General features: G+C 42.8%; 1 protein-coding gene across 6 annotated transcripts; it reads left to right on the plus strand.

The window, feature by feature from the left end:
* The first annotated feature begins 1,143 nt into the window (after positions 1-1,143).
* LOC117157568 (nephrin) lies at positions 1,144-94,665 on the plus strand. Of its 6 annotated transcripts, none has more exons than XM_076617774.1 (17): positions 1,144-1,376; positions 7,573-8,056; positions 47,236-47,274; positions 74,567-74,696; positions 75,139-75,347; positions 76,391-76,498; positions 79,620-79,826; positions 81,330-81,484; positions 82,973-83,117; positions 83,235-83,365; positions 83,533-83,692; positions 83,937-84,236; positions 87,261-87,560; positions 88,166-88,390; positions 89,038-89,198; positions 90,643-90,705; positions 91,574-94,665. In XM_076617774.1, the coding sequence occupies exons 2-17, from the start codon at positions 7,999-8,001 to the stop codon at positions 91,943-91,945; spliced, it is 2,763 nt and encodes a 920-aa protein (XP_076473889.1). In that variant the 5' UTR covers positions 1,144-1,376; positions 7,573-7,998; the 3' UTR covers positions 91,946-94,665. The 6 variants fall into 6 exon arrangements, with proteins under 6 accessions (XP_076473889.1, XP_076473890.1, XP_033191575.1 ...); XM_076617775.1 differs by having other exon boundaries at positions 1,144-1,362; XM_033335684.2 differs by having other exon boundaries at positions 1,144-1,322.
* Positions 94,666-144,179: the final 49,514 nt, after the last annotated feature.

Here is a 144,179-nt window from a genome sequence, read left to right on the forward strand (position 1 = left end):
GTTCGGATCGCGACTGTTTCATTTTCTGTATCATTTTTCATAGCGCGTGATACAAGGGACAAATACGAGTTGGAATTTTCCCGTAAATGTACTGCCGCAAATGTACTGTTTCTCGTAAACGTTGTTGGCTTTTATTCAAAATGATATATCGCGTATAAAGAAAAGAAAAATTATATATATTTTAGATTTTATGCCATAGATTAAGTTCTAGTAGTTTAAGTTTCAGTAAACGCTTATTGGATTTTTACTTGTTTCGTTGTCACTTTTAAGCCGATCGATTACAAGAACAAAGTTGACAAAACTAAAATTCCACCATTGGGAATTCTATAACATTAGATAGAGCTCGTCTAAGAGCACCGATATACGTGGTATAATATTGGATGGGGAATAATCCACGAGGTGTGATAGAAAGCGAAACAAGGGGACTAAAGGCAGTAGCAGATTAGGATTCGTACAATAATTGTAGCAGTATCGATAGTTTGTGCCATTATATCGTTTTATTATTAATCGCTTACTGTCACTTACTGTACATTTTGTCACTGTATCGTCGTTCCTACGAACGATTCGAAGAAGATGGGCAAACGTATTTGAAGTTAAGTGTCCGAAGCAGTATCCAGTAGAGAGTTGTCATTTAGCAGGTAGCACCGCATCAAAAGACTGTACATTGTACATTGTACATACAGGTGATGATACGAGGCGTCACGGGGCGATCGAGAATGGAAATACGAGATCCGTCGAGTCTCGACGGGGTGAGGCATCAGAGGGCGAGAAGGGCGAGAAGGGCGAGAAGGGCCGAGGCGAGGCTAGGCTTGGCTAGTCTGGGCGAGGTGAGGCGAAGCGGTGGGAGGTGGGATGGGGTGGGTTGAAGTGTGGCGAGGCGAGGCGAGGCGAGGCGAGGCGAGGCGAGGCGAGGCGCGGCGAGGCGAGGCGCGGCGAGGCGTCGCGAAACGAGGAGAGGCGAAACGAGGAGAGGCGAACCGAGGGATACCGTGAAACGTGCCGGACGATTTGAGAGGGCCGGCCGGCTGACGCGAACCAAGGGCTGAAGCACGGAGTGGGGCGCGAGAAGCGTCGCGACGCTTCTCGGTAGCGCCGGGAACTAAAAGTCCGGGTGGCACGACGCGCCAGTATTCAGCCCGCGACGGTCGCGAGCGTTCGCGTACTTTCAGCTTTGCTAGTACATATGTATTTATTTGGGCTTGTTCTGTGCACGTATATAGTATATTAGTATATACACAAACATATATCCGAGTTCGTAAGGATAAATCTCGTAACCGGGGCAAGTGAATTTTTCTCAAGATTCTTTTCGACCACGCATATCGGTGAGGAGACGGAATTGAAGAAACTTTTAACTTGTGATGGGTGAACAAATTTATGTAAAATGTTCCAAAGTTCGAACTTACCGAAGGCAGTTGCTTTGCCGAGTTTCATTTCCTCCTCTGTTCTTCGTATCCTTTTTGTTCCCATAGGCAACAGCCGCATTTCTCTATCTAATGGCCATAAAATGAACTTGGCCGAAAGGAATCGCGTTTTACGTTATTATTATCCTTTTCTCGTTCTTTTCCTTTTCTTTCTTCGCTGTTTTTCTTATTAACCGCGGAAAAATAACAGAAATTTTGGTCCCGATTTCATCTTGCCATTGGAGCACACTTTTTACCCTTTCTACCGACCATGTATTAACATTAATCGAATACCGTGCGATCATTTACCAATATCATAATCCAACAGAGAATTCTTCAATCCCTATCGTTTCCCACTTTGACGCTAACGATTTAACGAAAACTTTCTACAATATATATTCCACGTTTTCCGCTTTTTCGTTTTTGCAGTCTCAAATATGTTTGACATTTAATTAAATACATACATTGTTTTGTCCGAGCATTCTTCGATAGACTATAAGTGTTATCGAATTTGATTCGCGATTGGGATGCGTGCAATTGTAATCGCACGTTTGCGATACCTGTAATTTCTGTAACTATATTTTACTCGACGATAAAGAGAAGGAAAAAGAGAACTGACTCAATTTATTTCCTTGCCGATACCTTGTCGTTCTATTCTGTCTATATGTCGCACGACAGTATGTAAGATGACAGGAAATTGTATAAAGAAAAGACCTCTGTCTTACAATTTACAGTCGTTCGCTTCGTAGCCTCCACTCTAGCATCAATTTTTATTTTCATTTCATTTATCGATATCGAACAACCTAGAGCATACGTGACTTCGGATACGTTACCGCCAGATACACCCTTGCCGTGATTTCATCCTCGTACGAATCTTATTCGACGTTGAATCGTTGCGTTGGGATTGGTAACAGGACCGCCGCTGCGGCTTAACGAGTTCAACGAGTTTTTCTCGGTCGACCGTTCGGTAATTGAGGATCTGGTGGCACACAAAATTCCCACCGATACGATACTTTTATCGACGAATTAATTCGTATTGATTTGCTGTGGTGGAACGAAAAAAAGAAAATAGAAAAAAGAAAAATAAAGAAGAGAACGTTTTTCAGCCATTCGATACTCTGACTTGAGTGATACCGACAAGTGTTTCCAAATGAATCGAGAGCACCTAGATTTTGACAAAGTATAAACGTATGCGATTCCTATCTTCGTTCGAATGAACAATTCGTTGCCGTTCGTGAGAATTTATAGTGATTTCGTCCTTATACCAAAGTCGTGAATTTCATCGATCACATACTTTAAAGATAGATACGTATCGTTTAACTAAATAACCTTAACAACTTTCTTGTCGTTCTGTCAACTTCTGTCAAAATCTTTTTCAATTCTAATACAAAGACTCTGTTAAAATATTTATATATACGTATTTATTTGTAGATAGGAAAAGACGAAACCGACTGAAAAGATGAAGCTTCCATGCTTCACTCGATATATACTCTCAAACGTTTCCGAATAAAACAGATACATAATTAGAAAATCGTCTAATCGTTCTGTTGCATTTCTTTCGTTCGATTCGTTGCGGATTAACGAATTATTAGCAGGAATGCGTTAAAATATACTTATTGAGACCGACTATCGCATTACGCAAAGTACCCATTAGAAGTTCAAATTCTTTAATCTTCTTTAATCTTCTTTAATGCGCGGTATATATAGATTGCGTTAATCGAAGGATATACTCGAACTTAGGGATTGCATTAGAATGCGACTACTATTAGAATATCCACTGCTTGTTAGAAAAATTGAGAAAGTAACAAGAGCTCGATTATTCTTTTAAATTACGTGCTCGTATGATAATAAATAGCTGTTAATATATACGTAGATATATAAAGTACATTTGTATTATAAAAATTGTTAATTGTTTCGTCGTATATATATATATATATTTATCAAAATAGAGATTTAAATAATAACGAATAATCTGGCGAATTCAGGGAAATGAATAATATCGATTTAACGCAGGAAGTGAAAATTGTCGAACCGACGCGACGAGCGGAGAATCGCATTCGAATCTAAATCCTTCTTGACGCGAACATCGCTTATAAACGTTTTCAGTAAATAAGTTGTTAGAAGTGATGTTTCTCTCCCTGCTAAATAACCTGGACAACGTTTCCTACCGCGCGACGAGTAAAGTCCCTCTGGGCTGCTGGGCGTATTAGCAAATTCGATTCGGTGCGGTAACTTCCACCGTTCCATCGTTCCACCGGTGTAACACGGATGGAAGGGATAATGCGAACGAAGCACGATGACGTCGACGTTTAATAAAGTTTTTCGCACTCGGGGTTCCGAGTTCCACCGAATTTTATAGATAAACATCACAGGAACCGACAAAAAGTGTTTCTATTTTACACGGTTATACGTATCGTTATACGTTCGATTAACGTGTTTAATGTTTGTAAGTCCACCTGAAGATGCAGTACAATCCTACTAAAACTTTTTCTATAAATTCAAACGAATTTGATAAAACGTCCGTTTCTTACGATATAAGTTAGAAGATGCTGTTAGTAAAAATCACTGTGGTTTCGATTTTGCATTCGTTCGGTCGTACAACTCACAATGAAATATAAACTGAAAAGTGTGAATCTTTGGCACTTGGTGACAAATCTTTTCGACGGAAAACCGACTGAGAGGAACTTGTGTTTCTCGAATGAAACTAGTTGCTTTTTAGTTTCAGAGATGCGAAACTTTCCTGAAATCCAGTAAATTCATTGATTCCTCCTTTCCAGCGAATCAAAACCTCTTCTATTCTTGTGCCAAGTTTTAAACTAGTAAAACTCGACCGGATCTAGACGTGAGAAGGCGAACAAGTAAATTCGATTTGATAGCGTAATCCAAACTATAAATCATACAGCTTTTTCCTTGAAATTATTTGTAAAAGAAATGTAAATTGCCAATGAATATAACTCGAGTAAAAGTAAAAAGTGGAGATTAGAATCCAATTATAATTAGTATAATATAGTATCCAAGTATAATTGTTTATCGTTATCATAAGTACGAAGCGTTTTTACAGTTAGCAAAATAGAATTTAGTTTTACATTAAATTGTACATCGAATCTGTAATTCTACGTATACGATTGATACACGGGTATCGATGTGCGTAGATATGAAAGGAGGCCAGTACAATTCGTTGCGCGAAAATCTCCACTTTTAAGAAAGAAAAGAATAACTTGCCGGAAATACATTTACTTCGTATCAAAATTAACAACATCTCTCTTCAAATTAAATGATTTTCACGCAAATATCGTTGCACGTGTAAATCTTTTATTTGCAACAACTTGACGAATAACAGCACATTTGCAAAAACTATAGATTTATGTATAATATCATAGATATTTAAGATAAAGAGAAAATGTTTCATAAATGTCAGCGAAAAGTTCAAATATTCTGTATTTTCAGTTTATTACGCGTCGAAAGTTATCGTTTTCTACCATAACGCATGGAAACTGTCCTCCGTTTATTTCTGTAGTATACATATACATATCTACATAGTTGGATACGTCTTCTTCTGTATTATTTCGCACGTTCGGCAATCCTATTAGCTTTTACCCTATTCTTAACCACAGCTGTCCGTGCATCGTTTTACCGCAAATTAGTCACTCGGAAACTTCGTTTACGATTGTGTCCTTATGTACTATATAGTAAAACTTACTGGTTCTGCGAAAATCATTCAAATATTATAAAATGTACATCATAGGAAGAACGATTATGAAAAGTATAGTAACACAAGAACAATAATAGGGGAATAATTTTGCGATACAAACAGAATATAGCACAGCTGTATATTTCAATTCAAACTTCTTCCGTGTAACAATTCCCAATGAACAAGGGCAAGCGTTATTGTTCACATCGAGAAATCTTTCTACATTAACTTAAAAACTAATGGAAAAATATGTACGTATACATGAAAACAACAACATTCATCGAAATAATCAACAATTTTTTAGAATTGAACATTTATCACATTCGAATTTAATGGAATCTCATAGTACCAATCTATACACTCGAAAAAATGATATTCTTCAATTATATGTTACGTTCGATCACATTGCTGAAATATAATTCTCTCGTGTTATTTATTGTACAATTATATTTGGATGTGGTTTTATTTGTAATATATCATTTGGTGCTCGTACAATTGACACGTCTCAATAAATGCCAGAGATACGTGTTATGTTGTATTATAAACTTAATAACGTTAATATTACGTCGTAATTGATAAATGAATACGAGTGGATGCTAATACATATGTACATTGTGAATAGAGGATAAATAAGGTTGAAATTCCGTCGAACCAAGGTACGCGTGTATATTGAAACGGCGGAAAAAGTGAAATGACGCGGTAAATGTCCTTTAAAGTCGAGTACGAAGTTAGTTGGCAAGGAAGAGCACCGCGAAGGTTCATACAATTAATCACTTAGCAGTTTTATTCAATTATGTCTTGCTGCGGCCCAGAGTGCCAGAACGCGAGTAGGAGGATTTAGGGTGGCTAGCGACAATGGCGTAGGTTGAAAGGAAAGTTGGTAGAAAAGGAAGAAGCAACGGAAGCCTTGCTAGTGGTATTTGATTTGTAAGCGAAAGCATAACACACTGTTAGAGTTACGCTATAAGGTTGCACAGAGAGATACGTGTTCCATGTTCATCAATCATCGACGATAAAATCCATCGAAAAGTCGAGTTGCCTTTTCAATATGCCGTTAGCATATTCGCGTCGTATCCCGTGGTATCGAGGAAGAGGGTCGATAACGAAACAGACAGAAAGCGAAAAGCAGTAGCATGAAACACTGGAAGAGGAAAGTTTTTATCGCAACTCAAATCCCTATGATTAGAAATTCTCCGTATGATTATTACTATTATGTTACAACTGGATAAATTATACGCAATTATATATATATTTTATTAAATAACAATTTTCTCAATTTCGAGCAGGCTTTCGAACAGAGGAGATTCTGGCCAAAGATTCTTCGGCTCTACCCTCTATTGCTCTGTATTACGGTATACTCGAGTATTTTGATTCTACCGAGTTTGCTCACTCGGTTTGCCAACTTTCTTTCACGATAGTTCTTTCATTCCTATTTCTTATTTCCTATCAATACGGTTTTTCCTTCCTCTGATCGAACAAATTTTCGATATGGAATCATGACTGATAAACATCGATATCTGTACGTAACAATTTACATAAACAACCTTTCATCAAAATGTTTTTCACATTATTAAATCTTTTTGAATTTTTCGATACTTGTAATTGGACAACTTGAACAAACACAAAGCGTTTGAATAAGAATCATGTCTTGATAGAAGATGATTGGAAATATCTTTGTTGTTTTATCGACGTAATTGTGGTGTGTATAGTTCTAGCGTAATATATCTGCGAGAATACCGTGATCTTTAAAATTCAAAAGCATTCAATACCTTTTCTCAACGCGGGATAAACTGCTGCGATCGCATTCGTGGAAAAAAGTCAGAGCGTTTTGAAATAACCGATATCCTTGTCGAATCAGTCATAACGGCGCAATAATTTCGTCATCTCTCCGCATTTAATTCCAATAGACTTTCGTCCATTGAGTTACGTCATGTGTTTGGCGCATTAATCGTACAAGAAAGTTATGCTGTTTACGTATTACCGGCCGTACGAATATACGTATTTATCAATTAAATATATTCGTTTCATAACTTATACACAAGCTGTCGTTAAAGTGTTGTAATAGAGATCATTCGAAAGAGCTTTTCTTTTGAATCTTGGTTGATACGTTTTTACGTTATACATACGTTATACATGCCATGTATGTAATCCTTTTACACAATACTATAAGTAATTTTGTTAGTTATTATGTAATATATAAGTAAATTCGGAATGTTACATGGTGTGATTTTCGCATCAAGTAATCTTTTTCGACCGTCGAATTTATACAAAGCATATTTCGTTTCGTAGTGTATTATTTTGAATTAAGATACACAGTGACCATGTATGCTTTACGAATAAATTGTTGCATCGTATTCGTATACTGCTTTAATATTTAGCAAGATTGTTGTAATATTAGTAAATGTTAAATATCGTTTTGATAAAAATCTAATTATAATTTTGTTTATCCAAGTCTGATATGTGACGTTACTTACATTCCAGAATGCAGAAACAGAGTATGTCGAGGAGAGTTTCCCGAAGAATCGCGCGAAAGTGAGAATCGCGACGGGTGACTACTTAAAAATACCGATTGTTTATTAGTGGGGAATTCTAGAAATAGCACAGTAAAAGAAGAAACGAAAACAGTGTAGCGGAAATCTTACGAAACGTGAACGGCGGGTGATATGAGTGAATATAGGATCTTTCGTGACGTTAAATGATCGAGTTACGGCCTGGTCGAAACAAACCCCGTCGATTAACCGGCACGCGATACGTCGGAAACACGATTAAAACACAGTGCGTCCTTCTCTTTTGCGCAAAGAAACCGACAGATTCGTGAGCTCGCGTGGAAAGTGAAACAACGTTGGATACAGGGGAAAGAAGCAAACGGGGTGTGTTCAAGAAGAGAAGTGAAAAAAAGGAAAAATAATGTGGTGTCACGTCCTCGCCACCGTCGTCGCTTTTTTGTGTGTTGTCTACGCTCAAGGTTAGTCTGATTTTCATTCATATTTTTATACATATTTTCATTCCAATTTCGAATCTGCCATTGCCTTCTACGGTCAAGGTGTAACAATGGGACGTTCGTTGTCAAAAGATATAGAGCATACACACGTACATTTATTTTTACGAATATGTAACAGACAAATGGTCAAGGATTTGTGATTTCCCTATTTAACAGAATCTTGCAGCTGTACCTTGTAACGGATGAACTCTTGAACAGATGATGTGACCCATGCGACCATATTACCTGCGTGATTAGTTCGTACGAATCAAGTACCCTCATTTTCATCCAAGATCGCATCACGTTTCTGGAAATCATCGATCAAAATTTCAAAGTATCTTCAGTCTTGCGTACACGTGTACAGGCTTCGCTCCACAAAAGTCTGTATTCGATGAAACTACATATACGAGTACGTATCGCGTGCGTATTCATGACGAAAAGGTAAAAGCATCTATGGTTAGAAATCAGAAAAGAATTTCCAAGTCCGATCGATACGCTTCGAGATCCTTTGAGAAAGTTACCTCTGAACTCTGAATCTACATATATTCATACGTTGAACTCGAGCTTGTAAAAGTGTTAAAATGTCGCGTTATTATGTTATCTACGGTCAACGAATTTTACTTTTTCGTACAAAATTCAATATATAACCTATACGCATAATCTAGCAAATATAAACGAAACGGGTTTTTTCCTATATTATTCTGTATATACAGGTTTCTTTCATCCCCTTTCGTCTAAAGATCCGAGCATTATCTCTGTATCTTATCTTTACACACATATTATTAAGCCATTTATATGATGAATTAGTAGCTCGAAAATAATGCCAACTTCATATTTATTTTACTAGGCTGTGTATTAGCGCACCTAGGCATATTGTTTTATATACGTATCATACATATTTTACTATCGCATTTTACCACGTTTGTAAACATAGATTAGGTTCATACAAATTGTTAAGAATTTTAAAATTATCGATAACCATATACGAGTTCTCGCATATCTTGCAACTTTTAAACAGGCGCAATATTAAATTTCACAATAAATTACCAATGACAGAAAGAAATTCTAGTTTTAGGTAAATATGAATATATTTTGAGTTAATTGTATGTATATAAAATATCATATAAATATAATATAGAACATCAAACTTCAATAGAAATTAGAAAATGAATGTCTCTCTGAAACTTGCTTTGTAGTAAAATAGGTCCAATAATACTTTTGTAATAAAGTAGGGCGCAATAACGAAGAATTAAACGAGTTGATGAAAACCTTATCTACTTTCAAATGAGAGCAAGCCGTGATACAGATCTTTCGTTGTATCTGCCCACCATACGATACGAAACGTATACAGATATGTTTCATAAAAATATTTCTTTTTAAAATGCTTCTCGCTCCGTCGCATCGTGCCGATCTAAAACACACACACACACACACACACAGATCGTCGTTCCGTTGTTTTATAATTTACTTTCACTTATGTTTTTAGATATATACGTTGTCGTAGTAGATATATGTAGTTACAAACTGTTGCACGTAATAAAGAAGGAGTGTAATTCAATGGGATTTATGAAAATCAAAACGATGCTATTTGTTCCGAAAAGTAATATTCGCGTTTCTCGTGCATTTTAATGCTACTCTTCCGACCGGAAAAACAAAAGGACTGAATCTCCATAAATAAATATTAATAATGTTTATTACGAAAAGCGCAATTGGATTTACAAAAAAAAAAAAGAAAAGAAAAGAATTTCTTTATGCAATAAATAACGGTGATTCAACTGCTTATATTTTATACGCGAATGTAGGTGCGTATTAGTGATACTCACTTAAATGAGATAAAATAAAAAAGAAGATGGATATTATCCGAGACATGTCGAGCAATAGTAAACTTTCATTAACTACAATACTATATTTTTCGATTGGCCGTCCTCCTTTCGTAATTTTTTTATTAGCAAGGTTTCTTATACACTACTCGAGTGGGTATACTAAATCGGTAATGCCTCGGAAAATGCAATTCAAAGGGTCACAAAATCTCCACCAATTCTTACAATCGAAATCGCTATCAAATCACACAGCAGTGTAAGATATTGTAAGGTGGGAGTGAGAATCGACGAGACGCCATTTGAATCGATGAAAGACGAAACTTTTACAATTTTTGCTTCGTTATAGTACAAATATCGCCATTTTGATTAAAATAAATCAACACACGATGCAATCAGACCATCTTTTAGGCGATAATAAATTGATAGATACAATAAAATATAACAGCCCAAACCGGTATAAGATGTATTTTATATATAGTATGTACATACATGTATACAAATAGATATTATGAATTTCTCGAGTTCCGTCATTTTGTTTGCACTGGCAAAAACTATTCCCAAACACTATTCACATTTGGCGACAAGTACGTGCTTATTATACGTGCGTATCGATACATACAACGTTCGTAGATCGTATTGTAAAGTCAATGATTTTGTCACGCCTATTCTTCGACTTGTTTTAACGCAAGCGGAGACGCAACCCTAGGCTGTTGCTGTTGTGCGTCGCGAGACCCTTACGTGCAATCGAATCGAGGTCGCACGCGTGTTTGCGTCGACGAGTGCATGCGAATTTGTACATACGCACGCACTCACACTGTAGTCACAAGCATCGAGGCGTGGTCGGCAAATTATGTGCTACGTGTAGGGACACGTACGTAGGGAGTTGTGGCGTTACTGCGTCACCGACCTTTACTCGTGCACCCTCTGTTTCTTTCGTCCACCCCAATGGATCGTGCAGTTTACGGTTCCCATACGGCCGTGGATAGATTCACCCGTAGCTTCGTACACTACGTACATACGTGAAAACAGCTTTTGCTGAAACTGTCGAGAGCTTTGCGATGCTTCCTCGGGCTGATGACGAGGCTTTGAACAATACTGCAACATTCGAGGTTGCATTCTGTTTTTTATCTCCTCTCTTTCGTTTCCTTTTACTCGTATAATATGCCCAAAAAGAGTAAAATTTCACCTAGCGTTTGATAATTTTCGAAATTTTGTATCACACGCGTATCGTGCATGCATCGCAACGGCAAATATGCTGGTGAAAATAGACGAATTTCCTAGTTTGACAAAGTTTAATATCACCCTGTAATATTTAAAAGTCTCCGCAATTAGTACTGATAGTGTTTAGCAAAATAAAACGATATATAACATGACAGTGATTAGGCATGACTTTATTAAGAAGTGATTAGGTCGTTGCAATTATAAATGGAACATCAAGATAACGAACGTAGTCTACGCTAAAATGTCGAAAGTTTAGTTTTGGAAACGGTTTTGGCGTGTTTTATTGTAGCTGTTTTTTTTTTTTTTTTTTTTTTTTTTATAATATCGACTAGGTATGACGGGCTATGGTCATGTTTTTGGAAAAGTAGACACGCACACGTTCGCTAGTGTGCACGAAGTGTACGAGTCAGTGGGACGTATGAGATTGCTAGCAGCGTTAGAACATTTTTGTATCAATGCTTTTAACGTTTGTGTCATTTTACTTTGAGAACAAGTTGTGCGCATCGCATTCACGCTTCGAAGTGGAATGCATTGCGCTCAATGTACGCAAGCATTGTTTACTAAAATTGACATTTAGCATGATACCGTTATAATAGTACCGTTATATCTTTGTGTCTTTTCCGTTTAAACGTAAATTTGTACGAGACGAAACTAGAATCGTGTTGATTTCGAAGCATTTGATATTTGCATATTCCCCGATAGAATATATTTGCTATGGTAATTCATAAATTTTCAGCCATTACGCTATCTACTATACTATAATATAATATAATTCTATGTGATGACTTCACTCATCACGATATACATCTGTCGATCGATATAACGAATTTAATTAATTCGGTTGACGCGCAGCGATCTTAATCGATCGCCATATGTTCTTACTGTCAGCTGACGTTGAATTCATGCGTTTCCGTCGCTAGATAATGTCAGTTATCTATTATTCATTATCTATTATTCAGTTATCTATTATTCTGTATTCATTTTAACGAATACCTTGATAATGCCCTCTTTCTACTTAAATCGTTAATTTAATATCTTATGTACAATCAATTATTTATTTTAATTGTATAAAATAAATAAATAAAACAGATTTAATTCCTTTATGCTCGGATTAACACAAACGATGTAATAATAAAATCTGACCAAATATTTAATTCAAATTTTAATACCTTCGGTATAAAAATAAGTAATTTGGTCGATAGTGTTACTTGTACATACATATACATATGATACATTTGCCGTAATATTTAATTACTACAAAGTAAATAGTCTTGTGCCATTTTCATGTCTAGATAGCGATTAAACGCAGAATCAAATCACAGTATTATCGACGATCTGTGTTGAAACTAGCTATAGTGTAATATATTTCGAATATAAAATGTACAATTTAAAGCAATACAATGGAAAGAATGTGACCGGAATTTTCATCCATACAGTTTATATACACATATATGGAAATACATATGTACTTACCAATAAAAGCATCAAGAAATGAATTCGTACTGTGAACACGTTGCTACTACATGTACACATTACTGTACATAGTTATTTTAATAAACAAAGTAATAGTATACATTTGCTTATCGCTGAAAATGTTACTGTTGTAACTTTAGTTCTCTTTCTCTTTCTTTTTATCCTATTACGTGTATATATATATATTGTTATTTATTATATATGGATCGCCATCAGCGAAGATAATAAAGAAAGAGAGGGAGGGGGAGAATGTCGAATTGCAGGAAGAAATTTTGCACTAGTGGTTTTTCGATCTTGCATCAGTGGTCGAAATAGTGGTTCTTTACGAACAATTGTTTTTGCGAAGGAATCGACTGGTCCGCCTTGGGCAAAGAAACGATACTCTGATAGGTTTAACGAGACGGGAAAGATTCTGACTAATTACCACCAGAGCTTCTTCTGTAAGTCACTTATCATTGTACAAAAACTAAAGTAGTGCAAAAACTAAAAGCTCTAGCTCGCAACAATCATCCTTGATTCAATTAATTTTCAACACGCGCATTATCGCACATCGTATTGCGATACGCTACACATTGCGATGTGTAGCGGCTTTTCAAAACTAGCATCGTAAGTTTGCATTTGCAAATTCCAACGAATTAGAAATCAGGCGTTTCGCGAGCGTTTTCTCGAATTGGGCTGTTTAGTTGGGCTGAATGTTCATTTTCTCCTAATGTACACAGAATTCTAAATGTCTTCTAAAGCCGTAATCAATTTTCAAGCTTTAATCAAACATGACTTTTCATTTAACGAATACAGATATCATTACATCGTAACATTTTAACGTATATCATATTTAATCAAATTTCATCAAATTTCATCAAATTTATTTCATTCTTAAACAACAATGAAAATTACAGCATAATTTTTGTTCAATTATAATGAAGGTGTATAATAATTTATAACATTTTGTAACGCGCTACGATGCTCTATCCGAGCTCTATAGGTTGAAATTATTTCGAATTAAAGATACATTTGCATACGCCTTTCACAGTGTAAGGACGAACGGAAAACGTTTCATTTGCAAAATCCGAAAAGTACTTTCTAAATCGACGATCTTTAATATTTCAAGTTTGGCACATAGTATTTAATTCGCTATCACTTGCCAAAGAGTTATCTTAGGAATTAGCAGGCCTCGTTGCCAGAAGGTAACTACGTGAAGCACCCGTCCGATTGCCTCTAATCCCAACTACCCTCTATTGCATTAATCCAGGTATCTGGAAGCTGTTACCAGCAAGAATACCGAGTTCTGACTCTACTTGTTCCGTAGATCGGTGTATCCAATACTGTGCAGTATTGTATTACGGGGCGGCAGTCATCATTCCCTTCAACGTGCCAGAAAATGTAATTGTTTGTCCACGTGGATTCGTCGCTTGTATCGATCTTACAAAATATTCTAAAACTTGATCTAATAATCTAATTAATAACTTAACCGTAATCACTATGCTAGATATTTAATGCCCGGCGGGAACTACATATTCGTTATCCTTATGCATATTTGGACAGCGACCGTTACCTTCGAATGTCGCGTGACACTACGCCATCTCTACCGTTGCTTCAAACAATGATCTTATTACTACAGTGACTTGTAATTTATTAGTCTTTGCGCGTTTCTTGTAAATTTATGCTTTGCTGAATTTCTTTCAATAGTATATTGCTATGCAATAGAGATTAATATAAGATCGTATTTTACAGATATCTCTTTCTTAAAGGCTTTTGAAAGTACGCAACGTATTACGTATGTATATAAACTGATGTATATAATGTATGTATAATATAATTTTAATACACCATTGATAATTTTGCACTCTTTTATAACGAAATCGTTCGTCTTATCGTGCCATATTGAAATTACAGTATGATTTCAAGATTTATAAAAGGATTTGTGTATGTTATTTAATACATCGGCTATCAATAACGTTCGAGTCGCGACTGTGCTTTTGTCTTCGTATACAGTGTACAATACGTGTACTTTGTTGCTCCTCAGATTTATGTTATCGAATCACAAACGGTAGCGTGCAACGTTTATTAACATAAAGATATTAGTCCTTGATTATCGTTTAAAGCTACTATATAAACTGTTATTATAGACGATGTCTATTTTTTTTATCGGCATCACCAACCACGATAAACGTATAAAATTCGAAACGGGTTAATTTAATGAATGCGAAAACGCTTACCGTTGAAATCAAACGGTAATCTTTTTACACGCATGCACAGAGTTAGATTACGGTAATTATTTGGTAGTCTCCCCTCGCCACTGATTTCGATGATTTTTCATTCATCGACGATTCCGACGATTCCGACAATTCCTATGATTCCGATGATTTCGTTGCCGAGAGCATAATTCTGAACGACAACGACCTTTTCCCATACACGTGACCGTTGCTCGACCCTAGTTACCGGGATATTCGCGAAATACTGCCTTTACGGCACATTGAATCCTGCCCATATGCGTGTATCCGTGACACAGTCACAGGTATAATCGACACGTTTTGCCGCTTCGTTCGCCGCTTGACGATCTGTTTACATCCATCAGTCATCGATCTTTTTATCTTTGTATCATACTTTAGGCGTCTAAACGAACAGCCTGTGGGAAAATCTCGTTCATAAATTGTATACGGGACTGTAAGCAATTTCTTTGATAATGTTACTTCGCTATAGATCTTTCTTGCTATCTGTATAAATCAACAAGCTCAAACATGGATGATATTTACTTTTAATTCAGTTGTAACAAACATTTCTTAGCGCCCCGTGTATGCAGTTGCGCGTTGCAGTTTCGGACTTTCTTCCTAAGGATCCGCGAAATAACCAAGCTCACCCAACTTACGTTTATGTTTATAATATACTATAAAGAAAAGACAAGAGTTAGGTTTAGGTTAGATCATTTTATCCGGTCAATACTAATTCGCTGTAGTGGTTTTTTGCATAGGCAGAGTTTTACGAATACCTTGGTATCTAAGTCCCAAGCGGTGGTTACATAGAAAAAAGTTGTTCAGAATCATATCCCCGACAACATCGTAAAAAATCATCGAAACCTATGATGGCGATAGCTTTCTAAATAATTATCTATGTTCTTTATTCGCGATAGAATAGCGCATGATTAGAGGATTTCAGTGACCTGTAGCTCTAGAACGCGATATCACGCGAGGCTAAATGACGGAATAAAAAGACGATTCTTGCGTCATACAAGGTGATCGAAATAATGTAAGCAAGTTAAATTCTATTAAATTATAACGATTTCTTTCGCTTCTATTTTAATTATTGTACTTGGCAATGGTGTCTCTCCGACAAAGTTTTTCTCTCGTTCCGTGCTCTCTTCGAAAAAGTCTCTGCTATCGTATACCTCTTGTTGTTGTTGGTGTTTCTCTGCCTACTATCGTGTTACAGACTCGGAAACAGTAATAGACGAAACATCCATCGAAACAATAACAAGATGGTAACGGTATAGCCACGTCTGATCATATCTAAAGTCCGAGTCCTTTACCTTACTTGCGAAACGTTCGAACTACGACACGAGGAGATCACCGATGATTTGTTAATTTCGTGATTTCCTGTGTTTTCTACGTGACAACCGCGCTGCTTGTCACGGGCCTTATTGCCGAGAAAGAGACGCGACAAGACTTGGCTAAACGATGAGTCTGACTGGACGGTTTTGAGGGTCGTGGTGTCTTGGACTTTTCCTCCGATTCCAAACCAACGATGTCCCAACAGCTCTACCTTGGACGATGAATGGTCAGCGTAAAGCTAAACGGCGCATACACATAAAATCGTAACTGCAACGATACTGTTACTTAAAACTTGTCGATACGGTTGACCTTTCTTAGTACGCAATGGCCATAAAACTTCGTCTCTACGTTGCGAATAAGTACTTGTGATAGAAAGTAATTTAGGTAATTGATATTACGAATTCGTGAAATCTCCGGTATACAAAGATATTCTTCACGGTTAAAGTTACAAGTAATCAAGCATCGACACCGATCGATACAGTACCACCAAGGATTTTATTTTGCGCAATATCCTGCCTCTCGATAGACCGAATCAAAGTTAAGATACTGTACACTTGGTGCGTCTCTGACTGAGGTTTGCAGCCCTTATTTTCTCAGGTTTCTGTCAATTCCCTCGTCAAGATGTTCAAACACGTAAAATTCGATGCCCGATTTCGCTATCTCGCTATATTTCTTTCACCAACCTAAAACCTTACGGATTATACCTTGTAGCATGGTATAGCTCTGGTTGTCACCACTTTTTTCGTTACTTCTTCGGTCATTCGTCTCATAAAATTCGCCTCATCCTTAAAAACTGACATTCGCCTTTTCTATTCATCGGATACACTGCTATCTGCATGAGCAACTATTACTTTATCTATTATATCTAAACACACCATAAAGTTACAAACTTTCGCACACGTTATCGATGCGTTAATGCTATTTGATATCGATATTGATTTGAAACCAAATCAGTCTCATCGAAATCCATCGGAGTATGAAACGATAAATATGCCCAATGTCTTCTATACGATAGGATTCGTCTAAGCGAACAAAAGTACGACGATTGTTCTGTGAAATACGACTATAGTGGACGTGTCGGTTATTAAAACGTCTAATAATACGAATAAGAACGTATTTCGTGTCTTTGACAAACACGTTCTCCGGACAAATCGATTTGCTCTAATATATGCTAGTTACGTTCCTTCTACGATACTTAGAATTAGAACAGACTACTACTCGAAACACGCACGTGGTCCTGTTACGGTTACTGGAGTTAATTCTGTCGATTCGATATATGTATGTCTGTATGTATGTATGTATACAGTCTGTATGTATGTATATAGTATGTATGATGTAGCTTCGATCTATGAATTTCCACTGCCATACGTTACTTAGCGTTATCTCGATTACCAGGGATTCAAATCGATTACTAACAATTTGTAGCCACCGGTACATACACATATACGCACTTAATCTCGCAAACCAGAATTCATATACATGTATATCTACGTTTAATTCGCATCTAGACTTAAGCTACAAACTTAAAATAAATCACTGTCACTTTGAAGAATCGGGCGTCTTGCTTTTCGAAAAAAAGCAAAACTGATCTATCTCTTAAAGATTAGCGTTAACTGGAATTTGATAACCGACAGTTTAACTTTTCTTTTTTCTTTTCTTTAATGATCGATTATGCATTTGGATGGATAAAATCGAATAAAATAAAATGTTTCAATTTTGTAAGAAGAGCAACTAGGGAGGATCTCTCGAAAATATAAGAGAAAAATAGGCGTCTTGGTATTCATGGAAAAAACTCGATCCAAACCGACATGACGCCTCAAATCGAGCAAAAGTATTTCGGATCATATAAAATATGAAGTACCGTTAAAGGTTAAACAAAGTGATCGGTATGAAATGATACTGATAAAGGCATGTTTGATAGCGAGTACGTCAAAAAGTATGCAAGTACTATGTATGTACATACTAATGAAATTATTCGGATATAACGATGGTTCTATCGATGTATATACTCGTCTTCGGTCATCTTCGTAGACGTGAAACGTGCGAATGCGTGTAAGGATGGACGAACGCGAAGATATGTGAAATTTTGAGTCGATGAGAGAACGAAGACGGAACGCGACGAAAAAGAGGAAACGAATGTGGCATTACGCGACAGCTATGCCATGTGTCCCTTTTCTTTCGTCCTTATAATATCGTATTTTATTTCGTTAAATGTTACTTCGCTTTTACGTAAAACGACGACATTTTTGATCCATCATAGGAGATTCTATCCTACATGCGTTGTGAAAGAATAGCAAAAAAAGAAGATTGATATTCCGTGTCAGAATATGTTAGAAACGGGCAAAGTAAAATATTTTAAAAGTTTTAAAAAATGTAAACGTTGGAAAGATCAGGCGCAGAAGGGAGAATCTATCGAAGCGCGGAAAGCATTGATTACGAGAACAGAGAACAATGTACTAGATTAAAGCGCGATAATGCGGAATAGATTGAAAAAAAGAAGCTTAAAGGTATGGAGTGCAAATCAAGTGGAAATGAGACGAGAATGAATTCATATATGATAATTCCAGAAAATGAGAAACGGTATAAAAGTTAAACTGAAGTGGATGAAAAATATGGGCAGGTCAGCTTTCTGCTGATAACAGCAAGAACTTAAACCGGAGATTAACAGATAACGATTGTGACCTCTTAGTTTTGAAAAAAATTTATATCATATTGAATACTTCTTACGTGCAAATACGAGTACGGATGATATAGAAAAAGTTGTGAACGTTTCTTAGTAAACAGGTGATTTTTCAAATAAATGAAAAACTATATCGATCGATATCGATATATATATATATTTATTTATTTATTTATTTATTTATTTATTTATATACTGTGCTGTATAAGGATTTCTATCCTCAAGTCCCTTTTAAATCATTTTTTCTAGTTCTAATTTCTCTAATTTTCCTCGTATATATTTACATGTATCCGTATACATATACGATATACACATGTACGTACTAGAAGATGATTTGAAAAGTCTGTTCGTTCTGTAAACAAATCCGTTTAAATTTGTTCATCGGTATCGTTATCTTCGCTATCTCTTTTATTATTTGTACAATTATCGATAATTCTTGAACGATGATTACTTACAAACGATTTCTATCGATTTCTACAAGATACAGTGCATTGCCGCGAGTGTGAACGTTTTGCGACAGAACCATTTCCTACTCTTCTAGAAGAAATTCAAATGTACCAGTAAATTGTTTGTACAATATATCCGAGTGTATAAACGGCAGTATGCATTTACTTCTCCACGCTTTTCAAATGATTTATTCGTACGATGTAAATAAGGATTTGATGACCGATTTGAACACAATGTTGCAACGCAAGTTTTAATGTAACATGTGACGAGTTAGATTAAAAGACAAGATATTCCACAATCGCGAAAGATATTATTAAATTCAAGGCTGTATGCGCTAGGTACTCGATTCTAACTAAATTCTTCTCTAATCCTTTATTTTTACAGTACAATTTTTTGATAGTATGTCGAATTACTTAAACGAATCAATTCAATTCGCACTATTTTACTCGTCTATCCAGTCAATCATCATTATTTCATCGAGACTGTATCGTAGTAAGATTAAGATAATCCTCCTGTCCTAAACTAATCAATGATTGACCCGTACAAGCTGTTCAATACTTATCCGTATGAAATAACAAACTGCATCACGTAATGTATTAAAAATAATATGACTCTATGTATGTGATCTATAGCTGACTTTAATACATCCAATCTTTAATCTCATAATGCTTCCTTTGCACTTTACATACGTATGCATGTACATACCTGTAAAAGCATTCTTTCTACACGGTTTATTTTTTGAAATACTTGCAACGATAGGTCGAAATAGGTCAACCTGTATTGTAGAAACAGTTTTTAATGTTTAATCGATGTAAATAAAGGTTATATAGTATAGAAACACAACTAGGTCAAAATGTATTCTTCTCGCTTTGCCAGTTCTACCTATCGATAATTATTGTAAAGTATTCAAAAGTGTTAAAAATATAGTGTTCTTTGTATCGTAGCGATTCATGTATTTAGTAATTACACGATGTTGTAAGGAGTTAAGATTTTTTATTAGAACGGCATTTAATAAAAAATATTTGATTGCTTTGAGTGCACACCATTTAATTCTAATTATTTCAGATAATCGAAACGCTGTTGAAACTCGACTGCAAGATTACACGTTTAATTTTCTATTAATGTTTCTTAAACATTGCGCGGTGGCATCAACGATGCTCTTGAAATTCAAGTTTATATCTGTAAACGTTACTCATCTGCCTCATACTTTCCTTGTAACTAGCTTCCCTTGTTTCGCTGCAAATTAATGCAAATATTATTCGACGAACTAATCAACGTTTCCTTTGTCTTTGCGTATTTTTCTGAAGTCACTTCCGAGATCTAGACATATTGTTGTAATAATTTCGCGTTACAAACTACCGCAGTGCAGGACGTTAACCAACGAATTTCCGCGTTGTCGGCACTCATTGCGCCCGGAAAAATTACACAGGAAAGTGGCAACCGTTTTATTACACAAGCGTAGCAATTCCAGCCGCTAAACTATTTTTCTACGCAACTACATCACTGTGTCCTTTACGCTTTACGAGTGACTTGGCTGTTACAGATCGTTTGCACATGCACATGTTTGCCCCATGAAAACGTTACCTGACACATACCATGCATCGAAGAAACCACTTTACAAACAACCATGCTGTATATTCGAACTATAAGAACCATTTCTATTGTAATTGCGAGTAAAGTACGTATATCGATATTAAAACGATCTCTTTTCTTCTGCACACAGCCTATCTCTTTTACTCGCTAAATACGTATAAATATATATAATAAATAAAAGTAGAAGATAAATTTTCACGTATCTTTGCCAAATTGTCACAACACGATACGCGAACGGAAGATAGAAAACTTTGGAGTAAGACAAAAATTGTTATGAAAAAGCACAAGAAGATAATCCGAATGAGAATACAAGAACGAATTGGATAGAGCATAGAAGAGATTGGCAATCACACGAACAACCCGCAAAGATATGCTTTAGCGGCATCATAGTATATAATACGGTAGTATATTCCAATCGAGAGTCGGAATAATCCTTAATCGACGATAGAAATCTTATAATTTTCAAACAATTTGATCCATTTTTAACTTTTTATGCTAACAAACCGAAACATTTTAATTTTTGTTATTAGCAGGATCGATCGATCGTAATATTAATCGAGCAAATATCCTGATATTTTGATCGCGTTAAGTGTTAAGATAGTGTTACGATATGATCGTTTATCGATACGATACAATTCTAACAACAATCGAACAGCGTTGCTTTCAATATTCAATATCAAATATTCCGATGAAATATTTAATCGATTTGGAAAACTTTTAGTTGTTGGCTATTATTTTTCCAGCTTACAATTAGAAACGGAAGGGAGTAGCGCCTGTTTAGAATTTCTAATATGCAAAGCAACTTGTGTTCCCGGTAATATAAATAAGTCTAATGGAAAAGGTTAAAGTATGGAAAAGAAGGTAAACCGATCGAGTAAAAGGAACAAAAGATACATTCTGCCTCTCTCGATTTTATGTAAAGCACAGTTCAATTACTCGATAGACCCTCGTTTCGTTAATCTTTTCCTTCTTTCGTTCCTCAGTTTCCAGTTGGTTCGTCTGCTTGATGGCAGTTCTCTTTCGTCTTTCTCGCAACAGCGAAGACAAACTCGTTCTATTCGTTGGCCTCGTGAGAAACCCTCCTTGCAGTAAAGCTCGACAACTTTTCGCTTCAGCATTGCAAATTGTTTGGCACGAGTTCTGTCGGAGGCTACTTACTGAGTTCTCTCTCTCTCTCTCTTTTTCTCTCTATACCCTTACTCTATCCTAGACGCGGTTACTTCAGCATTGGACTATCGTGTTTCAATTTATTCCTTTCTTCTCGACACAATCGCACCCGCTTTCATCGACAAAAGTTTCACTCGTTCGTTTTTCCAAGATGTCGTGACGGTAACTCTTTCGTGGTTGTATTTGTTAAAGAAATTAAAGGTTTCGATCCCGAACGATACAATCGGTAACGATCGACCACGCGCCAACGTATATACCGCAGCTAAACCCGTCTTATTTTATCAACACTTATTTTATAGTAATTGATCCAATCTACTAATTTCCAGTATCTCGACGTTATCGAACATTCAAATCTACGATAATGTCGTCTCATCTACGAATCAGATAGAGTGTCTGTGTCGATTCGTTGTCAGTGTTCGTTTAATGTCTTGCACGTGTTCTTTTCCATTCGTCGGATATCTTTGGCTCTGTCAGCTAAACGTTGTTCGCATAGGGTATAAATGGAAATTATTCGATTTACATACAAACACTCGATTAAACACACAATTGCATATCATGGTTATTCCGTGTCTGATCCATAGAGATTACTTTACGCAAAATTGTTCACTACTAGTAAATATATTACGATACATTTGAATGAAAATATAAAACTATTTACAGATATCGTATTAAGCAATCCTTAATTAAGAAGGGCAAGTAGTTGCGTGGATGCTTCTGGAGAGAGGAATGATCGACGCGCGAACAAAAACCGATAGTTATTGGGTCTTGTAGTACGCGTAGCCAGAGTTTCACTATTAATCAGCCATTTCTCTAGCAACTTTCCGACGACAACTACATGGTTTTCCAAAGTGCAAACAATTTTAATCGATGAACTTTGCTTTCACGTTCGATCCAATTAGTTTGCACAAAGGAATTTTATTGTAATCAGAACGCGATGAAAACGAATCTCGTTCAGCCAACTGCGAAATCATTTTGAATTAGAAAATACGATTGAACAATTTTACCCTTAATAGTCTTGTGAAATTGAATTTCGACTATTTAACGATTTAATTAGCACAGAATATGCTGGAATGTCTTGTGTGTTAAAAAGAAATTAATATCATTTAGTACGGCAACAGAAGTCGTGCAAATAAAACGCTTAAAATTATAACAATTAAATTTCATATACACGTGTATATGTCTTTTGTATAAATAAACAAGTAATAAATAGATAGACACACACACACACACACACACACACACACACACATAAACACGTTATTTATTGAATACACATATAAGTAATAGTGTATAAAGAACTTATTTTTTATTACAAGTTTAACATCCTAACAAGACGGAACATAATAACGTATCGTATTTGAACTTTTGAATCGCAGTTACGTGTTTTGTGTTTAAGCAGTGCCTCTGATGCTAGTTCTACCGATAAAACATAATATACTTGTTCTACATGATATTGCGAGATAAAGAACGGAGCGATTCGGTCAGACCACCCATGGAATCATCTCTGAATATCAGTGCAATTAACCTGCCCATAGCATTCACGTAGCACACCCATAAGCTGCTATGCAGGTCAGCCTGTACATTTATCGTTATTACAGTGCTTCGTACTATACATTATTGCACTTTTCGTTAAATTATAATTGGGATGTGTTCAACGCAATCGGTTACATATATATTCTTATACTTACAACGTTCTCATAATATACAGCTGGGTGTATGTTAAACGTTTCAGAGTTGTTATCAGAGCCTGTGCCAATGGACAACGTATTTATATTTACGATCTAACGAACGCTGAAAAGTTCTACATGGATACCCAGTATCTAGCATTTACGGATGAAACAAAAATTGTCACTTTTCAGCAGTGATAGCTTTCAAACATGTACGTACCTACTTGATGCACGTATTGGGTCGTAACATTGTAAAACGTTCGATTTGGAACAAATCTTATCTCACTGAATGCTAAAGAAGAGGCGTAAAGAAAGAAAATTGTGAAAGAATGAAAATTTCGCAGCAGGCAGAAAGTTCTTAGGTCTAGGAACGATATATAAAATGATAATTTTGATAAAGGCAAGTTTCAGAAAATTGCAATTGAAACTCACAACGAAATCGGATATGTCATACGTTATCACTTCACAGCAATCTTAATATGTGAATATACTATGCATGAGAAAACTGACTAACGATGCTAATGAAAAAACGACGAAACCCTCGGAAATCTGTGACGCGAGAAAGCCAAGAGCGATCACGTACTTACATACGGATACAGATATATCCGTTGAATCAATACTGTTCTCGACTTGCTATTTAGCCTTCTTTCTCTTCCAATTGAAAGCAATTCTCTGTATAACTTTAACTTCAAAGTGAGTGGAAAGCTGGAACGGGAAGGGGAACGGGCTATTTTAATATCTACCGATCGTTTCCCCTAGTCGGTCGGAGCCGATAAAATTGATTTTAGAGACGCAACGCTCTGTACAAATTTAGGCAAGCTGGTATTTTTGCAAGTAGAAGAACAAGCAGCTTCTTTCGAGTTGAATTCTGCCTTTGCTTGGTTCGTTTCCCTACTCGGCCGGTTCCACTTTGTTTTCTCACAGTCCGCAGCGTTCACCAATGCGCGGAGAAAAGTTGAACAAAAATCGAAGGCTTTTCTTGCTAATTAAAGAACGATGTAAACGGTCAAGTGGCTTTTATGGAAGGAAAACGAGAGCATAGCGGAGGCCTGAAGTTTCGCGGCAGTTCGCGTCAGGCAGAATCTATCATGTACAGGTACAGCGACCTCAAGTATGCAACTAATTAAATTCCGTATGTACGTATGTCGTGTGTCGTACTTAGGTAAAACGTGTACCGGCGCAGTAGCTGCATGCACTGCACACTCAACGAGAACTTGTTCGGAACAGCGGTCGCGAGTCATTCGTTTGCACGGTAACTAGCTTCGTCGTTTCTCATACCAGTGAGCCACCCTCTCTTCCTCTCTTCCTCTCTTCCTCTCTTTCTCTTTTCCCTCTACCGTCTTTGCTGACACAATTTCCTCTATGTTTACATATGCAGAAAACGCGTTCAAGATCAACCAGAAACGTATGTGTTGTTTTGCTTCCCCAAGTTCTCGATCGATTCAAACGTCAATTATACCTGAATGCGCATGCATCGGTTGCATCGTTTCCGAGATCCGTGTAATGCCATTTACTTCACGTACAATTCGTCTTATCGTGAAAAAATCTTTTCGTTTCATTCTTTTTTCCTTTCGTTTATTCGACCTATACGATAATGTACATACATATGTATTATTCTATATGATGAATATCCGTCGAATTAGCTAAATCGTTTGAACAAGTAAACGGTCAAACCGTCGCAGCAGTGTTTTTAGAAAAACACGCTTAATCATTAATCACGTACGGAGAAACGTTCTATAATAAGTATGCCGATTGGACGGACCGTAAAACTTTCTAGCGGAATTGAATTAGTAGCCACTTTTCAAAGCAAGGGCGTGTATAATTATCTAAGTATAATGATAAATATTGAAAAGTATAATCAATGAATATCTGTTGATACCTAGAGGATGGATATAAACCGCGGAAAATTTAGTAACATCGATGTATGCGGTACAGGGCTGCGTTGCATCGGGACCGAAAATTTTGTTCGATTTTGTTGAGCCGACTAGTCGTCATCTCCGTTACATATTTCTCGAAACTACCTCCGCGCGGTGCAACTCTAGTAGGCGTCACTGTCCATTGTATCTATTTATCTGCTTATTAATTTCACGCCGATGTAGAATTCCTGTTTGTTATTCACCTCTCCTCGTATTCTGAGCACATTCGGTGCCAGATCCGACTCACGATCAGAACGCAAATCGGTACCGTAAATGTTTTACTTCGATCGACTTGAATTCTTTTAACATTTCTTACGACGCGTTCTTGGCAAGCTATATTTTAATCAGCACTTTGACCTTTTACCGAAACTATCCGTATAAAATTAATCCTTTATGGCAGTACATTTAGAACTTGTATCGAATTTTCGTCGTTCTCGATAGTCGTAGATGGTTATTGTCCACTTTCTCCGAAGCATAATTCAGCGAAGAAGCGCGAAAGGATATTTACGATAGTGTAGAGAAGCAGGTCGATTGCAAATTATCTACGAAACATTTGAAGTAGCATACTTAAATCTTGATTTAGCGTTCTTTCAAGTTTCGAATTCAAGTTTCGAATTTTCAAGAGTTTCAGCATCATCCAGATTAATCTAGGATCTATTAAAACAATCCGCCAACAATACATAGTTGGATGAAATTAACCTCTCGAACCATCGTTCAAAATTATCTGTTGATAAATTATTTGCTGTACAGAATAGCGAGTTGAAACTAAGAACCACTCAGTAGCATCATATATATCCATTCGTTCGTTATCTCTTGCCATTCAAACTTATCATATTTAAGTATTAACTTAAAGAATAACTGGTCGCAAAAGTTGGCGTATCAGGCTGTTTAACGACGAGCAGCGCGAGCAGTGTGATTTATAATCCCAAAGAGAAAACGTGGATGTCTGTGAGAAGTCCGATCGGAATGCTTCCAAGTGTACCTTGGTGCGATTTTCCAGGATCCCTAAAGACCGATAGACGATAGATACTTCATCACTCGAAGCAGTACGAAAACGCGTTTCATAAATATCGTTATTGGTGCGCAGTAATTCGAATGTCGTACGCAGAAGTCGTACGTTTCCTTTCTGTACAGCCATTTCCGTTGCAGCAGCAGCAGCAGCAGCAGCAGCTCTTTCTTTCTCCATTTTTCTCGTATTCGCTCGTTTGCTTCTCCAATCTTTTCCTGTCCCATTCGCTTAACCCCCGCCATCTCTTTTGCCTTATTTCATATCCTCGGCCCTTCCGTGCTTTTTCCTCGAGCTTCCGCTCTTTTCACCGTTCCCTTTTCGTCTCTTTCTCCAACTCCGAAAATTGCACAGTCCTTTCGTTCTATGGGTACTCATTTTTCGAGAACGATCGAGCGAAACAAGCTTCGAAATATGACTACTTTTGCGCAAGTTTCCTCTTCCGATGGAATTCTCAACCTACTAGCTAAGATAAAATGCCACATTAAATCGGACATCTTAAATATTAAATATTAAAGCGTGGACCAGGCTTTTTCTTTTTAGAAATTCATTATCACTAAACGTACGTAAGAGGAACGCATCCGGAAAAATTGTGTCAAGATCGTTGAAAGAGATCGTTGTGTGAAGATCGATCTATCGTCAGATTCGACTTTCGCCGCTTTCGAAAAGCTTCGCCGCTTTAATCAGTGTAGAATAAGCATTATAATCTGTACGTAAACGATCGTGTTTACGTTTCATCGATGATAAATGGTAAACGTATATTTCATTATTATTTGTTCCTCGTTTCTTCAGTCATGTCTGATCTGATCTTTTGCATACTTGGAAAATGCTTGAACCGAATGGAGCGATGGTACTCGAAGTTTTCCGGTGGTTGAGGAACCAGGGTGTAAACGGTCGCTTTCGCGTACGGAACGCATATCGGCGTCAGCTGTAAATTCAATGGAAGAGGGTGGTAACAAGAAATGGACAGACAGATAGAGAGATAGATAGAGAGACAGAGAAAGAGAGGTACCCAGGATGCTAAGAGAGGGCGAAAGAAAAGGAAATCTGTTCGTAATGGCGAACTGGTTATCGGTGGTGGGAGTTTGGTCACAGTACGATCGTATATATAAAATGTGAAAAGGAGGTCGAATGTTCCTTTTGGCTGTGATCATCGCGGCAGCTCGCATTACGTTTTTCTATCGAGATCGATTCGGTGTTTAAAAGTCGTCTCGGTTTATCGTCCTCGTTGTAGCTCTTCTCCTCTTTTGTAATCTACGATGAATCGGAAACGCGAAGAAACGTAAGAAATCGTAGGGCACGAACAAAATAGAAAACATAATTTTCTCGTTTCTATTTCATGGAAATGATTATATTATATTATATTTTATATTATAAATGTCAATGATACATAAATGTCAACGTACCCTCTCCCCTTTTTATCGATATGAATCGACACCCTCGGTTACTGGCGGCCCACCGATTTTCCGTTTGCTTCCCTGCATCAAGGATAACTTCCTGCTTGTGTATATGATCTTCCTTCGATAGGCGGGGAATTGTGAAACCGCAATGCACAGAGGAAGATGCATGCATACCAAGAATGCAGCTCAATGTACAGAGATTCGTGCGGAAAGCCACGAAAACGGGTGAAAGCTTTCGGAGTGGAACGCGATGTTTGTCGTCAAAGACCAAGTCTTCTCTTTCTCCAGCGTTTCCCTCCTCCTTTCTAATGTACGAGACGATTCATAGAGATAGGGAGCGCAACAAAAGCATCGGGATTCTTCAGCTTTTCGAAAGAGCAGAAATATTTTAACATGGAGAATCGTAAATGTTGCGAATCCTTTCTTCGCAACTTATCTGCTTCGAGTTTCTAGTTGTGTTGCACGAGAAAACTTTATTCGCTGTTATTAATCAGCTTCGTATAAATTTATCTTCCAATATCCTTTCTTATCGTTCTCGCTGAATACGAAACTATTAGCTACACAGCTATTTCCTTCAACATGCTCTTTTACTGTATTTACAAACAGTATCGCATTAACTCAGAATTAAGAAAGAATTAGGCATGTTAAATCCACGTGAAATATCCTTAATATATATAATGGTTAATCTCGTTAGTAACTATACTCGTAAGTTGCAATTAGTACCATCAAACGGGACAGTTTATTCTATCGATTAATGTCTATCAACCTTATACGTCTTAAAGCAAGGTATTTGATTCATAAAAATGTAAGACGAAGAAATGTAGGAAATTACGTATCATATGCAGGCTGTTCACGCTATTAGTGCCCGGCTGTTTTCTGGTAAACGACAGGTATGAGGAAAAAATGAAAAAGGAACGAGATGAATGGTTCAAAGTCCCAAAGAGTGCTACATGTTCGCGATAATATTTTTTCTTTTTAAGTGAAAAGATGCATGTCCCTCCTGTAGTTCTACTTTTCTACCTGTATCTTTTTTAAAGGAAATCTTCCTTCTCTTTGCATACTGACCATAATATAAATAAATAAATAAATATATATATATATATATATGTATACTTGTTATGCGACGGATTGCCCATGTTATTAGACCGTACATTCTTCAAAGCTCCGAAGCGTTTGATCTTTTACAATTTGGCTGTTACGTTTTCAGCAACAGTTCGGACTGTTGAGCCACAGTAACGGTGTTGCAACAGTAGAGACTAGAGAGCAGAGGGTAGGGAGTAGAGAGATGGTGATGCGCATGTATCGATAAAACACGATACATATTTTCTTGTTCGTTATAAAGTCTGATTTACGCATAACGATGAATTATACTTTGTATAATGTTGTCAATGCCAATTGTTTTCAAAGCTATTCAGGTTATTTGGAATAGTTTCGAAAGTACAGATACATTTTAAAGTTGGATCATTGTTTTACCGTATCGTTTTCACGTAATTACTTAATCTGCATTTGTGTAATATCAAATTCGTTATCGATAATTTGTTCTAAACCATATGGAGCGTAGCAAAAGTAACGAAATACCGAAAGCTAATCGATAGTTGCATTTAATTGACAACAATGTCAGATTTTGATTAACGAAGAAAAGGAATGCTTCTTGTTCATTGACGAAGTTTGGACGCTTTATCCAAAGCGAGTAAGCGAGTAAGCCAGTAAGCGTGCAAGCGAGCAAGCGAATAAGCGAGTCAGAGAGTAGGAGACTTGATGTGTCAATAGGCACGTGCATTATTCACATAGTGAAACGAGGATGCTTCGACCTGGGAAGCGAGTTCGATGCTTAACGTCTCTTATTCCGCACGCGGATCGCAACTATGTAGTTCGCCCTCGAACACTCGAGTCATCGTTTGAAGTCTGCGTTCGCTTTGTGGTCGCTATTTAACAATTACGAAAACTCTAGCAAATATTTAACAATCATGATTGCTGTTTGATTCTAAATGCAGAATCTAGAAATGTTAATAGTCGATCTTAAAGTTTAAGTTAATTACTCCATAGATATTCTAACTAATTACCGGTCTTAATTACAATTAGCATAGTGGTATGTGATACCTATCGGCTCTATTTATGATATTCCCTATTGGAAACGCTTGTAATTATTAATTATTTTATCCTATTACACTTACAGTCTATTGTTCCTTCGGCTGTCAACATTATATAATAATACACTACGCTTCGCTACCTCTATATCGCAACATATCCAATTATTGTATTTTCTATAATAACGACTACTTATCGATTAACTATGTCGATATCTTTCCCACCTATTGTTAATTGTCTCTTAAAAACAATAACGTTAATACATAGAGGCATAATACAGAGAGGCGTGATAGAAATCTCGAAATTTTGGTTAACATTTGGCAAGTATAAACCTAAAGCGCCACACGTAATAATAAATAGATTTAGATTATATTTTGACTAATTCTTGGTCGGCAGATTGTGTTTTCTGGTAAATTTTACACAATTGGGATATACGATATAGCAGTATATGAAAGTAGTAGAAGGGAAGCAGGTACAGCAGACATACCCTTGATCCTCTACTTCTACAACTCTGCTTGACAGTCAGAACCACAAACTCTAACAGATACCTAATTTCCAGTGGAGAAACCTTCTAATCTTAGTTAATTAGATGTTTTGCTTACAATTTGCTTAAACTTTCCTTGAATGTAATACATACCTAGGTGGTACAAATGTTCGTCTCCTGCTTCGTTTTTAGTTTGCTCGACAGCTTCAACTTTCAGTTTTCAGTTTACATATTTAGATAATCGATGATCGTTGCGAAATTAATTTCTGTTTGTATGACACGCCTCTGAAACGTAATATAATTCAGATTTAAATTACATTACATTATTTTAGAAATGTTGAACACTGAAAAGTCTGGAAATTAATGCGGAGTAATGAATAACAAAATGAGAAACTAACAAGCGTTGGACTAATTTAAACATAGGAGAATTCTAGTTTAACGTTTAATTTGACATGGATTTTTCCTAAAAAGTTTAATAAATTAAAAGTTAATCGATTATATGGATATCTTTCTTTCTCTTAATTAAATACTGTACTGTATAAATAACGGATTAATTTATACGTTCAAATTCGTAACGCGTAAATATTTGTACAAGAGAAACGAAACGTCATATATCTGTGTGTATATATATTTACTGTGTCAAAATAAAAGAAACGTATTCGTTTCCTTGTTCGAATGTCCGAAATGTTCTACGAATGAATTTTTGTGTCGGAAATAATAAAGAAGAAATTAAAAGTTAAATAACGTCTTCGTTGAAAATAACGAGCGTTGCGTCGTCGCGCCATTTGTTATTAATTCGCTTCGCGTAATTACATTTGTCTTGCGAATAAATAAAGGATACTTGCTCGTTCTATACCGCTAGCTCTGGCATTCTTTCATTTTTGTTCTTTTAAGTCTGCTTAACTCTTTGTACACATATTCACCGCCTAAATTACATCTTTGCCATTGTTTTAACGCAAAAGGAAAAAAGAGAAGGAAACAAAAAACGCACAAGTGCACAGAAGAAACCTATGAAACTTCATTTCATGACCTGTCAAGTGTTTCTCTTATCTCCGTTCCATATACTTGAATCGCGTAAGATTAAAAACGTTATCATCGTTACACTGTGAACCTACTGTTTCTAGAATTTTCTAATATCTGCCATCTACTAATTGGAATTGCACAGAGTCTATGGAGAATTTAGCACACGTTATTCACACATCTTATTCAATATTCAAACTGTTTCTTTCACCCTGTTTGTGCCTGTACGCGTATATACGGCGTTTGAACGGATAACACTGCACTTTGTTATCCGATCAATTAGCCTTAGGTAACTTGTTCACGTAGCGATATTTCAAATACTTTTCATCGCTTCTCAACGTACGAAATCATATTTTTCCCATTAATATAGGCAGGCAATGTTTGCGTTTATTTATTCGCATCGTTCGATCATAAATATTTATTAAATTTATACGGAATTGATATTTTTCTTAACTTTATTATTTCCACCGACCTTATACGCAACTATAATTTTCTATACTTCACTAGTAGAGTACTATCGTATTTTCTACGGATTATAATGAAAATTTCTACGGCTCGGCAAACATACGTATTAAACGGATAGTGTGCAGAGATTGGATGAAACTTGAAAAACAACAGATATTTCTCTTCCCTTTTTTAAAAAAGTTTTATCTCATTGTGGATGGAGCCACAGGTGCTACACACAGCGTATACATATGTATTACCCTCGTATTTAAATGAAATTATTTCAATGAAATATATCAGCATGCGACGAGAAAACTGAAATGTTTTCTTTGTTTGATCTTTACCATTGTTTGTTTATAGAAACTTTGAAGCTTTACACGTCTGAATCAACATTACATTTTTGTAAGTAGTGGATACAAGCTAACAAGTGTATACACACACGCGCACGTACTAAATCATAAATTACAATATACGATGAATCTATTATCAAATTGTTCTACAATTTCTATTGTATTTGATAAATATCGGGCTCTAATTAGTGCATCACTAGTAAAATAATAATGCTCGTTAAAATGTGTACACATACATCTATATCCTGATAATGATAACACATTCATAAACACATCGAGGCAAAAGATTTTATTCTATTTACTTTTTAGTGTCTTATTAATATTCGAATCGGTCGTTTAATACGAAAGTTCAACGCCAATTAGCCCTATATCATGGTTTGATGTGCTTTGATGTGCACTCTATCTGCTAATTATATTATCATTATGCTTGCATTTATAATCACACGTGCTTTTAAGTATGTTTCATATATTACAATTTTTAACAGTTAAGTATCAAGATTCGTGTCTACTATTATTCGACATATGTAGTGATATGTAATGATATATGCGACCTATGTAATAACATAAATAATCCAATAACTAAAGAATTCGCGTGTCTCAACGTCACGCATCAAAATCGTATGGTGCAAAGTTGTAACCGTAAACGCTCTTATAACTTCAGCTTTTAGCAGCATTGAATTTCAAATGAAATGTTACCGATATCACGATTACACAGTTTAGATTAACGCTACATTGCACAAGTCGTATCTAAAACACGATTAGTATTGAAATTTGTAGTTGCAGAACCACTCGAATGCGTTGAATAAGCGCATTGAATAAAACATTACCATTTTTCTTACATCGCGTAACATAAATGTATGAACGCGAATAAAGTGGCCAGAAGCGTACAGAAGATTTACAGAGGATACGTGCATATAATTGCTCCTACCTAATAATGTAATTCGCTTTCGTCCTACTGCCAATGCAGGTTTTTGTTTCGGTTCCAATCGTTTAATAATCTCCCGTGCCCTGACTATATACGATCACTGCTTCTAACAATAAGATTAGTTTCAATCTCGACTTGACGAGCAATTTGACCGCCATGCGAGGGACAGTCTATATAGGTACGTAGGCAGATACTCGGATGATGCACGTAAAACGGAATACTTTCCACGGATAAATAGATAGATCGATGATCGAATATTTATATCTGTTCGCATAAACCTGCTGTTACGCAGCCATACAAGAGTGAAGGAAATTTCGTAATATGTTTCGTGGTTGAGGAAATCGTTGTTTCAGGACGTCGTGTCAGTCTCGTCACGGCCGTTACGCGAGCAACATCTACTTTCGTTCCATAATACGTATGTAAATCGATAACTTTCTGCCGTTTACTAGCAGTTACTTGTGTGTTATTCATTTACTCGCCAATATCCCTTGCTATTGCTATATAATATTTTTTCATTGACATCCAAGATAAGTAGCCCATATAAATATTACAATGAAAGAAACGCGTTTCAGTATAAACCGAAGAACGATTGCAATTTCGTGCAAAAAAGGGTGAAATATCGTGCGTTTCTTCGACAAAGGTCTCAGTTACGAAATGCAGAATTTTACAGTAAAAAGTTACACGTTATTGTTCGATATAAAAGTGGGTAACCAGAAATCCTCCGAATTTGTGGTCTGGCACGAATTCAAGTCGCAGTTTAACCGATACGTTCGAAAAAAAAAAAAAAAAGAAAAATACTAAATATGGAATTATATCTTGAAATTATCAGAGATAACTCGAATCGATTGATTTTCGTTCGATTATGACTTTGCATAAATATTGCAAAAAAGGAGAAAGAAAAAAGAAAAATAAAACGAGTCCTGAACGCGGAGAATTGTGGATACCTGACCAGAATTTATGAAAACGATACCATAAATCAAGCCAAACAGGCGTCTTTCATCGATGAAATAGTTGCAGCACGGACATCGATCTTTTTTTTTTTAAGTAGAGCAGTGTATTAACGTTTTGTTAAGTAGATAATCGTTATCGATGCTAGCAATATGTACTCAAAAGCTTTCGTTTTACTCTGCATAGTTTAACGCTTACAGCGAAGAATTTTCGAGCAACTTGCGAGAAACATCGGAACATATGCGAACATATACTCGTTTAATGTACGCTTAAAGTTCATTTTACCAAACGTTCAAAATACCGTCCATGCACTTGCACACATTTATTCAATTTATTTATTCTTCGCGTTTTGAACATCTTCACTTGCAAAAAGGCACGCAAAATTTGCATTTCTAACAAAAATTTTATAAACAGAGCGTTATACGTATATACATATACATAGCCTCCGTGTGTAGGTGGTATGTGTTATTCTTCCTTGTTCGTACCCATACAATATACCAATAAAGTGTGGTCGGAAAAGGCTGGGACACCCTGTATAAAAGCACATTTATACCAACTGTTTTAATCTGCATGAAGGCAACTTGTTCTTTGCTTTTTAAAATGGCAAACAGAAGTGTATATATTATACGCTGTATATATTGCAGCTTGTATGTGTGCGACGAAACTTTACAGTTACGACATATTACATGAATATTTCATCTGAACGGTTTAATCGATATGAAAATATAGTTACGTAAAGGAAAATTTAAGCCCTTATTCGGTATGGATAAAAGCGAATCCTTATCGGTAAAAACAAAAAGGAGCGATACCGCATGTATCTTTCAAATACGAAGAAAACTCATCCGATAACATATAGAATATTTAGTGCAATAGCGATGCAAACGATTTTTCCGTTCAGTCAATACTGGCATTACATAGGTTAACTGCAACTCGCGACAATACCTCCGTGTTGCTATAAAAGTGAAAAAAAAAAAAAAAACAGTATGTATTTCAATAGCTATTTCAGATATTTCCGGTCTTAGTACAAATTACCAAGTTACAAGATCCAGGCCACTGACGAACTTACGAATAGCGTACACGAACTCGAACTCGAACTCGAACATCGGTTGAACGAACATCGGCTCAACGAGTATAAATTCTTACAAGCTTTCTCTTCGTACTATATAATCATAATTGAAAGTAAGCGACAAAAATTACAGACGCAATTAGGATAACACTGGAATGGTTAAACAAGTTTTTCAAAATTTCCAATCTTGACAAAACAACTCGAGTATGAGAGAAACGAAGACTGACCGCCTGACTTTTTTCTTGATTAAAACATCAACACCCGTATGCAAAGAAGATTAAGCAAAGATAGTAAATTGAGAAGCTAAAATATGGAAAATATATTCCACTACTTTCAAGAATTGGGTGCGAAACGTTTGAACGTTCAGGCGAGAATCATTCTAACATTCAAATCGTTAATGTAATAACACGATGACATAAACGTCGTTATAAATATAATATAAACTGTGCTACGTTTATACATTATTATGTTTATATATTGTACGTGTATGTCCTGCCAATTTACGCATACATGTATGTAAAATGTATATATCACTTATATTATGTATATTATGAGTTTAAACGATAATATTATAGAATCGAAAGACAAAGTTGAAAAACATTTAATAAATCGATACTGCATTAGCGTATATCATCTTCGTCTGTTACAAATAGTTTTGCACGATGAAAGATTTAATCAATAAAAAAATCAAGTTGAACAAGTCGGTCAAAGTCTATCGAGTTCATATCCAATTCGAAAGTTACGAGATGTATTTTTTATCTTATCGATCGGTTATTACCTTGTTTGTACTGTATTCGTTAAATGAGAAACCGAGAGCTAAACAAACGATGATATTGATATAACGTATGTAAACAACGAAATGCAAATAAATGCAGCAACTACGATTCCTCGCATATTCATTCATAGGAATTGAAGCCGCAGGGTAGACCGCTTCGCATAATGTTCAGTTACAAACTGGTTTCCTATTTCCTACGGCGAGAAATTATAAATGTTTCGATACGGCTCGCGGCCATCTGCATCACCGTATAATTAAGCTATTTCTATGTAATACAGGGCTATAAGACGTATTATCGTTTTCTGATCCATCTTTCGACATGTAATAGGTATCCTCTTTTCATTACCGTACGCCATCTATATGTATACGGCGAACATTCGATGAAACAGCGTATCATTTTGAAACTGATCTCCGAAACGTATTTTTCTATTTTTATCGGCGTCAAGTTGTTTTCTGCTTATCCATCCTTTCGTTCGTTGAGCTGGAGATAATGCCCTCGGTAATACCTCGTTTGTTGCCATCAGAACATGCTACGTCTACAAGAAATTGATTTACTTTAATCGGTGGCTTCTGATCGCGATATTAATCGCTGTGTGAAATTTAGATACTACAATTAAATATGAGATTTCGTGATATCGAAGAGGCACGGAAAAACAATGCATTCGATCAGTATGATCGGTATGGACGGCCCAGTCTGGGATATTATCAGTAATAAATTTCAGAGTCGATCGGTAATTGCCGATATCTCATCCAACTTACCTAGGTTTCGATCATCTTCGAACACGTTGTAGAGATCAGCGTTTTTAAACCTATACGTATAATCAGCGGTCAGCTTTGCTTTCCGAGATACTCGTAGAAAGCCGTCTCTAACGCTACAGTGAATTCTGTCTATAATTGTGCGACCAATTGCGTGCCGGCAACAACCAATACTGGCGCATACGCTGTCACGAACGCACAATTATAGACAGAATTCACTGTAGCTATACCGGCAGTTTCTTGCGAATATCTCGGAAACTAAGGCCAAGCAGCCTTATATACAGGGTGGTTGGTAACTGGCGGTACAAGCGGAAAGGGGGTTATTCTTTTTACCTTTTTTCTTAATTTTTTTAAAAATCTACAGTGAGATCCGTTATAACGAGACGTGATAAAGTGCACGCGTACCGAACGAAAATTCAAAGTCGATTTTCTCGAAAACAAAGCCTCAAACGAAAAATTTTTTATTCTATATTTTCGACTTCTTTTTTCGCTTAGAATCACCCCCTTTCCGCTTGTATCACCAGTTACCAACTACCCTGTATATATATATATATAAAAGAATTCGCTACGCGTTATCGTTCCATCTTCGGGACATATCTATATTACACATAATATTATAATATATGTACAATATAGGGAACAACCTAATTAAGAAAATTCTGATTTTAATGAAACCTTAGTTGGTCGTGTAGGCAAGTAGGTTATAGTAGTCAAGCGTACGAGAAACAATTTTTTCCGATAGAGATTCATTTTGAATGGATGAAATCAACCCTCGAGCTTCTCATTTCTTTTCTCTTCTGGCTATGCGTAAGACTCGACGTAGAAAAAATTTATTCAGTTTTAATATTTTATTCCATCAAAGTATTAAATAATATGATAAAAGGAAAGTTGTTTTACAATTCCTGACCAGGAAGAATAGCCATACGAATAGTATGATATTATAAAGTTTAGAATTTCAGTCGGTCTGTGAAATCATAAAGCAGCAAACGCTTAATATCTTCTGTACAATATGTAGCGTTATTTTACGCTTGAACTAGTAGTCCGTATTTACGTTAATAGTAGCAAATTAAACAAATTTTTTATGTACACACATGGTATCGTAGAAATTGTCGCGTACTTCCTATGTTTATCTAGAAAATACCGAAATTACGGTTAATTATTCATAAAATTGCGGGTTTCGTGAGATTTACGATAGAATTTACGAAATCGTAGAAAATTGTAGGAAACGGAACTGTATTTAAATAAGATAGAGCCCCATGGGTGTATAAACCGTCAGGAATAGAGACTTAGAAACGTGACTACCATCAGGGACGATGAATTTTCAAGATTTATCTCTGTACTAACAACAAGAGTAGGTAACTACTTAATCGAGTTAGTCAAGGTACAGGCAGCGAGATTTTCATCGTGCCGCGAGCACGTTCGAATCAGCCTTAATTACAATTCCTTCCGGTGGTATCTACCGGTAAAGACGACCATAGCTTTTGGATTGGAATGTTAGATTAGGTGTTAGTTTCCTGCCGTGCTTAAGGTCTACTATGCCTCGTGTTTCCGTTTCTTCCCCCTAAAATGTAAAGCCGTTGATAGAAACACGAAACGCGATCTCGTCTTTGCATCAGGATATTGTTTCACTACAGAGATCTGGTATTCGTACCTGCGCAGCCGTGGAGCGAGATTTTACCTCTCTCGATACTACCTACTCCGTCTTTGAGACTATGCGAATGAACTTTACAACGTTGAAAATTACCGAGCTTGTCAGCCCTTGTTACATATCTTATTTCATAATGGATATTCATGCTACTTACTAATTTATGCACCACATAATATATATATATATATATATATATATATATATATATATATATATATATTATAAACATAACCTTTTACATCCTCCCTATATCGAGTTCTCTGCAAATTGTTACTTTTTCCCACTGATCAATTATTAAATAGATATTTTTATTGTTACGCTAGTCAATAGCTAATATTTACTATAAAATACCGCTTCTCCGTTCTTTATTAGCGCAATAAACATTTTTATTATTTAATCGGCGAATATTTTTTGGAACCGATTTTTTTACACCGATTTCGACGATTTCACAACCTTTGTAATAATATCTGCTTATGAAAGTAGCAAACAGACTAAATTTACTTCTTAACTTTACTTCCGTGACATAAAAATATGGAAGGAACAAGCACAGAGGTACATATTAGCACGATCACTTGTAATTTTCAAACGGTACTTGTTCCACTATATACATATGTTTCCGCTCGCATATCATAGGTATGTATATACTAGCACTGCCCTATACAGGATAGAATGCCAGATATTAGTACCTATCCTGTTTATTTCGCTATTCATATTTATCCCAAAACCAAAACATTAAAATATAACTAACATATTAACACAAGGCACAATGTCATTCAGTTTATTTTTCAGTGATAATAATTCCATTACGCAAATAATGTAATGACAAGTTTCCGCCTCTATAATCATTGCATTATAATTATAAAATAATCATAATCATAATTGTGTAGTAAATTATCCATAAATTATCTAAATTATCTAATTTAAACTATCCTTTCCTTTTGCTATCGCTCAGAATGATGATAAACGCTGTAGTTCGTTAAAGAAGGATTGTTTTCTCGGGTTTTCATCAAAAGCGCTAAACCAGTTATCGAAGTCTATTTACAAGGGTTCGCACGTTTATCCATAAACGCGGAGCTGCTCTTTTTTCTTCGTGGGTCAATTTCATTCGAGACGATGAAGAAACGATCAAGGCAGGGACGATTTACAGGTATACGTGTATCCGGAGCAATGATTTTCGAACGATCAAGATTTCACGAGGATTCTTTCAACACCGTTAATTATTTAGATCGTAAATTGATAATTAGACCTTGTGCTTTTAATCGTGAAATTGATATCTCTTTGTATTCAGCCACAAACTTCCACCTTTACTCCTTCTCTTTTTATCGTTTATTTCATTTTTTTCACTCTGTTTCGGTAAGGCTGCCCGATAGGTGGGGTCTGGCAGTTGCGGATCAATGGCGATTTAATTAAAGATTATGGCTCGACGAAAATTAAGATTAATCTCACCCCCAGCTATGGAAGAGAAGAATAAAAGGGGTAGAAAAGGAGGAGGGTGATGACGTCGAAGCGGTTTGCTCGTCGACCTCGCGGCCAATGGCCTTAATTATTCGATGGAGACAGATGGAAGGAGAGAGAGACAGAGAGAAACAGAGAGAGAGAGAGAGGGGGGGGGGGAATGTGCGACAGGGAGCAAGCGGGAATTGGTACGATGTCGAGGGAAAAATATGTACATATACATATAGAAAAAGCAGAAGTATGAGTGGAAACGTACAAAAATACAACTAGGTTATAAAATAAAGGAACGAAAGAACTAGAACAGAGGAGAATCCAAGAATCGTAAAAGAATTGCGAGAGGATAGAACAACCTACGAAAACATAGATATATGTACATACATATATACACAAAAGAGGAAAAGCTAAAATTTGAGAAAAGAAGGGGAATAAATGTAGAAGAAAAAAAGTCTGTGGATATACGGGTAAAGGAATGCGTAGAGTGGAAAAGGAAAGTATAAATGAACAGCGAGGAAAAGGAAAAGATTACCAAAGGGGGTGATACTGTGGGCAACGACGTCGACAACGTCGCACTCCGTCGAGACTCATGACATCCGGGAAACGAGGTCGAGGACAACGACCAAGATCTTAGCACCCTCCGGCTATCCGAGATATATATATATATATATGTATGTATGTATGCGTACGTGTATATATATGTGTGTGTATGTATGTATGTATGTATATAGGTGGAATAAGAGTATATCGCTACTACGAAAGAAACCGTCTGAGCTATGCCAGAAGTTTTAATGTGTATGCAAGCTAAAGATAAAGAGCCATGATGTGAGAAATATGTCAGATATACGATATATAGAAATATTTGCGAAATAAGGATAACGTTTTAGTATAATAGAAAACATATTCCCAATATGATGATTATGAGAAAAATTTGAAATAAAAAGAAATATTCCTATTAATTGCATAGAGTACAGGCTCGTTCAATTGTACGGTTCTTACTATTCTTACTTTCCAAATATATTTTACTTATTCACATTGATTAATAAAGCTTGTATAATATGATATATGAAAGTTCTTCGAAGAAATATGTATAATCTGCAACTATGGTAGCAGTCTCTGCGCACATACGCATTGAGCCAGTGGCATTCTCTCATTTGTCCGCAAGCCAAGGAGTCAGTCGAGTTCGTGCAAGCAATCAGAACAAACGACACAATTCTAAAATAAAGTTAGTTTTTTTTATAATCGATTTCATTATTTATATTTATTGTTATAGTTTGTCTCGTTGTATCGTGATTGGGGTTAGGTGATAGGTCAATATACAAATGATTGTGTATCAAGTGTCGAGGGATTTTTGAATCAATAACATTTTATTGGCTACGGAACGTTTCTAACGAACGAATGATTTTGTGTAATGTCCTGAGAAGTAACAAACGATTATCTTGACATACGCGTAAACGAAACTCAGGGGAATATAATCTTCAATTTATACAAACGCACTTCGATTCCATTCAAACCGCCGCGTTTTATCCAGTACACAAAATTAGGCATCGCAGTCGCAACGCAAAACCGTTTGGGCCCGCTAGTCCACGGTCCAACACGCAGCAAGGGAAAACGGCTTAATTTACAGCATCCTCGAGCGTTTTCGTTATCTCTTTGCAAGAGCCGAGGTTGACGAGAACCAGGTTGGTCACTGCAATCGTTTCTAGCCTGTGTACGTTCTTACACACACACACACACACACACACACACACACACACACACACACACACACATCCCTGCAGATTCTGATTGCATTTAATACGATTCCTTTATCAAATATGATAATTCTAATGCGGCAGATCCGAGTGCTAGTCCGTTTGATACCATGACTGATAAGTTCGATCCCAGATAGGAAAATTTGACTGGGTATGCTTCTGTTGTACACCGTTGCATATTGCGTTTAGAGGGGAAAGAGGTGGGCAATACGGATGTGAGGCTTCTAACGATAATAGGCTCCGATGCTGGAGCGAGTAAACCGTTACGCAAGAGTTAACCAACTCTTTGCATATGCGTTTACAATCTTATTTGCGACTGTTGAGGACGATGAATACACATTCGAAAAACGCCTTCGAACGAAACTAATTCGTTCCACCACTAATCGGCCACTTTCTTTCAAACAGACAAGGTAAAGAAAGTGAACAGACTCTGAGCGACTTACCAAATCATAAAGCAACAGAGATAGTCGTCTCGCATTGTTTCGAAAGGATGTATAAGAACAATCGAAAAGTGGATGTTATATGATAATCGATGGTTTAAGTTTGTCTTATGATATTATATAATTTGGAGTTACGATCACGAGAAAAGGATATTACCACCTGTAATCGAGTCGATCAGAATGGAATTAACAAAGAAATAGCCTGCGATGGTGAGCAAATGCAAACGAAACCTGTTGCACGACAATGTAAGACATTGTGCATCGAAAATGTAAAATATATAAAACAAACATAAAATGCATACAAACGCTTCAAATAGTAGATCATCCTTGTTATTTATGGAAATCCCCATTACGGATCTCATTGTATCAAATTTCAGTCTGCAATAGTGAAATTGATCAACCGATTGTGAGAAAAATGCATCGATTAGAGTGAAAATTATTTTAGCCGAATATAATATACAATGTAATATGGTGTTCTGCAGAGGTATGTCTAATTAATGGTTTATACGAAAATGACGCTCGGAAATGAAACATTACGATTAAACGGAACTTGTAAAATTGATAAGGTAAATATTTATACTCGCGAATAGTACGTCTGAGAATACAAGACTGAAATTCTAGCTACTTAAGCGTCCCGTGTCTCTCACACCAGGCGCCTAAAATCTGCAACGGTATACATACATGTACACGGTATATACATACTGCAGTATGTTCGTGCTACTTTTACTTATATCTCTTTCTCCGTGTGCCTGAAACCTTGGTTGCGTGTACACGAAGCAACCCCTCTGTGTTTCTGCGCTCTCGCTAAATCGAAAAACTTTACCACTCGACGCTCGAGTCAAGAGTAGAACGAATCGAAATAAAATGATAGTCGATGGTACGAGTTGGGATTAGGGCCAACTGGTTGCGGTGCTTCGCAATGATAACGACGGAGAGAGTACGTCCGCACGAGAATGGAAGAAAAAGGCCTGCTCTTCATAAACGTTGGAATGAAATGCGACGACATACAGTGGTGTTCCTCGAGATTACTAACTTTTTCCCATTCCACTATTTCCTAGCTTGAGAATACACTCGACGTGCATCACCGAACTATTGTAGTACGAAAGGACTCGAAAGCTTGTTCGACAAATATTTCTATTCATACTTGATAAAACTTGCAACGTATTGCAGATGTCACATAACGAGACGCATAATTATTTGTTTTATTATATTAGTATCCACTGCTATTATAAATTACATAGAAAGAAAATGGCGACCCCAAAGGAGAAGAAAAGAAAAGAAAAGAAAAGAAAAGAAGAAAAAGGGACAAAAAAGGAAAAAGGAAGAATGTATAGAATAATTACTTGGAGCCTATCGCTGTTATCGTATGTATCGAAGAAAACTCGATAAACGTCAATTAGAATGGAATTATGTCATAGCAGAAATATGTGACGTATGTATAAAGTGACGCGCTCATTGACGTATCATTAATCAAAGCTCAAAGCAAGTATAGGGTACCGGTAAACGGTTTAAATTATCGAACTTTCTAGGAAAGTGGAGTACCCCGTTATGGTATTGACATTATTGATTGATCGTGCATTTCTGAAGAAATAAATACTTCGAACCAAGTCGTAACGGCATAGAGAGAAGAAAAGAGAAGAGAACAAATTTTGTATTATTTTTTATATACACGTGTGTCTGGTAAATATGACGCTTTAGCGGTTAGGTATTTTAGCATTTCGTTAGAAATGCCGCGGAAGGTAAGCGTATAGGAAGAAAGCTTGGTTATTTAAGCATTGACATGTACGATTACGTTCGAGATTTCTTCCTACGATACTACGTATATAACTGCTTCGCTGTTTTTAAGCGATATCATCTTCAGACCTCTTTGGTCTCTAAATCTCGTTTATCCACAAGTTTTCTGACGTTGACACAACCATGGCAACTAACTCTGACGAATGATTTTCCATATTCAATTCTGGAATTTGTTTCGCGATTCAAATATTCCGTTGTTGTTCGTACTTTGAAGGTTCGATGCTTACGGCTTGTTTTTCTAGCAACTAATCTCACGAGCATAGTATTTATTACATTATTATTAAATATTACGCCATATGCCAACGCCTGTTGTTAATTACGTGTACCACTTATTTCATACACATACATTTTTATTAACCAACTTCTTTTTTAGAATAAATATCGTGTACGATACGACAGAAACTGATCAAACGTGTTATTGGCATAACATTACTACGAAGTTTACGTACCAGTAACAGAGTAGAAGCATCGATTTTACTATGTTTCGCAGACTTGATACGTGTTGCCTACTTATCATCTTATCATGTTTATATTGCTAAAAATTATACTTTTCGTGATAAAATTTGTCCAGAAAATAGGGGGTACACACGATATTAAGAATAAAGAGATATATATTTGTTGTTGAAAGAGATTTTAATAGTTTGAAAGATACGCGTCCACTCGAGTATTTCTCGCCAGTGGACACTGCGTCACTCTCAACGCAATGTTCATTCACGAGAAATACTATCAGGAGCAATTCGCGATAGTTTTACTCTAAAGTGAAGATGCACTTAAAGATTTGACGAATAAATATACATATATGTGCACGCGTAAGTATATATATACGTATCCTATATGTACGTATTCTAGCGAGAAAATTAATAACTCGACCGTGTAAAGCAATTCAGGTCGGTTTGCCACCTTCGTTCCTTCTTCTCGTATATGACAATCGACCGCTGCCTGTATCAGTTGCGACAATGATAGGAGAGAACGCCACCTGTTTTCAAGTGTTATGGAACCTCCGACCAGCATCATCGTCTTTGTCTTAGATAACTTGCCACGTAGGTGCACATTGCACCCTACACAGAGAGAGAGAGAGAGAGAGAGGGTGTGTTCCCCATGCTGCAATTTCGTTAACGTTGACGTTGACGCTATATTGCAACTCGCCACATATTGCAAACGACTCTTAATCAGACATTTTTCCCATTCATCATCTTTTCGTACTTGTGATTCTTCATACAACACACACAACTATAACTTCTTTCTTGTCCATTCTCCCGTTTACGCATCTTACAAATCGATCAAACACGAGGCAATAGCTCGAAATGATAATAAAATGAAGAATTCATTGATAAGTAATAACAAGAGCGGAATAATAAAGAAATAACTAATATAACATATAATATAATAAATAATAAATAAGAATGAATGTTATCGAGTAATTAATTGGGAATATACGCTTACGCGTAACCTCCAGGCATCGCGTAAAACAATTAATCGGCTCATCGCTCGTAAGATTCGCATGTAAAATTTTATTCACTCTATCACCACTGGCTTTCTTACTAATAATTTCAAAGTTCCAATCTTCTTAAGAATTTCCACGATTTCCACGCTCACTTACTCAATAACAGTTTATCAGATATTTTATTATGCGTATACGTAATACGCGTTGTATATTATGCAGGGTGTCGCGATTTTATATGATCAAACCACAGCAGCATGTTATACGGATAGAAACGAGGAGAAACGAGGTACAACGAATATAAACGTTAATCTAAAAACGTTTTGTAAAAAAGTTGTAGAAGAAATATGAAAATTAAGGACGATAGAGCGGAATTCGTTGTTGATACGCATCGCAAAATAGTGTAACAATGTCGTAGATGTTTACATGGAGTATGCCGTTACGACGAGATCTTCGACGAGCGGGCGAATTAGTATGCATTCGGCGTTTACATCTTTACGTTCCCATTTCAAAGTTTCCTCCCTTTGAAATACACTAGCTTGACATTGTAGGCAGATTGAGTTTATCACTCTGCGAATTTCATGCTTATTTTGTTTTACGAGACAACAACGGAAAGTGTACGATGACACAGACCTGTGTTTATATAATAACACTTTTTCCTACCACACTTTCCACTCGTGCAACATACCGCCACAGTTTGATCACTTAAAACTGGGACACCCGCATACTAATAATCTGTACGAGTATACGTATGTATGTGTGTATATACACGTGTATACTGTATAAGATAAAGGATCTTTGTTATGGTACACACTTTCTTTTTACTTTGGTGATTCCCTTTTTGTTTTTTATTTTCATTGTGAATATCTCATAACTCGCAATAAAATGGAAATACGTACAAATCGGTTAACCTTTAATTTACTTGGATCGAAAAATTTAAACTGTTCGTAAATTTGCTTCTGACGAAAGAAGTGAGACACAGGAGAGATAATACGAGGGGAAATACTGAAATAAACTTTAAATTGAAAACAAATTTTAAAACGCCTTTTTATTAAAATTCAAAATTATATGAGAGTATTTAAAAATTTGAAACGGAAGCACTCGGAACCACGCCGATAACCATGTTATTACACGCTAAATTAAATATCGATCTTATTTCACTTTCGTTTGCAGGAAAATTGAACGACTTGGTTTTTTTTAAATTCAGCCGTTTTCCGTTTCTGGCGTCGGTTAATCACTGCGAACGTCGAGTTTGCGATGCAAACTTTATTTCACGCCCGGTACCCATTACCAGATTCAACCGTACCCACTTTCCAAGCATGATCATATAAGCTGACATATTGCGCGTGGTGCCTATGGTGATGTCAAACGACAATATGACTACCTTTTCGTTCTCGTTGAATTTCATTCCGAGTTAACATAATTTACATACTATAATAATTTTAATACTATATACACCTATGATTAGCATCATTATTACTATGATTACAATATTATTGTTATTATTACTATGATCATTCATTCAATTAATACCAAATCATTTCAATTTTCCGCTTTCGTTATATTATATTTCCAAGTGATCGTAATTTAATTGACAAAGTACATAGTTCATTGCTTGCTCATCATTCTGCAAGTTTGACGTTCAACTAGTAAATCGATTTATCTTGATCTCCTTTCCCCTCTCTTTATAAATGTCTATCGTCGTCTTGTTAGTAATGCGTCCTTTATTAGTAATGCGAATATTAGATCCTAATAGACTATAGTAAATACCAATTATCAGAGACAAATACGTTATTTCCTTCCGTGCTCAGATAATTTCTTATGATTTATATATATTTTTGTTACAGGAGGCCCGCGAACATTTTCTGCTAGGCCTTACCGTGGAGGTTGGTTGGTTTGTTTGGTTTGCAATTACAATTACATACATAGTCTGTAGATATTTTCTTCCAAGTCTGCCGTAATTTCAACCACATTTCTATGTTTCCATTCATATTATCCATAACTATAGCTATATTTATATCTTTATGTATCGGAATATCTAAACATATAGCATATGTATATGCGTATAACGACCGTACATTTTCATTTCCTGCTTTGTGTGTATTTTTCTGTCTATCTATCGGCTATCTCCTTCCCGTTTATCTCTTGTCATCTCTCCCTTTAGCGTTTTCATCATCATTTAACCATGCCAACTTCTTTTCCGTATCTATGTATGCGATTCGATTAATGCCACGTTGTTAACATACGAAATGTTCTCACGAAATGATCCGTGTAAAATCGATGGGAATAATCGACGGATATGTAATAGAAAATTCTCGTATGAAATTTTCTTCTTTTATATACATGTTACAACAATTTTATTACTTTATACTCAACGTAGGGGTATCAGTACAAAGTACAAACTGTAATTCGAAACTTGACGATATCTGAAAATTATGTATAACACTCTCTTTTCTTCTATACGTTGAATGTTTCACCGCATAAAAATATTACAAATTATCACATCTTCTTTTAGTAGGATGTTTTCGTACGTTATACACGCACATTTCGTGAAAATGTTTGTACACCGGTTCAGCCAAATTAACCATTACGAGCGACGTTTATATCGTTTAATTATAGCGTATGATATATTTACAGAAATCGATTACTTTAATCACACAAAACGCGTCTTATCCTATCAATTTACATTACTAGTTTTATTTATACATTACATCGATGATAAGCACGATAGCAAGAAATTTTTCCGAAGGTAGGTGACAAACGATACGACTTATCGTTTCACCATACAACTTATCATGGATTGTGGAATTTGTCCCGGCTCGAATAGATTATGTACCAACTGGGTTGTACTGTTGGATTATGCACCAACTTTTAAGCAATTTTGTTCGTAATCGGGTGGATCCGAGTCTGAAATGCAAGGAACTATAACCTGTACGAACTTTATATTGCAACACGAAGCAAGCTGTAATTTGAAACCAAAATCATATCTGACATGTATTTATATGAATCTTTTTTCTACTTTACTTTTACTAAAAATCAGAAACTAGGTTTCACAATTATATTTCAATGTCGTCATTAATCTACTACTTATCTACTGTCATTAATATTTCGCTAATTATTTAGAAGTTTACCCTCAAGTTCGATTTCGATGATTTTTGAATATGTCGTAAAATTTCAACATTTGGAACAATATCTTCCTCGCAAGAAAATATCCTACTCTCTTAGTAAATTTTGCCTATAATCACGCGTCAGTATTGGCCGTATAGCGGCCGACAACCAATACTAACGCATACGTTGTTACGGACGCACGATATGTCGACGATATAGGCAGAGTTCACCGTCGACGTTTACGCGAGAGGAGAAACATTGTTCGAAACGAACGATGTCGAGTTTTATAACGTACTCAAAAATCATTGAAATCAGCGTGGAGGAAAACATTTAAATAAATAACATTTAAATAAGGAACATTTAAATAATTACCGACATTTCTTGACAACGACACGGAAGGATAAAAGAGACGGACGACGAACGATTATATGCTTGTTGCGTCGGAGGCTATGTAAATCGTAAATCAAATGTATTTATTATTTTCTAGACGACGAGGCGACGAGGCAAATTAAATAAATAAATATACGTATATACGCGTATTCTTGAAAGGGATATTCGTAAAAAATTGCTTTACGAAGCGATTCTTGAGAAGAACGGCAGCAACGATGACGACGACAAGATTGTCGCTCGACTGACGCCTCGAGTATCAAATCTCGTTGCTCGTTGCGGGGCGGTAAACACTCGCGATATTCTCAACAACCATTGTCGGTATCATCGACGCGACGCGACGCAACGTGACGCAACGCGACGCAACGCGACGCGACGTCCGTCGATGTGCACTCGACGAGGCTTCTCACGTTCCTGACCGCCGCGTCGTTCTTCCAAGATGACCGCTCGGGCGTAAAATTTCTCCGCGACTAGAAAGCAAACGAGATATCGTTTCAAGAAAACGTTCGAACAGAGTAACCTTCGAAGGAACAGTATGTATCACTGTGAATATATGTATTAGATCTCGCTGTCCTGTCTCCTCCTCACTCTCTCTCACCCTCTCGCCCCGTGTAGCGGAGGCATCGGACCGCGGTACATAATTATCTATATTACATATATCCAAGTTCATTGAATTTCGTACTCTGCAAGAGATGCAGTCGGTAATCGCGGTTTCACGATTGTTCGCGTTTATTAGCTCCTGCATGGCCAATTTCAGCCACAACTAGTCTTTAGTTGCTCTTCGAATAGACTGAATTTTGAATACCAACTAACGTATATTCTAATTCTTATAGAGCGAAATTATCGATCAAGAACTTCCCTCTGAAAGAAGGAAAGAATTTTCTTGCAAGTGATTATGAAAATATGAGCCCGAGTCGTAAAGCAAAGTACGTTTCTGTCGTAAAAGGGAGTCAACGATTGAAGACAATTCGAGTATTCGGAGCGAATAAGGAAAGAAACCGAGTCTTGACCGGACCTGTAGATGAATGTAATTTCTACGATTTATATATGTAAAAAAGTGGTTATTTTTGCAAACGTTAAGAGTGCTTGAGTAGGGATAGCGAGAGAGAGAGAGAGAGAGAGAGAGAGGGAGAGAGAGAGAGAGAGCAGACATATCGAGCTAGATTTATTCGTTCCTAAGAGAGAGATGAAATTTCAACGAGACAACACCTGTGTCCCGAGTTTGGGTCTGGGTTTGCACGAAACACTAGGAAACCCTATCTGCGATGTGCCTGTGCTGATATACGGAGCTAACAAAATTTCTTGCTGTTGTATCGTATCGTATCGCATCGTTCGAACTTTTTCGATAGAAACTACTGAATCAGCGAATTACGGAAACGTGCCTTATCCAAGATTTCCTACGTACTACCCGATTTATAAATGTAACAAATAGGAAATTACCCGAGGACAAATTAAGAAATCGACTAAAGACGTATTGACTTACTATATAACGCGTTTAATATACTTGTATCGTATGATTGTACTCGTATTCCTAGAAATTTGTCACGCAACTAACGTTAGAATAGTCCAATTCGTACAACTTCTTCATTTAAATATGAGTGTGAAAAATGACGTGTATAATCGTAACAGAGAAAAGTACATGTTCGTTATACATATCGTATATCGACGAGCAGTATCAAGACACGGTACAGTTTTCCTAAGACTCTTTAGACTGTTTAGAGTTTTAGAGTAATGAAAATAAAATCCGAGAATAACGATTGACAGGTGCTATAAAAAGGTAAGTTGCTGGATGCTTTCAAGCGGTAGCAACCAATATCCGTCGCAACGGTATCGTTTCATATCACGGTGCACGTACGCAATGGATATTGTTTCCTCGTGGCCGAAAGTTGAAAGGATACGAAAGAAGTTTCCCTCGCGTCGTATCTAGATACGGCAGCCAGCCTTCCTTCTGGCTCTCCTTCGTGAGGTAATGGGCTTTGGAGAGCGGTGACAGTTGCGGAAGGAGGTGGGGACAAAAGCGAGGAAGACACTATGCCGAGCTTCCTAAAGCGTGTACTGGTAACAAATCATTCAAGAGGAAGCGACCTGCTATACAGTGCTTTCTACCCCTTCGTGAACGATTTGATTTATACGTTGGTCCTGATTACAATTGATTTTAGTCTGACGATATCTGTCTGTCCGACGACGGAGTACGTTGTAACATTCTCCACCGTATTTGTACCGTACAAATCTATCTGCCATGCGAAACACAGCCGAGGAATATTAAAATTTTAAACCGCGATGGCAGTGCTTCTGTATAAAAATTGAAAACAATTATTTTGTCAGAATGTAAGATCGAATCAACGATATACGACTTACTTTTTTCGATTTATTCGTCCGATGGAAGTCAGTCTCTAAAATCTTACGTATATGTATGCGATCGTTAGATGTAATACATACGTATATATAGCTATAGGGTATCGACCTACACTTACATATTTCAGTTGGTGTGATTTTTAATGCGTCCGTGTAATCGTGCGTGATAACCGCGTGTAATACAACCATCAGTTCTTATGATACGTCGAGAGTGAAACGGAAGGATTAATTGGTGAAATTTGATTAACAGAAGTTTCACCGGAGTTTGTTATTATTACTTGTAACTTGGAAATTCATCGTCATATTTTTATTATTATTATGAAAATTACTTTGATAAACAGACTGAAATACTTGGCTATCCGTATATTCAAAATTACAGGAATTCGAACGAATTTGATTACATTATAACTGAATTACAATAAATCGATATCTTACTATACTATATGTAACTCTAGATAGATATGTACACGTATATAAAATTAAATATTACAAACTGTTACAACATCAGATACTATTCCAACGTATTACGTAACTAAACAACACGATCGCTCTATATCAGTTACAACAGAATTATTGCAACTAGCGCCGGCTCGAGTTGTAGCTGCCAAACGTATCCAAGCTTTCGTTTGTACCGCTAAATCCAGTTAGTAAATTCGGTTATACCGCTAACTCTTCGCTGCACCACACCTAAGGGACGATGGGGCGGCGATTTAGGATAAATTTCGGTGTCAACTTTTTAGAGTATCGTTCATCTACGAGATCTAACAACCACCCGAGTGACAACAAGGAATTTTATCTTCGGGCCCCTTTTACTAACAATCAGTGGCTTAATCCACTTATTCGCTCACCGTTTTGTATGCCAGGGGCCCTTAAGCATTCTGTAGATAGCAGGCAACAACACCCAAAGCAGGAAAAACGGGTAGATTCGATTAGAATAGGATCTCTGTTTTCATCAAATTCCCAGTTAGGTTATTTGCCAATAAGCAACCGGCACAACGATAATTGAAATCGACAGCAACAGAGTGTGGACATGGCAAGGATCGTAACAATAGTTGCATTTGAAAATATTTCTATAAAACAGAGTATCGTTAGAAATCACGGCGAAGCCTGTAGTAGCTTCTGGCGCCTCGAAACAGTGTTTCCTACATCGAAACAACATCAGTTCTATTCGTTTTTACGACAACACGTGGTAGAATTGATAAACGGCAAACGCGATTCATCTTGCCTTTCGGCGCATAGTTTGTCGTTAGGCGTATTTCGTATAGTCTTTCATTCTGTTCGCGTATGTACGCGTCATCGCACGTTTAGTTAATAAATTGAATTGAAAATGCATATGCAGCGAGTATGTGCCGTACAAGTTTGCGATCATTCCTCTGTCTATGGTTCGACTACGCGTACGCACACGTTATTGAATTTACATGCATACATTCATAGAAATACCCTTTGGTGTAGGGGTTAGATCGTATCTCGTCGCTTATTCGTAGGCAGACGGAATCGTTTACGTAGAATACGTTTCCGTGTTAAACGGCCGGAGTACGTGATTTCATTTGCGATACGAAGTCACGATCGTTCTACATCCGTTGGAAATATGGCGCCTCACGTTCGTCCCTTCGTCCAGTGATGCACGGTCCTGCACTCCATAAAGCACGCAAAACCGGATCAACTAGGCATTTAGTACGGAGGAACCGCATGAAACCCACTTCCGGGATTCATGTGCCACCTCGAGATTCATGTTTCACCCTAAATCAAATAATTTGGGTAGACGGGAATTTAACCTAGAAAGCAGGCAACAGTTCGACGAGTGTTCCATTTGGAATGGACGATTGCCGTGTGAGAATATCTCGACTAGTATTTTAATTATTGGTAAAATCTACGAACATACGGAATAAAATAAGCAAAAGAATCGGTCGCATGAGAAACAAAAGTGTACGCACAATCTCTTTCCTTTCTCTCACACCGAGGAAAGAGAAGGTAGATCAACGTGTTTGTGATTGTAAACTTGGATTCTAAACTTGCAGGTCTTCCGCTGTAAACATGCTTTCTACTCCTTCCACTTTGTCAAGTTATACGTCGTTGCGATGGTTGGATGGGTGAGTCATCCGGTACAGAGAGGTCAGGGGGAGGTTAAACCGAGGGTGGCGGCGGCGGCGGCAGCGGCGACGACGGCACGGTCCAAGAATCGCCAAATAGCCGGTCATTGTGCTTCGCTAAAGAGTAAAAGAGACCAACCAATCGACCGACCAACCCACGAACGTCCAACCGGTCGACTCCTCCTCCTTTTAACCTCTCCCTCTTTCCCCCTTCAACCTTTGCCGGGTGTCTGTTGTACGGCACTTCGTAGTCAACCTTTGATTTTCGAGTTTCGAGCGGCCAAATTTCTTCACATGCCACGCCGAATCGATCTCCTTCGTGTGCCTTTTCATTCCGTCTCCGGCGTTCTTCCCCTCTTTCTCCTCCCTTTCTTCTCCCTTTCTTCTCCCTAATCCTTCTTTATTCTTCTCTTCCACATTTTGCTGGCACGTTCCTCTATTTGCAGCGTTTCGTCCTGTTTTCCTATGTCTCTACCAAACCTCTTTTCCACGATCCTACAGTCACCTCCTTCTCGAACGGCGTTGGCCAACCTGCACGTCTCATTCCTTTGTCCCGGCCACGAGGTGGTAGTTACAGCAAGGTTTTATAGCTGATCGTATATCGAGTAGTTGAACGTGTACGCTTTCGTTTCCAGAATTGATTTCTTTGATTTACTACCAACCCGTCGCAATTTCGTCGCTAGAAATCTACACTCGATCGCTTTACGCTGATCATTCTATTTTTCATATCTCAACGCGAAGTCAACAACATTGAAGATTAGCAAGAAGAATAATAACATTTCGAATGGAATTAAGCAAACGCGGCAGCGAAGCAAAGAAACTGTCGAAGAAAATGAGTTTCGCTGCAACTTGTAATATAAGGGAGTAATATAAATATAAGTAATATAGGGATAGACAGCCATTATGAAAAGTAAATAGAGCCGTTTTAAGGGCCTATTATTATCGCTAATGACAGATGAAACATGCCATGTATATATATATATATATATATACAGACATACACACGTACATATTGTATAGATATATAATCAGGAAACTTGGCGAACGATGATTTGATAACAATAAATATGTAAAACGTATGTTAAAATTGTTTTATCCAAAGGAAATAATCGTTTGACGATCATACAATATTTAGAAATAATTGGTTACAATCTCCTACACCTGGAATTACACGAAAATTAGAAATAGATGAAATATGAAAGTAACAAAGAATCGATTCGCATGGATGAACAAACGCGTGATAACAATAACGCTAGTTATATAGAAAATGACGATGCAGCAGCATTAATGATTAAATTATTTATTCTGTTACTTCTATCAAGTGCTCGAGGATTTTCAAGGTTTTCAAATATTTATTAAAGAATTTTCGAAGAATTCTCAATTTCTATAATAATCGTCGTTTTTTACACGTCTGCAACGTTATATGGAAATTATTTTGATTAAATATCCAATTTTCTGAAGATTTTCTGCAGATTTTCCGAGGCTACGTGCAGTTAGAGTTTTAAACAACATTTCGTATAACGTGCTAACTTGGAAAAACTTTTCCGAAGGAATTTTCAAAAATTAATTATTTTACTCAATGAAATATCGGGAGAAGACGCGGTAGATACGAAACAATATGTACATATAACGGTACAAGCAACGATTAACCGCAGTGGTGGGTCACGGATTTTACACATGTAATCATAAACAGTCTCAAATTATTAGATCGGCTTGACGATTTTTTTTTTTTTTTTTTTTGGTTGCAAACATAACCCTGATCTTACGTATGGAGTGGCTTTCCTCGTACTTTCTTTTTCTTATGGAGCAGTAGTTCCCTTTGAAACATCGAATCTACGGAATTTGTTTCTAAGGAGCGATACACTCATTAGCGTATTAATTCAATATTCGAATTAAATCAAGACAGCGAAAGGATGGGTTTTTAGACGTTCGCAGCAACCACAGAAACGAGTAGGACGCGCGACGCTAACCGCAGCGTAGGAAGATGTTAACGGCTGTGTAGGATACGATAGACAGCGATAGACTTTTGTTTGGTCTAGAAGCGATTTTCAAATGTTGTGCCCGCGTTTAACGAAGAAGAGGAAAGCTACGAGTCGGCTGTAGTCGTTGACGCGCGCTTCTTTTATGCAGCGAAACAACGTGCTCGCTGCAACAGTGAGCGACGAAGAAATAACAGCGCAAAACAAAAATTGTTTCAGCGTGCCGCAGCACGGTAAAACGTGCTGAGTAGCCACTGCTGATTCGTGGTTAACTTACCAGATCTTACTGTCGCGAATATATCCTACTACGTGTATACGTGTATCTTAGGTCTTAGGGAAATCTTGTACAAATAACGTACCATACCTTTCGGCTCTAAGGACTCATCTCTTTAGACTTGGGGTTCAGATTTAGCTAACAACAACGTAGACTTATCGTTAACCGAGAAGGTTATGCTGTTTTATGCTTATAGCGTCAAACAGTAGCAAAGTAATCGAGATATATGTGGGTATTAAGGAGAAACCTCGGTACGATTGTCCAATAAGGTGGCAATCCTTGTTCTAAATCGCCAGTTACATAGCTTCTGACAATACTCTAGTTCGCTTTAACTAGACTCTAATACGTTGCTCAGCGACCATTCATCGTTACTTGCTTATCAGCAAATAAATTTCGAATTTCACAAAAAACGCTCTACTTCGTAAAACGATTTAATCGTTGCGTTTAATAATATACATTATACATACATACGTACATACATATTAGGTTGTCCGGAAAGTGTCTTTCTTTCGTAAACGTGTTTTTTACAACAATGCACGTTCATACAAACATGAAATCAAGCCTGTGAAATGTCGCGGTGTTTATCTCAACAAACAAAATGATTCACAGAACAAAATGAATCGTATGTAATTCAACAAATAGAATAATAGAATCAAACAAATCTAAACAAATAGAATAATATAAAACGAAAGGAACTTTTCGGACAACTTAATACATACATACATACATATGTTTCACGTTACATGTATTGATAGCACATAAGCGTATATAAGTGAAACACATTTTTCAACTATACTTTATACACACATACTGTGCACATTATGATCTTGTCGCGTTTATGTACACTATTAAAGTACTACCTATGTGGTTAATTATAAAAAAAGGGAATTGAGAAACAGGGTTATATTGATCGTATTGTGTACATATTTAGCTATACATGCACAGTATACGTGTATAATAAGCTTGTATAATGTGGAATTAAACGGCCTTTTTAAAATATGCCAACAAATACATATATATAGTAATTAAGATTTCGACAGATATCTTCTTTATTCAAGAAACTTTTAATTATTTTTATCTTTTTCAGCGGAATTATATCACTAGTTGCTTTCAATATTGCGATACGCATGTATAAAGGATCAGAAAACAAAATTACCAAACTGTGACAAATCGTACTAATAGCGAAAAGTCATACTGCTTGTGATATGGTTGTGATATTGATTATTAAGTATCCGAAATATTATTGTTTAACAGAAACGTTGATTATTCGAGAGATAGATCATCACAGATTATTTACATATGTACGTCACAATCAGTTTCACATATTTATACTACAATGTGAAATATGGAACACCTATGGTTCAAACGCACCGAGTACAGTTTTTTCGTAACTGTTCGCAGTTTTTCTGCGAATTTGTATTTCAAAGTCGAATTGTTACTTTCGATTCCAGTCTACCCTAGCGCGATACGGCGCAGCACCGCGGCACGACCCGCGACATGTCATGCGGCACAATGGGCTTGACAGGATGTGACAAGCCGACCTGTCACACGGCAGCCAAAATGTTAAATCTTTATCTGCAAAAAAAAAAATACATTTTTAATAATGTTTATTCGCTTTATTTTCAACGCCTAAAATTAACATTTACATTATTATTATTATTATTATTATTATTATTATTAAAAGTTCTTTTCTAACGATTGAAAATTCGTATAATGCTAGTGTTTCATCGGAACGAAGGTATTCGTACGCAACTATTAATAATAACGATATCGTAATTATTGTTTTATGGGATCAATTCTTTTCATCACGTCTCGTAGTTTGTAATCTATCTTGAATAGGATGCGTTATTGTCCTACCCGGAAGCAACAAAATGTGGCGGATGAAAAGAGAGTTTTGTTGTGCGATTCGTCCCGGGACTACCGGTGGACTCGTCAGTAAGGCTATGCCCGGTAGTCCCTGCCTTAGACGTAGAGGGAGTCTCGCTAGGTGCGGTATTTGTATCAATCGCTCGTATATTCGACCGCTAGCGAGTTAGACAGACTCGTTGTCGTCGTAGCCCTCTAGTGTTGGCGATTGGTACCAGAGGATCGCCCGGGAGCTGTCGTGCCGCGTTGATGCCTCGACCTGTCGGCGTCCTATTGATACCGATCCGCCACAAAAATATTGAATAATTTAATCAACACACTTTGTCACGCATATGTATATTCGCGGGAATTGAAATAATTCAATTATTAACGGGAGTATCAAACTTCTATAACAAGGTACGCTAATGTTTGAAAAATATCAGCATTCGTTGCGTAAAATTCTGTCAATGCGATTGCCAAACCAGAGTAGTGAAATAGAGAAAGAAAGCAGTAGATCAAGCTTGAAAAAAGAAGAGGGCAGAGAATGCGAGGGTTGGGCAAGTTGCGGCTGGTGGTACGCTATTGGTTGCACGGTCATCGCCGCGATTGTAAATCAATTAGTTCGCATTGTAAATAAATCACCATTTTACAACTCTACCATGCCGCACCATACGACATTCGTATGAAATTTATTGTCCATTTTCACCAGAGTCACTTCGATTTTAGCGCTCTGGCACAGTATTGCAATTATACAAAATTGTTGTAACATGCAATTATACCAATAATTCTTTCTACATGATGCTGAGGTATTATTTCCGCCTACGTTCCCTGGAATAGGTTAAATAAAGATAAATTTCGCAATTTAGAACTACTCCTGTCCGTTTATTAGGTTAATTCTGAAGTTTGTTAGCGTTACAAAATTTAACAATTTTCATGATATCTTTTTACTGAGTTACTTTTCCATCGTACACAACAATTTTTTATACAGTTTAAATTAAATATTCCTTGATTTTCTCTTGCCCACAATGCATGGTTTTGTGTGAGATAAAACCAAGATTTTTTAAGATATCTAAGACTTTAAAAGATAGTTATGTACTAATAACGTTAGACATGCGGAGGCCACAACTCGAGTAAGCGCACGGCGGTTCCAGCGAATGTTGTGTATGATTCTGCAGAACGTTGAAGCAATTCTATCGCGAGTTCCACTCGAACTTGTGTGGTTTCTCAAACGCCTTTCGAAAGTGGTATCCGAAAATATATGATTTTCTGAGAGTGCAAGGAAATTCGAATCGATATGTTTCTATGGTATCGGAGGGAAAAGGGTAAGCGATATCTGGACAAAAGTATTCGGACCTACTTCCGAAACAGCAACAAACAGTATAGACTACCGCACTACACAGCACTACCGGTACATAAATGCAATCAACGGTTGTCGATGGTCACCTGCCCTATCTGCTGATTCGTTATTCGATACTTGCCGTCAGCAACGACCGTTAATTAAATAATCTTTCGAAAATCTTCCGATAGACTTTATAAAGTTCAGCGAATTCGCGAAGCAACAGCTCATCATACGCCGGCACAATTGTCCTTAAAGCCACGAATGTATGGTAGCCGTTGTACACTTTTGTAACACGTTTATTCCTAAGAATTTGCTATACTTTCTTTTTAATTCCCTTGTTTAATTGAACATTTCCAATAATTACTGTGCATTTATGAGAAGATAGCCAAGCGAAAGAATGCGAAGATCCGACTGGTATAACAAATAGGCCCGCATTTTCTCACATAATCGCAAATCATAAAAAAAATTACATTTTCTATACTGATTGGGTTCATCACAGCGTCGATTATTGTCAAATCACTTTGTTTGTCTCCTTAAACGCTTGAATTTTCGAACAGTTTGGATTCAATAAATAAATCCTTCTACAGTTTTACGATCATCGAAGATTTCAAAGAAGTCACTTGTAACGTTACCTCTCGCAACTCAGTATCATTTAACGACGAGTTAAGAAATCAATCGAGTTATGTTTCCATAAGAGAAAGAAGATCTATTTGCTATGGATACGTTGCTTGTACATACGACGATTAATTATTGGAGACGTGAGAAGTTTAACTTTTCCGACACGTATACACGGGAACAATATAATTACACTGTCTGAAAATTAAAGGAAATTCCAGGTTGTTTCGCAGTCGGCTGATGTGCGCCAGGTAATTGTGTGTACTGTTAATTGCCACCGGCTGATGGAACAATGCTGTTATAAACTGCCCGCCTTTGGGATACACTGCAGAAATTTCGAGAAAGCCACGTCGCAGTCATCGGTCACCGACGAACGTGAAATTTGGAAAAACCTATCAGACACCTCTCATCTCTCATTTTCTATACAATCGTATTACTTGATTTAGACTTACTTGACAAACCTAATATCTTCGCACGTGAGAATCGCTATGGACCTCTATTTGGGCTTCCCCTCATTCGATCCTCGCGAGGCATAGTTCATCTTTCGGCTTTCAACGCCGATATACTACGTCTCTACCTCGCAATGAGAACGCGGTGTCTCCCACGGTGGGCGCCAAGACCGGCTTTCACTTTCATTTCGCATTTACGTTTACGCATCCCAACGACTCGCGCAATTAACTTAATCGTCTATTTATTTAAAAAAAAACTCGTTAACCACTTTAACCCCTATTTCGTGGTTTATAACATTGGAATAGACAATTTTTATAAGCCTTACACAATAGCTTCCTTACATTTATTAACATACACGTATGCTGGCAAGGTTTCAGCGGAAATGTAACTGCCAGAACATTAAGTACGCTAATAACTGATAAATAATAATTTTGAAAAAATTACCCAACGATGGATATATATGTATGTATCTGTATTTATACTTTACATATATAACAGTAATATATAACCGAAACAGCAATAATACCGCATTGATATTTTGAAATTTTAGGCAAATAATATCAAACGTAAGAGACATTTTTGTGGGAAATATTAAAATAATTTATACATGGAATCTACAAGCATTGATCTACGACTAATGGTCTATGGAATTTCTCTGATTGCTTGATAATGAAAAAAACTCGATGTTTTCGATAAATTCTAAATTGGTTTCAAATAGGTTTGGTATTGTAAAACTGTCTGTCGTATCAATTGATTTGACTGTACGAATCCGAACATGATATTAGACATGTTCGATGTAAAGTAAATCATGGCAGGTCCGCCTAAACGACGAACCAGCCGTTTTGCGTGGACGCATGTAGGTGGCAACGGGTGGACAGAGGGCATAGACGCGACGCTCCTACCCGTACAGTGCTGGCGTTAATGCTAATGCTAATGCTGATGCTAATGTCGATGTTAATGGCGTTGACGGTGTCCTTTGCCGATCTGTACTAGCGAATAGACCTACCAACAGACACATACTACCTCCAGTCACTCAATTGATTATCATCGACTTATATCATTCTGGCAGGTAGTTCGATCCAGCCCAAACGATCGATCGTTTTTATCGATCATTTCTCAATTAACATTTTGTACTTACCATTATGTGTCTTTCTTAACACATGAAAATAAATTTTGCGTCGTGTTAATCACATTCTACGCGAACGTATCGATAGAAATTACAACTGAATCGCAATACGAAATCAATTTGTTAAGAGAAAAAATGTGCCGATGAACATTTTTAGCAAATAATTCAAATTACATCGAATAATGCTAATAGTAATAATAATAATAGCGAATAATACTAATACTATACCTATTAAAAACTAATTACAAGGGAATAACAATTAGTTACGATAAAGATTAACATAGCATTTTGAATCAAGAACTGCTGTGTTGAGTGCTAGTAACTCAGTTCAAACAGTCATTTATATAAAACACAGTTACCAAAGAGCCCAAAACCGAGTTAACAAAGCGTTATCAAAGAGATAGCCGTGAATATATCTATTTGAAAATGAATAAATAAGCTTGAGTAACTGATTTTAAGCAAATTGTAAATTTGAGTTGTAAAAATCAATTGAATTGTAAAAATGATTTGAATCGATACTGAATGGGTAATGAGTTCCTAAGATTGAAATGATATCATTGATGAATAATCATGTAATGTAGTTCTTGTATCGCACGCAAGATCATCAATGTTCACTGGACAGAGCTGTCCAGTTGTGTAAGTTTTAACGACTATCTAGCATAAAACTTTTAACGACTGGAGAAACGCTCAATTTCGATTTCTGGGACCGAGTGTAGTGAATATTGAGAATGATAAGCGGAGAATTACGATTGGTTAATTTCTATTAATTGGAATGCCTGTTTAGATTCTCGATTTCATATATATATATATATATCTCATCAAATATATATATATATATATATATATATATATATATATATATATCTCAAGTTATGTACTAATCTTTTCACAGTTTTCTGTCTAAAAATAGGATTTTTAATTTGCTTTCGCAATTTAGTTCGAAATTTTCATTTCTCTCCTTACACACTACAGACATTTTTTTGGAAGGAAAAAGACAGCCCCTAAGATCGATTCAATTCTTAAGTCGAAATTACGTCATCGTCGTTGACGACCTAGACGTCAATTACTGCTACTACCTTTACTACCGTATTGCATTTGCATAAACAGCCACGACTCAATCTCTATGCTAATCGACTTGTTCGAGTCCGAAAAGTACTTGCGTTAGATGCACGTGTCTGAATTCCTGCATGCATATATGTATGTATGTATATACGTAATTTACAGATATTTTCAGTTTGCTTTTCACAATATCCGAAATGTATTCTGAAATTACAAGCACTCCACTTTACGTTCCATTTTATTAACACAACTTATTTTATTTTTTATTTATTTATTTCTTACCGCAATCGATCGAAACCACGAACAATTTACCGTCACTGACATCATTCGTATATCATACAATACAACAGGTCATGTACACAACTCATTTGCTTATGTACAGAATCGCCGAAACGATTTTCCTTAGCTATTACACATGCATATGTTTGTCATATTTATCGCGAACTGCTAAGAAAGTTATTCAGTTTCAAAATAAATACTTTATATTTTTTAGCTTTTCACAAATCTATTTCTTCTAATCGTGTTTTCTCTGTTTGAATTTTCCAAAACGTCTCCTTTCAATTTACTATGTTTCATTATTTCATTTAGACATTAGATCTCATAAAGTTTATTTAAAAACGCACGAGTTAAGATAATATATTTAATAAATAAATTATAGGATCCAATTTACAATTCTAATCACGAAACTAATTTAAAAAATGGCTTAGAAATTATAAATACATATTTATTTTCTTTGTTTTGTCATTTTAAACGAAATCTACGTAATATCAATCACTTGCTTCTCAAGTTTTATTATTATCCATTATTTTCAATCGTCTGCCAATTAATATATTTTATAACTGATATATTATAATATATATATATCGTTTATTAAACAAATGCCCGAACAAATTAACATTTACTAATGGCAAAAGTGATTTACAACATGTTTTTCGATTAATGCTTTCAACGGATATTTCAGTGGTATGCGTACAATTGTAATACAAATGTAAATAAAGCGATGTTGTATCATGACAATTCTGATGTACATACTGAAACGAAGCTTCACAATTAATATACGAAAGGGAAAACACTGTTTAGTATTTTTCTGTTTTTAAATTGGATGCTGGGCGAGCAAGTGAACTCATTTCTGGAGTGAAAAATCCGATTTACGGAAATTAAATTAAACCTCCGCAATGGTAACCTTTGAAATTAAATTTTTTAATGCCATCTCTGTGGTCAACTGTTGACGCATATATACATGCCTATCTAAAATGTGTAAAATAGTTGATATCGTGTAAAAATACTCTATTAAAGCAATGTAAAACTCGTGAAAATCGCAGTAATTTAGATTACACAAATATGTGTATCACTTTTAAGCGGTACTTTTCAATATCCTGGAACGTTATGTTATCTTAGTTATTCAATTATTAAGGATAAACAGGATATGGAAATAAGTACTTGAAACTTAAATCCACTTAAGATGAATGAATTTTTAGACTAACGATGTTAATTCCGCAGAATGAAACGATTAAGCTACGATTAAGATTACTCGATTATTTCTTTTGTAATATCTTTTAGTGGACTTAAATCTAATTAACAATTACCAATTTCTCTCATACAGGGAAGAATAGCCACTACAGATTGGTTTACAGAGTTAATTACAAAGGAGTCACAATCGCAATTACATAAAGCACGTAGTCTTGTAATTTGAAGATTTGTTTCAAAACTAATTTTTCCAGGATGTTTCCCGCTTTCGTTAAAAGTAAAGTGACTAAGGCGATCGTCGTATCGCGAAAATCGATAGAAGAAAGAATTTTCCTTTTCTATTGATTTCCTTTTGAAATATGTATGTATCGGATCGCGGATTCGATGGTTTCTCGATCTATTGCAAGATGTACGCAGACTGTAAACTAGGATTGACTTCGATATCGAAGAATGGGACGGCCGCTAAGCTAGGATTCGCGATTTATATTTGATCGAACTCGATGCCAGATCCCAACGCGGTCAATCCTTGCGAGAGTACATCTACGAAGCTAGGTCTCTGGCAATAATTCGAGAAAGATCTTCCTGACGACGTTGACGGCTCCTTCGGGAACGGATCCCCGAGATAAATGGAAACTCAGAGCATTGGGACCATTTTCCGTCCCCCTCTTAAATTCGATCAAATGTCACATAGCTACACTCCATTGTGTTCGTTTCATCATATTCATAAAAAGTGTTTCAAAATTTGCTACTTTCGTATAAAATAACGTGTACTCGTGGATACTCGTGGATACTCGTCGAAAGTAAATCTAGAAGAATTATAAACGAAAACAATGTTTTGAAATCTGGTTAAAATATTCTAAAAGCTTGTGCAGATAATATACATGTATGTACCTATATAACAGGGTTTCTAATCCATCTTATTTTGCATCTCTGGATGCAATACGAAGGACTCTAAATTCTTAATATTGCTGATAATTTTGAGCTTATGATAAAATATTTATTACAGGCACAAAATTCTCTTTGTAGACGATCAATTTGTGGAATGGATTGAAATAAATCAATATTCGATAATATGCTTTTAGCTATGTCTACAAGATTTACTATGTTACAGCGTGTGCTGCACTTTTTAAAATCACAAAACACCAAGTATCATATTACGAATATTGTCATGAAAGGTCGTGGATTTGATATTTGACATTTATCTTCTTTGATATATGTACATACTGTACACTCTACTTTCATCTGTTACATTCGCTTCAGTCACTTCCTTCTTGTTCGTCCTTTCACAATTTTATTATTAAGATATTTCGATTCTGAATTTGAAAAAGGATAATTTCTCTTTCTGGCGACAAAACTATACATATGTCTTACTTGAAATATATAATATATATAATACAATATCCCAATATAACATAACGTATGTGATATAATATCCCAAGGAAAATATCACTTGAAATTACAGTGCAACCTTTTTCGCTACTTTTCCGTGAAAGTTCATGTATAATACAACAGCTTACGTCAACTGACAATGAGTTTCTAGCAAAATAGACAATTTTTATCATAACACCGTCTCGGAGGATAAACTCTGGATGAACGACGAATTACGACAGCAGAGAGAGAACAGAACCGTTTCCGTCGTCAGAGGGTTGGTTAATCCGGTTAGTCCAGAAGTTACTAGTCGAATCAGCCGAAGAGAAAGACATGAACAGTTAAGGATAATCGACGATAGAAGCAAGAGAATTAGTCACCTCTACCGCCCTATTATTGGAGTCAAACTTTTACCTTTGCCAGTAGAAATCCAATCGACTCTTATTTATCGCGTGTCAGCCTGATCACTTTGTTATCAAGAATAAGATTCACCTCGGAAAAATGTTTCAAACTTTTCACTTTACCTTTTTAGATAAATTTGTAAACTAGAACCTGATTTGATCGATAAAGGTTCGCAATAATAAGGCTTATCAATATCTTACCCAGGATAAAATGTTCTTCTTCAAGTATTTCGAATATTTAACAATCCTGTATACATACTTTATTTCAACATATTGTATAATATTATGTATTATGTTGTTGATCGTTCCAATGGTTAAAATATAAATTAGTCGAATATTTAAAAATTACAAAATACGATAGAATAAAAGAAAGAATGGAAGAAAATGATGAAATTTAGAAATGTTTGATAAAAATTTAACAGTACTTTGCAAAATTGGTATTCGAATAAAATGAAACTGGGGCATTTGCGTAGCGAAAACAAAGTTTGAAAATTCGTTGGTTGAAATGAAAATGGAGGGGGTGCGGTGGGTGGGTGGGTGGTTGGGGGAAAGGAAGGTGGTGGCGGAGGAGGAGGAGGAGGAGAGAGCGGGAAGAATATCAGTTACCGCTTGGTTGGAAAGTTGGCTGAGGGTTGCTACGAAGAATACCCATTTTTAATCTGGTAGCTTTCATCTAATATTAACTGGAATTTAAAGGGACTGAGGTAAGAGATTGCGGGTCGAGAATAAAAGAAAAAAGGAAAGACACGGTTAAAATGGAATCACTGGGAAGAGAAAGAATGCATAAATGATTTTACGCCGTAGAAACGACTCATATTTTCATCGTTTAAAGCTCTCTCGACAATTTTGTATTTTCTCGCACAACTTTTTAATGCACAATCTTCCCCACAAAAACGGTCTTAGAGAATCATCGGTATAGCGTTCAGGAATAGTAGAGAATTCAATTAACGATTTAATTGTTGTAAATAATATGTTTCAAATGTTACATAACATGTAAGAATGATGTAAGAATAATTTAGTGGTTTGATCATTTTAATCGCTAATTTTTGTGGAACATTATACCATAAGAGTTGTTAATAATTTGAAAAAATTCAGCTACGTGAAATTTCAGTGTCTTGTTCACGATAAATTTCGAGGATAAAATTTGGAAGAGAAAATTGAACGAAACAGATCGTCGCGCTGTCGTGTCAATCGCAAAATATTTCTATTACTATCGTTATTACCATCTTTGTCCAAAAACTATGTACATGTTTGAGCTCGTTTCAAAGCCCAAAAGAAAACCATTTTCAAGTTTATTTGTAAGATTATATTTACCTTTTTGCTTACGTAAATACATCGATAACAGACACACGGGAAGAACATAAATTGTTAGTTTCACGCTAGTCATACGAATATGTCTTACTTACTTACTTGGTATGAAAAGTACAATCGTATCGCATTGTATCGTACAATCGTATTTTACGAGAAACATTATTCTTTGCAAAGGAATAATTCATTTAAAAAAATTCATTTTTGATTTTTACATCTGTTTTTTTCTTTTTTTGCTCTCATAGAATTTCTCGTCTAATTACAATAAAAGTGACATTTCGTCTCGTTTGAATGGATCGACTTCGAAATTGTAACTAGGAGCTAGGCGTTCTGATTGATATGTTAAATTGATATATCAAAATAACATAGAATATACGATGTATTTTCATAATTTGATCGCGTTCGCGGATACAATTATTTTTCAATGTTCTACTTGTATAAAGGAAAGACTATAAATCGCATCATCCAGAGTGTCTCGAAATGTAAAATATGTTGAACAGACATTTTTTGTACTAGAAGAAGCCGCGTATCTCGGGTTCGTGTTTTCTTGAAACTCTAATATGGATTTTTCTAGGAGAACGGCCTCGATCGTTGAATCGTTTGCGTTTTTATCAAACGAAGTATTCACGGAGGTAGTAAAAGTTCAAATGCATCCAGGTGTGAAACGAGGAATCGTGCAAGGGTGTAGGCAAATAAAACTGTCGACATTGCAAGACTTTATTGCCAGTACGCCATTGCTTGGGAGCTGGTTTAGTCAGTTGAGCATTAATGTGCCCGATGTAAATCGAGCTTCGTGTTCTTTCTTTCCTTTACACCTTACACTCTCCTTCGGATCGTTATGCTTTCAGTACATTGGTCTAGCAAGAATGTTCTTGTGCTGTCTTCATTGTACTTCTGTGAGCAGTTCTTTCCCTGGCAGTCACCCGTGAATAATGGCGATTTTATTGTGACAAAGAATCGTTCTTTCGCCTTCTATTCAAACTGTATGACTTGCTTTTTCGTCGAACTAACGTCGAGTTAACAACGACTTTCAGTTATGTATATAATCTCGTATTGTCACGTTATTACTCGCATAAAAGCAATAGAAGGTTAATTTTTCAAAATCGTTTCGATACTTGAAATCTGTACGCTTTAATTTAGTAACAGTTGATATTGTGTTGCTCCCGATATGTTTAACTTTATAACTGCTCCTTCGATTAGATACATCATCGTCCTTCTAAATGTATGTCTATGTTTCTAACAACTGACTTCGCATTTCGAAGTTGATATCTGGAAATTCATTGATTTCAAATGAAAATTAAACATTGCGAGTGTTGTTTCACATACAATCTTTCTTTCTGACATGTGAACATGTAAATATAAAGCGACCAAAGAAGCGATTAACTCCATCGACATAAACCAAATACTTCAATATTTTAAACTAAATCAATTTTTTAAATCTTCAAACGAGATTGATAGGCACCACATTTCTAATCAAAATCATTGCTACAATTTGGATGTGTACGTATATCGAAGACCGCAAAATCTATAATACGCTAACATTTAATTTGAAGTTGAATTTTCGAATATTAGAAACGAAAGTCGATATTCTCTTATTGAAACCGATTTAAATTCTCTAATATCGTATGACAATTTATGTTCGTGATAAGAGATCGTAGAGGAGATTGCGAAATGTGTTGTCCAGCTGGGCTTATTACTCGCACCTGCATGAGCACGTGAAAGGCCATACATGTGGCTTTGTAACATGGCGCATGTACTTAAAGATATACATATCTACATATAGACCGTACTTATACACTACCACGACTGACAACGCGCGGTTAGAATATCCGAATCAGCTAATACAATAAAGCATTTAAGTTTTTACACACTTGTGTCTTACAACTTTTACAATTGAATACTTACCAACTTCATTTATATACCTACATTAGTAGAATGGACGAAAATGACGAAGACAATATATATTAGCATCAGATCATGATGGAGAACTTTTGTTGAGTCTTCGATCGCTTGTAAATTCGATTAAACACAAAACATGATTTACTATATCGGTGCCATATCGGTCATCGGAATTAGATCGATCGTAAGATCGTGAAAGTGGAATCGGGAAAGATGCCTGGCCTGGACAGACATATCGGAGAAGCGGACGAGTACTCTGACTTTACGCTGCTTATGGAGAGGATCTAGAAGTCGTTGCAAGAACGTCAGGTAGTGATAATAAATGAGGTGTTGGGAATATAAGAAAAGTGAAAAGGACGCAGGAATCGTTCAAAATTAATTAAGAATATGGCTAACAGGCTAACAGTTGAAAAGAGCTTTAGGGGGTATGCGCATAATTTAGTAAGATTAGATTAATAAGAGATAGGTATCCTCGAATACTTCAAACTCTTATTGTTTCGTTTACAAGTTGAATAAAAAGCGATATAATAATAAATAAAGCGTGTAGAAGTAAAATAAACAAAGTACTAAAACTCGAGAATCGCAAAACAATTTTGAAAGACGAAATACGAATTCTGTAATAATATAGAGATGCATTTCATGTTCAAGATTTGATGCTATTAGACTACTATTCGTAGAGATAATATGAATATTAATACGAATGACTGTGTATACAGTATTATACATTCCACATTTAATTACGTACGTTCTTGTCACGTTTCTCTGCGTACAAATATGTTCATTCAAAAATTTTACACAAGATTTCATAATAGATAATTCATGCACTACACCGTTTCTATTTTTATCAATTATATATATATTTTGTCTGACGATGAGTTACTGCGGAACCACGGTTCTACTCGAAATATCCTTCCGGACGATGTTTTAAGTAAATACATTTATTAAATTACAAATAGGTGTAGCAATAATTATAATAATATAATTATAGATATTATTCATTTATACCCCTAGTTTAACCGCTACGTTACGGCTAAAGAAGAATGACTTCCAGTAGTTCCATTTGCCTGTTACAACCGATACTTATCGGTAGACTCGACTTATTGATTTAAATTGAACGATGAACTGAATTATTAGAAATAATTAGAGGTATTGAAAGTGTAACGACGTGGTCAAGATGTTATGTATCATATAAGCATATACGTATAATACGATAGGTACGTTAAACGATGGTGTCGGATGAACGTATTCGGTTGGATGTACAATAATGTACATATTAGAAGGGAGCAGCAGTTTGCATTGATACCGGTATTTCTCGTGGCTCGAGCCTAACCGACAGAATTCAGATTCCATTTGGCATTCTCGAGAGACAACGGCAGCTGTCGGAATGCACCCGAATCGTCTCTACTGTATAAATACATGCAAACGTAAACACACACTTGCGGAATAGCATAATCTCTTCCTCTCTCTCTCTCTCTCTCTTTCTCTTTCTCTCTCTTCCTGATTCTGTTTGAATCCATAGATACTTAACTTGCAAGTTTTTAATAACAACAGTTCATCTGTGCATTAATGCTCTTATTTATCGAAGAAATTTCAATTTTTATGTTTCACTCACATTTTTATGTATGTGCCAATGGGTACATATATGTATACAGGGTGGTTGGTAACTGGTGGTACAAACGGAAAGAGGGTGATTCTACGCGAAAAAAGAAGTCGAAAATATAGAATAACAATTTTTCGTTTGAGGCTTTTTTTTCGAGAAAATCGACTTTGAATTTTCGCTCGGTACGCGTGCACTTTATATAACTCTCGTTATAACGGATCTCATTGTAGATTTTTAAAAAAATTAAAAGAAAAGTTGAAAAAAAATTTTTATTCTATATTTTCGACTTCTCTTTTCGCGTAGAATCGTCCCCTTTCCGCTTGTACCACCAGTTACCAACCACCCTTTATATATACCAACTTTTTCTTTAGCCTTCTGACATTTCTCAGTTTCACATGTATATGTATTTTTGGTATAATTCAACTTGATATAATAACGTGATTGAATATAACTTGATTAAAAGATTAGTCACGTATATATCGAGTGCCATTACGAAAGAGGCAATATAGGACGCACAGAGATATATGATTTGCTCCCATATAAAAAATTATAACATCATTCTTTATTATTACGCATAATTCGTTCATAGTTATATTCGTAGTTATATTCATAGTTCATTCATAGTTGTATTCATAGTTCATTCATAGTTATAGCCAAATCTCAGCACGTTGATTAATGTAACAATGGATATTTCTATAATCACTATTATCGGTCATATTAACATATAAGCTCATATTAAAATATAGTATTTTCTGAACCTGATTAGAAATTAATACCGCAAATTTATTTGTTAATAAGTTTGAGGTTTGATACTCGAAATAACCAAGAAAAACATAGTTTACAGTGTCCTTTGTCGACTATTGTAGGAAAACTAAATTTAATTCTACTATGTTATCGAGTATACAACGTATATAAATATAATTCTCATTCTAAGGAATTCAATGACGATGATAATGAATATAAATAATAAAACATACAGATATATAAAACGCGAAAAGATTCTCTTGCTTGATGCTTGATTAATAGTAGTCCATGTATAAAGTATAAAGATATGTACAAGCTGTGCGAGGAAGCCTCGAGTTGCTCTCGCGTCGTCTCGTGTTGTCTTTTAAACTCATAAAAGCAAGGTCTAAATGCGCATCGAACGAAGCGAATAAGCAACTGCGAAGCATCTTTAATCTCGCCGGAAAACCGCCAATCATTAGCTCGTTCAAAGTCCTGCTGTATTCAACGTCAAACCGAAGCATGCCTCACGGTGAGGCAGGTAAGTATACATCTCGCCAGGCAACTCGCGGCTTTGCCTCGTACTATCTTTACATAGCTCAATTATTATCAAAACTTCGGGTATCCGTGATTTAGAGAATATTGTTGCAATTCCTGATTAACACATCTGGCTAACTGTTAAATGCTTCATTTATTTACACTTGCATGATAATTAAATAATTAGGTAATGTCTTTAATATAATCGATTTTTACGTTATTTTTAATTTATAATCAGACATTATTGATGGTTACGATAAAGCAGAGGTTTGCAAAATAAAGTAACGATAGGTAACGAATGTTACAGACATATAGTAATAATAAAGGATATTAAATCTTAATGGTAATGTCAATTCAATTCTAAAATTACCTTATCTATTATTATGATCTGCGATACGTTCAGTTTCTACTTGAAGTTGCACGAAAGTTGTAAGCCGAGTGAACATTTTTTAAAACAATATCGGCTGTTTCATCAATTGAAGGAATATTTCATGTTTGACCGGAACAAAGTGTATAAGAAAAGAATCTGGAACAACGATATCATCAACTATTGGCAATTTAGTCACGATCTCGTAATATCGTCGTTCAATATCTAACGAATTTTGCCTGATTCGCAAACGACCATCTACGCAGGCAATAGCAGAGGCAATCATTCAAGCCGATTTATCACGTGGCCCGAGCGAACACCGGCGGTCATACATTCTGACTCCAATTTACATCCGAAATCCATTTGGCCGATATGGCATTCGTCACGACATTTGGGTCGATCTACGACTCCTTGAGCACATTCCTTCAGTCGGTCACGCGTCTCAGTTATGAAATCAGCAGTACGTACATGGGTTTTCCGAGCATGATTCTGCAACTAAGATAGTAATAATTCGACTATGTGGAATATCAAGCCAAATAAATAACGAGGGAAATTGGATATATAGGGAGGCAGTGACAAACAGCCAAACATCTCGCGTAAGACATATTAACTAGACTCCCGAGAGTGCTATAATCTCTCTTGTATGTCACTCGTTGCACCGCGCCCGTTACCTACCTACCTACATCCATATATGTATAGTGATAGTAACCAGACAAGACTACGGTTCCTTTAGGCAGAATCCCTAGTCGTTGGTTGATTCACAAAGTTGGCTATACATATTCGGATTAGTTTTCAAGCCTTGTTACACAGTTGGGCATGACTACTGTCGAAAATAATTTTACTGTAGGTTACTTTCTAAAATAAGGTAAATAAGGTAAAAATATGTGTATATAATAAGAAATTCTTCAAATTCGATATACGATTAGAACTATATACTAATATATAGAATATAAGAAAAGAACAGCGAATACTTTCCATCGTTTATCTTTTTATTTTTCCGTGTTTGATTATGCGTGAAAGCATAAATGCTGTTTACAACGTGTTTGCGATAATATTCTCACGATCTATTTATGTAAAATTGAGTATATCATGCTTGATTCAAATTGAGATTAAATAATATCGCATGTTTTTTTGATTGAAAATTATTCAATGAAATTGAAATTGTTAACCCAGCCATTTTTTTGGATATTACTCATGCGTACCAATACCTATATGACTTGTATCAAATTCAAAAATTAGTAGTATACATACATATAAGGAAAAAATGATCAATAAGAGGTTGCGTATAATCGACCAGTTTCACCTTTAGATAGGCACTTAAGTACATCAAGTACATTTCGTCAGCATGTAACTAATACATAAATATTAATTTCTTATTGAATGAAATTAACTCGTGAAATTCCTGTAACGCTTTAACAGATATGCATGTTTTCGAAAATACGCGTACATAACTTTCTGTCGATATAAATATAAAATTATTAGTCGAAATCGTAAGAAATGGGAAGTAAATAAAAGATAGAAATTAGAATCTAATTGACACGTATTGTCTTAACAGCAAAATCAAGGAATTTTATCGAGCATCCCATTCACGTAGGTATCTTTTTTTTTTTTTTTTTCTTTCATATTGATTGCCACTATAGCAATTTATCTTTCCTTCTACCCCACGCGAGGTCACCTTAGATATGAAAGCTTCGAGTAGCCAGCACATGCAAGCACGCAAAAATATCATTACATCATAAAACACGAGGTGATCCTTTGAAACTAGCGATGCATATCGGTTAGCTTATATTTTCGTTCAAATATTTCTTCGATTATGAGACTTTAATTTGGCTTGCGATTTTATTAAGGAACTTCTATCGATAGTTTGATCATCGATGTATACGTATATTACCTAGAATAAATTTTAATTCGATATTGAGACATATCAAGCATGTATCACCTTTTTAGTTCTCAGGTAAAAAGGTTATTCTTGACACGGTTGGCATTCATATACTCGTTTGTATGATAAAATTGTTGTCCATGTTGGCAAAATACCTCGAAGCGTTAATTAATCCATTAATTGATGCAAAAAGTTAATTATTGATACTTAATGGTCATGTCGACCACATAACTTACACGTATGTAGCTCGGATCTATTGTCATACGATTTTCATTACTTCGTTAAATATGAGAAAAATATATGACTAAGAATCGTATATTATCGTCACTTATTTAACCTACCGTTACTTATAACGAGTCTTCGCGCCCGCTTCCCATCGTCCATGCCGCTTATCGGCCGTTATCATCCGTTTTCGGGAACCGTTACTTTACCGAGCCCGATATTCCTGTTTCTGGCGGTCAATACAAAAAGTTTATCCTTGAAACGAATGGCTCAAGTACAAGTATTCAAGCGATTCGAGTATTGAAGCGATGGTCGCCCTTACAAACATTTTGACATCGTCGGTGTTGTCATTATATAATATCGCATCGTCGCTGACTATATTATGGTGGCGAGCCGCGAGACAAAAGTCACAGAAACACTGGTTCTGCGGTTTGTCGATTTGCCACCCATCCGCCACAGATGTCTCCGAATCTCGAACACTTACATAGAACGTTTACATTTTAAATAAGATGAAGCAAAATAAGACAACATGTTTGCTAAGACGGAACGTTCAGGTTTCCAAATTTTATAAATGCTAGCATTATCTACCCTATTCTTGTTTCTGAAGATATTAATATCGTAATCGTTATAATTTTTATTATAATTTGCAGTTGTTGTGCGAATATTACAACAAATTTTGAAACAAGTTTTTGCTTGAAAAAAGATCTCTAGTACATTAATAACAAATATTTTGTTAGAAAAATGAAAATTTCAAACGACAATAAATATTTCATATTACAGGATCAACAGTAATAACAAGAGCAGTTCTTCAAGGTACGGCAGAGTTGTCATGTGATATCCGTCCACCGCAACAAAATGATTCCGTAATTTTAGTTGTTTGGTACAAAAGCGATACCACACCTATTTACAGGTAAATGAACAAACTTTCACGTAGAAAATTTCTGCATCTTGGATATTAATCCGAGTGTTCGAACCTTATATTATGTTCAATTAGTTCTTTTCTTATTGTATTTTGTATACATTATTAGAAGTATATCTTAAATAGTAAATTTCGGTTATTTTATACAGTACGCTTCGTTTTACAGTTCGTTTATCGCAGAAAATTCATAATGTATAATAGTTTACAAATACAATTGTCAAGTTTGCACGAGGAAATTGAGGAATAATGTATCGATTCGAAAAAATAAAGAATAGCGAAAACAAAATTGCTGAAAACTTTTATCAGGATCATTTACAAACGAACAAGTCTCGCGCAAAGTTGGGAAAGATTACAACGAATCTCAGAGTTTTAAGAATCAGAATGTTAAATATAATTGTTTTCAAAGTATTAAATTAAGAATATATTGTTTCAGTTACGATATGAGAGGCAAACATTCTGAAAAAGCTTCTCATTGGAATAATAAGGACCATCTAAACGACCGTGCATTCTTTAGAACTGTCACTGAACCAGCAACATTAAACATCAATCACATTGAAGAAAGAGACGAAGGTGAATACAGATGTCGAGTAGATTTCGCGAAGAGTCCTTCCAGAAATTCAAGAATTCACCTGATGGTCATAGGTTTGTATTATACGGACTTTCACTATATTTAGTAACATTGAATTCGTTACATATCAATTTATTATGTATCTCATAAGTTTTATGTATTTGTAATTTTTTATATTGGAAAACATACATTTGCTGGTCAAAACTCACATCTCTCATAACTCACAAATACCTGATGATCTGACTCGGTATAAAATGGTATCTATTGTTAAAAATGGGGAAAATTTGTAGGTCTTTTGTGCAACATTAATATAGTTTCCATACACATACCGCGATATTATTGATCTGCGAAAGAATAATCGTTTCAAGAACTAGAAAGGAGGGTGTTACAAAATGTCAGTTTCGGGGATCGCTTTGAGTTGAAAAATTCATGCAAACTCTCTAAAAGTGTCTGTCACGGAACAAAAGTGTCCTTATCGCTTTTTCGAAAAATAATGGAAAAGTTGTTAAAAATGAATCCAAACACGCGAATATGATAGTGATCAAACTCACCTAACTCGTTATAATTCATCATATTTCTTGTCAAAATAATTAATGAAAAAATCAGTTTATCGACTTATCGTCGACTGAATTGTCCTGAGCGTATCATAAACTCTGCAGTCCAAGTCGCTTATTTTTATTCTTAATTTATTAACGCCAAAACTAACTAACGTTAACAACTAGTACTTGAGGGTTATTCGAATAAAATTATAGTCATACATAATCGAAACTTTAATTCAACGTTGCAGTCAATCGTTCGCTGAATAACCAATAACAATTAGAGTAATTTTATACGATATTATTTTATACGAAATTATCTAAATAAATCTTTTAACCCAGTAGTGCTCAATTCCGAATTCTAAACAAATAGTCACAAACGATGAACGATGATATGTCGCCACATAGATAATTAATTAATAATCCCCCTTCTTGGAGAACGGTTGGTTTATAAATCGGTTAATTGGTCGTGTCATTAGGATATTGTACCATCGGTTCGTGCCTTATAATAATACAAATAGCAAAGATACGTGCAATTAATAATATATTCAATAAGAATGTTTTATTTTCGTATATTACAGTACCACCGCATAAACCAAATATTATTGATGAACGTGGAACTGTGCCAGCGGTAGCAGGTCCGTATGAAGAAGGTGGTGATATGAAATTACAATGTCTTGTTTCTGGAGGTGAGTTTTCCCTATTGTTCTCTATTTATATTTCTACCAAGAGTGAAAAATTATTACGTTCGTATTCAAGTTTTCTGCATAAACATATCAAATTATTTTCAAGTAATAACATTGACAATTGAACAATTAACGTGGAACCGAGGATATCGTCCAACATGTAATATAAATTATCTTACAATTATTTTCTCAACAAAAGACGAACGTCTCTGTACGATACACGACAGCTTGGAAGGAATTGACAAATATTCGCTATTTCACGAGCTGTTACTGTCAGTGCCATGTAGGTATAAACAATATTTTTCGGTCGTTCTTGAAAGGTTCTTACGTTCGAAAAAGGAAAAAATGCTAGCAACCGTTTATTTTTCGTCCAAACGATATAGACAGTTCAATGCGGAGTAGCTGAATAACAATTAGAAGCAAGCAAGTATAGGTATGATCCGATTATGTTTGATGAAAGATCTCATTATAGAGAAATTTTATAATACTATTATATCGTTATTTTTTACAATTTTGTTATTATAAATCAACTTAGATTTAATTACACGTATAGTTAGACACGGTATTAAACATTACTTCCAAAATAACATATTTCCGATATTCAGAAAGTTATAAATCAATTAAAGATTTACAATATTTTAAATACTCTATGGACATATTGGAGATTATTGGTATTCAGTATTTGAATCTGCCGCTTTCGTTTAACATTTTAAACGGTCTTTACCGTCTCTTACAAGCGTGTATGTAGCGTTGCGTTGAGTATGCCCCCTACGCCCTACCGTACACGATATGATTTGTCTCAAGGCATGCCTCCAGATCAGGTTTCATACGAGGCAAGCTGCATCTCTTGGGACTTACTTGCAAGAGTAGTTTGGACATGGGCATCTTCCATGAAATTGAATATCATTTCTGTGCGAAAAAAAGTTGCAATTGGTTAGTTGTAGTAGTAGTAGACGTGTGTATTGATACGATAATAGATATGTGTGTAATGAAGAGCAAGAAATACCACGAAAAAAAAGGGAGAAAACGGTCTCGAAGAATTGGCTGAGTGCCAATTTTATTATTACTATCGCATTCGATCTCATCTTAATCAAGAAAATTTCACCAATGCGTTAATGAAATTTTTAGAAATAAAAGAAAACCAAATAATGGTTGCATTAATGTCTTATCTCATTGGTACGAGGGCGAAATGGCGAAATGGTACGGCTCCGGTGTGTGACCCTCTCAAGTGCACGAGATAACGTCACGGGGATAGAGATGACACAACGACGGCGAAGATCGATGATATAAACAATGCAGTCTGACCGTATTCTGCACATACACGAGATCAAAAGTAATCACGAGGCCAAGTAATATCTGACCGACAAATGAACAAAAGGAACATAACCTACCGCTACATGCTAGAATATAGGGAACTCTCGATCCGTTTTCGGTGGTTTCGTACCTACGTCACGCAGTACAAGAAATTTAATCATGACCTATTATCGAGTTCCATTGGTATTAACAAAATATCTTCATCTACCGGACCTCATCCCGCCCCGACCATACGCTAGACCATAAACAAACACTAACCTTCCACGGCCAGCTACCCACCTCATCGGGTACAAGATCGTAATAGGGCTTAAAATTAAAGTTTACGACTTTTACTTTACAAATGAAGGGGTCTGCCTAATTTCTGCCTACCACAAACAGGCGGCGGACCAGTTCTTCAACACGCACGACACGTTAGCTGTATTCGGTGAACTTGTAGAACCGTTTCGTCCATTTTCACTTCGACGATTCTCGAATATATTGCAAAGCTCAACAGTTTGAACAATTTTTCCCTATACGTGTAACCGAGATATTAAAAATGCTAACTCAAACCCCCAATAGAATTATAGACAGAAGACGGATGGGGCGATCGGCAACCAATACTGGATGCATACGCTATCATAGATACACACAACTGTAGGCAGAAATACACTGTATTTATACCTACAGGTTCTTGCGAATATCCTGAAAATTAAGCGAATCCGACGGTTATACGTGTATAGGAAAAAGTTGCTCAGAACGTTGATTTCTATAACATATTCAAAAGTCATCGAAATCGGAGATGACAAAACGGTTCTACAAGTTCAAAGTATATATTTTTTAAAATTAATGTCGATGCGTATAGATATTTATTTTGAATAAATTTCGGAATTTTTTATACGAAGTTCGTCGTGACTGAAAGAGGTTTTCAATTAAATCCTCGCAGTTTCTCGAAAAAGCCTGCAATACCCAGTACAAAAATATTACATCTTTTTCATACCGGTAATCCAATATCATTCGAATCACGTTGAGACATGACCCTTCGAATTTCTTGTTTATAACGTGTTATTAAGTGACTGAGAACGAACCACGAAAATTGCCATCTACAATACGAAATCAAGGAAAGAAACGTTATACTCGGAAATTATAGCTAATACGGTAAAACAAAATTTCACGTCTCCGTAACTTTTTTGCCAGCTAGATATCCAAGTATAGCTATCAAGCGTTCGTCGGCAGATACGGCCTCCCGCGTTACAGTATATTTTCCCCCAAATGTACAGTTGAATTAAATTTAAAACAATATCAAATTTTTCTTTATCCATTCGTACATAGTATAAAAAATCTTTTGCCTCGTTTTGCCGCAATTCTTCTAATAATACTACACGCGAAAATGCATCTCCTGCAATCAGCCAATATCTTCATCATTTTCTCTTTTTCTCTCTTTTACATGGTACCTCTCCCCCTTCGATTCGCATAGCTACCGCTACACCAATCGCAATCTCTTTTTTTCAGAGACACATTTTCTAACGTCATTTCGCTTCGAAGTCAAAACGGATACTGACTGTGAGTAGGTTTCATGAGGGCCACACTAGACTTCATGAGACCCAGCTCGCTTCGCATGAGCTTTCGTCTCGAGGCATACCTCGAGGAAAATCTCTTCATGTAGGGCCCGCTTTAAGAAGAACTGTGTAATAGAGTTATTTCTTTCTTTTTATTTCTAATAAGTAAATACATATTTATTTTATCACTTCGACAAATGATCTATTCAATAATTGGATTATAAATAATAGTCAACAGATATTTGACCTACTTATATTTATATGTTGTTTACTAGGTCGACCAGAGCCAAAAGTGAGATGGTGGCGGGGAGAAATGCTCCTTGATTCGAAAGATGAGCCAGGGGAGTTTCCATCCCTTCGTAGAAATGCCTTAATAGTAAGGGAACTTTCAAGAGCTGATCTTCATGCGGTATTTACTTGTCAAGCATCCAACAACAATATCAGTCAACCTGTCTCTGCATCGGTTGCAATTGAAATGCATTGTAAGTTTCGTTATAGTATATGATACTGTATTTAAATACCATTTAAGTACGATACGAATTTATTTGTTCAATCGCGAGAAGCGGGACGGGATAGTTCGTAGGACATTGTCCTGTAATAGAGTTTGTTCTTGGTTTTGTGTCAAAATTATAGTACCGAACCGTTTTAGAGCCACGTATTTCTTATTTTTAGCTAGCTATACATTTATATACATATATATATATACATAATGTATATTTACTAATTGTAGTACATATTCATCATAATTAATATTGTAATTGTAGTTGTTGTTTATTTTTGTTCTATTTTATTCACTATGGATTTAGATCTTCGATAATACAATCTCAAACTAACTTATAGCAGTGTTATATTTTTCTCGAATGGAAAATGATTGGTAAAAAAGAAATTAACATAGCGATTCAATTACATACGATATTGTCGCCACGATATCATTCATTCTATGAGAGAGTTCATATGCGCGCGCGTACACACACACACACACACACACAAATTCCATTCAATTAAACTCTTATATTTATATCCCTTGTTTCGTGAAAGAATTTCAGCTTACTATAACAATTACTTAATTTGTTTTGTACGTACCGGTTTTATAGTATATATAATTGTCTTTATTTACCATTTCTTTAACAATTATAATATACATTACAAGTTCATGTATCTCGAATCCTTGTTGAAATTATTTATTTATTTATTTCGTACGTATAAACAGAATACCAAGTTTCTTAAAACACATGCGACAGAAAATTTATTTGCTTCAATTGCCAATTTCATCGAAAAGGACGTAAAACGAAGAAAAAGAAATAGAAAATTCTGACTCCTCTGTGCTTTAAATTTAGGCGCGCGGGTGTGTGTATGTATGTGGTCTACTCAAATGTATTTAAGTGAATGTCAAGAAAAGTTAACAAAAACACTGTAATTCGTAATATAACGTTGCGAGTATTTAACAGGTACGGCGTGTGAAGCTAGTATTACGGCTGAAAATTAAGAAAATATTTGTCATTGATATCCGGTACATGGATTACATAGTTACTTATACCCGTGTATCGTGAACTGTACATACTTGAAGAAAATTACTGTAAAGAATAGTTGTAAATAAGGAACTATGCAAGAGAAACATCGATCGCATAATAACATTATTTATACAAATGGACTTTTTAAAAGTCTATTTAGTCATCACGGTCATATTCGTCACTCAAAAGCACAAAATTCTTTCATTCGTTCATAATTTCTCTATCTCTAATCATTTCCGAGATATTGTAGAAAATATATTTTTGATACTAAGTGTGGACGATTGCCGATTAAAGAAAGAAAGAAAAAATTAAAAAGAATACGTATGGGCTAGGCTGTGAATCTACAAAGTTTCATGAAAATTGGCGTTTCAGACCTAGGCGATGTTCCTTGTATATCAAATAGATTATTATCGACCTATATATAATATACTAAATCTATATATACTATTTCATTAAATCTGTTATTCTTTTCAGTGAAACCATTGTCTGTGGCAATATTAAGTAATGAGCACGCACCCCTTAGCGCTGGACGAAAATATGACATAAACTGTATGACTGTTGGATCCAGGCCTCCAGCAAAGTTATCGTGGTACATGGATGGAAAGAAACTGAGTAATTACACGGAGAAGGTATCTTGCTTTGTATCGTTAACTTTATAAAGATTTTCACTAATATATGATTTCATATTTTGTTAAATAGTGATAGATAATAGCAAACAGATTATAATAATACAATAATTTGCATTACAGAGTCTAGCTTCGTAATCTGTTCTAACGTTATAATCTTTAAATATGTTTTCATCGAAACATGTCTATAACACGAATTATCTTAAACACCTCTATAAAAAGACCTTTTTTGTACACAATACATGCTTCTAAGGTATGTAATTACATTATATTCACGTTGCAAGTTTGGAGGATAAAAGCTGCTCGCTTTACTACATTTCCATATATTGTACGTATCGGTGTAGCCTTTATAAAATCTTGATTGATCCTCGGAATATATTTGGAAGAATTAAACTCATGTAACTATACACATGTAGGTTTAGGAGGAAGAATCACGGCACAAACATAAGTCATGGATTGCGTTTGAAATCGAAGCTATAACGAAATTAAAATTGGAAGTACATATATTAACACAATCAATTGCAGATCTTACGATCAGTATTCGCGACTCACTTATTCTTCTCTCGCCGGACGGCCGTTAAATTTTCCGCATACAAATCTCGACGTACAGCTTTTTCCGAAAGCAATCCGACTCTCTTGAACCTCAATTCTCTATTCCATTGGTCTGCCCGTTCACCGCCGCCGTTTGTACTTTATACGTAGACAGTGTCGCCTCGAAATAAGTAGCACGACCGGGACCGGACAATTGCTTATTACAAGTCAGGTATGTTATTCGGCTTGACTTTTTTTTCGAACGAAACACGAGAGAACACACGGAGAACGAGCAAGAGGCTCGAGACAGCGGCCGATCATAAAGCGATCGACATATAACACGCGATCATCGCCTAATACTGTTATGAGAAAGCATCATAAGTATTCTATTCGTCTTTTGTCAACCGGCGTTCGTTGTTCATTTGACCTTACAAATTTACGAACAAATTACATTTTCTTTCGTACTCGTTCCCGGATCTCTTACTCTGTTGGCGACTTCAAATAAAGAAGAGGGAATTGTGAGTTGCTTATTTCGAGTCAAAATTCTGTGTGTTGTACTGATCGGTACGACGAGGCGCACGCTTATACGTTCAAACTCTCTTGCCGAAATTAAATTGTCGCGTCGTTGCCGATGAACCGGCTCTGACTTTTCCCTTTTTTCCTTCATTTTCCTGCAACGGTAAACGGTTCGTCTACGGTTCGGCTACAATTTTCGCTCTTGCCTCGCTGCCTTGCCGTTCCAACGGTCGCAAACATACATCTGTACACACACGTGCGCTCTCCTTATATATATATATATATATATATATATATATATATCTATATATCTTAGAATAGTATATATATATATAAGATATATATATATATATATATATATATATATATCTTAGAATAGTAATAGTGCATAATAGCGTCCATGGGATAATTCCATGAATTTGTATTTATTTTCTCATATTGAAGGTATCTCAAGATGGTAACATGACAAGTTCGACGTTGATATTGAAACCTACGTTGCTTGATCACGATAAAGTAATCACTTGCCGTGCAGAAAATTTCGAAATTCAACGAGGTATAGTCGAAGACACATGGAAATTAAATGTATTCTGTAAGTATAAAATTATTTTATATAAAATATTTTTCATGAATACAAACTATTGCAATTTCAATACTTTTATGGATATTCACTTTTATAATATTTACTCCTTCTGTTTTTATTTTTCAGTTGTACCAATTTTACATCTGGAGTTAGGATCGAATATGAATCCAGACGATATCGAGGAAGGCGATGACGTATACTTTGAATGCAAAGTTCATGCTAATCCTGGCGCTTACAAAGTTATATGGAGGCACAATGTAAATTTTAGTTGAATATACATGTAAACATATTATGTTATATAACATGTTTACGTATATATATATATATATAGGTCTATTCTAAACTATATAAATGAAGCTAATAATAAGGCTATAAATAGGGCTAATGTTTGATTTAATCCATCAGTTTGTCCATACCGTTACAGGGAAATATTATTCAGAACAATGCAAAAAATGGTGTAATAGTGCAACAATATGGCTTGGCTTTGAGGGAAGTTAATCGTTCTCAAGCAGGCAATTATACTTGTATTGCTAGCAACGTCGAGGGAGATGGTTACAGTAATACTGTCGAACTTAAAATCATGTGTAAGTTTCTGATGCTTCTAAACCTCTTTCACTTTAGAATATAGAATACGTTATTTACACAAGATATAATATATAATTATATTAAATATATATATATAATATATTATATATAATATATATATATATCCCTACATCAAATATACGTATTTGTTACGTATAAAACGATTAATGTCATTTGTATGATCAATATTGTAGAATATATTCTTAATACTAGAAAATTCAACATTTTATTTATATTTTTTAGACAAACCTATTTGTTTACCTGACCAGAAACGAATTTATGGCGTAGCTCGTCACGAAGATGCCCGAGTAACATGCAGTGTAGAGGCATACCCATCTCCAGATAGTTTCCGTTGGACGTTTAACAATACGGAAGAAATGGTAGATGTACCTCAGGCACGGTACAAGAATTCTACACGTCATAGTCAAAGTATTCTTATTTATCGACCAATTACAGAAATGGATTACGGTACAGTGTTCTGTTGGGCAAGTAATACCGCTGGCCAACAAAAGAACGCTTGTATATTTCATATCATTCCAGCAGGTATGTGACATATATAAATTATTGTAAGATAATTATTGAGAACAGTTGTTGTTTCATTTTTCAAGCAAATGAAAACCATAGAATACCCTATTGTAACTTTTACCAGTTTGAATATTCCATTCGAACGAGATCTTATGTATAAATGTATAAATGTATATATAAAACATATACATGCATATATTAGAAGTGGAGGTACCTACATTTTTCTTTGTCATGGATTCTGTACTCAATAAAGCTTCATTGACGTTTGACAAATCAATTGCACGAAAAATATCACGAATCATGTTCTTACTCCTATTTTTACCCAATCGTTATTGTATGCTGTATATCTGGAAAAAAGAAATGGATGTTAATATTTAGAGAATTGTTTTTAGACATCAAAGAAGTGAAAAACGTTTAGATATAAAATGATCGGTTAAGGTTTATATTTGAAACTTATACGCAATTTAACGTTATATTAAAATCTAATTACATTACCCGCATGCAAATTAAGCTGAGCCGTCATTAAAGACCGGTATCCATTTATCCTATATATATTTTCATCATTGCGTATCATTCAGTGATGTGTTGATTGTCCAAATTTAACGAATGGCATATAAATATTTCTTATAATTGTATAATATATAGACGCAAAAATTCGTTTCGTTTATCAGAATAATGCGCGAAATGGGAACGGTGAAATGATAGTACATCTACAAAATGCAGATACATGTACACACTTATATATCGCTATGTCTTGAATTTATCGCAAGAGAGAGTTAGTTTCTCTGCGTGGTTAGAGCAATTTCGGAAGTTCTTACTCTTGTAAAATGTTAAATCATGCCTTCACTTTTGTGAATAAAACATACGATTTCGAAGTGAGAGAGAAGGTTAGATACGAGATAAAGTCCACATTGATATACACTTATCAATCAAATATTTGAAGTTAATTTTCTTAAAAACATACCTCTGAGTGGAAAAACCTTGTTGCATGTTCTCAATTTATCTTCTCATATAATATCATCTTCTCTTCGGTTGTATCGTCAGTTACGAGATATATTGTAGAAGATGTAAGCGTAATGAACCTGGAATACTCTCATAAGAAGTATCCTCAGACGAAATAGAAAATTTTCATGCGTATGCTGTGTGTTACTACGTTTGCAGCATTCTTACATATGAAGTATTATAATTCTGTAAAATGTGATAAATCATAAAATTGGGGTGCAACCAACTCTGGAACTATTAGTTGTCTCTGTGCGCGCGCGCGTGTGTGTATGTGTGTGTGTGGTGTCGTACATCGGTAGCTAAACCATACGCGATGTCATTCAATGGCATTACACGATGCAGACAACTAGGGTTCAGCTATTGATTTACGTTGATCTTCGGATCTAGTTTGACACACTCTGCTATATGAAACGATATCATGTGGCATCTATTTTGGATCAGTTTTTAGTGTGTGATCTATTTTCGGAATATTTCTGTTTTATCATTGAGTTGTTATTTCATCGTTCCCATTTCACTAATTAACTTGATAATTTAGAAGTGATATACTGTCAAAGTCGATTTTGCGACACTATATTGTACTATTGTAGGAGCCGAGGAAAAATGAGGGCTCCGGCAACGGGAATCAAATCCGCAACACTTGTATCCTGTGATTGGCCAGCCGCACCTTAATAAACTTTGCCAAAGCGCCCTCGCTAATTCCTCGTTGTTATTGCTCCTTTTGACGGGTATGGAGGCCTCGGCCCCACACTATTACAAGGTAATATTTATACGCCATCCGTTAAATCTAGAGAATTATAAATATATCACTATAAATTTAATGATAGCTTATCTGTGCTGCATTTTCTCTGGTAGTACAGCCATATTTTTCGGCCCAGGAGCAATAATATCAGATCAGATAGTATATTTGTAAGCATCGGATATTTAAGCAAGGATTAATATGATGAACAACGTTCTGATATGAACCTTTCGACGATGATTGTATTTCAAATCACGTCGATTGCTATATTATTTGTCCATTTTTCGCCATCTTGTTCCCATACTGATCCCATCTCTTCTACTCTTCAACATCATAATTGCACTATTATACCAGTGTATGCACAATGCACATCTTACGCAGGATCTCAGCATCGCTGACTATTTTCCCGTTCCTCTAATTTTCCTTATCGTTTCCATCACTGTCATCACAACAATCTCAAACACTTCTGTTGTTGATCTTGGTTAGGTGCTTATGGTCCCTTCTATACTTCTCCTTTTTTACAGGTCATTTCTTCCTCTCCTTCTCCTCCTCCTTCTTCTCCTCCTCCTTTTCCTTCTTCTTCTTCTTTTTCTCTTTCGTCTCTTTGCACAATTTCTTACGGTATACTTGTAAATTGTTCGGTTAACAACTAAAAGTTGAATGAACTAATACGTGAAGATTCTTGCGTTGATTCTTGAAAGTTTTCAAAGGTTCGCTAAAGCTTTAATAAATGTCAAGTATAGTCTTTAATCTTTTATGAAACTGGAAAAAGATTAGTTTCTGCATATTCCACAGATAAGGTATACGAAATACGAGAACGCGCAAGCAAATAATCATCCCATAATAAACGTCTAAAACTAGGGCTATGCGGCATCGCCTCGAGTGTCGGAATCCTGAGTTTGTTGACGAGTACGACGATAGCCTCGATTTAATAATTTTAAGAGTGGTCGGTACGTTTTGCGTTCCTCCTAAATTGCCTCAACGTCTCGAATATGAAACTATCTGCAGAGAACTTTTCCTACCATTTTAAGTAATTAATAATAATGTCCTATTGATCATTTTCGAGAACATCAACAGAGAATAACAACAGTAAATAAGCTATAAAAAAGCTTGTTCCTATATTTAATAAATTTAAAGATGGAGCTATCAACAATATGGTAACTCTGTAATGAACATGTCCTAACCCCCCCCCCCAAGATTTATATGTGTTCAATCCCTTACGGATATATTATATCGATGCATTCTTTCTCATTTTTAAATCATTACACAATCTATCGTTTTTGTTTATGTTTATGTTTCCACAGGAAAACCTGAATCTCTGTACAATTGCACGCTATCTAATCAAACAACCGATTCACTCTCGGTGGAGTGTTGCGTTGGTTTCGACGGTGGTCAACCGCAGCACTTTCTTCTTGAAGTCTTTGATCAGCATACAGGAGTACTGCAAGCAAATATTACATCCGAAGAAAACGCTGTTTTTACCGTTCACGGATTACAATCTGGCAAAATCCTTAACATGGTTTTATATGCCGTAAATGCGAAAGGAAGAAGCGAACCCACTTTGTTGGAAGGATTTACATTAAAGATTGCTGAGAAACAAACTGGTAAGTAATGTTATATACTGTCAATACTGGTATTATCCTGATCCTGTACTATTCGATTTCTCCGATAGATACATAATTGACTTTTAAATCACGTTGCATTTATTTCGAAAATATATTGCATCAAACTAGTCTTCTGCTGTTTCCGTTTGAAGTGTAATTTCGATATTTGCTCGCCTCAGATAAGTAAATGGTCTTCGATTAGCATTGTGTACAACAAGTTACTGTTATTTGTATGCGGGACAATAGTTTAAACCTTTCGTAGTACGTCGATATTAAATCGCAAATTGTTAATGTTTAAACATGTTCGACATGAAAGATAACATTTTCATTTGCCCTTTCCAGTTCCCTTTCATTGGTTCTGATCTTTATATCTATTTCAATCTACTATACCGAATGTATATATAAAAGTTAGCAATATTTTCTTTTGCCTTTTCCTGCATATCGTAACTTGTTAGTATGCAAATCATCATACTTGAATTATAGCTTTCGCATTATTTTAAATTTCCTGTTATTATGCATTGCAAGTATGGTATATTCCAATTTTCAAATGACGTACAAATTGTCGTTTTGACACAATTACATTGATGCATATATTTTGTTCGCAGGAATACCAGTACCATTCGAAATTTCCCCATTATTAGGAGGATTGATTGGAGTAGTAACTGCATTGCTTTTTGTTACTATTACTATTCTAATAGCTATGAAAATTAGAAATGAACGAAGAACTCAAAGACCAAGTGATTTACCGTTAAAGAAAAGTACTGCACCCAGTTCCGAAGATTTGTATGATACGGAAGATAGAAATCCAGATGTTGTACCAATAAATAAAGGTATGTATACTAGAATCTACATTATATTATGTAAAACTTATCAGCTTATGGGGAATAGAATGTGGCATGCACATCTCTGTTATTGCAAGTGTTTCTTTTTTCTTTTCTTTTTTTATTTATCAAGGACCAATACGCACTGTCGACCAGTGCCAGTCACCAGCGACCCCATTGGATTCATTGGAGTATATGAGCATATGCAATATATGATCACACGCATTTGGTCGCGGCAACCAGTGAGTCCCCAACGAGCACGGAAACACGAGCGACGCAAACGCGGTTCGCTGATCTGTAATCAGTAGAGACTAGTGCTTTTTAACAAATGTTGCGGACGTTCGCAACTTTCGTATGGTATCTTTGCAAGAATGGATGCATCCAATATATTTCCTTTTTCTTTCTCTTTTCTCTCTTCTTTTTTTTCCTTCGTTGGGAGTAACTTTATAATTGGAACAGTTTCTCCGACATCCATTCCGTCGACGTTCTCTACGATATTCAGAACTTTCGAGTCTCCGAGCTCGGTCTGTGCGTTTTGTCGCTTGGTTTTTGGTTGCCGGCGACTGATTAATAGTGCCAATAGGGGCCTTCAAGTTTTAAAAGTTCTCATAAGCAAGCAAGTAATAATAATAACAATAATAATAATAAATTTGAAGGTTCTGATTACCAATTGACGGGATCAATATCTGGCACTCCGTTAGCCACGCAAAATACACCGGATGGACTTACGGCGACTTCGCTTTCTATACAACAAGTGACTCACCTACAAGGATTGTCATCGTATCCACACGAGTATAATAATTATCCGGCATTATCGGTGAGTTACGTTGGTTCTAATACTTCAATTTGGTTTGCTTTCTTCAATAGAAAGTAAACTGCCTTTTCTTTCGGGTTTTCTTTTATTTTTCTTTTTTTTTTTTTTTTTTTGTTTTGTTTTGACAGATAATTGTATTTACAGTAACTGAAGAGAACGTTGTTCTCTATGAAAAGACAAATCAAAACGTGTATACAAACATTATTGCATAAAGAGCAGTTTTAAATGAAAACTTTTGTTTCTACTACCAATATTTGCACACAGATACTTACTTATTGTATTTATATCAGAAGAATAATATGAAAAGGAAATACATATGTACATAGTACTAATTTTGTATAACTGAAAGTAAAAATAAAATAAATTTGCGAATAACAGTGGTGTCAATATAAAGCTGTTCAAACCATAGGACAAATAGCTCTTATTATATAATATTTGAAATAACTAACTTTTAATTATTTTTGTTAGAATTTTCGAAATTTGCTCTGTGACGAAAAATTAAATTAGACACTGATAACTATTATTTAACACATTCTAATAATTATCTAATAATAATAACTATACGTACATATTGTCATGATATTGATAACATTTATCTCAAGAAATATAATTTTTGCTTTAAATATGGCCCGGCCAGTACTGGGTTAATTCTAATCCTAAATATGCGGCAAAGTGGAAAGAGGAAGGGACACGTATACCGCCAAACTAAAAAAAAAAACGTGAAAGTTTTAAATTATAACTGTTTCTTTGCTGTAAAAAGTTATTTAACAATTATTTGTTGTTGTTTCTTTCAGTTAGAATGTTATTTATTGAAAGGAATTACTATCGCTGTATGTCAAGACACCGTCTGACTTATATTTAGATACATAAATAAAAAACAAAAAATTGACGTTCACACAGAACGAGCGAATGTTAGATATTGGTCGCTTAAAGTTTTTAATTTGATTAATGCTTATGATTAGAAGAAATTAATTTTTCAAAATTGCGATTGGTTTAATCGATTGAAGAAGTTGGATATTAGTCGCTTATTATGTAATTGTCCAGACTAAATCATTGTTTTTTATTGCATTGAAAAGCTATTTGTGATGAGACGTACCAACAAAAGGTAAACGGAAATTTCTGAAACGTGAACACACAAAATATAATGATACACGAAAGCTATAGCTTTTTCGCTTCAATAGTAGTCGAATGAAAGAAAGATTATCAAATCTTTTTTCAAGAAACCATATCGTGAAACGATAAGACATTGTAAAATAATACCATTATTTTATAACGGATACCTTTCTCTTGAAGTAAGCGTAAATTTTGCCTTTTAAAATAGGTTCTGTACGAGTCAAATGCTCTGCTACTCTAAGTATTTATAAGCATTTTCATCGAGCATATTATTAATGTTCAAAGCTTTGAATAACCGAGAACATATTGTCTTGATACTTGAAATTTGTTTCAGAGAATCATACAAACTATCCCATCTTGTAGCGCCAGGTCGACCAACAAGGAATCATCTCCAAATGTAAATCACCGATTTTAATGAAACTTACGAACGATGTTGTTCTCGAAAAAATATTTGACATGTATTTGTTTTACGGGCCGAAATTTATGTCGAAGAGGTGAAGACAAAGCCCCAAAGCTCGGGGCTTGGAAACATATTTCACAGAATGTTTTGGAAGCCATTACTTTTAGAAAAACAGTTTAAAGTAACAGCCAATTTGTTCTTAAACAGCAGAATTCAGCTGTGTGAAAAACTTCGGGAAAAAATTAATTCGATAAAAAGATTTAATAAAAATTCACATGTTTCTGCTGATTTTTAGTGCAAAAAACTGGAAATGATGTTGAAAAGTTTGAGAAAATAGTACATATTTTCAGAGCATTGCGCCTAATCCAAGTTGGAAAGAAAAGAAGCGGAACGAATGCGAACGCGAATGATCGCAATGGAATCAGACCCAGTCCAATCTCATACGTATTTTCGGCTACAGCTTTCATGTACGGTGCATTGGCCGAAATAATTACATTTATTAATCGCTTGATGAGCGGAGCGAGCATAGTATCTCTTCTCGTACTGATACTTTGTTTCGCTGGTTTTCTTTCCAACTCTGCATAGTACGTAGATAAGCGTTACGATAAATATATAGACGTAATTCTTATAAATGAGAATAAATATAAAAAGATCAGGACTGACTTAATAACAATAAAAATACGTAAACTCTTCGTGTTACGCCCATCATATAAGTAATGTACATTCTCACGTTTATGTATGTACACATGCAAATTTGTATATTCATTTATTGCGCAAATTTGTAAAATTATTTACTGTATAGTTTTATTGCATAATGTGATTTATTCTACAAGTAATAATGTAATGTTTTTTCAATCCTTTTCAGTTATCAGACGAGGTAACGTACGCCGAATTATGTTTGACACGTCCATCAGCATTATCAACGTTAGTAAGCGATACAACGTTGACTGGTGCAAGTGGAATCGGCAGTTTAAGTACACTCGACGGTTATGGTAGTGGGGTGATCGTAGGTGGTAAACCGTGTACGAGAGAAGCTACGATTTATGCTTGCATAGATCACAATGCAAGACCATTAAAAATCGATCCATCATCTACTTCGCCGTTCACATTGGCATCTCTGTCGACAAGAAATACATTTCGGGACTGTAATGTTTCAACGATGAATAACAAACACCCCACAAGAGAAATTGTTACTGTACGTACACCGTTAATATCAACCCAGGAAAGTTGTGTATAGGGATGCGATTTTGACGCGCTGAATATCAACGAATACTACGTTTGATCTGTTGTGCGCGTCTAGTTCTTAAATGTGGTTCTACAACCATTTGTCCTATAACGAAACGTACATACATACATATATGATATTTGATATGCGACAAGTGTGTAAAGTAGTTAACAGAATTAACGTCAGGTGGACTAATCAATCATTAATTGTCAAATATTAGTACGGTAGCGAAAGAATACAAAGGAACAACGTGTCCTCTTGGTATATTAAAAATAAAAGCGTGATATTAATGTTAATCTACGAATTGTTCAAAGACACTAATAAGTTAAGTTTAAATTTGGTCACTAAGACTGATTTAAATATTATGTAACCTTCCATGTACAGGGTGCTCCGTTTATTGTAAGCAACTAAATTGTTTCGCCCGTTACTTGAAATGCAAAAATATTCGCGGTTGTATGATTTAAAGATCTGTTTTTAATACTAGATGGACATTACAAGTTCACGAAGCTATACGCTTTTCGTTACTCGTGTTATAACTCGTACCAATTGCGGAAGATCAGTGGTTATATCGGTTCTCAATTTTTCGCTAAAATCAATATACATTACATCATTACGCATTTCATGCATTAAGATATTAATTACCATTTTTTCACCCAACCTCCATATTTTTCGAATTACTTACGATATGTAAGTACTTAGCATTGTGTTTAGCGTATTAAACTATAATATTTTGTATAACTGATAATGATATTCATTCGGGTGATATGGAAATTTCTATGACTACTTTTTATCCATAAAATGCTGATTTACCTTTCACCATCGTATGATGATAAAAATTCATGGTGTTACACAAAATGATACGAATAACAGTGTGAGAATTGTCAATTCTGGCAATGTAAGAAATATATTTTTTGTCATCAATAAATATACAGGAAACATTCGATAATTGCATAAGAATATTCTCTTCGTAATTGCACAGTCGTCATCCTTGTTACGGGATGGGAGGTTGGGTATATCGTATTTGGTGTCGTTTTAATCATAAAAATGTAGGAAACATGTTGTTGATAAACATGTTTCATTTATCACAAATCAAAAATAAGAAAGGTTGATTTTTAAGTTAAACGTATCAGCTTGTCTCCAGCCTTTAACGTTTGCCGAACGTCCCTCTTCCTCTTTCACTCACGTTGTCCTTTTTCTACGTTCGGCACATCTTAAATCTCAGTTTCGAGAATCGAGAATCGTTTCTGCCTTTGCAGAATTGCAACACTCGATTTTTTTTGCAATTACCGAATGTTTCGTGTATTTTGTTTCGTTCTCTTTTCTTAATCGCGTCGGCCGGATAAAATACGACGGTGCGCAGGAAATATAAATCTCCATTGATTCATAAATTTTCGCGGTTTACCCCTTATAGTTAATATACATATAACGGAGGTTAAGCTACACAAGGTTGTGTCAGGATTACTCTTCTAGGATTAGCGAATTTCTTGTAACAAGTGATATTCGCAACAGGAAAGATTGCTGTCAGTCGGAAAGGAATAAAAAACAACAAACACATACAAACAATCTCGCTTGACATTTGTCATTCTTTCTCTAGTTAATTTGAAAATTCGGAGCCTTTATAGATCCGTGACTAGAGCGGAGAGAGATAGAGAGAGAGAGACAGAGAGAGAGAGAGAGAGAGAAAGAGAGAGAGAGAGAGGACTCTCATGTACATGTGTACATATATACTGTCACGACATGAGAAATTGCCTTAATCGACGAGATACCTTTCACGTAGTAGCACTGCCAGTCAACGAACGATTCAAGAACGGCCTCGTTCTCAACTTACTGCTAAGAAAGAAGTTGGGTGTACTGGATCCAAGTCGTCGTCGTGTGAGTCTTATTAGGCTGAAGGAGGACATTCAAAGTGGACTGCATAGGTTTTAATCCGGAGCGGGTCAAGAGTGAACGAATAGAGAATATCGGAGAGGGCAACATCGAAAGAGAGTATTCGTACAAGTTAGTCTTAGCTCGTCCTCTTGTGACTCACAGTACTTTTATCTTCGCGCATATCGCTCGTCACAGAAAGCTCGCTTCTTGTATATGTTAACCATAAGCGAGATGCTTAGTTAAGCTATGCTGTATGCTGCCAAGTTAAACTATGATGTAGTGTGTGAGTCAAAGGAGATCATCATTTCTTTGTCGACTAATGTGAACAACATATTTTAAGGAAAGTCAACGTAAGAGCCTCGAATCAAATGCAACCTACATCATCATCTTTTTCCCCCATCATTAATAACAATGAAAAAGAGTTGTGTTCATGAGTTGGAGATTACTATATATATATATCTTCGCATATCTTGTTTAACTTATTATACCGATATAATTACTACGCTATAAATTTCAGAAAAGTATTTATGAGTTGATACATGCTTGGATTATTTCAGAGTTCAATAGGCTTTAATGAATTTTTATCACAATTGAAAAATTAAATAAAGCTGATCAATTGAAACTGGGATCACACAATGATTTAATATTTAAACATGTCAATTCGATCATTATTATTTATGGCATTATTTTTAATGTCCACGCGTATGTGCACGGTTGATAATTATTTGAAATAGGGGCAATTTCAGTAATGATCTTGAAATGTGTTATCAAGGTCAATATTCCGAACAACTCTTTCTTATGTATGTAAACCGCCGTTCGGCTCCGGTCCAAAAGTTATAAAGCAATTTACATTTAATACCAAATGGCGTTATTCGATAAATCATTTCACAAATATTTATTTTGTAAACAATGTTACAACGACGGTAGGTATATTTGTATATTGTATATCTTTCACCAGTTGAAGATCAAAACAACATTCCATATGTGGCGGATGAAAAGAGAGTTTGCGTTCCGTCCCGGGACTACCGGTGGACTCGTCAGTAAGGCTATGCCGGGTAGTCCCTGCCTTAGACGTAGAGGGAGTCTCGCTAGGTGCGGTATTTGTATCAATCGCTCGTATATTCGACCGCTAGCGAGTTAGACAGACTCGTTGTCGTCGTAGCCCTCTAGTGTTGGCGGTTGGTACCAGCGGATCGCCCGGAAGGTGTTGCGCCGCGTTGATGCCTCGACCTGTCGGCGGCCTATTGATACCGATCCGCCACACATACATATCAATCGATGCATCGAAAATTATTTAACGCTTATCTTGCCGCCATTCGCTGCCCGATGCTATTCTAATCCATCAGTTTTTCTTTATTTGTCCAATGTTAAAAACGATTATCTCATCGATGAGCTAAGTTTAGGTTGGGTTGTATAAAAATGCGACTATCTAGAATAAAGCATAATCTTAAAGTAAAAGTAATTGAAGATTTTTTGCAAATATCTTGGCAACTAAAGCATAGCGGCGGTTATACACACATATATGTATGTGTGTATAGGAATGTTTGCTTTGAGAATGTATTTCAAGGTCGTGGAAATTGGTGAGGTTGCCTGTATTCCGAACCGAGTTACCGCACCGTTTAATATACATAGTATTAGTTGATTTTAGTTCCAATCAATATATAAATTTGATGTAGCACTGCTAGTATGATGATAGATAATATGTATCATAAAAAAACGTAAAAGTATATTGTAAAAGTGTAATATGACCAGAATATATGTGTCGGGTTTACATTAGAATTAGAGTTAGGGGCGTGAAACGAATCTTCGTTTGGATTACACGTTATCGCTATGCAATAGAGAAGACATTGATTAGTGCAAATACGATTATCATAGAACCAGACAAGTAACCGTGGTAATTAGATATTCGAGAAACTAATGACGATGATCCTAGGTTCAATAACGAATCCGCGGTAGACGGGATGAAAGATGAACGTGCTCACAAAATCTAAGTCGGACGCGTAATATTCACTGGTCGTAAGGGGTTACTCTTTTCGTTGATGAGATCGCGAGAGAGAATGACTTTCTCGTCCCGATGATGCCACAGAGGAAAACTATAATGAGGTGTGTCTAAGGACACGAGATCATCGGATTCGTCGAGAAAAGCCTTCGTTCAGAAAGTAAGGGAAATTGGCGTTGCTGCCAATCAGTGGTTAGAAAAAGATGCTAGACGAGGGAAAGTTGCTAGTGAGAGACGTCGCTCGTTGAAAAATAGGTATCCCCTATTTTCCCGTAGTTGGGACAAAGACTGTTTGTCTGTTTGAAGGACTTTAGTTAGCTAAATCTTAAGATTTATAACGGGTCCTCGGGCTAGCTGAACATGTACTGCGGAGACGCATCGACATCTGGCAATCATCTTACTCGAAGAATAGGGTCTGCGTATGGCGAGCTACGGGACAGAGACCGTTGGAATGTTTACTGTCGAGTGTTACAACTATTTCCTTTTTAAGGAGAGCTATAGAATTACTCCATGCCTTTGTTAGACAAAACGTTCATCCCGTGACCGCGGCTACGTTCGGCGACTGGCTGTCGCCTCGAGCCCAAACTCACTATCACAACTCTCGAACAATCATAATCGGATTGAATAACTATAATTGTTTAATTACAGCTATAGTAGACTCTAGGTTACAATGTTGCGGGATTATCCAAAATTCCAAAGGCTCCGGTGTTCTTTCATCTCCGACAAATATTTAATATTAAATACAAATCGTATATCAAATGTTACCCATGTTCGAATAAAAAGAATGATAGAATCGTTTATAAACGGCTGTCTGAGTTAAGATAAATTAAACGTTACTAAATTTCCATGAAAATTAAATTAATAATCGATCCGCTGTTGGGCGACACATGCACGTCCACTACCACCATTCTTGCCCATTCGACCGCTACGTATCCGTTGCCGCGTTCCAGTGGATCCTCGTGGACGGACGCCCCCGGCGCTGATGTCCAGGTGACAGCCATCCGTATCTCTGACCCAGTCCGGTGCGTCCAGGACTCTGTATGGCTCGGCCACCACCGCTAGGGCCATCGTGCTCTCCAGGATGGGTTGAAAGAGCAGGTCTTGTGCCCGCCTTGACCGTCCCAGATTGGTCTGGAGGATGCGCATCTTCTTAATCCCCTAAGTGCATGGCTTCCATCGCTTCCTCCGCTCCAACCTCCTTGCTCGCGGGTTCAGAGTCGGGAATTTCCTGCGGCGAGCCTTCCTTGTTACCGTTTCCTACCGTGCATTCATCGGTCGCGGGTTTGGTTCTGTATAAAGAAAAACTTCGAAACGAATTAATCGTCGCGCGCAATGTCTGTCGTGATCGTGAGGGATATGAAATTTTTCAAAGAGTCTAATTAGTCGTCAATTGAAGTTGATCTTGAGTTGATAGGGCGAGCCTATAATTCAATGTTTTCTCTTGGCAAAAGAAATTGTATTTTGATGTTGTTAGCGGGTCCAGCCGTTCATAAATGTTAATCGATGTTACGATCGAACCTACCGCGGGTCATCGTTCGATAGATCGAATTAAGATCGACCCGCAGATGCTTCGATGATATCCAAATTCTTTCCAATAGCTTTTCTACCTTTCCAACTTCATTTTTGCCGATTAAAAATATAAAATCGTATACGGACGTACCATTTCTCCCTTCTTATTAAAATATTATACTATTGCATCATTCAAATATTGAAACGTTAAAATATAAAATTTCTTTCATCGAGACATTAAAGTACAAACTGTTATCGTCCTTTTGTTAAGATCTCTTCGATTGAGAAAGAGATCTATCCAAGCATCTGTAATTTACTATTACAAAAAAATAAGCTAAAATTTGCCATATCAAGTCTAAGCGTGCAAAAGCCCAACGATGTTTGCTTTCTGACGACAAACTGTTTCAAACGAGTCTCTATTATGGCCGGTACTGTAGAAATCCTTCGTCAAGGCACTCGTTAAATAAGAAGAAAATTCCGAAAGAACGAAAGTCTCCGTAGAGATTGAAGAAATGAAAATTGAATAAAATCTGACTTTCCAACGAAAAATCATTTTTCGAACCTCTCTGCGATACTCATCTTAGATTGAGAATTTGAGGTGAAGGTAAAGATGCGTCAGACTTTCGCCAGATTCGAGAATGATCGTTACTCTATCTCCGTCTTTCGTTTAATTTCTCAATGGTCTAATCGCAGCAAGCTGGAGTCCATACTGAACGTGTATCGTAGTTATTAATGTGATTAATGTGATTTGCCAGGAATAACATGAAATAAATTTTTATTAAAAAGTACACAGTAGATCGAATCATTTTATACCTTTCTACGAAAATTCACACCCACGAAATCCCCGATAAGTTCACTCCTGTAATGATTAATTACCTAAAGATTTTTAAAACAGTACGAGTTCACAGTTGTACGAACTATTTTACGAAAAAGATAGTTATCCGACGATGTTAAAAATCTGAGCATAATGGAGATGTACGTACAATAACTACTCACGGGAAAAATCAACGAGACTAATAATAAAATCAATGAATTAGAAAAATAAAAGAGCTATAGGCAAATATCTTATAATATACAGTAGCATAACCTGCAATTTATTATAAAATAATTGATCCGAGCAAAATTTATTATGAAAAAAGGTTACCAAATATGATAGACACTGTCGAATACTAATCGAATAAAATCATTTAGTTAATTTTCATAGAATTTGATACTTCTTCAAGCCTAATAAATCCTTTGATAGATCTAACGAAGAATATTATTCGCTACATAATTAATATCTGTATCACGTACATCAATGCAAGCGCTATTAAAGAAAAAAGAGCCATTTTATGTTACAACTATAGCGAGTAAATTTACTCGTTCAACTTGAGAGGAATTAAAAAAGAACCTGACTTTTAAGTAAGCATTAAGTAAGAGTTTTAAATATTGTAAACAGTGATGTAGGTGTTATTCAAGAAAAAAGAACATTTTATTTTTTAATTAGCACGAGCAAATGAACGAATATCGATAATATAATATAACGCATAATATGAATTTTAATATGAATTTCCGTCTGATTATTTAATAGCTTAACTTATTTCACAGTAACGTCATCGACAGCTGTTAGGCTCTTTTCTCTTTTTGTTCAAACTAATTGATAGTCGAAAACTAGTATCAAGGAGGTGCGAATTTAGTCTTAGTTTGTAAATGTAATGATAAAAATGGATATCGTATTAAATCGTTGAAGGCGCTAATTTGCGATAAAAATTAAGAAATCGTTCAATTTGATTTTGTTATAATGGAAAAACCGTCTTCTGCTATGTCAAAAAATCGTTACCGTTTGATTAACAAACCGACACCTTGTCGAGGTATATAAGGAACACGGAAGTCGCGCGCGAGCTCTTTTGTGCCTGAAATTCCGGAGAGTGAACATCGAAGAAGAATTTAAATATAAGGTAAATAAAAAAAGAATCAAATAACAACATTGCAACCAGTAATTTATAACGTCTAAACCATTAATTTACAACACTTAAGCTATTAATTTATAACATTTATGCTATTAATTTATAACATTTAAACTATTAATTTATAACTTTTAAGCAATTAATTTATAACACTTATGCTATTAATTTACAACATCCAAGCTACTAATTTACAATATTTAAACTGTTATTTTATACATTTATGCTATTAATTTATAACATTTAAGCTATTAATTTATAACATTTAAGCTATTAATTTACAACATTTAAACTGTTATTGTATACATTTATGCTATTAATTTATAACATTTAAGCTATTAATTTTTAACGTCTAGGCCATTAATTTGTAACTTTTAAATTGTTATTTTGTACATTTAGCCATTAATTTATAACATTTAAACCTTTAATTTATATCATCTGAGCCATTAATTTATAACATTTGAGCCATTAATCTAAAACAATTACTTCGTTAATTCTTAACAGTTATACCAGTAATTTATAACCACATTCTCCCATTAATTCAAAGTAATGATGTTCTTAATTTATAACAGTTGTACCGTTAATCGGAAGTAACTCTACATTCATTGATTTAAATCAATACCATGAATTCGTAGTGAGTGAATTAATGATTTATTTTGTTTTATTTTATTAACAGAATCTATCAAGTCTTCGAAGTGCTTTTTTATTTCTATATAGCATTATTTTTTAATTTTAAATACAGTATTCAATTTCTCATTTCACTATTTCGTATAAAACCAGTGGTAACACAGAGTGTAATTTTAAGATGTAATTTTCTATGTCTGCTCAAAACCAAGGAAACAACACACCATATTCATGGAATCAAGGAAGCGAGTGCAATTTAACCGAAGGCAACCACATCTTATCTGTAGCTGCACATGAGTCAGAGGACATTTCAAATCATGTTGTTGTTTTGCCTCGGAGTATCGAGACCGTTAGATTACAAGTAATGAAAGAACAAATAAACTCCGGGCAAAACAATATCGCCGCTACAATGTCGCTTTATTATAAAATAATTTTACATCTCTGCTTCCAATGCTTAAAAACTGTTTATGTAAATGGGACCCGAGCGTAGTTACCTCCTCGTGGTGGGTCCCGGTAATTGGTATCGTTTCCCAAATAATAATACACCGAGTACTATTTTGAATATTAGTATTATTATTTGAGAAACGATATCAAGCTAAAAACTACTTGAACATAGTCTGGTCTAGATCATCCAAAATAGTTTTGGTGATCTAGACCGGACTAAGACCCCCCTGCGGGGGCGCCGTGGGACATCGTGGGACACCGTGGGACACCGTGGGATGCGTGCGTCTTAGTCTTAATTAATCGTAAGGTAGATACCTATGTTATGTGCATTGTGAGCTCATTCTGTACAAAGATACTTATCTATCTTGGAACGAAAAATAAAAATCTCGTCTCTCATGATCCCCTCGCTTACCACACTGGAAAAATTGTTTCCGCGATTTATCGGTTCACGGTCGCTCAGTTCTTTCAAACCGTAGCGTGACGTACTCGCTCGTGCGTATTCCGGGTACGTGCGGGTCAACGTACACTGGACAACTCTTTGGATTCGTAAGTCGCCCCAAGGACACCTCTGTCTCGGTGACTGCTCGACGACTGCTCGACGTTCGCATCGGATCGCGGGAGTTGTCGTCGCGCCGGTGATGCTGGCGAATCTGTTGGGGATTCAGTCGTGGATCTGCAGTCCTGTCCGATTGGTACTTTGGTACTCGGTCAGGGACCTGCAATTTCACGTCCTCCGTAATTCTGTTCGGGCCCGCGGGACTGGACCCCACTGTTCAGTTGAGGTCAATGCCTTCGTAATCCTGTTCAGCGGTCCCTCCCCGTGAGTGGACCCCACTGTTCAGTTGAGGCCTCTTGCCTTCGTAATCCTGATCAGCGGTCCATCCCCGGGTTCCACATGTTCAGTTGGAGTGTGTTAAGTTGCTGGCCTATGTGCTGGATCCACGGCTGAATTACCCGTGGATCACTAGCATCATCGGTCGGCGCCATCGCCCGCGACTCGTGTAAGTTTCGAACGGCGAAACAGGAATCGAGTTACGGTCAATTCTTGGGCTTTCCGCTGAACCTCGGGGTTATCTCGTGTACGGGGGTACGTCGTGTAGGTTTGTTAGTTCTTTCGAGAGATCGCGATCTCGTTCGTTTCGGGCGCGCCGCGATTTTTTCCTTTATCATCTGATTCATCGGGCATTTTCTTGTTTACCCATTTTTAAGGGATACTTATTTAGATCACGTTAGAGTTTATAACTTTTCAGTATCTTCAATATCGTACAGTGTCGCAAAAATAGAACGATAACTAGTTTAGTACAGCGACTCGTATGCCCCTTCTGCGAGACACGAAATGGTATATACAGTGTCAGTAGTTACATTTTCTTCCTTTCATTCCAAGTTGGATAAATGTGTGTTTGATACCGAATGATGCCAGTAGGGATGCGAATTATTGTACGATATTTGTACTGATCGATGTAATCGTTGTGTGGGAGATGGATGTTGCGTTACGTAGGCTTTGTTCTACGTTTGTAAAGATTCATGTAAGCGCTGCGTCGGGGATATGTGTTTCGCAGTTAGGCTACGAAACAACTATTTCCATACGCAGGCCCATGGTTAAGTAGAGTCAAAACTCGACATTCTGCCAACAGGTTGAATGTCGAGATCGATGTGCAGTGCTACAAATACCCATGGGCGGGTCTCGTGCGTAGTCACCTCCTCGTGGTGAGACCTGGTAATTGGCATCCTTTTCCAAAAATTAATCAGTTGATTAATCTTTGGAAAACGATGCCAAGCTAAGAACTACGCAACAGTCCAGTTTGGATCACCAAAAGCCTCTAAGAGAATTTTGGATGATCTAGACTGGATTGCACCGTGGGACATCGTTGGACACCGTGGGACGTCGTCGGTCCAGTGTGGGTCACCAAATGCCGCGAAAAGAATTTTGGATGATCTACACTGGACTGCAACGTGGGACATCGTCGGTCCAGTGTGGGTCACCAAATGCCGCGAAAAGAATTTTGGATGATCTACACTGGACTGCAACGTGAGACATCGTCGGTCCAGTGTGGGTCACCAAATGCCGCGAAAAGAATTTTGGATGATCTACACTGGACTGCAACGTGGGACATCGTCGGTCCAGTGTGGGTCACCAAATGCCGCGAAAAGAATTTTGGATGATCTACACTGGACTGCAACGTGGGACATCGTCGGTCCAGTGTGGGTCACCAAATGCCGCGAAAAGAATTTTGGATGATCTACACTGGACTGCAACGTGGGACATCGTCGGTCCAGTGTGGGTCACCAAATGCCGCGAAAAGAATTTTGGATGATCTACACTGGACTGCAACGTGGGACATCGTCGGTCCAGTGTGGGTCACCAAATGCCGCGAAATGAATTTTGGATGATCTACACTGGACTGCAACGTGGGACGCCGTAGGACAACGTTGGACACCGTGGAACATCGTTGGACACCGTTGGACACCGTTGGACACCGTTGGACACCGTTGGACACCGTTGGACACCGTGGGACTCCGCGGGACACCGTGGGACACCGTGGGACACCGTGGGACACCGTGGGACACCGTGGGACACCGTGGGATATGTCTTGGCTATGTCGAATCCATTCTGAGCCCATTCTGTACAATGATACTTATCTGACTTGGAACGAGATATAAAAATCTATTCCTTTTTTCCACTGAATCTTGCGGTTATTTTGTGCACAGGAGTGCGTCGCGCGAGTCCATTGATTCTTCTGAAAGATCCCGATGTATGAAATCATTCTCTTATTTCAAGCCAATTTTTAACGAATTATCTTATTGTTTCAAATTGAGTTATAACGTCATAAACTTGCAACTTAGTAAGTTGGATTCAAATACCTCGAAACAAGGTTTCGCGCGCGTTTGTGCAGTATTCTTTAAGTATATTTAAGTGGCGAACTTTTGAATCCTTGCAAATATTTTCCAATATTTATAACACGCGACTATAGTGTATTAGTGGAATGTATATTTCGTATTCTAATAACGAAAGTTCATAGTATATATTCTAATTGCGAACAGTATAATTCTTGCAAACGATTGCATTGCATTCGCGGTATTCGTAAGCATTTGTTCGCTATCGAGAAATATCTTACAATTTTCAACTAAATAATATTTTTCAAACTTGTTCCAATTACTTAATAATAATTTTTAAGTGTAAAAAAATAGCAGTATTTTCTAAATAAACGTTCGATAGGAAAAAGAAGAAAATTGTCGAAACGACGTTTCGCTTCTTTCTCACCCCCCTCCCCTCACCCGCCCATAAACAACCACCATTTTCACCACTGGACTTTACACGGTTCCTGCCTGATGTTAGTCTCCCTGATGATATTCGCTGGGATACCGCAGCATCCAGGGTAACGTCCTCTGTTTCTCCGCATCGAACGGTGAGTCGCATGCATTTTTGTTCCTCCGGTCACTCAATCATGTCGTAGGATGAAAGGTCCGAATCGGCACGGGTGACTGGTTGTATTACGTAGAATTTTCTGAGCATAGTGACCGCGGGTATTTTTTTATACCCGTGAGTAGTAACGTTCTTTTTTTAAATTTATTAGTTTAGGATAGGTCTTCTTGCACAGCGCGATTATAATAATTAGTTTAAATACATACACTTGAGAATATATTCGTGTTATTTATAAGCATGCATGTTAACATTCCGTATGAATATTTGCAAATGGCAAATATATACACGAATATACTTGTTTGACATAAATATACTTGTTCTTAAGCAATGAATTAATCGTGACAATATTAAGTCACGTTCGTTTATTTCACTTTAGCTAGAATTTAAAATACGAGTTAAAATTCATTTTTTCCCGTACAAGAATATGTGAAATTTTACGTGCAAGAAGACACTTCGCGACAGGCAGATTTTTGAATCAAAGCAATAATTTTGAACACTGCTTCTGCACTTTCGAGTATATGCTTTGATAAAGAGATCGCCTGAGATTATTTCTTTCTTAGTAATATATTTGAAGTCAATTATTCCATTTGATCGAGTCACAGTCTTTTTCAATTAACGCTATCTTTATGCAATATTAAAATTTTGTTCTGATTTATTAAATTAATAAAGTAGAGTTACTTGATTACTATTAAATTAATAAAGTAAATTTAATCAGATACAAAGTAGTAAAATATAAAATCAAAGAACGTTAGTCCGTTAAATAAAAATTACACAAACTAATCATCTTTTTAGATCAGGATTTTCAGGTTTAACCCTTTCCGTGCCCATTGTCAGGATCTCATTCACGTGCCCAGGTGCTACTTGAATGGGAGAAAGACATTGGGCACGATGAACTAGAATTAAGTAATGTAATAATTTCTCAGCGACTGACGATGTGTTAGTGTATCGTGCACGACGTATTTTCCACGTTATGTGTGTGTGTTGTTAGGCCGTGGAATTGCGTCGCTTTTTCTCATTCCTTAAAACTTCAAATATTAAAAATGTCGAGACATATATCGATTCAATTTACGCCTCGATTCAATCACAATTTTTGATAATATCATCCACGCGATTAAGTGTAACCACGCTTTTAATATTGCCGTAAATTACAATTATAATTCCAAGTTTACTTACATTTATTTTAACGATATCATTTCCTCAGACGTGTTTTATCGCGTCTTACGCAATGGTCACTAGCCTTCGTCAGTCGATTTCAGGAAAACGGTACGTACCTTAGAGTGTGCATGATGTGTGTTAAGCTCGGGTGTCGGAGGCGTCCCGGGACGTCCTCTCTAGTGTAGGACCTTTGCGCCCGAGCGTTTGTGTGAGAACCGTGGAGCGAGTGTGTTGGTGTGCCTGTTTTGCCATTTTTAAATATAGCGCTAGGTAGGATAGGTAGTATACTTTCTGGTATGTCTGTTAATTATAAGTAGGTAGGGCCGGGCAGGTTGGCACAGTCTCTGGTCGAGTAGGCGCGTTCTCGCGTGACCAACCTGTTTCTGGAAATTTATTCGAAAAATCGACGGCCAAACTGGCACGAGTAGAGCATGCTCTCGTCTCTGGTTTTGCCTTTCGATTTTTCGAATTTCGCGGTCGCGGTCGCGAATGGGTCGAAACGAACGTTTATCGCTCGAGCACGCACATGCGAGTGGGCAACGATCACTGCTGTGATCGTTGGTCAGTCCATGTGCACTTCAATCAGCTTCCGCGGTTTATATTTTTATTTTCAAGTTTTTTTTTTGTTTGCGATTTAGAAGTCTCGAGCTTAGATGTAAGTTTCAGCGGGCATTGCGCCCGAAGAAAGAAGAGGCTATAAGCCGAAGAGGCCCGGCAAACTGCCACTCAAGAGGGCAACTATTAATGACTCCCCATCCTCTGGGTCATCCAGAGCATGGGAAGTCATTATCGTTACTACTTTGTCACTATGCTCGCTTTTAGTATTTGTAGTAGTACTAGTAGTAGTAGTAGTAGTCTTTGCTTTTTTGACCGATGTATATATCGGTCCATCGTCCCATTGGGCAAATCGCGGTTTTTCTTATTAGTGTTGCGACAAATTAATTACGGGTTGTATTAGAGTTGCGAAATGACATCGCGGCTTTTCATTAGCGTAGCGAGAAAATGATTACGGTTTGAATTAGAGTTGCGATAAAATGATAATCGCGTTTGCTTTAGAGTTGCGAATTATGATATCGCGATTGTTTTTTGAAATTTTTATTATGAATTTTTAGAACTTTTTAGAAAATTGTACGCATCAGCATTTATCCTGTTTTCTATTATTTAAAATTAGATGATAAAAATGTTAGTTTTGAATTAATTTTATAGTATTACAAGTTGTAATATGTGAAGTATCTTTCTCATATAGAAAATAGTAATTTTCACTGAATTCGCTTTAAGAATTAGCGTTGCAATATTGTTCCATCGCGAGTTCTCTTTATTATTTCCATTAGCGTTGCGATAACGAAAGATCGCGTTTTCTTAAGTAGAGTTGCGTTTACGAAATGCCCAAACTCTCCGACTGCATTTGTCGGATACTGGATCACACGATACAGTTACAAGAACTGTACAAGTGTGATCGTGCATCTGCAACCTCCTAAATGGTTGCACTGCAAAATGTCAGGCCCCCACTCGCGATTTTTCTTATTAGTGTTGCGATAAATTAATTACGGGTTGTATTAGAGTTGCGAAATAACATCGTGAAGTTTTATTAGTGTCGCGAGAGGATGATTACGGTTTGAATTAGAGTCGCGATAAAATGATAATCGCGTTTGCTTTAGAGTTGCGAATTACGATATCGCGATTGTCTTTTGAAATTTTTATTATGAATTTTTTTGAATTTCTTAGAGAAGTATACGTATCAGAATTTATCCTGTTTTCTATTGTTTAAGATTAGATTATAAAAATGTTGATTTTTAATTAATTTTATAATATTGCAAAAAGCAATACGAGAATATTTGAAGTAGCTTTTTCATATAGTAAATAGTCATTTTCATTGAATTCACCTTAAAAGAGTTAGCGTTGCGATAATGAAATGATCGCGTTTTGTTAAGTAGAGTTGCGTTTACGAAATGCCCAAACTCTCCGACTGCATTTGTCGGACACTGTTCCTGGATCACACGTACAGCTGCAAGAGCTGTACAAATGTGATCGTAGATCGGCAACCTCCTAAATGGTTGCACTGCCATTACTCGCTATTAGTGTTGCGTATTGCTTAAATACGAGTGCGTAGATTTATATTTATTAGCGTTGCGTATCAAATATCGGGAATTTTCAGGCTTAATTTTTTTTTTTAATGGTAGATTAATTGATATTGCAGATATAACGAAGCACTCATCGCGTTTGATTTTGAAAATTTTCTGCTTCATAAATATTTGTAGTAAATTAGTGTTGCGAAACAAGAATATTCAGTTCCACTCTCGGCGTGTTGATCGGGTTTATATAGAGTGGAATACAATTGAATTTTAGTAGCCCTTCTGGCTACTGCTTTGTTTCCTTTTCAGCGCCCCTTATTACCACGTTTATTACTGAAAATACTGCTATAAGACATATTTCTTTGTCAGCGTTAACGTTACCATAACTGCTAAAATACAGAAATTTATTACGAATGTATATTATATATAGATTTACATATTTGAAACTGTGAGCGATTTCATGCGCAACAAAGTATTATAATGAAATATCTTAAAGTTGCTATGAAGGCTTCAAATATTTTTTAAAATTTAATTCATTGCAATTGGAATTTCCGCTGGTGATTCTTCATTCTTAGAACCATAACTTTTAACATTTCTTCGACCGCGATATTTTCAATCTTTTAACAGTAATGTAGAATTTTATAAATATTCGAATTTCATAGTGAATTTTTAATTCAGATTAAATTCAATTACTTAAAATTCTTGTTTTCAACGTAACCCTAGTTTCGATTAAAAAGATACAAATGATTCTCTATATTTGCTAAAATTTAATCAATAGTAATTTGATCTATAATTAACCATTATTAGTAGTTTATTTTTCATGTATAAAATGTTCTCGTTTTAAAAATACCTGTTTCTTTCATATACCACACCAAGTAAACGAGTTTGCTTCAAATTTATCAATTAGCAGAAAGTAGATTTCAATTACATATATGAACATTTCATAGCATATTAAATATGTATGCTAGATACCCAAATGATTTTTCTTCCATTGTCTGATTGTTCAGGCTTCTTCCCGTTTCCCCATTTTTAAAAGAAGCATATTGCGGTAACGTTGGAGTATATAACTTTTCGATATTTTCATAAGATTAGTACAATGAGTCGCATGTCTCTTCTGCAAGACTCTAAATTGTATATGCAGTGTCAATAGCTTCATTTCCATTCTTTCGTTCCAAGTTAGACAAATGTATCTTTGATACAGAATGTTGCCAGTACGGTACCGAATTATTGTACAATGTTTGTGCTGATAGATGTAATCGTTTTCGCAGATTAATCAGTTGATTAACTTTTGGAAAACCACAACATCCATAAATACAAGCATTGCACAATAATTCAATACCAAGCTAAGAACCACGCTAATACAGTCCAGTTTGGATTACGAAATGCCACGAAGAGAATTTTGGATAATCTAAACTGGACTGCAACGTGGGACGCCGTTGGACGCCGTTGGACACCGTGGGACACCGTGGGATACCGTCGGTCCAGTTTGGGTCTCCAAAAGTCTCCAACAGAATTTTGGATGATCTAGACTGGACTGCAACGTGGGACACCGTGGGATACCGTCGGTCCAGTTTGGGTCTCCAAAAGCCTCCAACAGAATTTTGGATGATCTAGACTGGACTGCAACGTGGGACACCGTGGGATACCGTCGGTCCAGTTTGGGTCTCCAAAAGCCTCCAACAGAATTTTGGATGATCTAGACTGGACTGCAACGTGGGACACCGTGGGATACCGTCGGTCCAGTTTGGGTCTCCAAAAGCCTCCAACAGAATTTTGGATGATCTAGACTGGACTGCAACGTGGGACACGGTGGGATACCGTCGGTCCAGTTTGGGTCTCCAAAAGCCTCCAACAGAATTTTGGATGATCTAGATTGGACTGCAACGTGGGACACCGTGGGATACCGTCGGTCCAGTTTGGGTCTCCAAAAGCCTCCAACAGAATTTTGGATGATCTAGACTGGACTGCACCGTGGGACACCGTGGGATACCGTCGGTCCAGTTTGGGTCTCCAAAAGCCTCCAACAGAATTTTGGATGATCTAGACTGGACTGCACCGTGGGACACCGTGGGATACCGTCGGTCCAGTTTGGGTCTCCAAAAGCCTCCAACAGAATTTTGGATGATCTAGACTGGACTGCAACGTGGGACACCGTGGGATACCGTCGGTCCAGTTTGGGTCTCCAAAAGCCTCCAACAGAATTTTGGATGATCTAGACCGGACTGCAACGTGGGACACCGTGGGAAACCGTCGGTCCAGTTTGGGTCTCCAAAAGCCTCCAACAGAATTTTGGATGATCTAGACTGGACTGCAACGTGGAACACCGTGGGATACCGTCGGTCCAGTTTGGGTCTCCAAAAGCCTCCAACAGAATTTTGGATGATCTAGACTGGACTGCAACGTGGGACACCGTGGGATACCGTCGGTCCAGTTTGGGTCTCCAAAAGCCTCCAACAGAATTTTGGATGATCTAGACTGGACTGCACCGTGGGACACCGTGGGATACCGTCGGTCCAGTTTGGGTCTCCAAAAGCCTCCAACAGAATTTTGGATGATCTAGATTGGACTGCACCGTGGGACACCGTGGGATACCGTCGGTCCAGTTTGGGTCTCCAAAAGCCTCCAACAGAATTTTGGATGATCTAGACTGGACTGCAACGTGGGACACCGTGGGATACCGTCGGTCCAGTTTGGGTCTCCAAAAGCCTCCAACAGAATTTTGGATGATCTAGACTGGACTGCAACGTGGGACACGGTGGGATACCGTCGGTCCAGTTTGGGTCTCCAAAAGCCTCCAACAGAATTTTGGATGATCTAGACTGGACTGCAACGTGGGACACGGTGGGATACCGTCGGTCCAGTTTGGGTCTCCAAAAGCCTCCAACAGAATTTTGGATGATCTAGACTGGACTGCACCGTGGGACACCGTGGGATACCGTCGGTCCAGTTTGGGTCTCCAAAAGCCTCCAACAGAATTTTGGATGATCTAGACTGGACTGCAACGTGGGACATCGTTGGACAGCATTGGACACCGTTGGACGTCGTTGGACATCGTTGGACATCGTTGGACATCGTTGGACATCGTTGGACACCGTTGGACGTCGTTGGACATCGTTGGACGTCGTTGGACGTCGTTGGACGTCGTTGGACGTCGTTGGACGTCGTTGGACGTCGTTGGACGTCGTTGGACGTCGTTGGACAACGTTGGACAACGTTGGACAACGTTGGACAACGTTGGACACCGTTGGACATCGTTGGACAACGTTGGACACCGTTGGACATCGTGGGACACCGTGGGACACCGTGGGATGCGTGCGTCTTAGTCTTAATTAATCGTAAGGTAGATACCTATGTTAAGTGCATTGTGAGCTCATACTGTACAACGACATTTATCCACCTTAGAACGAAAAAAAGAAAGATCTCGTCTCCCTTCACTCGCTTACCACACAGTACTTCTTGTACTCGCGATTTATCGGTTCGCGATCACTCAGTTCTTTCAAACCGTAGCGTGACGTACTCGCTCGCGCGTATTCCACGTACGTGCGGGTCAACGTGCACTGGACAACTCTTTGGATTCGTAAGTCGCCCCAAGGACACCTCTGTCTCGGTGACTGCTCGACGACTGCTCGACGTTCGCATCGGATCGCGGGAGTTGTCGTCGCGCCGGTGATGCTAGCGAACCTGTTGGGGATTCAGTCGTGGATCTGCAGTCCTGTCCGATTGGTACTTTGGTACTCGGCCAGGGACCTGCAATTTCACGTCCTCCGTAATTCTGTTCGGGCCCGCGGGAGTGGACCCCACTGTTCAGTTGAGGTCAATGCCTTCGTAATCCTGTTCAGCGGTCCCTCCCCGTGAGTGGACCCCACTGTTCAGTTGAGGCCTCTTGCCTTCGTAATCCTGTTCAGCGGTCCATCCCCGGGTTCCACATGTTCAGTTGGAGTGTGTTAAGTTGCTGGCCTATGTGCCGGATCCACGGCTGAATCACCCGTGGATCACTAGCATCATCGGTCGGCGCCATCGACCGCGACTCGTGTAAGTTTCGAACGGCGAAACAGGAATCGAGTTACGGTCAATTCTTGGGCTTTCCGCGGAACCTCGGGGTTATCTCGTGTACGGGGGTACGTCGCGTAGGTTTGTTAGTTCTTTCGAGAGATCGCGATCTCGTTCGTTTCGGGCGCGCCGCGATTTTTTCCTTTATCATCTGATTAATCGGGCATTTTCTTGTTTTCCCATTTTTAAGGGATACTTATTTAGATCACGTTAGAGTTTATATCTTTTCAGTATCTTCAATATCTTACAGTGTCGCAAAAATAGAACGTTAACTAGTTTAGTACAGCGACTCGTATGTCCCTTCTGCGAGACACGAAATGGTATATGCAGTGTCAGTAGCTACATTTTCTTCTTTTCATTCCAAGTTGGATAAATGTGTGTTTGATACCGAATGATGCCAGTAGGGATGCGAATTATTGTACGATATTTGTACTGATCGATGTAATCGTTGTGTGGGAGATGGATGTTGCGTTACGTAGGCTTTGTTCTACGTTTGTAAAGATTCATGTAAGCGCTGCGTCGGGGATATGTGTTTCGCAGTTAGGCTACGAAACAACTATTTCCATACGCAGGCCCATGGTTAAGTAGAGTCAAAACTCGACATTCTGCCAACAGGTTGAATGTCGAGATCGATGTGTAGTGCTACATATACCCATGGGCGGGTCTCGTGCGTAGTCACCTCCTCGTGGTGAGACCTGGTAATTGGCATCCTTTTCCAAAAATTAATCAGTTGATTAATCTTTGGAAAACGATGCCAAGCTAAGAACTACGCAACAGTCCAGTTTGGATCTTCAAATGCCGCCAAAAGAATTTTGGATGATCTAGACTGGACTGCACCGTGGGACACCGGGGGATACCGTCGGTCCAGGTTGGGTCTCGAAAAGCCACCAACAGAATTTTGGATGATCTACACTGGACTGCAACGTGGGACATCGTCGGTCCAGTGTGGGTCACCAAATGCCGCGAAAAGAATTTTGGATGATCTACACTGGACTGCAACGTGAGACATCGTCGGTCCAGTGTGGGTCACCAAATGCCGCGAAAAGAATTTTGGATGATCTAGACTGGACTGCAACGTGGGACACCGTGGGATACCGTCGGTCCAGTTTGGGTCTCCAAAAGCCTCCAACAGAATTTTGGATGATCTAGACTGGACTGCAACGTGGGACACGGTGGGATACCGTCGGTCCAGTTTGGGTCTCCAAAAGCCTCCAACAGAATTTTGGATGATCTAGACTGGACTGCAACGTGGGACACGGTGGGATACCGTCGGTCCAGTTTGGGTCTCCAAAAGCCTCCAACAGAATTTTGGATGATCTAGACTGGACTGCACCGTGGGACACCGTGGGATACCGTCGGTCCAGTTTGGGTCTCCAAAAGCCTCCAACAGAATTTTGGATGATCTAGACTGGACTGCAACGTGGGACATCGTTGGACAGCATTGGACACCGTTGGACGTCGTTGGACATCGTTGGACATCGTTGGACATCGTTGGACATCGTTGGACACCGTTGGACGTCGTTGGACGTCGTTGGACATCGTTGGACATCGTTGGACACCGTTGGACATCGTTGGACGTCGTTGGACGTCGTTGGACGTCGTTGGACGTCGTTGGACGTCGTTGGACGTCGTTGGACGTCGTTGGACGTCGTTGGACGTCGTTGGACGTCGTTGGACAACGTTGGACAACGTTGGACAACGTTGGACACCGTTGGACATCGTTGGACAACGTTGGACACCGTTGGACATCGTGGGACACCGTGGGACACCGTGGGATGCGTGCGTCTTAGTCTTAATTAATCGTAAGGTAGATACCTATGTTAAGTGCATTGTGAGCTCATACTGTACAACGACATTTATCCACCTTAGAACGAAAAAAAGAAAGATCTCGTCTCCCTTCACTCGCTTACCACACAGTACTTCTTGTACTCGCGATTTATCGGTTCGCGATCACTCAGTTCTTTCAAACCGTAGCGTGACGTACTCGCTCGCGCGTATTCCACGTACGTGCGGGTCAACGTGCACTGGACAACTCTTTGGATTCGTAAGTCGCCCCAAGGACACCTCTGTCTCGGTGACTGCTCGACGACTGCTCGACGTTCGCATCGGATCGCGGGAGTTGTCGTCGCGCCGGTGATGCTAGCGAACCTGTTGGGGATTCAGTCGTGGATCTGCAGTCCTGTCCGATTGGTACTTTGGTACTCGGCCAGGGACCTGCAATTTCACGTCCTCCGTAATTCTGTTCGGGCCCGCGGGAGTGGACCCCACTGTTCAGTTGAGGTCAATGCCTTCGTAATCCTGTTCAGCGGTCCCTCCCCGTGAGTGGACCCCACTGTTCAGTTGAGGCCTCTTGCCTTCGTAATCCTGTTCAGCGGTCCATCCCCGGGTTCCACATGTTCAGTTGGAGTGTGTTAAGTTGCTGGCCTATGTGCCGGATCCACGGCTGAATCACCCGTGGATCACTAGCATCATCGGTCGGCGCCATCGACCGCGACTCGTGTAAGTTTCGAACGGCGAAACAGGAATCGAGTTACGGTCAATTCTTGGGCTTTCCGCGGAACCTCGGGGTTATCTCGTGTACGGGGGTACGTCGCGTAGGTTTGTTAGTTCTTTCGAGAGATCGCGATCTCGTTCGTTTCGGGCGCGCCGCGATTTTTTCCTTTATCATCTGATTAATCGGGCATTTTCTTGTTTTCCCATTTTTAAGGGATACTTATTTAGATCACGTTAGAGTTTATATCTTTTCAGTATCTTCAATATCTTACAGTGTCGCAAAAATAGAACGTTAACTAGTTTAGTACAGCGACTCGTATGTCCCTTCTGCGAGACACGAAATGGTATATGCAGTGTCAGTAGCTACATTTTCTTCTTTTCATTCCAAGTTGGATAAATGTGTGTTTGATACCGAATGATGCCAGTAGGGATGCGAATTATTGTACGATATTTGTACTGATCGATGTAATCGTTGTGTGGGAGATGGATGTTGCGTTACGTAGGCTTTGTTCTACGTTTGTAAAGATTCATGTAAGCGCTGCGTCGGGGATATGTGTTTCGCAGTTAGGCTACGAAACAACTATTTCCATACGCAGGCCCATGGTTAAGTAGAGTCAAAACTCGACATTCTGCCAACAGGTTGAATGTCGAGATCGATGTGTAGTGCTACATATACCCATGGGCGGGTCTCGTGCGTAGTCACCTCCTCGTGGTGAGACCTGGTAATTGGCATCCTTTTCCAAAAATTAATCAGTTGATTAATCTTTGGAAAACGATGCCAAGCTAAGAACTACGCAACAGTCCAGTTTGGATCTTCAAATGCCGCCAAAAGAATTTTGGATGATCTAGACTGGACTGCACCGTGGGACACCGGGGGATACCGTCGGTCCAGGTTGGGTCTCGAAAAGCCACCAACAGAATTTTGGATGATCTAGACTGGACTGCAACGTGGGACATCGTTGGACAGCGTTGGACACCGCTGGGCGTCGTTAGACATCGTTGGACACCGTTGGACATCTTTGGACATCGTGGGACATCGTGGGACATCGTTGGACGCCGCGGGACATCGCTGGACAGCATTGGAAACTGCTGGAGGTCGTTGGACATCGTTGGACACCGTTGGACATCGTTGGACACCGTTGGACATCGTTGGACATCGTTGGACATCGTTGGACACCGTGGGACATCGTTGGACAGAATTGGAAACCGTTGGACGTCGTTGGACATCGTTGGACACCGTTGGACATCGTTGGACACCGTTGGACATCGTTGGAAATCGCTGGACATCGCAGGACACACCGTTGTCCATCGTTGGACAACAACGTTGGACACCGTTGGACACCGTGGGACGCCGTGGGACCGTGGGACGCCGTGGGACACCGTTGGACATCGTTGGACCTCGTTGGACATCGTTGGACATCGTTGGACAACGTTGCGCACAACGTTGGACACCGTTGGACACCGTTGGACACCGTTGGACACCGTTGGACACCGTTGGACACCGTTGGACCCCGCTGGGGGTTAGGTTGGGGTTAGGTTGGGGTTAGGTTGGGGTTAGGTTGGGGAGCACGAGGCGGGCATGGGTTCCCGGGGCATAGGACCATGCCCTGGGAAACCCCGATGGATCTGATGTTCTCTTACAGTCGGGTGGCGGCCGATCGGTGCCCTTGGCACCCGTCGGTTCGCCGATCCGGTGCGGAGAACTTCGGAGAAGTTGGCGGGCCCATGCCTGTCAAGACCACTCACCTCACCTTCTCGCGGGGCTCCCTGTCGCCCTGCACCGGCTTCGACCGGGGCAGGGCGCGAAAGAGTGAGTGGCACCAGGACGGAGACTTCGACGACGACCTTGGCGAAAAACAAACAAAGAAACATGGAAATGGAGCACAGAAACGACAACGTTTACGGTGCAGGGGAGGGATACCCCAGTACCGGCGCAGTCGCGGGTAGTGAAGTGGGCCCCGCTGCGTCGATATCTCGCGACCACGGCCGTTCGAGGGTGGACCGTCAGGCCCCCGGACGCGTTTACACGACTGGCGACGGAACAGCAGGAGAGAGGAGGAGGATAACCACAGGAGGACATCCAGAGGATGACAGGACGGAGACCGCGGAGGAGCCTCCGAGGAAGGCGACGAGACGTTCGCCGAGAGCCGCGAACAGGTCCGAGTACGTTTTTCTCGCGCCGACCACGATGGACGACGGCACGACACCGTTGGCGGGGGGATCGCGGGGGCGGGCGAGGTCCGACGACGAGGAGTCGGTCGCCTCGTTCGCCTCGCGCTCGTCGCTGGCTTCGATGGCGTCCAGGTGCAAGAGGAAGAGAACGGGAGCCACGACAACACCGGAGGTGTCGGAGGAGTTGGAGGTGCAGATGAAGACGAGCTCCCCGGCCGAAATCAGCGCAGGTTTGACGATGCACGTGTCGGAGATAATGCACGTCGCGACGACGTCGTCGAACTTGAAGGGGACCTACATCAGATCCCTTAAAAACGCGGCGAGTTATATCACCGCCGCGTGGAACGAGGAATCCGCAAGGAGGGCGAGGCCAGCGCGAGGCGCCGGCGACGACGTGGACGCGAGGCTGTCCATGCTGGAGGGGGAGAACGCAGCCCTCCGCCAGGAACTGAGGAGACTGGCTGCCCGCGTTAACGAGTGCCCACGATGCGCCAACGCGGCGCCCGAATACGTCTGCGCGCAGTGGGAGGGCGGAAACGACAGGACGCGGCTGGACGCCCTGGAAAGAGCGGTCCGAGAACTGGGACCCTCCATTCTCCGGACAATCGAGGAACGATTCGGGGACGCACGACGGCAACGCACCCCCGAAGGACGACCCAGCGGGGACCGCCCCGTCGCCCCTCCCGCGGCCCAGCCGACGCCGACCCGAAGGGAACGGGAGGACGGCGGATGGGAGCTGGTGGAAACGAAGAGGAAGAGGAGGAGAAACAGGAAGACGGCGAACGGGACGAAGGCAGCCGTCGCCGCCGCCGCCGGAGCAGAGGCGGCGAGGAAAGGATCGACCGCGCCACCACCGACGCGGGTACGGCGGCAGGAGCAACCCCAGCCGGGCGGCGACACGACGGGCGCACCGAAGGCGAGCGCCCCCGCGACGCAGAGAGGACCACCGCGGGCACCCAAGGTGGTCACGCCCCCTCGCGCACCGCGAACATCCGCGGTGACCCTGACGTTAAACGAGGGAGCGAGGATGTCGTACGCCGACGTCCTGGAGGCAGCGAGAACGAGGATTCCGCTGTCGGAGCTCGGGACGGAGCGCCTGGAGATGAAGAAGGCGATGACGGGCGCCATTATAATACAAGTCCCCGGCGACAAGGACAGGGGAAAGGCGACGCTACTGGCGTCGCGGCTGGCCGAGACCCTGGACCCGACGGCGGTGAGAATCGCCACCCCGACCAGGATGGCGGAGCTACGCGTGACCGGGATAGACATCTCGGTCAAGAAGGAGGAGCTGCGGAGAGCACTGGCCTCGGCGGCGGGATGCGGCAGCGCGGAGGTGCAGGTGGGCGAGATCGGCGCCACCAGAGGCGGCCTCGGCTCTGCATGGATCAAGTGCCCGGCGGCAGGAGCCCGCAAACTGGCCCAGGCGGAGAAGATAGCCCTGGGCTGGTCAACGGCGAGGATAAGGGCCGTGCCGAAGCGCCCGTTGCAGTGCTTCAGGTGCCTGGAACTGGGGCACGTGCGCGCCACGTGCGTATCCGGCGAAGACCGAGGGCACCTGTGCTACAGGTGCGGCGGGAGCGGACACCGCGCCAGAGGCTGTCCCGCCTCCGCTCCCAAGTGTCCGCTGTGCGAATCGCTCGGGGCACCCGCGAATCACAGGATGGGTGGAGAGGCATGCAACCCCCCGAAGGTCAAGAGGAGGAGACCCATCCGCCAACCAGCAGCGGTAGCAGCAGCAGCAGTCGCCGCGGCAGGGACACCAGGAAGCGCCGCCGAACCAGCAGCAGCGGCGGATGGCCGGGAGGAGGCCATGGAGGTGACGGCATAGTTCAAGCGCCTGCTGCAATGCAATCTCGGTAGGTCGAGAAGAGCGCAAGACCTGCTCGTCCAGACCGTCCGGGAGAACGAGGTGGCCCTAGCGGCGGTGGCGGAACCGCATCGTATACCCGACTCGCCCAACTGGATCGGGGACCTGGACGGATCCGCCGGGATAACGTGGACGTCGGCCTCGTGCTTCTTACTGGACCGTGGCAGCGGCTTCGTCGCGGTCGAGTGGTTGGGAGCGGCGGTGGTGGCGGTGTACGTCTCTCCGAACATCGACCTGGCCGCGTACGGGGACTTCCTGGACCGAGTCGGCGAGTGCATCGGAAGATGCCTCCCCCGCCAGGTGCTCGTGCTGGGGGACTTCAACGCCCATTCGACGCAATGGGGAAACCCAAGGACCAACTCTCGTGGAAGGATGCTCACCGACTGGGCAGCGAGTCTGGGGCTCCTGCTGGCGAACAGGGGCTCGGCGAGCACCTGCGTGGCTTGGAGGGGATCCTCCGTGGTGGACATCACGTGGGCTACCCCGGAGTTGCTCAGGCGAATCCGCGACTGGAGAGTGGCCGAAGGGGTGGAAACGCTGTCCGACCACCTCTACGTACTGATGGAGGTGACCCTGGGGACCGAGGACGACGCCGGGAGAAGACGACGAGGACCGAGAGAGAACCGTCGCCGCCCGCCGCCGCCGCCGCGATGGCGCCTGAAGGAGATGGACAAGGAGATGCTGCGGGCGGCCACGACCGTGTCCGCCTGGAGCTGGGACGCCCGACGAACGACCGAGCGAGGAAGTATCGACGAGGAGGCGGAGGAGCTCCGAAGATACATGACCGCGGCGTGCGACGCCTCGATGCCGCGCTCCGTCCCGGGGGGTGGACGAGACCAGGGAACGTACTGGTGGACCCCGGAGATCGCCGAGATGCGAGAGAACTGCGTGCGTGCCCGCAGAAGATTCCTAAGGGCCCGTCGTCGCAGACTGACGCGCGACGAGGAGGAGATTTCCCGCTTCTACGAGGAGTACAGAGAGGCGAGACGGACTCTTCAGCGGGAGATCAAGACCGCGAAATCTCGGTGCTGGGCGGAGCTGATCGAGGAGGTGGAATCCGACCCGTGGGGACGACCGTACAAAGTGGTCACCAAGAAGCTACGACCTTCGGCGCCCCCGCTGACCTCGGACATGGACCCGACGCTGTTGGACAACGTCATCGGGACGCTGTTCCCGCCGGAAGACAGGGACGCGAGCCGACCGGCGCCATCCTCCCCCTCCGCCGACGACGACGACGAGGAGGCGGCGACGGCGACCGCGACGGGATGGAGCGAGGAGCTGCGAGTCAGCGACGAGGAACTCTTCGAAGCAGCCAGGAGGACGGCGTCCCGCGACGTGGCGCCAGGCCCCGACGGAATACCGGGCCGAGCGTGGGCGGAGTCGATCGTCACCATGGCTCCCCGCCTGCGGCACCTGTTCGACAGATGCCTGGAGGAGGGCGCCTACCCCCGGACATGGCGGACGGCCAGGCTGGTGCTGCTACGGAAGGAGGGCCGCCCGCCGGACTCGCCGTCCGCGTACCGGCCGATATGCCTGCTGGACGAGGTGGGCAAGATGCTGGAGAGGATCGTCGCCGCCCGGCTGGAGGCTCACGTGACCCGGAGGACGCCCGGATGGCACGACAGCCAGTACGGATTCCGCCGCGGCCGCTCGACCGTGGACGCGGTGAAGAGGCTGAGGACCATGGCCGAGGACAAGGTCGCCCGAGAAGGGGTAGCGGTGGCGGTGTCGCTCGACGTCACCAACGCCTTCAACTCCATCCCCTGGGCCAGGATCGTGGAGGCCCTGCGACACTTTGACGTCCCGGCGTACCTGGTGAGGATCGTCCGCGCGTACCTTTCCGACAGGTACATCGTCTACGCCGGAAGGGACGGGGAAGAAAGAAGACGGATCGAGCGCGGCGTTCCGCAGGGGTCGGTGCTGGGTCCGATACTCTGGATCACGGCATACGACTCGGTCCTCCGATGTCCGATGCCCCCCGGGGCTGGAATGGTGTGCTACGCAGACGACACCCTGGTCCTGGCCGGGGGACGATGGTGGCAGGACACGGCGAACCGCACGGAGGACGCCGTGGCGTGCGCGATGAGCGCCATTCGGAGGCTCGGCCTGACGGTGTCGCCGGCCAAGTCCGAGGCGCTGTGGTTCTTCGACCAGCGACGAAGAGGAACGCCTCCCGCAGGATCGACGGTGAACATCGGCGGAGAAGAGGTTCCGGTGAGACGCCAGATGAGGTACCTGGGTCTCACGATCGACAGCGGATGGACCTTCGAACCGCACTTCGAGCAACTGGTCCCGAAGGCGACGGCCGCGGCCAACGCCCTGTGCGGCCTCCTACCGAACATCGGCGGAGCAGGATCGAGAGTCCGCCGACTCTACGAGGGAGTAGTCCGGTCCCGAGTTCTCTACGGGGCACCCGTCTGGGCCAGAAGCCTGGCGACCAGTCGCCGCAGCCTGACCTTGCTGCGGAGGCTGCAGAGGACGACCGCTATCCGCATCGCGAGAGGCTACAGGACGACGTCGTACGCGTCGGCGACCGTGCTAGCGGCGTCCCCGCCGTTCGAGCTGCAAGCCCTGGCGCTCGAACGCGTATACGAACACCAGCGGAGGAACCCGACGCCATCGGCCTCCGGCCAACCGGCCTCGAACATCCGGGAGGAGGCGAAGAAGGAGGTCTGGGAACGATGGCGCTCGCAGCTGATCCGGGAGGACGCCGTGCGGCCGCACCGGGCCGTTCGCGCCGTGCTTCCCAACTGGGAGACGTGGAGGGATCGAGGCGGAGCACCGCTGACCTTCAGGATGACGCAGGTGCTCACCGGCCACGGAGTATTCGGCGAGTACCTGCTAAGGATTCGGCGAGAGGCGACGTCCGTCTGTCACCACTGCGAGGAAGAGGAGGACACGGCGCAACACACGCTGGAGTTCTGTCCGGCGTGGGCGGAACCACGACGCGTCCTACGGCTCGAAATCGGCGAGAGCTTAGCCCCAGAAGCGGTCGTCGCGGCCATGCTGAGAGGGCGCCAGGAGTACGCCGCTGTCCGCACCTACTGCGAGCAGGTGATGCTGGCGAAGGAGCGGGCGGAAAGGATCAGGGAACGAGCTCGCGACCCGTCCAGGACATCGCAGCGCCCTAGGAATACCGCGCGCCACAGGGGCGCGACGCCACCACCGGCGCCGCCGCGCCCACCGTAGCAGCGCGTGGAAACCAGGAGGAGGCTTCAGGGGACGGGGTCCCAGGACGAAGCAGCAGGAGCGAGGCGCTAGGGGGCGTGGTTCCCCCCTAGCGGTCCAAGAAGAACAGGACGCCTCCCTTCGACGAAAGGAGAGATAGACGCCCGGGGGTAACCGGTAGTAATTCGGGAGAGATCCCGGGTGCATCTCGACTCAGGCGTCAGGACAGGCCACCGTGGAGTTTTAGTCGGTAAGAGTCCGACACTACCCGCTAGCGGGTGTCCATGAGGAAAAAAAAAAAAAAAAAAAAAAAAAAAAAAAAGGTTGGGGTTAGGTTGGGTTAGGTTAGGTTGGGGTTAGGTTGGGGTTAGGTTGGGGTTAGGTTGGGGTTAGGTTAGGTTGGGGTTAGGTTAGGTTGGGGTTAGGTTGGGGTTAGGTTGGGGTTAGGTTGGGGAGCACGGAGTTCCAATATGGCGGCAAGTAGGACGGACACGTGCGCGTCGCTCCGTATTCCGTGACCGAAATATGTGGAAAAATCGAAGAGTGCAGTGGAAGGATTAGGGTGAAAGTGAAGTGCTAGTGGTGAGGAATAGGCGTGTGCAAAAAGTTTGGTGGAAATCGATGAATTAAAACTGTTATTAGAGTTAAAAGTGTCGGTGTTGCCACGAGGGAAGAGGCAGCCATCTTGGCGGCCATCTTGGCGGCCAGCGTAGTGACGCGCGGCGGTAGCGCCGCCGAGGCGTCTCGCGGGAGGCCAGTGAACTACAGTGTAGTGCTAGTGCGGTAGGTGCGAGAACTACGTTACCGACGGCGGAACAAGTTACCGACGTCGGAACTAGTTACCGAAGGTGGAACGAGTTACCCACGGTGGAAGTAGTTACCCGCGGTGGAACAGACCACTTACCTTACCATCTCGCGCGGCACACCTGTCGCCCTGGTCTGCATTCGACAGGGGCAGCGCGCGAAAGAGCGAGTGGCTCCAGGACGGAGACTTTGTCGATTACATTGGCGAAGACAAAAGAACAAACAAACAAACAAAGAAATATGGACATGGAGAAGATAAATGACAACGTTTACGGTGCAGGGGAGGGATACCCCAGTACCGGCGCAGTCGTGGGTAGTAAAGTGGGCCCCGCTGCGTCGATATCTCGCGACCACGGCCGTTCGGGGGTGGACCGTCAGGCCCCCGGACGCGTTACTACGACTGGCGACGGAACAGCAGGAGAGAGGAGGAGGATAACCACGGGAGGACATCCAGAGGATGACAGGACGGAGACAGCGGAGGAGCCTCCGAGGAAGGCGACGAGACGTTCGCTGAGAGCCGCGAACAGGTCCGAGTACGTTTTTCTCGCGCCGGCCACGATGGACGACGGTACGTCACCGGTGGCGGGGGGATCGCGGGGGCGGGCGAGGTCCGACGACGAGGAGTCGGTCGCCTCGTTCGCCTCGCGTTCGTCGCTGGCTTCGATGGCGTCCAGGTGCAAGAGGAAGAGAACGGGAGCCACGACAACACCGGAGGTGTCGGAGGAGTTGGAGGTGCAGATGAAGACGAGCTCCCCGGCCGAAATCAGCGCAGGTTTGACGATGCACGTGTCGGAGATAATGCACGTCGCGACGACGTCGTCGAACTTGAAGGGGACCTACATCAGATCCCTTAAAAACGCGGCGAGTTATATCACCGCCGCGTGGAACGAGGAATCCGCAAGGAGGGCGAGGCCAGCGCGAGGCGCCGGCGACGACGTGGACGCGAGGCTGTCCATGCTGGAGGGGGAGAACGCAGCCCTCCGCCAGGAATTGAGGAGACTGGCTGCCCGCGTCAACGAGTGCCCACGATGCGCCAACGCGGCGCCCGAATACGTCCGCGCGCAGTGGGAGGGCGGAAACGACAGGACGCGGCTGGACGCCCTGGAAAGAGCGGTCCGAGAACTGGGACCCTCCATTCTCCGGACAATCGAGGAACGATTCGGGGACGCACGACGGCAACGCACCCCCGAAGGACGACCCAGCGGGGACCGCCCCGTCGACCCTCCCGCGGCCCAGCCGATGCCGACCCGAAGGGAACGGGAGGACGGCGGATGGGAGCTGGTGGAAACGAAGAGGAAGAGGAGGAGAAACAGGAAGACGGCGAACGGGACGAAGGCAGCCGTCACCGCCGCCGCCGGAGCAGAGGCGGCGAGGAAAGGATCGACCGCGCCACCACCGACGCGGGTACGGCGGCAGCAGCAACCCCAGCCGGGCGGCGACACGACGGGCGCACCGAAGGCGAGCGCCCCCGCGACGCAGAGAGGACCACCGCGGGCACCCAAGGTGGTCACGCCCCCTCGCGCACCGCGAACATCCGCGGTGACCCTGACGTTAAACGAGGGAGCGAGGATGTCGTACGCCGACGTCCTGGAGGCAGCGAGAACGAGGATTCCGCTGTCGGAGCTCGGGACGGAGCGCCTGGAGATGAAGAAGGCGATGACGGGCGCCATTATAATACAAGTCCCCGGCGACAAGGACAGGGGAAAGGCGACGCTACTGGCGTCGCGGCTGGCCGAGACCCTGGACCCGACGGCGGTGAGAATCGCCACCCCGACCAGGATGGCGGAGCTACGCGTGACCGGGATAGACATCTCGGTCAAGAAGGAGGAGCTGCGGAGAGCACTGGCCTCGGCGGCGGGATGCGGCAGCGCGGAGGTGCAGGTGGGCGAGATCGGCGCCACCAGAGGCGGCCTCGGCTCTGCATGGATCAAGTGCCCGGCGGCAGGAGCCCGCAAGCTGGCCCAGGCGGAGAAGATAGCCCTGGGCTGGTCAACGGCGAGGATAAGGGCCGTGCCGAAGCGCCCGTTGCAGTGCTTCAGGTGCCTGGAACTGGGGCACGTGCGCGCCACGTGCGTATCCGGCGAAGACCGAGGGCACCTGTGCTACAGGTGCGGCGGGAGCGGACACCGCGCCAGAGGCTGTCCCGCCTCCGCTCCCAAGTGTCCGCTGTGCGAATCGCTCGGGGCACCCGCGAATCACAGGATGGGCGGAGAGGCATGCAATCCCCCGAAGGTCAAGAGGAGGAGACCGACCCGCCAACCAGCAGCGGTAGCAGCAGCAGCAGCAGCAGCCGCCGCGGTACGGACACCAGGAAGCGCCGCCGAACCGACAGCAGCGGCGGATGGCCGGGAGGAGGCCATGGAGGTGACGGCATAGTTCAAGCGCCTGCTGCAATGCAATCTCGGTAGGTCGAGACGAGCGCAAGATCTGCTCGTCCAGACCGTCCGGGAGAACGAGGTGGCCCTGGCGGCGGTGGCCGAACCGCACCGTATACCCGACTCGCCCAACTGGATCGGGGACCTGGACGGATCCGCGGGGATAACGTGGACGTCGGCCTCGTGCGTCTTGCTGGACCGTGGCAACGGCTTCGTCGCGGTCGAGTGGCTAGGAGCGGCGGTGGTGGCGGTGTACGTCTCTCCGAACATCGACCTGGCCGCGTACGGGGACTTCCTGGACCGAGTCGGCGAGTGCATCCGAGGATGCCTCCCCCGCCAGGTGCTCGTGCTGGGGGACTTCAACGCCCATTCGACGCAATGGGGAAACCCAAGGACCAACTCCCGTGGAAGGATGCTCACCGACTGGGCAGCGAGTCTGGGGCTCCTGCTGGCGAACAGGGGCTCGGCGAGCACCTGCGTGGCTTGGAGAGGATCCTCCGTGGTGGACATCACGTGGGCTACCCCGGAGTTGCTCAGGCGAATCCGCGACTGGAGAGTGGCCGAGGGGGTGGAAACGCTGTCCGACCACCTCTACGTACTGATGGAGGTGACCCTGGGGACCGAGGACGACGCCGGGAGAAGACGACGAGGACCGAGAGAGAACCGTCGCCGCCCGCCGCCGCCGCCGCGATGGCGCCTGAAGGAGATGGACAAGGAGATGCTGCGGGCGGCCACGACCGTGTCCGCCTGGAGCTGGGACGCACGACGGACGACCGAGCGAGGAAGTATCGACGAGGAGGCGGAGGAGCTCCGAAGATACATGACCGCGGCGTGCGACGCCTCGATGCCGCGCTCCGTCCCGGGGGGTGGACGAGACCAGGGAACGTACTGGTGGACCCCGGAGATCGCCGAGATGCGAGAAAACTGCGTGCGTGCCCGCAGAAGATTTCTAAGGGCCCGTCGTCGCAGACTGACGCGCGACGAGGAGGAGATTTCCCGCCTCTACGAGGAGTACAGAGAGGCGAGACGGACTCTTCAGCGGGAGATCAAGACCGCGAAATCTCGGTGCTGGACGGAGCTGATCGAGGAGGTGGAATCCGACCCGTGGGGACGGCCGTACAAAGTGGTCACCAAGAAGCTGCGACCTTCGGCGCCCCCGCTGACCTCGGACATGGACCCGACGCTGTTGGACAACGTCATCGGGACGCTGTTCCCGCCGGAAGACAGGGACGCGAGCCGACCGGCGCCATCCTCCCCCTCCGCCGACGACGATGACGAGGAGGCGGCGACGACGACCGCGACGGGATGGAGCGAGGAGCTGCGAGTCAGCGACGAGGAACTCTTCGAAGCAGCCAGGAGGACGGCGTCCCGCGACGTGGCGCCAGGACCCGACGGAATACCGGGCCGTGCGTGGGCGGAGTCGATCGTCACCATGGCTCCACGCCTGCGGCACCTGTTCGACAGATGCCTGGAGGAGGGCGCCTACCCCCGGACATGGCGGACGGCCAGGCTGGTGCTGCTACGGAAGGAGGGCCGCCCGCCGGACTCGCCGTCCGCGTATCGGCCGATATGCCTGCTGGACGAGGTGGGCAAGATGCTGGAGAGGATCGTCGCCGCCCGGCTGGAGGCTCACGTGACCCGGAGGACGCCCGGTTGGCACGACAGCCAGTACGGATTCCGCCGCGGCCGCTCGACCGTGGACGCGGTGAAGAGGCTGAGGACCATGGCCGAGGACAAGGTCGCCCGAGAAGGGGTAGCGGTGGCGGTGTCGCTCGACGTCACCAACGCCTTCAACTCCATCCCCTGGGCCAGGATCGTGGAGGCCCTGCGACACTTTGACGTCCCGGCGTACCTGGTGAGGATCGTCCGCGCGTACCTCTCCGACAGGTACATCGTCTACGCCGGAAGGGACGGGGAAGAAAGAAGACGGATCGAGCGCGGCGTTCCGCAGGGGTCGGTGCTGGGTCCGATACTCTGGATCACGGCCTACGACTCGGTCCTCCGATGTCCGATGCCCCCCGGGGCTGGAATGGTGTGCTACGCAGACGACACCCTGGTCCTGGCCGGGGGACGATGGTGGCAGGACACGGCGAACCGCACGGAGGACGCCGTGGCGTGCGCGATGAGCGCCATTCGGAGGCTCGGCCTGACGGTGTCGCCGGCCAAGTCCGAGGCGCTGTGGTTCTTCGACCAGCGACGAAGAGGAACGCCTCCCGCAGGATCGACGGTGAACATCGGCGGAGAAGAGGTTCCGGTGAGACGCCAGATGAGGTACCTGGGTCTCACGATCGACAGCGGATGGACCTTCGAACCGCACTTCGAGCAACTGGTCCCGAAGGCGACGGCCGCGGCCAACGCCCTGTGCGGCCTCCTACCGAACATCGGCGGAGCAGGATCGAGAGTCCGCCGACTCTACGAGGGAGTAGTCCGGTCCCGAGTTCTCTACGGGGCACCCGTCTGGGCCAGAAGCCTGGCGACCAGTCGCCGCAGCCTGACCTTGCTGCGGAGGCTGCAGAGGACGACCGCTATCCGCATCGCGAGAGCCTACAGGACGACATCGTACGCGTCGGCGACCGTGCTAGCGGCGTCCCCGCCGTTCGAGCTGCAAGCCCTGGCGCTCGAACGCGTATACGAACACCAGCGGAGGAACCCGACGCCATCGGCCTCTGGCCAGCAGGCCTCGAACATCCGGGAGGAGGCGAAGAAGGAGGTCTGGGAACGATGGCGCTCGCAGCTGATCCGGGAGGACGCCGTGCGGCCGCACCGGGCCGTTCGCGCCGTGCTTCCCAACTGGGAGACGTGGAGGGATCGAGGCGGAGCACCGCTGACCTTCAGGATGACGCAGCTGCTCACCGGCCACGGAGTATTCGGCGAGTACCTGCTAAGGATTCGGCGGGAGGCGACGTCCGTCTGCCACCACTGCGAGGAAGAGGAGGACACGCCGCAACACACGCTGGAGTTCTGTCCGGCGTGGGCGGAACCACGACGCGTCCTACGGCTCGAAATCGGCGAGAGCTTAGCCCCAGAAGCGGTCGTCGCGGCCATGCTGAGAGGGCGCCAGGAGTACGCCGCTGTCCGCACCTACTGCGAGCAGGTGATGCTGGCGAAGGAGCGGGCGGAAAGGATCAGGGAACGAGCTCGCGACCCGTCCAGGACATCGCAGCGCTCTAGGAATACCGCGCGCCACAGGGGCGCGACGCCACCACCGGCGCCGCCGCGCCCACCGTAGCAGCGCGTGGAAACCAGGAGGAGGCTTCAGGGGACGGGGTCCCAGGACGAAGCAGCAGGAGCGAGGCGCTAGGGGGCGTGGTCCCCCCTAGCGGTCCAAGAAGAGCAGGACGCCTCCCTTCGACGAAAGGAGAGATAGACGCCCGGGGGTAACCGGTAGTAATTCGGGAGAGATCCCGGGTGCATCTCGACTCAGGCGTCAGGACAGGCCACCGTGGAGTTTTAGTCGGTAAGAGTCCGACACTACCCGCTAGCGGGTGTCCATGAGGATTTCTCCACGTAAAAAAAAAAAAAAAAAAAAAGGTTGGGGAGCACGAGGCGGGCATGGGTTCCCGGGGCATAGGACCATGCCCTGGGAAACCCCGATGGATCTGATGTTCTCTTACAGTCGGGTGGCGGCCGATCGGTGCCCTTGGCACCCGTCGGTTCGCCGATCCGGTGCGGAGAACTTCGGAGAAGTTGGCGGGCCCATGCCTGTCAAGACCACTCACCTCACCTTCTCGCGGGGCTCCCTGTCGCCCTGCACCGGCTTCGACCGGGGCAGGGCGCGAAAGAGTGAGTGGCACCAGGACGGAGACTTCGACGACGACCTTGGCGAAAACAAACAAAGAAACATGGAAATGGAGTACAGAAACGACAACGTTTACGGTGCAGGGGAGGGATACCCCAGTACCGGCGCAGTCGCGGGTAGTGAAGTGGGCCCCGCTGCGTCGATATCTCGCGACCACGGCCGTTCGAGGGTGGACCGTCAGGCCCCCGGACGCGTTTATACGACTGGCGACGGAACAGCAGGAGAGAGGAGGAGGATAACCACAGGAGGACATCCAGAGGATGACAGGACGGAGACCGCGGAGGAGCCTCCGAGGAAGGCGACGAGACGTTCGCCGAGAGCCGCGAACAGGTCCGAGTACGTTTTTCTCGCGCCGACCACGATGGACGACGGCACGACACCGTTGGCCGGGGGATCGCGGGGGCGGGCGAGGTCCGACGACGAGGAGTCGGTCGCCTCGTTCGCCTCGCGCTCGTCGCTGGCTTCGATGGCGTCCAGGTGCAAGAGGAAGAGAACGGGAGCCACGACAACACCGGAGGTGTCGGAGGAGTTGGAGGTGCAGATGAAGACGAGCTCCCCGGCCGAAATCAGCGCAGGTTTGACGATGCACGTGTCGGAGATAATGCACGTCGCGACGACGTCGTCGAACTTGAAGGGGACCTACATCAGATCCCTTAAAAACGCGGCGAGTTATATCACCGCCGCGTGGAACGAGGAATCCGCAAGGAGGGCGAGGCCAGCGCGAGGCGCCGGCGACGACGTGGACGCGAGGCTGTCCATGCTGGAGGGGGAGAACGCAGCCCTCCGCCAGGAATTGAGGAGACTGGCTGCCCACGTCAACGAGTGCCCACGATGCGCCAACGCGGCGCCCGAATACGTCCGCGCGCAGTGGGAGGGCGGAAACGACAGGACGCGGCTGGACGCCCTGGAAAGAGCGGTCCGAGAATTGGGACCCTCCATTCTCCGGACAATCGAGGAACGATTCGGGGACGCACGACGGCAACGCACCCCCGAAGGACGACCCAGCGGGGACCGCCCCGTCGCCCCTCCCGCGGCCCAGCCGACGCCGACCCGAAGGGAACGGGAGGACGGCGGATGGGAGCTGGTGGAAACGAAGAGGAAGAGGAGGAGAAACAGGAAGACGGCGAACGGGACGAAGGCAGCCGTCGCCGCCGCCGCCGGAGCAGAGGCGGCGAGGAAAGGGTCGACCGCGCCACCACCGACGCGGGTACGGCGGCAGGAGCAACCCCAGCCGGGCGGCGACACGACGGGCGCACCGAAGGCGAGCGCCCCCGCGACGCAGAGAGGACCACCGCGGGCACCCAAGGTGGTCACGCCCCCTCGCGCACCGCGAACATCCGCGGTGACCCTGACGTTAAACGAGGGAGCGAGGATGTCGTACGCCGACGTCCTGGAGGCAGCGAGAACGAGGATTCCGCTGTCGGAGCTCGGGACGGAGCGCCTGGAGATGAAGAAGGCGATGACGGGCGCCATTATAATACAAGTCCCCGGCGACAAGGACAGGGGAAAGGCGACGCTACTGGCGTCGCGGCTGGCCGAGACCCTGGACCCGACGGCGGTGAGAATCGCCACCCCGACCAGGATGGCGGAGCTACGCGTGACCGGGATAGACATCTCGGTCAAGAAGGAGGAGCTGCGGAGAGCACTGGCCTCGGCGGCGGGATGCGGCAGCGCGGAGGTGCAGGTGGGCGAGATCGGCGCCACCAGAGGCGGCCTCGGCTCCGCATGGATCAAGTGCCCGGCGGCAGGAGCCCGCAAGCTGGCCCAGGCGGAGAAGATAGCCCTGGGCTGGTCAACGGCGAGGATAAGGGCCGTGCCGAAGCGCCCGTTGCAGTGCTTCAGGTGCCTGGAACTGGGGCACGTGCGCGCCACGTGCGTATCCGGCGAAGACCGAGGGCACCTGTGCTACAGGTGCGGCGGGAGCGGACACCGCGCCAGAGGCTGTCCCGCCTCCGCTCCCAAGTGTCCGCTGTGCGAATCGCTCGGGGCACCCGCGAATCACAGGATGGGCGGAGAGGCATGCAATCCCCCGAAGGTCAAGAGGAGGAGACCGACCCGCCAACCAGCAGCGGTAGCAGCAGCAGCAGCAGCAGCAGCCGCCGCGGTACGGACACCAGGAAGCGCCGCCGAACCGACAGCAGCGGCGGATGGCCGGGAGGAGGCCATGGAGGTGACGGCATAGTTCAAGCGCCTGCTGCAATGCAATCTCGGTAGGTCGAGACGAGCGCAAGATCTGCTCGTCCAGACCGTCCGGGAGAACGAGGTGGCCCTGGCGGCGGTGGCCGAACCGCACCGTATACCCGACTCGCCCAACTGGATCGGGGACCTGGACGGATCCGCGGGGATAACGTGGACGTCGGCCTCGTGCGTCTTGCTGGACCGTGGCAACGGCTTCGTCGCGGTCGAGTGGCTAGGAGCGGCGGTGGTGGCGGTGTACGTCTCTCCGAACATCGACCTGGCCGCGTACGGGGACTTCCTGGACCGAGTCGGCGAGTGCATCCGAGGATGCCTCCCCCGCCAGGTGCTCGTGCTGGGGGACTTCAACGCCCACTCGACGCAATGGGGAAACCCAAGGACCAACTCCCGTGGAAGGATGCTCACCGACTGGGCAGCGAGTCTGGGGCTCCTGCTGGCGAACAGGGGCTCGGCGAGCACCTGCGTGGCTTGGAGAGGATCCTCCGTGGTGGACATCACGTGGGCTACCCCGGAGTTGCTCAGGCGAATCCGCGACTGGAGAGTGGCCGAGGGGGTGGAAACGCTGTCCGACCACCTCTACGTACTGATGGAGGTGACCCTGGGGACCGAGGACGACGCCGGGAGAAGACGACGAGGACCGAGAGAGAACCGTCGCCGCCCGCCGCCGCCGCCGCGATGGCGCCTGAGGGAGATGGACAAGGAGATGCTGCGGGCGGCCACGACCGTGTCCGCCTGGAGCTGGGACGCCCGACGGACGACCGAGCGAGGAAGTATCGACGAGGAGGCGGAGGAGCTCCGAAGATACATGACGGCGGCGTGCGACGCCTCGATGCCGCGCTCCGTCCCGGGGGGTGGACGAGACCAGGGAACGTACTGGTGGACCCCGGAGATCGCCGAGATGCGAGAAAACTGCGTGCGTGCCCGCAGAAGATTTCTAAGGGCCCGTCGTCGCAGACTGACGCGCGACGAGGAGGAGATCTCTCGCTTCTACGAGGAGTACAGAGAGGCGAGACGGACTCTTCAGCGGGAGATCAAGACCGCGAAATCTCGGTGCTGGACGGAGCTGATCGAGGAGGTGGAATCCGACCCGTGGGGACGGCCGTACAAAGTGGTCACCAAGAAGCTGCGACCTTCGGCGCCCCCGCTGACCTCGGACATGGACCCGACGCTGTTGGACAACGTCATCGGGACGCTGTTCCCGCCGGAAGACAGGGACGCGAGCCGACCGACGCCATCCTCCCCCTCCGCCGACGACGACGACGAGGAGGCGGCGACGACGACCGCGACGGGATGGAGCGAGGAGCTGCGAGTCAGCGACGAGGAACTCTTCGAAGCAGCCAGGAGGACGGCGTCCCGCGACGTGGCGCCAGGACCCGACGGAATACCGGGCCGTGCGTGGGCGGAGTCGATCGTCACCATGGCTCCCCGCCTGCGGCACCTGTTCGACAGATGCCTGGAGGAGGGCGCCTACCCCCGGACATGGCGGACGGCCAGGCTGGTGCTGCTACGGAAGGAGGGCCGCCCGCCGGACTCGCCGTCCGCGTACCGGCCGATATGCCTGCTGGACGAGGTGGGCAAGATGCTGGAGAGGATCGTCGCCGCCCGGCTGGAGGCTCACGTGACCCGGAGGACGCCCGGTTGGCACGACAGCCAGTACGGATTCCGCCGCGGCCGCTCGACCGTGGACGCGGTGAAGCGGCTGAGGACCATGGCCGAGGACAAGGTCGCCCGAGAAGGGGTAGCGGTGGCGGTGTCGCTCGACGTCACCAACGCCTTCAACTCCATCCCCTGGGCCAGGATCGTGGAGGCCCTGCGACACTTTGACGTCCCGGCGTACCTGGTGAGGATCGTCCGCGCGTACCTTTCCGACAGGTACATCGTCTACGCCGGAAGGGACGGGGAAGAAAGAAGACGGATCGAGCGCGGCGTTCCGCAGGGGTCGGTGCTGGGTCCGATACTCTGGATCACGGCCTACGACTCGGTCCTCCGATGTCCGATGCCCCCCGGGGCTGGAATGGTGTGCTACGCCGACGACACCCTGGTCCTGGCCGGGGGACGATGGTGGCAGGACACGGCGAACCGCACGGAGGACGCCGTGGCGTGCGCGATGAGCGCCATTCGGAGGCTCGGCCTGACGGTGTCGCCGGCCAAGTCCGAGGCGCTGTGGTTCTTCGACCAGCGACGAAGAGGAACGCCTCCCGCAGGATCGACGGTGAACATCGGCGGAGAAGAGGTTCCGGTGAGACGCCAGATGAGGTACCTGGGTCTCACGATCGACAGCGGATGGACCTTCGAACCGCACTTCGAGCAACTGGTCCCGAAGGCGACGGCCGCGGCCAACGCCCTGTGCGGCCTCCTACCGAACATCGGCGGAGCAGGATCGAGAGTCCGCCGACTCTACGAGGGAGTAGTCCGGTCCCGAGTTCTCTACGGGGCACCCGTCTGGGCCAGAAGCCTGGCGACCAGTCGCCGCAGCCTGACCTTGCTGCGGAGGCTGCAGAGGACGACCGCTATCCGCATCGCGAGAGGCTACAGGACGACATCGTACGCGTCGGCGACCGTGCTAGCGGCGTCCCCGCCGTTCGAGCTGCAAGCCCTGGCGCTCGAACGCGTATACGAACACCAGCGGAGGAACCCGACGCCATCGACCTCTGGCCAGCCGGCCTCGAACATCCGGGAGGAGGCGAAGAAGGAGGTCTGGGAACGATGGCGCTCGCAGCTGATCCAGGAGGACGCCGTGCGGCCGCACCGGGCCGTTCGCGCCGTGCTTCCCAACTGGGAGACGTGGAGGGATCGAGGCGGAGCACCGCTGACCTTCAGGATGACGCAGGTGCTCACCGGCCACGGAGTATTCGGCGAGTACCTGCTCAGGATTCGGCGAGAGGCGACGTCCGTCTGCCACCACTGCGAGGAAGAGGAGGACACGGCGCAACACACGCTGGAGTTCTGTCCGGCGTGGGCGGAACCACGACGCGTCCTACGGCTCGAAATCGGCGAGAGCTTAGCCCCAGAAGCGGTCGTCGCGGCCATGCTGAGAGGGCGCCAGGAGTACGCCGCTGTCCGCACCTACTGCGAGCAGGTGATGCTGGCGAAGGAGCGGGCGGAAAGGATCAGGGAACGAGCTCGCGACCCGTCCAGGACATCGCAGCGCCCCAGGAATACCGCGCGCCACAGGGGCGCGACGCCAGCACCGGCGCCGCCGCGCCCACCGTAGCAGCGCGTGGAAACCAGGAAGAGGCTTCGGGGGACGGGGTCCCAGGACGAAGCAGCAGGAGCGAGGAGCTAGGGGGGCGTGGTCCCCCCCCTAGCGGTCCAAGAAGAGCAGGACGCCTCCCTTCGACGAAAGGAGAGATAGACGCCCGGGGGTAACCGGTAGTAATTCGGGAGAGATCCCGGGTGCATCTCGACTCAGGCGTCAGGACAGGCCACCGTGGAGTTTTAGTCGGTAAGAGTCCGACACTACCCGCTAGCGGGTGTCCATGAGGATTTCTCCACGTAAAAAAAAAAAAAAAAAAAGGTTGGGGTTAGGTTGGGGTTAGGTTAGGTTGGGTTAGGTTGGGGTTAGGTTGGGGTTAGGTTGGGGTTAGGTTGGGGAGCACGAGGCGGGCATGGGTTCCCGGGGCATAGGACCATGCCCTGGGAAACCCCGATGGATCTGATGTTCTCTTACAGTCGGGTGGCGGCCGATCGGTGCCCTTGGCACCCGTCGGTTCGCCGATCCGGTGCGGAGAACTTCGGAGAAGTTGGCGGGCCCATGCCTGTCAAGACCACTCACCTCACCTTCTCGCGGGGCTCCCTGTCGCCCTGCACCGGCTTCGACCGGGGCAGGGTGCGAAAGAGTGAGTGGCACCAGGACGGAGACTTCGACGACGACCTTGGCGAAAACAAACAAAGAAACATGGAAATGGAGCACAGAAACGACAACGTTTACGGTGCAGGGGAGGGATACCCCAGTACCGGCGCAGTCGCGGGTAGTGAAGTGGGCCCCGCTGCGTCGATATCTCGCGACCACGGCCGTTCGAGGGTGGACCGTCAGGCCCCCGGACGCGTTTATACGACTGGCGACGGAACAGCAGGAGAGAGGAGGAGGATAACCACAGGAGGACATCCAGAGGATGACAGGACGGAGACCGCGGAGGAGCCTCCGAGGAAGGCGACGAGACGTTCGCCGAGAGCCGCGAACAGGTCCGAGTACGTTTTTCTCGCGCCGACCACGATGGACGACGGCACGACACCGTTGGCCGGGGGATCGCGGGGGCGGGCGAGGTCCGACGACGAGGAGTCGGTCGCCTCGTTCGCCTCGCGCTCGTCGCTGGCTTCGATGGCGTCCAGGTGCAAGAGGAAGAGAACGGGAGCCACGACAACACCGGAGGTGTCGGAGGAGTTGGAGGTGCAGATGAAGACGAGCTCCCCGGCCGAAATCAGCGCAGGTTTGACGATGCACGTGTCGGAGATAATGCACGTCGCGACGACGTCGTCGAACTTGAAGGGGACCTACATCAGATCCCTTAAAAACGCGGCGAGTTATATCACCGCCGCGTGGAACGAGGAATCCGCAAGGAGGGCGAGGCCAGCGCGAGGCGCCGGCGACGACGTGGACGCGAGGCTGTCCATGCTGGAGGGGGAGAACGCAGCCCTCCGCCAGGAATTGAGGAGACTGGCTGCCCACGTCAACGAGTGCCCACGATGTGCCAACGCGGCGCCCGAATACGTCCGCGCGCAGTGGGAGGGCGGAAACGACAGGACGCGGCTGGACGCCCTGGAAAGAGCGGTCCGAGAATTGGGACCCTCCATTCTCCGGACAATCGAGGAACGATTCGGGGACGCACGACGGCAACGCACCCCCGAAGGACGACCCAGCGGGGACCGCCCCGTCGCCCCTCCCGCGGCCCAGCCGACGCCGACCCGAAGGGAACGGGAGGACGGCGGATGGGAGCTGGTGGAAACGAAGAGGAAGAGGAGGAGAAACAGGAAGACGGCGAACGGGACGAAGGCAGCCGTCGCCGCCGCCGCCGGAGCAGAGGCGGCGAGGAAAGGGTCGACCGCGCCACCACCGACGCGGGTACGGCGGCAGGAGCAACCCCGGCCGGGCGGCGACACGACGGGCGCACCGAAGGCGAGCGCCCCCGCGACGCAGAGAGGACCACCGCGGGCACCCGAGGTGGTCACGCCCCCTCGCGCACCGCGAACATCCGCGGTGACCCTGACGTTAAACGAGGGAGCGAGGATGTCGTACGCCGACGTCCTGGAGGCAGCGAGAACGAGGATTCCGCTGTCGGAGCTCGGGACGGAGCGCCTGGAGATGAAGAAGGCGATGACGGGCGCCATTATAATACAAGTCCCCGGCGACAAGGACAGGGGAAAGGCGACGCTACTGGCGTCGCGGCTGGCCGAGACCCTGGACCCGACGGCGGTGAGAATCGCCACCCCGACCAGGATGGCGGAGCTACGCGTGACCGGGATAGACATCTCGGTCAAGAAGGAGGAGCTGCGGAGAGCACTGGCCTCGGCGGCGGGATGCGGCAGCGCGGAGGTGCAGGTGGGCGAGATCGGCGCCACCAGAGGCGGCCTCGGCTCTGCATGGATCAAGTGCCCGGCGGCAGGAGCCCGCAAGCTGGCCCAGGCGGAGAAGATAGCCCTGGGCTGGTCAACGGCGAGGATAAGGGCCGTGCCGAAGCGCCCGTTGCAGTGCTTCAGGTGCCTGGAGCTGGGGCACGTGCGCGCCACGTGCGTATCCGGCGAAGACCGAGGGCACCTGTGCTACAGGTGCGGCGGGAGCGGACACCGCGCCAGAGGCTGTCCCGCCTCCGCTCCCAAGTGTCCGCTGTGCGAATCGCTCGGGGCACCCGCGAATCACAGGATGGGCGGAGAGGCATGCAATCCCCCGAAGGTCAAGAGGAGGAGACCGACCCGTCAACCAGCAGCGGTAGCAGCAGCAGCAGCAGCAGCCGCCGCGGTACGGACACCAGGAAGCGCCGCCGAACCGACAGCAGCGGCGGATGGCCGGGAGGAGGCCATGGAGGTGACGGCATAGTTCAAGCGCCTGCTGCAATGCAATCTCGGTAGGTCGAGACGAGCGCAAGATCTGCTCGTCCAGACCGTCCGGGAGAACGAGGTGGCCCTGGCGGCGGTGGCCGAACCGCACCGTATACCCGACTCGCCCAACTGGATCGGGGACCTGGACGGATCCGCGGGGATAACGTGGACGTCGGCCTCGTGCGTCTTGCTGGACCGTGGCAACGGCTTCGTCGCGGTCGAGTGGCTAGGAGCGGCGGTGGTGGCGGTGTACGTCTCTCCGAACATCGACCTGGCCGCGTACGGGGACTTCCTGGACCGAGTCGGCGAGTGCATCCGAGGATGCCTCCCCCGCCAGGTGCTCGTGCTGGGGGACTTCAACGCCCACTCGACGCAATGGGGAAACCCAAGGACCAACTCCCGTGGAAGGATGCTCACCGACTGGGCAGCGAGTCTGGGGCTCCTGCTGGCGAACAGGGGCTCGGCGAGCACCTGCGTGGCTTGGAGAGGATCCTCCGTGGTGGACATCACGTGGGCTACCCCGGAGTTGCTCAGGCGAATCCGCGACTGGAGAGTGGCCGAGGGGGTGGAAACGCTGTCCGACCACCTCTACGTACTGATGGAGGTGACCCTGGGGACCGAGGACGACGCCGGGAGAAGACGACGAGGACCGAGAGAGAACCGTCGCCGCCCGCCGCCGCCGCGATGGCGCCTGAAGGAGATGGACAAGGAGATGCTGCGGGCGGCCACGACCGTGTCCGCCTGGAGCTGGGACGCCCGACGGGCGACCGAGCGAGGAAGTATCGACGAGGAGGCGGAGGAGCTCCGTAGATACATGACCGCGGCGTGCGACGCCTCGATGCCGCGCTCCGTCCCGGGGGGTGGACGAGACCAGGGAACGTACTGGTGGACCCCGGAGATCGCCGAGATGCGAGAAAAGTGCGTGCGTGCCCGCAGAAGATTTCTAAGGGCCCGTCGTCGCAGACTGACGCGCGACGAGGAGGAGATCTCCCGCTTCTACGAGGAGTACAGAGAGGCGAGACGGACTCTTCAGCGGGAGATCAAGACCGCGAAATCTCGGTGCTGGACGGAGCTGATCGAGGAGGTGGAATCCGACCCGTGGGGACGGCCGTACAAAGTGGTCACCAAGAAGCTACGACCTTCGGCGCCCCCGCTGACCTCGGACATGGACCCGACGCTGTTGGACAACGTCATCGGGACGCTGTTCCCGCCGGAAGACAGGGACGCGAGCCGACCGACGCCATCCTCCCCCTCCGCCGACGACGACGAGGAGGCGGCGACGACGACCGCGACGGGATGGAGCGAGGAGCTGCGAGTCAGCGACGAGGAACTCTTCGAAGCAGCCAGGAGGACGGCGTCCCGCGACGTGGCGCCAGGACCCGACGGAATACCGGGCCGTGCGTGGGCGGAGTCGATCGTCACCATGGCTCCCCGCCTGCGGCACCTGTTCGACAGATGCCTGGAGGAGGGCGCCTATCCCCGGACATGGCGGACGGCCAGGCTGGTGCTGTTACGGAAGGAGGGCCGCCCGCCGGACTCGCCGTCCGCGTACCGGCCGATATGCCTGCTGGACGAGGTGGGCAAGATGCTGGAGAGGATTGTCGCCGCCCGGCTGGAGGCTCACGTGACCCGGAGGACGCCCGGATGGCACGACAGCCAGTACGGATTCCGCCGCGGCCGCTCGACCGTGGATGCGGTGAAGAGGCTGAGGACCATGGCCGAGGACAAGGTCGCCCGAGAAGGGGTAGCGGTGGCGGTGTCGCTCGACGTCACCAACGCCTTCAACTCCATCCCCTGGGCCAGGATCGTGGAGGCCCTGCGACACTTTGACGTCCCGGCGTACCTGGTGAGGATCGTCCGCGCGTACCTTTCCGACAGGTACATCGTCTACGCCGGAAGGGACGGGGAAGAAAGAAGACGGATCGAGCGCGGCGTTCCGCAGGGGTCGGTGCTGGGTCCGATACTCTGGATCACGGCATACGACTCGGTCCTCCGATGTCCGATGCCCCCCGGGGCTGGAATGGTGTGCTACGCAGACGACACCCTGGTCCTGGCCGGGGGACGATGGTGGCAGGACACGGCGAACCGCACGGTGGACGCCGTGGCGTGCGCGATGAGCGCCATTCGGAGGCTCGGCCTGACGGTGTCGCCGGCCAAGTCCGAGGCGCTGTGGTTCTTCGACCAGCGACGAAGAGGAACGCCTCCCGCAGGATCGACGGTGAACATCGGCGGAGAAGAGGTTCCGGTGAGACGCCAGATGAGGTACCTGGGTCTCACGATCGACAGCGGATGGACCTTCGAACCGCACTTCGAGCAACTGGTCCCGAAGGCGACGGCCGCGGCCAACGCCCTGTGCGGCCTCCTACCGAACATCGGCGGAGCAGGATCGAGAGTCCGCCGACTCTACGAGGGAGTAGTCCGGTCCCGAGTTCTCTACGGGGCACCCGTCTGGGCCAGAAGCCTGGCGACCAGTCGCCGCAGCCTGACCTTGCTGCGGAGGCTGCAGAGGACGACCGCTATCCGCATCGCGAGAGGCTACAGGACGACATCGTACGCGTCGGCGACCGTGCTAGCGGCGTCCCCGCCGTTCGAGCTGCAAGCCCTGGCGCTCGAACGCGTATACGAACACCAGCGGAGGAACCCGACGCCATCGGCCTCCGGCCAACCGGCCTCGAACATCCGGGAGGAGGCGAAGAAGGAGGTCTGGGAACGATGGCGCTCGCAGCTGATCCGGGAGGACGCCGTGCGGCCGCACCGGGCCGTTCGCGCCGTGCTTCCCAACTGGGAGACGTGGAGGGATCGAGGCGGAGCACCGCTGACCTTCAGGATGACGCAGGTGCTCACCGGCCACGGAGTATTCGGCGAGTACCTGCTAAGGATTCGGCGAGAGGCGACGTCCGTCTGTCACCACTGCGAGGAAGAGGAGGACACGGCGCAACACACGCTGGAGTTCTGTCCGGCGTGGGCGGAAACACGACGCGTCCTACGGCTCGAAATCGGCGAGAGCTTAGCCCCAGAAGCGGTCGTCGCGGCCATGCTGAGAGGGCGCCAGGAGTACGCCGCTGTCCGCACCTACTGCGAGCAGGTGATGCTGGCGAAGGAGCGGGCGGAAAGGATCAGGGAACGAGCTCGCGACCCGTCCAGGACATCGCAGCGCCCTAGGAATACCGCGCGCCACAGGGGCGCGACGCCACCACCGGCGCCGCCGCGCCCACCGTAGCAGCGCGTGGAAACCAGGAGGAGGCTTCAGGGGACGGGGTCCCAGGACGAAGCAGCAGGAGCGAGGCGCTAGGGGGCGTGGTTCCCCCCTAGCGGTCCAAGAAGAACAGGACGCCTCCCTTCGACGAAAGGAGAGATAGACGCCCGGGGGTAACCGGTAGTAATTCGGGAGAGATCCCGGGTGCATCTCGACTCAGGCGTCAGGACAGGCCACCGTGGAGTTTTAGTCGGTAAGAGTCCGACACTACCCGCTAGCGGGTGTCCATGAGGATTTCTCCACGTAAAAAAAAAAAAAAAAAAAAAAAAAAAAAAGGTTGGGGTTAGGTTGGGGTTAGGTTGGGGTTAGGTTGGGGTTAGGTTGGGGTTAGGTTGGGGTTAGGTTGGGTTAGGTTGGGGTTAGGTTGGGGTTAGGTTGGGGTTAGGTTAGGTTGGGGTTGGGGTTCCAATATGGCGGCAAGTAGGACGGACACGTGCGCGTCGCTCCGTATTCCGTGACCGAAATATGTGGAAAAATCGAAGAGTGCAGTGGAAGGATTAGGGTGAAAGTGAAGTGCTAGTGGTGAGGAATAGGCGTGTGCAAAAAGTTTGGTGGAAATCGATGAATTAAAACTGTTATTAGAGTTAAAAGTGTCGGTGTTGCCACGAGGGAAGAGGCAGCCATCTTGGCGGCCATCTTGGCGGCCATCGTAGTGACGCGCGACGGTTGCGCCGCCGAGGCGTCTCGCGGGAGGCCAGTGAACTACAGTGTAGTGCTAGTGCGGTAGATGCGAGAACTACGTTACCGACGGCGGAACAAGTTACCGACGTCGGAACTAGTTACCGAAGGTGGAACGAGTTACCCACGGTGGAAGTAGTTACCCGCGGTGGAACAGACCACTTACCTTACCATCTCGCGCGGCACGCCTGTCGCCCTGGTCCGCATTCGACAGGGGCAGCGCGTGAAAGAGCGAGTGGCTCCAGGACGGAGACTTTGTCGATTACATTGGCGAAGACAAAAGAACAAACAAACAAACAAAGAAATATGGACATGGAGAAGATAAATGACAACGTTTACGGTGCAGGGGAGGGATACCCCAGTACCGGCGCAGTCGTGGGTAGTAAAGTGGGCCCCGCTGCGTCGATATCTCGCGACCACGGCCGTTCGGGGGTGGACCGTCAGGCCCCCGGACGCGTTACTACGACTGGCGACGGAACAGCAGGAGAGAGGAGGAGGGTAACCACGGGAGGACATCCAGAGGATGACAGGACGGTGACCGCGGAGGAGCCTCCGAGGAAGGCGACGAGACGTTCGCTGAGAGCCGCGAACAGGTCCGAGTACGTTTTCCTCGCGCCGGCCACGATGGACGACGGTACGTCACCGGTGGCGGGGGGATCGCGGGGGCGGGCGAGGTCCGACGACGAGGAGTCGGTCGCCTCGTTCGCCTCGCGTTCGTCGCTGGCTTCGATGGCGTCCAGGGGCAAGAGGAAGAGAACAGGAGCCACGACAACACCGGAGGTGTCGGAGGAGTTGGAGGTGCAGATGAAGACGAGCTCCCCGGCTGAAATCAGCGCGGGTTTGACGATGCACGTGTCGGAGATAATGCACGTCGCGACGACGTCGTCGAACTTGAAGGGGACCTACATCAGATCCCTCAAAAACGCGGCGAGTTATATCACCGCCGCGTGGAACGAGGAATCTGCTAGGAGGGCGAGGCCAGCGCGAGGCTCCGGCGACGACGTGGACGCGAGGCTGTCCATGCTGGAAGGGGAGAACGCAGCCCTCCGCCAGGAACTGAGGAGACTGGCTGCCCGCGTCAACGAGTGCCCACGATGCGCCGACGCGGCGTCCGAATACGTCCGCGCACAGTGGGAGGGCGGAAACGACAGGACGCGGCTGGACGCCCTGGAAAGAGCGGTCCGAGAACTGGGACCATCTATTCTCAGGACAATCGAGGAACGATTCGGGGACGCACGATGGCAACGCACCCCCGAATCACGACCCAGCGGGGACCGCCCTGTCGACCCCCCATCGGCCCAACCGACGCCGCCCCGAAGGGAACGGGAGGACGGCGGATGGGAGCTGGTGGAAACGAAGAGGAAGAGGAGGAGAAACAGGAAGACGGCGAACGGGACGAAGGCAGCCGTCGCCGCCGCCGCCGGAGCAGAGGCGGCGAGGAAAGGGTCGACCGCGCCACCACCGACGCGGGTACGGCGGCAGCAGCAACCCCAGCCGGGCGGCGACACGACGGGCGCACCGAAGGCGAGCGCCCCCGCAACGCAGAGAGGACCACCGCGGACACCCAAGGTGGTCACGCCCCCTCGCGCACCGCGAACATCCGCGGTGACCCTGACGTTAAACGAGGGAGCGAGGATGTCGTACGCCGACGTCCTGGAGGCAGCGAGAACGAGGATTCCGCTGTCGGAGCTCGGGACGGAGCGCCTGGAGATGAAGAAGGCGATGACGGGCGCCATTATAATACAAGTCCCCGGCGACAAGGACAGGGGAAAAGCGACGCTACTGGCGTCGCGGCTGGCCGAGACCCTGGACCCGACGGCGGTGAGAATCGCCACCCCGACCAGGATGGCGGAGCTACGCGTGACCGGGATAGACATCTCGGTCAAGAAGGAGGAGCTGCGGAGAGCACTGGCCTCGGCGGCGGGATGCGGCAGCGCGGAGGTGCAGGTGGGCGAGATCGGTGCCACCAGAGGCGGCCTCGGCTCTGCATGGATCAAGTGCCCGGCGGCAGGAGCCCGCAAGCTGGCCCAGGCGGAGAAGATAGCCCTGGGCTGGTCAACGGCGAGGATAAGGGCCGTGCCGAAGCGCCCGTTGCAGTGCTTCAGGTGCCTGGAACTGGGGCACGTGCGCGCCACGTGCGTATCCGGCGAAGACCGAGGGCACCTGTGCTACAGGTGCGGCGGGAGCGGACACCGCGCCAGAGGCTGTCCCGCCTCCGCTCCCAAGTGTCCGCTGTGCGAATCGCTCGGGGCACCCGCGAATCACAGGATGGGCGGAGAGGCATGCAATCCCCCGAAGGTCAAGAGGAGGAGACCGACCCGCCAACCAGCAGCGGTAGCAGCAGCAGCAGCAGCAGCCGCCGCGGTACGGACACCAGGAAGCGCCGCCGAACCGACAGCAGCGGCGGATGGCCGGGAGGAGGCCATGGAGGTGACGGCATAGTTCAAGCGCCTGCTGCAATGCAATCTCGGTAGGTCGAGACGAGCGCAAGATCTGCTCGTCCAGACCGTCCGGGAGAACGAGGTGGCCCTGGCGGCGGTGGCCGAACCGCACCGTATACCCGACTCGCCCAACTGGATCGGGGACCTGGACGGATCCGCGGGGATAACGTGGACGTCGGCCTCGTGCGTCTTGCTGGACCGTGGCAACGGCTTCGTCGCGGTCGAGTGGCTAGGAGCGGCGGTGGTGGCGGTGTACGTCTCTCCGAACATCGACCTGGCCGCGTACGGGGACTTCCTGGACCGAGTCGGCGAGTGCATCCGAGGATGCCTCCCCCGCCAGGTGCTCGTGCTGGGGGACTTCAACGCCCACTCGACGCAATGGGGAAACCCAAGGACCAACTCCCGTGGAAGGATGCTCACCGACTGGGCAGCGAGTCTGGGGCTCCTGCTGGCGAACAGGGGCTCGGCGAGCACCTGCGTGGCTTGGAGGGGATCCTCCGTGGTGGACATCACGTGGGCTACCCCGGAGTTGCTCAGGCGAATCCGCGACTGGAGAGTGGCCGAGGGGGTGGAAACGCTGTCCGACCACCTCTACGTACTGATGGAGGTGACCCTGGGGACCGAGGACGACGCCGGGAGAAGACGACGAGGACCGAGAGAGAACCGTCGCCGCCCGCCGCCGCCGCCGCGATGGCGCCTGAAGGAGATGGACAAGGAGATGCTGCGGGCGGCCACGACCGTGTCCGCCTGGAGCTGGGACGCCCGACGAACGACCGAGCGAGGAAGTATCGACGAGGAGGCGGAGGAGCTCCGAAGATACATGACCGCGGCGTGCGACGCCTCGATGCCGCGCTCCGTCCCGGGGGGTGGACGAGACCAGGGAACGTACTGGTGGACCCCGGAGATCGCCGAGATGCGAGAAAACTGCGTGCGTGCCCGCAGAAGATTTCTAAGGGCCCGTCGTCGCAGATTGACGCGCGACGAGGAGGAGATCTCCCGCTTCTACGAGGAGTACAGAGAGGCGAGACGGACTCTTCAGCGGGAGATCAAGACCGCGAAATCTCGGTGCTGGACGGAGCTGATCGAGGAGGTGGAATCCGACCCGTGGGGACGGCCGTACAAAGTGGTCACCAAGAAGCTACGACCTTCGGCGCCCCCGCTGACCTCGGACATGGACCCGACGCTGTTGGACAACGTCATCGGGACGCTGTTCCCGCCGGAAGACAGGGACGCGAGCCGACCGACGCCATCCTCCCCCTCCGCCGACGACGACGAGGAGGCGGCGACGACGACCGCGACGGGATGGAGCGAGGAGCTGCGAGTCAGCGACGAGGAACTCTTCGATGCAGCCAGGAGGACGGCGTCCCGCGACGTGGCGCCAGGCCCCGACGGAATACCAGGCCGAGCGTGGGCGGAGTCGATCGTCACCATGGCTCCCCGCCTGCGGCACCTGTTCGACAGATGCCTGGAGGAGGGCGCCTACCCCCGGACATGGCGGACGGCCAGGCTGGTGCTGCTACGGAAGGAGGGCCGCCCGCCGGACTCGCCGTCCGCGTACCGGCCGATATGCCTGCTGGACGAGGTGGGCAAGATGCTGGAGAGGATCGTCGCCGCCCGGCTGGAGGCTCACGTGACCCGGAGGACGCCCGGATGGCACGACAGCCAGTACGGATTCCGCCGCGGCCGCTCGACCGTGGACGCGGTGAAGAGGCTGAGGACCATGGCCGAGGACAAGGTCGCCCGAGAAGGGGTAGCGGTGGCGGTGTCGCTCGACGTCACCAACGCCTTCAACTCCATCCCCTGGGCCAGGATCGTGGAGGCCCTGCGACACTTTGACGTCCCGGCGTACCTGGTGAGGATCGTCCGCGCGTA

Source organism: Bombus vancouverensis, chromosome 4 (genome assembly GCF_051014615.1).
Source record: "Bombus vancouverensis nearcticus chromosome 4, iyBomVanc1_principal, whole genome shotgun sequence".
Classification (NCBI taxonomy): Eukaryota; Metazoa; Arthropoda; class Insecta; order Hymenoptera; family Apidae; genus Bombus; species Bombus vancouverensis.

What these genes read in the sequence shown, in the direction of transcription:
- LOC117157568 (XM_076617774.1), top strand. Translation starts at nt 7,999, where the DNA reads ATGTGGTGTCACGTCCTCGCCACCGTCGTCGCTTTTTTGTGTGTTGTC. An exon ending in TGAGTAATTACACGGAGAAG is followed by an intron (nt 81,485 to 82,972) that starts GTATCTTGCTTT and finishes CTCATATTGAAG; the next exon opens with GTATCTCAAGATGGTAACAT. An exon ending in AAGTTATATGGAGGCACAAT is followed by an intron (nt 83,366 to 83,532) that starts GTAAATTTTAGT and finishes ATACCGTTACAG; the next exon opens with GGAAATATTATTCAGAACAA.